General features: G+C 43.6%; 1 protein-coding gene across 1 annotated transcript; it reads left to right on the top strand.

The window, feature by feature from the left end:
* Positions 1-55,666: 55,666 nt before the first annotated feature.
* FOXO1 (forkhead box O1) lies at positions 55,667-112,568 on the top strand. The gene is made up of 3 exons (XM_066582311.1): positions 55,667-56,433; positions 105,200-106,513; positions 108,121-112,568. The coding sequence occupies exons 1-2, from the start codon at positions 55,882-55,884 to the stop codon at positions 106,499-106,501; spliced, it is 1,854 nt and encodes a 617-aa protein (XP_066438408.1). The 5' UTR covers positions 55,667-55,881; the 3' UTR covers positions 106,502-106,513; positions 108,121-112,568.
* Positions 112,569-144,179: the final 31,611 nt, after the last annotated feature.

Here is a 144,179-nt window from a genome sequence, read left to right as displayed (position 1 = left end):
TGGTTTAAAGTTTGACTGAAGCAGGAAATTAGACACACAGTACAACAACTTTTAAAAATATTAGTTCAGGATGTGCAGAGTTCATACACAACTCTCATGCATTGTGTCTAAATGATCAAATCTTCATAATATCACCAGAACTAAGGCCTCGTTCAGACGAACGTGTTTACGCACGCACATACGCACGCACAAAACCGTGCATCTATTGCAAACATTTGTTTCCCATGATGTGTTCACATGTCCGTGTTTTACAGGCGTGCAAACGCGCATCTGCAAAAGATAAGACGTGTGCACCATAGGTCCGTGCTGTGCATCAATATTTCCCTCGGGGAGTCCCCTTGTCACTGTACACTGACAGCACTGTCACAGTGTTCAGTAATGATGGCACTCCCTGCGGGGAGTAAAGAATCCCCTGCCACAGTTGTCACAGCTGTGGCAGAGGATTGCGATGGTCTCCTGTTGCTTTCAATCGGGCCACCATTGAATTCAATGAATGGCCAAGCGCTGCCTGTGATTGGCTGAGCGCTGTGACCAATCACAGACAGCACCCAGCTGTCATTCAATGAATGGCTGAGCGCTGCCTGTAATTGGCTGAGTGCTCAGCAAAACAGATACAGGCTGTTCAGCAGACGGGGATGTTAAATTCTCGCCTGCTGAAAGAACTTCACAACAGTGCCAGGGACCCAAGTGGCTAGACGTCCCTGAGCCCCAACAGTGGTAGAGAGGTAAGTATATATATTTTTTTAATTTTTTTACACAAGCCAGGGCTGATTTTCAGGGAAGGGCTTATATTTAAAGCCCTTCCCCGAAAATCACTGCGGGGGTTGCCAGCAGACCATTTCTTTCAATGGTGCCACCGGCAGCAGCAGGGGCACAATAGAAAGCAATTGGCATGGAGCTTCATTCACACATTTTTCTACATGGACGTGTGCAAAACAACGCTTTTGTGAACGAGGCCTAAGGAGACCAAAAACCTGTTTTTCAGACTAGAAATGTATAAGAAAAAAATAAGAACTTGCACTGATCAGCTATAACATTAAGGACTTAAACACTTGGATGTTTGAAAATCACATCTGCCTAATGGGACAAAACCATAGGGCAAAAATAGGGCAGGACCTATCTTCCCACTTTTTTTTGCAAACTGACGCGCAAAAGAGCGTCTGATTGAATACTCAAAAAAAAATCTGGTTCATGCGCCAATATGGTCCGAGAAACTCTGACTGATATCGCACTTGCAAAGCTGTAATATGTGAGTCTGATGTATTCTGCAAGAAAAATGCATTGCATTGGATCACAGCACGTGCGATCAGGTTTCCCTTCTCATATTGGATTGCATACAGTGCCTGGCATAAAGATTTTAATGGGCCTTTCATCTGTGTGGAAAATGTTAAAATTTAATTAAGTGTTATGGCTGTATGTACTTACTGCAGAATAAATTCAAAGTTTTAGGCCTGAATGGAAGCTTCACATACTTAAGGGTTACCATATCTAGAGATAGTAAAAAATTATTTGCTCCTGCAGGCACAGTTATTAATTGATTTACGCCAGACTTCTGGCACAGAAAAGTTGCAAATTGTTGCAAAAGCCCTGCTTGTGCAAAAGGTTTGTGACTCTTCATTCTGTACTGGCCTCGCCAGTTTTATGAAAAGCGGTTGGGGCATTTTAAGAGAGGGTGTAGATTTATGTATAATTAACATCAGAAGCTCAGAAGCTGCCATACACTGTAAGGTGAGGGGACCCGGCCCTTGAGCTGAGGGGGCCCAGCGCTGTCGGCCGCATGATGGCTTAGAAAGTAGAGGGGAGGAGGGAGAGGAGAGAGACGGGAGGCAGCGCCGCAGGTCGGCAAGAGCAGAGGGGAGGGCTGTTACACGTGGAGTCGGCAGCCAATTACAGGCTGCAGACTCGGACGGCGCGCGGCCCTCCCACTGATAGGCTATCAGTCTCTGACGACCAGCGATTACCAGGGGGAGGGGCTAGTGTGGCTCTACTCACCTCCGGAGCGCTGGATGCACAGGACCTGCAGGAGGACCTGTGGCTGCAGATCACATGACCAGGGTCTGGTCGTGTGATCAAAGGACGGGGGACTTTCCATTACAGGCTGCCCAGAGACTGCTACAGAGGTGAGTAGAGGAAGGAGTGTAATTATATATGTATAGCTGGTATAAGTTATACCAGCTGTATATATATAATTATATACAGGAGATACACAGGTTACACCATCATGGGACATACCACTGTATACAGGGGTGTATACATCCTGTATATAGTGATATGTACCATGCTGGTGTAACCTGTGTATCTCCTGTATATAATTATATATGTGCAGCTGGTATAAGTTATACCTCTCCTGTATATAATTATACATGTACAGCTGGTATAAGTTATACCTCTCCTGTATATAATTATATATGTACAGCTGGTATAACCTGGGTATATACTGTATATAATTATATATGTACAGCTAGTATAAGTTATACCTCTCCTGTATATAATTATATATGTACAGCTGGTATAACCTGTGTATATACTGTATATAATTATATATGTACAGCTGGTATAAGTTATACCTCTCCTGTATATAATTATATATGTATAGCTGGTATAACCTGGGTATATACTGTATATAATTATACATGTACAGCTTGTATAAGTTATACCTCTCCTGTATATAGTTATATATGTACAGCTGGTATAGCCTGGGTATATACTGTATATAATTATAAATGTACAGCTAGTATAAGTAATACCTCTCCTGTATATAATTCTATATGTATAGCTGGTATAACCTGGGTAAATACTGTATATTTGAACAATTTACACACAACTGAAAAACGCATCAGAAACCTGCATGCAGTTTAAAACCCGCATGTACTGGTTGAATCCACGTGCGGTTTATAATACTGCATGCGGTTTTTGGATGTGATTTTAATTGTAGTTCAAAAATGCAACAAAATGCATGAACACAGCGTTAGGCCGGCTGCACACAACTGGGGCAGATTCTGCATGTGTGAGCCCGCGGCGGAATCCAACCCTGTGCCCGCTGGCATCCGCGCGGACCTGTAATTTCTTTCTTTTTTCTGTACTGCGAATGGTCCACAAGGCGAGCTGTCGCACCGGCGCAGTACAGTTTTTTTTCTTTTAATCCCTGACTTTCCAGCGCCGTTGCTAGGAGATGAAGCGGGTGCCTGCAACTTTTCTGCAATGTAAGGCAGCGGGTCACACGGCTTACATTGAGTTCAACGGAGACCGTCCGTGCAGAATCTGCACTAAAATACAGCATGCCGTGATTTTTCCTCCGTGAGCGCAAAACCGCAATTGTGTAGAGGAAAAACGCTTTTCCATAGCATGTTATGGATGGTACATGCTGCGGAATCCGTAGGTGGACGCCCGCTCCATATTCCACAATGCAAATCCAGCCGTGTGCAGCCAGCCTTAGGCTAATTTCACACGAGTGAGTCTGATATTGGGCCGTGAAACTATGCCCCATATCACACTCACCAACGTGTGCTGTGCACATGGATGTGAGGGGTTGTTGTGTTAAAACCAGCTAGCATCACATCATCATATTCTCGTGCGATGCAGAGAAAAAAACAAAAAAAAAATTGCTCCTGTGTATGATCGTATTCAAAACAATGGGGTCATATTCATGTGCGATTTGGACGTCTTGCAACGCACAAATCTCGCACAATTTTTGCGGCCGTGTGAAAGCAGCCTAAGACATTACCAACAGGTTTTTACGTAGCTTACGCTAAGGGGCTACATCATGTTTGTAAATTAGCACGGTTTAGGTATAGGTACGGGTACAGATGGCGGTGGGGCCCAGCTGAACTGTTGCACCCAGGGCCCTTAGCCTTTAGGTACGCCCCTGCTGCCATAAATCATATTACAAATGTACACCAGCTCGGACCTGGTGTACATTTTTGTGTAGGTGCATGAAGAAATTATGTATGTGGTTGTATCGTGTGCCAGAGGAAATATATGAAGACTGGTGTTGGAAGTGCCGATTCCGTGTCCAGACAAGATGAGCTGCATCTATAACCTGAAATACAAACGCAAATGCACACCCAACAGTGGTAAACAATAAAGACAACCGCAACAAGGGAAACTCGGTCCCTAAAGAACCTACCCAAGGAAGGTATCTACCTATACGCCCTGAGAAGGCGAACCTGACCACGTAGCTAGGCCACTAGCTGAGCCTACGTGGAATAGGAGAATACCAGACCAAACAAGATGTAACACATAATAACCGCTGTACTCAGCTTTGCGAAGACGCAGATAAACAGGGGAACCAGCCCCAAGCTCTACATCCTCCACATCCAAAGGAAGACTGAAAATAAACCGCACTGAAGCCACGCACCAGGCCAGGGTAAATAGTCCTGACAAATTATCCACAGGTGAGGCTAAGCACGTCTCACCTAATACCACTCCCACCAGAGCCAGAAGATAGAGAAACACATACAAAACCTATACCAGATTTTTTTTTTAAAGGCAGCGATCCCAGAACCAATGCAATAGCCAGTCTTAGTAAATTTTCTCCCTAATGTCAATCCCTTGATAAACACTTTGAAAGACAATAAATGAGGACGAAGTTCCAGCACCTCAGGAATGTAAAAATAATTTTATTCTACGTGCATAATCAAAGCGTAAAAACTGTGCATAGAATATATAACAGGCCTATGTGTTTTGTCCAAAGCTTTTAATCATGGCATATACAAAAATAAAACAACCCTTTTCCTACCCCATACAGTTAATTACAATAGTTAATTATCATCTGTCATAATAAAGGGAGAGGGGAGCAAAAAAGAGCAGACTAAAAAGCAGTCTCTGGTCCAATCATCTACTTTCCCAGGATGATTCAGGCATTCAGAGAAATTTTGGCCAAATGGTAAGTAAACCAACTATAATTTATGTCTAATGTGTGTACACACACACCCACATGCTTTAGCTGCAGGAGAGGCAGAGATCATTTTCACAATGTCTACAGGTCTGTCAGCCTGCAGCCTGTGAGTGCATGGGAGCTGCCTGTGAAAATAGCCCCTTCCTATGCTGCTATGTCTGTGTTACTAAGGAAGCTCAGTACCTACCGTAATGTCAGAGGGTGGATTGCAGAGAAGCTGCAAGGGAGACCCCTAGTAGCAGCCACTTCAAACATTATTTACAGAATTTTTAATGCAAGTATATTACAGAAATGATGAGACTAAAACCAGCTAGTAGATAAGTATAAGTTGTTTGAAAAGTTAGAGTCCCTTTAAGTTTCTTGAATTTTAATTTTTGTATATGCCATAATTAGGAGCTTTGCTTGAAACATGTAGGACTGTTACATATCTTATGCACAGTTTCTACTCTACGATTATGTACATAGAATAAAGTTATTTTCACACTCCTGAGGTGCTGGAAAGTCTACCTGGTTTATAGTGTTCAAATAACAGTTCTCTGTGTCCGTGCATTCACTGGATGAAAGTGAGTGAGGCTGGTTACAAGTTACTTTGAAAGACAAGCTGAACTAACGGAAAAAGTCCCCTGTCAGTATGGTAGAAAGTGTGGCTTTGATTAAGATGGCTTTATTGTCAAAACTTCTATTCGTCTTCATTAAATGGCAATTTATTTACAGAAAACGACTTTTAAAACTATACGCAATACTCAGTTTAAGCCAATTTGGGAGCTAAAACTCCACATATAGAACTTCAAGGGGTTTTCCCATGACTTAAAATTGCTTCACAACCACTCTGTCCTTCCTTGTTGCTGCTGACCAGGACCTGTGACTCCTGCAGCCTCCCTCTAAGTAAATACATCATCATATGGAAGCCGGTGATCATTCAGTTCTGAACATAGAGTTTATTTTGGGGGAGTAGAAAGATTATACAATAAGGTAAAGGGTTCATTCCATTCTTGGATCGTAGACAATAAGTTTAGAGTATTCAAGATGGGAGATGGGTATCTGAGTTAACTCTGTCACATATTTCTGAACCATGTCCCTCACAACCTGGAAAATTATTCAAGTTCGTCATTTTTTTATGTTTATTGCCTCGGGCTCAGAATTTTGCTCAAAGACTTAGTTTCAATGTATGTGCTTCATGTTAGGTATTATTCGACATGCTCTCTCTGAAATATATAGTATACTAGTCTCACCCACAAATATGGCAGGTCCAGCTTTTGTTTCTAAATAGGAAAGGGATTTAGGACTGGTATTTTCTGAAAATCGAAAGGTTGGGTTATATACAGGGACTTGTAAATCATCTATTGCTAGTAATATCCAGCAGGTGGGTTGTAAGGTCTTGTCTCATTGGTATAGAGTATCTTCCAAAATACATATTTTTTTCCCCTTCCATCCCATTCATATATTGGAGATGTGGGCGAGAGGGGGTACGCTGCTACACATATTCTGGGACTGTCCTTTGTTGGCAAACTTTTCGTTATAAGTATGGCGTATATCTGATAAATTCACAGATTTTTCCTTACTGAAGTCTCCTGCCTTTTTCCTACTCCACCTCTGCGTTATACCTCTATCTCCATACAAATGCTCTGTGATTCCTCATTTAGTTCATGCTGCCAGTGATTGTATACCGGGCCTTTGGAGACAAACCAATCAACCTACAGTACGCCATTGACTTAAAAGTGTTCAGAAGATGATGATAATGGAGGATCTCACTTCTGCCATTAAAGATAACCACAAGAAATTTATGAAGCTATGTCATCACTGGATATGTTTCCAAGAGTCTTCTGAATATAAATAGCTTTTAGCCTTAATAATATCCGTGCTGAGTCCAACTATAGCTTCAGTTATCAAATAAAAAAATTAAAAAATAAATAAAAGATGATCTAAAAAATAGGACCCTGTTTGGTTTATATAGGAAATACGGGATTAACTCTCTATTTGATATATGCAGCTAGAACATATCTAGAATTGTGCCAGGTAAAAATAAATCCTCTGGTCTCGTCTAACTACAATTACAGGATTACACAATCTATGTTTGTTCGCAGACTTTATTACTTGGCTACTTTTCTTTATACAATAGATAGGAGAGACTCCAACGATTGTCCTAAGTGTCTGGGCGCCAACAAGGGTTGGTTTCACCTTACCTGGCAGTGCCCCAAACTGTTTAGGTTTTGGTATGACGTTACTTACTATTTAAAAGGAATTGTTAGTTTTGAGATCCCTTTCGATCCTAAATGATGTCTTCTGGAGGATCCTTTTTTTTATTGATCTCCTCTAATAGACATATTTACTTAGACTGTCTTTCACCCCTTGGTCTAAGTGAACTCTATGCCCAACTACCAGTGACTAATGTATGAAGAAGCACGAGCGTCCTAACACATTTGTTTTTCCTGACAGCACCTCCTTGCGCCAGATGAAAGGCCCCTGTCAGCTAGAAGCTGGAGTAGGGTTTTTGGTCTACTCCAGTTCTAGCTTACATTATAGTAAATCTGATAAGCCAATTAGATGGATTTAATATATACAACCCCCTCTGGATGAGCCTTAAATTGCTAGAGTTTTTTAAGTTGGAGGAATTTTCACCATGGGAGAAGAGAGGGCCAATTTTTTGGAACAGATACATTCAGGGGATCTTTTTTTTTTTATAGTTTTTAACAATGTAGACAGCTTTACGATGTTCCTCACAGTTATTTTTTCCAGTTCCTTTAGTTACAATATGCATTTGCCTCTCAGGCTCGGTCAGTATCTGTTCTTACAGTTAAACACATTTTGGGAAATTTTCTTGGGTGCTCTGGAGCTACGAAGGGTGTAATATTTTTTATATAGACAGATGCTTTCTCACTATTTACAGCAATTCCCAATAAAGGTGAAAGAAAAATGGAAAAAAATGAAGGCCATATTAGATAAATGGGCAGTAGTGTTATGTATGATTCCACTGATATCTCTATCTGAAAGTCAAGGATTATCACAATTGTATTTGGGAACAACTCTTTTGGGAATTCAGAGAGCATTGTATCAGGCGCGGACACTAATTATACTGCCTTCTGGATGCAGCCTGCTCCCTCCCCCCCTCTTACCGTAGGAGATTTTGTCGCAAAAATAAAAGGGGCTATATCCTTGGAGAGAGGATATATTAAAAAAGAGCCTGTCTGACTACGATTTGAGGAGATTTGGGGAAGATAGTCTGATAAATATAATGCATAATTAATACACTTATGCATGCATAGAGGACATAAAATTAAGGGGTGATTGTTTAAATAAAAATGACCTGATTAAAGGAAAAAAAGTGTTGGGCCCTGTATGGCCACGCCCCCTAAAGCCAGGCCTTTACTTTTTCAAAAAGAGTCAGGGTGTGGCATAAATGTCCTTAAAGTTGCAGTTCTGTCATCCATAAATAAGTAGGCTCCATTGTATTATGGCTAATCACATCTCTTTAATAATTGCTAGAATTTCACTACTGGCTTATTAGGATGGCTCTGTGAGTTGAACAACGGAAAAGGAAATTGTCGCATTTTGTTAGATCCAAAGCAATTGTCTTCAAATCAAGGGGAAAATATCAGCATTTTGCTGAACTTTGGAACCCTTTGTTTAGATATATAGGCTGCAGGGTTAGTAGATTTAGGCTGCTTCACGTGGGCATATTGTCATTGCGTGTCACACGATGTCAATAGGCCATTGATTTGTATTGGGCCACTCACACCAGCGTTTTTTCATGCATGTATGAGGGCGAGCACCCACTGGCGTTTGCGTTTTCCGCGGGAAAAAAACACAGTGTTTTCGCCGTGTTTCCCGCGATTTTTCCGCGCGTTTTTCGCGGCGTTTTTCGCGGCGTTTCCATTAATTTCCATTGACTTTCATGGGTGCATTAGGAGAAAAATAAGGACACATATGCAACTGACAGTTCCTATGTTAAAAACGCAAACGCAACGCAAAAAAAACGCCAGTGGACAGGAACACATGTTATCTCTATGCCTGTGCAGGAAAAACGCAAAACGCAAAACGCAGGTAAAAAAACGCCAGTGGGTGCTCGCCCTTACTCGGGCAAGAAAAATCACAGCATGCTCTATCTTAGCGCGTATTGCGCATGCATACACGCCGGGATAGTGCATGGGGATTAGTGATACACAGAAAGTATGCATGTCATTGCATACTTGCTGCGTGCTGGTGTACGAGAGATTTGGAAGCAGCACGTCCACTCACATGGCTGTGTGAAAAGAACATGGTTTGTTTTCTCATTTTGTTCTTCAGCAAGTTAGACAATTGATTGACAGGGGTTTTAAACAGGGTGGAATATGAAAATCATTACCTGTACGCTTTCCTAAATGTGCTACATCAATTAATGAAAATGATTAAAAAAACAATGGTAGCATATTGCTGTCACTGGGATTCCCTTCAATTTCAGAAACATATGTGCTTCAAGTGATGGCATGTTTTGTAGCTCCTGCACAAGTGGCCAGGAGCATTACTTTCCAAGGATCTGTGCCAACTTTCCATGCCTGAATTTGCTGCGGATCAGTGGAGTTCTAGCTTTTGCACCTCCACAGATGAAGACGTGATACCATTATTTACTAAGCTGAAAAAAAAACTTTAAATGATTGATTATTTGTTTGCTTGCTTGATCGATTTTCAGACAATATTGGACGATACCTAGAAAGAAGGCCACTTTATATTGTGGCATTTTGGGTTCCATCATAAGTTTGCCAGGTTCGGTGATCCACCCAAAAACCTGGACAAAACCATTGATTTTTAATGCTTAAACTGAGACCAATAAGTTCTCGTTTTAAAGGACTCTTCCAGGATGTTATTATTGATGACCTGTCCTCAGGATAGGTTATCAATAGGTTATCGGTGGGGGACTGCCGCTCACAATCCCCAGTTGATCATCCAGCCTACTTTTAGTACAGCTGAGCGGGATGTCTGCATTGGCGTTGGACCCAAAAGTGTAATAGAAAGCATTGCTCCCACTGAAATCAGTAGGAGCAAGTCTTTCTATTGCACTTCTGGCTCCTAGTGCCTAGGATCTAGTGCCTCTCCCGATTATAGAGGTTCCCTTTGAAAGAATTGGAATGGATTTAGTGGGTCCCATAGTCAAGTCGCGTAGAGGACATCAATACATTTTGGTTGTGTTAGATTATGCCACTCGATACCCTGAGGCAATCCCTTTAAAAAGCCCTACTGCCAAAAAAATTGCACAAGAGTTGTCCCTTATGTTCTGCATAATAGGTCTTCCCAAGGAAATCCTCACGGACCAAGGAACCCCGTTCATGTCCAAAGTAACGAAAGAATTGTGCCAACTCCTTAAAATTGATCACATACGAACCTCGGTATCCCACCCTCAGACGGATGGGTTGGTGGAGAGGTTCAATAAGACCCTGTAGCAAATGCTAAAGTGGGTAGTAGAGAAAGATGATTGGGACTGGGACCGTCTGTTACCTTATCTCATGTTCTCCATAGGGAAGTACCATAGTCTTCCACAGGCTTCTCGCCATTTGAGTTGCTATAAGGTCGGCTCCCGAGAGGGTTGCTGGATATAGCCAGAGCGACCTGGGAGACCGAGTCTACTCCCTATAGGAGCGTCATAGAGCATGTGGCTCAGATGCAGGACTGCATTAATACTGTAATGCCCATTGTCAGGGAACACTTGCCGAGGGCACAGTAGGCCCAAAGCAGAGTGTACAATTGTTCTTCCAGGGTAAGAACTTTTAGTCCCGGTGACCGAGCTCTCATCTTTGCCTACTATAGAGAGTAAATTCCTTGCTAGATGGCAGGGTCCCTACGAAATCGTTGAGAAGGTAGGCGACGTAAACTATAGAGTGCACCAGCTGGGAAAAAAGGAAGCCGTATAAGATGTACCATGTTAATTTAATAAAACTCTGGAAGGATAGAGAAGTTTTGGCTACCTCAAGTATCAGGAGGGGTGGGCCACAGCCCTCACTGCCCGATGTTAGAGTAGGTGAGGCCCTCTCGGTGTGCCAAGGCAGGAGGCAAAAGAGTACCTGCCAAGAAACAGAGACAAATTCTCTGACTTGACCAGTCGTACACACGTTATAACACATGATATCATAACTGAACCTGGGATGAAGGTAAACTTAAAACCGTATAGGATTCCAGAAGCACGTAGGGAAGCAGTTTCTGCTGAGGTTAAGCGCATGCTGGAATTAGGGGTGATAGAGGAATCAGAAAGCGAGTGGTCAAGTCCAACTGTGTTAGTCCCCAAACCAGATGGTACTTGGAGGTTTTGCAATGATTTCAGGAATCATCAGAAATCTCCAAATTTGATGCATATCCCATGCCCAGGGTTGATGAATTAATTGAGAGACTGGGTAATGCCAGATGTATCACCACACTTGACCTTACCAAAGGGTACTGGCAAATACCTCTGACTGACAAGGCCAAAGAGAAAACGGCCTTCTCAACCCCAGAGGGCTTGTTTCAGTAAAAAGACATGCCGTTTGAACTACATGGCACGTGTTACGGCACTCTGCCCCCCGAGTGAGACAACAGGTTTCGACAACGACTTATGGAACCCCCATGCGACCCCTCCTTTTGCGATTTCCAGAGGACCGGTACCCCTTCTGTCCCACCCTGTACGGCTCAAATACCGACAGACTCTCCTCACAACGCAACTGCCTACGAGACCCCACCCCTTTCTTCCGTCCCCTATGCAGGGCATCGGTGGCGACATCAGCAGCAGGGGGGGCGGACGGGGTTTGAAGGTAAGTGAGACCTCGGGGACTGAGTGCGGTATCGACTGGGCAGGGAGGAAGGGAAGCGTGATGGCTATGGCAGGATGGCCCCCACTGGGTTAGCTCCCCAGTGGCCCAATCGAATTGGGGGTTGTGCAACGCCAGCCACGGCATCCCTAGTATCATGTCTACCGACATTTTCTCCATTACCAGGAACGATAGACCTTCCGAATGGCGACCCCCCACCGTGAGTTGTAACACTGGGGTCCTCCATCGTACCAAGCCCGAAGCAAGAGGAGTAGCATCAATGCTAGCAAAACGAATTGGCGTCTTTAGCGCCACAAATTCAGCCCTCAGGGGCTCAACGAGACGCATGCTTATCAGGTTAGCAGCTGCTCCGGAATCAATAAACGCCTGCCCTAGGCGGGAGAAGTTCCGGAATCTAACCTGACAGGGTATCAGAAGTCTAGGACGTACCTGAGGTCCTAGGCGACCCTCCCTGCAATCGCCTAGGACTGGAAGTCTTTCTGCCGATTCAGACTGTGGACGCTGAGGCCTCCGGGGGCAGGTTATCACCCGATGTCCAGCCTTCCCGCAGTAGAGACAGAGATGATGTAATAACCGAATCCGGCGTCGCTCCTCGGGGTCCAGCAGGTCCAGTTCCATAGGTTCGGGAACAGAGACTGGTACGGGCGGGGAAGGGACAGGACAAATGACCTCCCTGACTCTATGGGTCGGTCTATCTTGCTTCCCAGCCCTGAGCCTCCTATCTGCCTTCACTGCTAACTCCATAGCCTCCTTTAAGGACCCGGGAACGGGATGGGAGATCAACAGTTCTTTGACCGCGTCCGAGAGACCTTGCATAAAAACGTCTTTCAGGGCGCTATCGTTCCATGCAGTATCACCCGCATAGCGTCTGAAACTGGAGCAATAATTCTCCACACAAAGCGACCCCTGATGCAGCGCCAGCAACCGTGAAACCGCCAACCCCACTCTGTCCGGTTCATCGAAGATGCCCCCGAGTTCCTGAAAAAAGGAGTCCACCGAATGCAGGGAGGGGGAACCCTCGGGAATGGAAAAGGCCCAAGTCTGGGCAGAGCCCCGCAGCAGGGACATTATGAGCCCAACCCTCTGGACCTCCGAGCCGGAAGAGCGGGGACGCATCCGGAAAAACAGGCGACACGCCTGTTGAAAAACGAAAAACTTGTTCCTCTCCCCAGAGAACACCTCGGGAAGAGGGCACTTGGGTTCGGGACTGGTAACGGCATTCTGCTCCTGCGACAACGCCCACTGCTCCTGGGCCACCATGCGAGCTGACAAATCCCGGATCACCGGCACCAGGTCTTGCAGCTGGTTTGCAAGGGCGCTGATCGCCGCCATGAAAAGAAAAACAGTATTTTAAGGGCCAGTTATTATGTTACGGCACTCTGCCCCCCGAGCGCCAGTTGGGGTGCCCTGATCTCCCGCACCCCCACTGTCCCTGCCTACTTGCCTCGGCCCTGGCTAACCCCAGGCGGACAACTGGACGGCGGTCCCTGCCCTGGCTAGGGACCTGGCGACTGACAAGCAGGAAACTACCTAATGGGGGGAACAGAGTGCCGACAGAGGAGGCAGCTGAATCAGACCAACAAAACTTACAAGGCTGGAGATGGGACTCACAGGCAAACTGGCAGGGTGCTGGATAGCAACTAGTACTGACTGGGCCAGACTAGATTAGAGGCAAACAGAACCAACACAAACAGACAGAGTAATAGGGGACCAGAGGGAGCTGACCGACAACTAGGGACTGGCTGAGGCGAACCGCAGACAGACTGGCTAGGTGCATGCAGAACCAATAACTGGCAATGAGCTCACTTCACTGCCAGTCTTTTAACCACAAGGTTCCGCCCAGGGGCGGAGAGTGGGAGGAGGCAACTCCGCCCACTGCTGTATAAGGAGAACGGAGGAGGGCGGGCGGCACCCTACGGGCGGACACGCCCATGCCGCCGCCCACAGCTGCTGGAATAACCTCGACACAGGGCTCCAGGCCGCCGACGCCGGAGCGACGCGCCGCGCTGTATGGTAACAGCACGCCTGCTACCTTTCAAAGGTTAATGGATTGGATTTTGAGGTTTCACCGTAACTATTCTGCCGCGTACCTAGACGATGTCGTAGTCTATAGTACCGATTGGGAGTGTCACCTTGGGAAGCTACAGGCGGTCATGGATGCCATAAAAGGGGCGGGTTTAAGCTTAAACCCTGGAAAACGTGCATTAGTCCTGGAGGAAGCCAAGTACCTCGGCTATGTTATTGGCCAGGGCGTCATTAAGCTCTAGGTCAACAAGGTAGAGGCCATACAGGCGTGGCTTAGACCTTCAACAAAAAAACAGGTCAGAGCTTTTTTAAGAATGACTGGGTACTACCGTGGGTTTGTGCCTAACTTTGCCTCCATTGCAGCACCACTTACGGACTTGATGAAAGGGGGCAAGTCTGTAATGGTGACATGGACAGCCGAGGCCGAGCAGGCCTTTCAAAATTTAAAGTCTGCTCTTTGCCAACAGCCAGTATTGATAACGGCCTACATCTCGAAAAAGTTTATTGTGCAGACGGATGCTTCTAATGTAGGGCTGGGTGCAGTGTTGTCCCAGTCCATAAATGGGGAAGAACATCCAGTACTGTATTTAAGCCGGAAACTATCTCCTGGGGAGAAGAATTATGCTATTGTTGAACGTGAATGTTTAGCAGTAAAATCTCTTGGGGAGAGAGTTCAAATTGGTGTCAGACCATGCCCCCTTGACCTGGATGAAGCAAAATAAGGAAAAGATTGCGAGGGTGACGAGGTGGTTTCTTTCGCTTCAGAACTTCAAGTTCACCCTCAAATATAGACCAGGCAAGTCACAAGGTAATGCTGATGCCCTGTCTAGGGTGCATTGTCTGATCACCAAAGAGGCCTAGCCCTCCGGTCTGGAGAAGAGGGGGGGGCATATGTAGGCAGTTAAAGGGTAAAGTGGTGGATGGAATATATCAGCCCTCCCAGGCTCTTTATCTGGACAGGGTGGCGATCCAGCCCAGACTTTCAGCCTGGTTCCCAGAGAACTCAACTGTAGGCACTGACCCCGTTACTGGGGCATAAAAGACTGCAGCCCTAGGGAGTCAGTATCTGACAGCCTGAGGAGGGAAGACCACTTCACAGCAAGACCCAGAGAAACCTCTTAGCACCCTGCGTGGTGCAGCATATGTTGTATTACATGGACTTTTCTGTTGCTTTCTGCCTGGAGTGTGCTTTAAAATAAAAACTGAAGTAAGTTTTACGCACCTTCGAGTCCAGTGTGTCATTGCCATCCCCACCCCCTGGAGGACTTCTTACAGAGGGTTAATTTCTAGCATTTGTGGCAGAGAGAATAGTTTATTTGACAATGCTATTTTCTTCAGCACAAATGCCAGAAATGAACAGAACCTTGCTCAGAGACCCTATTGATGTCCTTTTCAGCCGTGGGAGCTCATGGTTCTATCCAGGTTTCTGTCTGGATGCTGTTTTCGGCAATCCAAATGGCAACCTGGTATGAAAGCTGGTGACTTAGTAAAAAACTGGGTGTGAACATTCCCTAATATCAACAGTCTCCTGAATTTCTCATTCCATATTCTATTTACAATAATCTAATCCATTCTAACCCTGATATGCAGAGATCTTTATGACAGATTCTCTTTAATGGCAATTAGCATCAACTTATTACTTAGGCTAAGTTCACACTGCTGTCATTGATTTAAGTTTTTCAGTCCTATCCTCAGAGCCGAACAAACCCCAATGACTATAATGGGGTTCATTTGCCTTCCGGCACATGGGGAAAATTTTTTCTGAACGAAACAGGGCAGCATGCTGTGCTATTTTGTTTAAGTATTTCATGTCGGATCTATGCCAGAGGCTACAAGCGGAGCCTTTGATGCAGATGTGAACCTAGACATAGACCCTTACTTTTAAAACTCCACCAAAGGGGCAGTTTAACATTAACACTTTTTTCGTGCTTTCTAAATGTATCACTCCCCACCATACACCCTCTCTCCTTGCTAAGGTATCTTATACACATAGGTCTGCAAGGGAGTTGTATGCACAAAACGGTAGTATAGTTTTTAGATACACTGAAGCAATAAAAATGGTTGCAAAAGTCTACATATCTTTTAACCCCTTAATGATGTGGCCCGCTATTTTTTTTTCTAATTTTTCCATTATTTTTCCTCCCCACTTTTAAAATGATAGCTCTTTATCTATCGACGTAGATGGCTTATTTTTTGTGGGCCGAGCTGAATTTTTTAATTGTACTGTTTAATGTGCCATATAATGTATTGAAAAACTTTGAATAAATTCTTAGTGGAGTGCAATGCAAAAAAAAACAAAAATTCCGCCATAGCATTACATCATACCCTGATCTGACAGCCAATCTATCAAGCAACACAACAGGCATGCCTTGATGGGTAATCTACAATGGCAGCCCTGAGGGCTTTCAGAAGGCTTCCATCTGCCTTGACAAACAAATGCCACCCCATAATCTCATTGCAGGGTGCTGTTTAGGACCCCAGTACTCCAATTGGGTATTTAAATGCCGCTGTCAGAATTGATGACAGCGTTTAAAGAATTAACAACCACAATCAGCGGAAGTGCTGATTGCAGCTGTTCTGAGCAGGTGTCAGCTTATAGGAAACAACCAGCACCCGCATTGTATGGAGCGGGATCAGCTCCTGATCCTCCCCCCCTCCCCATACAAACTCCAAACCTCCATGATGGAAAGTTAAGGGGTTAAACTTTAGTAGAAACTCAATTTAATCATCTTGCATTGTCAGCTCGATGTGATTCAGAGTGCATTATGTAAGCTCAAGTTCCTTATTGATGGGCAAATTGTTATTTTTATCACTAGTATTATTACTATCATTAGTTGCAGATGAAAAAGGTTAAGTAATCTTTATACATAAATCTGAGTAAATCGATGTAGATGGTGTACACCAAACAATTTTCTTCAGCATGAAGATAAAATCAATTAAATCAGCATTAGTGTTTGTGACTCTGACAGCAGATGAAGTAGTGTAAGTGCTGAACATCGATGCAGGTAGATTGACTCAGTTTTTTTTTTGCCTCTAGTAACTGCTGTACCTTAAGCTCAAACTCTTCGAGGCAACATCAGTCAAGATTGGGTTTTAAGTGAGGTTCTTGTCTATTGGAAGTCATGACCTTTATAGAAGCCACAATTCGATATCCTACAGCCATTCTGCCCAAGATTTGTATTACAACACGGGAAAATTTAAAAGGCTATATCCACATTTGCCTCTAATTTTTCTCCGACACAGTTTAACCCTTTCCAATCCAATTTGTATCCTGGTTTTCCTAGGGGGATTACTCTTTTTTTGCTGTTATACAATGGCGCTATATGCTGGCTAAAGCCAGTACTGCATGAGGTGACACGTTGGATAGGCTCCGACAGCAGAGAGGCTGGCAATATACAGTAAGAGAACCCCGACGGACGTCTTCCAACATCGGAGCTGTACAGCCTTAAATCATAATGTCTTTAGACGTCAGACAGTGGATTGGAGAGGAGGGTTAAATGTAAAATTAAACAACTTAGTTAGTTGTTATTAAAATAGTCATTATTAAAAATATTCTAGCGATTTGTGACTGCAGCTGCTACGGAGACCTATGTGTCTTCATGGCAAAGCCCTGTGTGGTCTGATCTTGCACTCACACTGCCTTCTGTCTATTACCCAGGGGCGTAACTATAGAGGATGCAGGGGTTGCACCGGAGCCTTAGAGGGCCCATAAGGCTTCTCTTCTCCATATAGGAAGCCCAGTACTATGAATAAAGCATTATAGTTGGGGGCCCCGTTCCAGGTTTTGCATTGGGGCCCAGGAGCTTCAAGTTACGCCTCTGTCTATTACCTACTTCTTTTTAACATGGTAGATTACCAAGTAGAGGACAGATGGAAGGAAATATGACTGAAGGATCAGACTACACAGTTTGTTTGTTGTCTGTTTCCACGGATACAAATACAATTACAAAGAAACTATAGACACAATATATATTAAAAAAAATTATTTAACCCCATCTTGCTGCATCCATTTTTTATTCTTTTCTTTTCATTTTTCCATTCATTTTCAAAAAGTCAAAACTATTTTATTTTATCAACCAAATAGCTGCACAGGGGATTGTTTTTTGTGGGTTGAGTTGTATTTTTCAATTTAATGCACCATATAATGTATTGGAAAACATTTAGGATTTATATATAATTTGTTAATGTTTCATTTTTATCAACTTTATTTTGGCGGAACAAGCAAAAAAATACCATTATAATCTGCTTTTTCCTGTTTTATTTTACAATGTTCAACACTGACCTACAATAAGCATATAATTATAGCACTTGGCTTAACAGTCAATAGGGACTCTAACATATCAACTACGGATGACCTATCCTGGGAATAGGTCATCAATACTGCACAAGGTTAAATGCCAAGAATATCCCTTTAACTGCCAGGATCAGGGTCAACAGCCCAGCTATGAAATACAGCTGTCCTCTCACCGGTAGGCATACTGGTAATAGTACATTAAGTTGGATCAATCACCTTGATATAGCATTACCCCATGGCTAAAATCACATGTATTTGATTTCTACATGATTGTTTTACAGCATTTCTCCCCACTTGTTTGTAATGAGTAGTTTAGATTACATATTAGTTCACATATTTGTATTTTGACTTCATAAAGTCTATATTTTGTCGTTCTTACGTCTTGGAGAGCTTTCATTATCTGGACACACCTGTTTTCTCTATTTCAGCTGCCTCACCCCTACATATGACACAATGTAAGTTGTCCTTTGAACTATGACCGCAATGCTAACGTGTGTGTACAATACAACCCAACACAATAGTATAATGATTCACAGGCTACAACACTTCTACGTGCCCTCTGCCACTTACTCAGGGTCTCAAGAGAAGATTGCCAACATTCAATATTGGAGCTAAGTGTCGTTTCATGTACACATAGACGGTTACTTATAAAAAATGTCATGCTTGGTAAGATTGATTTACTGGCTGCGAAATCTATCATCTCCGGCATCTAGGGTGTAGGCAGTTTAGCTGGGTGCCAACATTTAAGGACGCCAAAAAAGCATAACAGAAAGATCAGTAGGATATCGTATTCCTAATGACATCATAAATAAAGTTCTAGGTGCTGGGCCAACTTTGTGTCGTAAGAGTACTTAGTACATTTTGTATTAGGCAGAAGTTTCACACTTACACATGTGATGAGACGAACACAAGATCATTCTAAGTGGACATTTTTCCTTAAGGGAAAAGGGAAAGATGATTTAGACTTTCTGGGCAATAGGATGAAGTTTCTGTTGGCACATTCAGGAGTCCTCCTCTTTAATGCTCTATTCTGAGAACCTTTACTCAGCAATCCAAGTTTTTGTCAGGACCACAAAACATTGAATTTAGACAACATTTGGCAAAGTCGCTTCACTTTGGTTTAATAAATTCAAGGGGCATGAAAAGATAAAAATAAAAAGGAGTTAAATAATACAGGATTGTTTAAAGCGCATAACCAGCAAGATCTGTTATACCACACTCTCCCAAGAAACAGCGCCACAGCTGTCTGTGGGCTGTGTCTGGTAATGCAGCTCATCGACATTTAAGTGATCTGGGACTCAAGTGGGATATTCATGGGCAGATGTGGCACTCTTTCTGGATAAAAAAACCTAGTTCTATTTTCAAACCTTGGAAATCCCTTCAAAAGGGATCTCGTTAACTCTAAACTACTGTCCAAACTGCAGGCATCATGTTATAAAGCAGGAGGAGCTGAGTGGATTGATATATATTGTTGTGTTGAAAAGATTCAGTATAGCTTGTAGTTTATTTATTTGCATCTCTGCTTATTCGATGCTTAGGAGTCAAGTGGGCAGTCCTATCAGTGACTCATAGCTGTTTCTATATGACAGATACCTGTCAATCACTGATAGCTCCGCCCACTGGACTCCCAAGCATAGAATGAGCAGAGATGTAAATGAATAAAATGCAGGTTATACTGAATCTTTCCCCATAAAACTATATATCAATCTGCTCAGCTCCTCCTGCTCTATAACATTATGCTGGCATTTTGGGGAGCAGGTTTGAGCTGACAGGTTCCCTTTAGCTCTTTCGTGACCAGGTTGATTTAGGTCTTGATGACCAGAGCAAAATTTCACATTCTTAATTTTGTTTCTTCATGTTACCAAATAGTTTTTTTTCCCTTTTTTGTGTGACACACAGATGTTTCTTACAAATTAGAGTAGATGTCTTCTTATTTGGTAGGTCTTATGCGATAATAAATGGGCAGAATCATTGAAAAATACACTTTTTCTCATTATTTTCATGTTCTTTTCTGATGTAGCAGGTTCAGTCTGTTATATTTAGCCCCAAAATTTATTCCCCTAATTTTCTTGTGCAAAGTGATGGCAAATATCTGTACATTGTTTAACGTATGATGCCAATATAGTGCTACAACCACAAGCCTACGTTTTTATTTCTTATGAGTCATCTCTCCAGGAGTTTTGCAGACAATGAAATTATATTTCCCCTCGCTATCACAGTATAGTGTTCATTTATCATGACTTCCCAAACCAACCATATCAAGCAGTGACATCCAACAGAGCACATGAGGAATAGCTCACTAATTTATGTGAGGCACAAAGAAAGGGGTTAAAAACTAACTAATTTCACTCAAATGTATGTGTAAGCTGTGTAATAGATTCTCTGCCTCCTCCAATCTCAGTTTGACAGGACACATGATCAAAGAAAGGCTTTTTACACCACAAACCCAGATATTATAATTGGTGTAGTGCTTCTCAGCAATATTTATAAATATAGTGACAGTGGTGCTGGGAATCAGCTGAACGACGGGGATCTTGAGCAGCAGATCCCTGCCAATCTGCCATTGATGACCTATCCTGAGGATAAGTCATCAATACCTCAACTTGACAAAACTTCTTTAACATAACCTGATTAACGTAATTTACATAACTTGATTTGTTTAATATAACTTGATTTACAGCATCCTAGTACATTGTAGTTGAGTTTTCATAGTGCATTAAATATCAAGATAGTGTTTGCTACATCTGTACAAATAAATTGGGAAAGAACTTTAGATGTGGCAACTGAACTGTAGCAACTGTTGCCTCTGCCAGGTAGCTGCTGCCAATGCAAATAGGATCACTGGATGTATCAAGATACACATCTTTATATAAAATATTAATCAAACCACATGTGAAGTATTGTTTATAGCTGTTGCCTATATGTAAGTAAAGGCCCATTTACACCAGTAGATGATCGCTCAAAGAGTGCTCAAACGGCAGTTTGAGTGACAGCTTTTAGCGATCATTTTGCATAAACTATTAAGTAGCTACTCAGCTACTTAAGTACCAATTAGGTGTGCAAATGAAGCCTTCCCTGAACACAGTTAATAGCCCAAGGCTATTATGTGTGGTCAGATCCTTTGTTCTCCACAATCCTATTAGCACTCCCCGTGGAGAACTACTGATAAGATTGATGGACGATTTTTAGGTTGGACTGAATTTAATGATCAGCTAGCAGTGCCCAAAAAGCACACGATGGGTGCATATTTAGACACACCGATTATTGCTAAAACGATCGCCGATTAGCGATTTTTTTAGCGATCATTGACTGGTGTATATGGGCCTTTAGACACAGCAGAACTGGTTGGCAAACAACCAGCGAAATTAAGACACTGGATAGAATGGACCACGAATTTGAAAAAAGATGAGTTACAATTGATTTAGCTAAAGTACACTAATAAAGTGCCAACTTTGTAACTTCCTCGAAAAAGTAACGGTTTAAGTTAGTAAAACAAATTAACATATGTTATTAAATAGTAATGAACAAACTTTTGAAAAGTTTAGTTTGGTCAGTTTGCCGAATTCTACAAAAAGTTTAAGTAGATTCAAATCAGTTCGAACTTAACCAAAAATTCACCAATACCCTTAAAACTGGTGTATTACATTAAGAACCATAAAAATCGAATGAAAGACTCTTGGATCACTTTGGAGTCTATCTAAGTTTTTTTATTTGCTACTCTTAAGGCAAAGTTAATGAAGAAAAAAAAGGAAAAGGAAAGGGAAGAAGGAAGAAAACGTTTTTCTTTTCTTTTTTCTTAGTTTTCTTTCTTGTCCTTTTTCCTTCTTTATTAGCAGGTTTAGCTGAGACAACTCCCCTTTTAGCAACGTTCGACCCGAAAGAAGGGTCTACTGTTTCGGTTTGCTTAACACTATTATTAAATGAAAAGTATTAAATATTATTTAAAATATTACACAATATTATTAAACATAAGACTTCTATTTGTGAGTATTCTACTAATATCTGTAGTCGGAAGAAACTCACGAAAGCCTTGTTTCTCAAGGTTTCTCATGTGCGTGCTCTAGTGAGATAACACTGAACTAAGTGGTGTAGTGTGCACCTCGGCTGCTAGATGTAGATGACCATCACTACTGTACATGACATGTACATAAGTCGCACTGAATTGTTTTTTACAAACTGACAGTTGACAGAAGATGAGCTTTTAAGAGACAAACTATAGTGTCTATGGTTTATGTGCTTTAAGTTGTTAATGGGTAGTTGTTAGCCATTTAGTTGTTCACGACCCTCCGCGACCCTACAGGCTCCCTCCCTCCATGTTTTTCGGCTTTGCCCAGCTTCTTTCGGTTATGTGATATCCATGCCAGTATCAGCTGTGACAGTATTGCCCATCGTGTCCTTTGGCGGACGGGTCTTCTTTTGCCCACGATCTGTCCAAGCATTATAGATTTTTCTAGTGACTCTGCTTGCATGGCAAAAGTACAGTATTTTCTCTATAGGATCTTTCATCTAACTTTTACGTTTTTTTGAGTTGATTCATTTTTCTCTATTTTTTGGAAACACTTTAAGAAATCTTGATTGTAATTTTCTTTCAAGATCAAATGAATATTATTTTGTTGTCACCAGACCCATTGACCAGTGCCTATTTGGCCTATTTGGTAATCTGGCACTGAAAAAATGTGATCCGTCAAGTTATTTGTACTGAGTCGCTCAATATTGTTAATCTATCAAGGGATTTATTACAATTACTATATTTGGAGTAATCCTTTACAGAGCTGCCAAGTAAGGCCGGATTCACACGAGCATATGCATATTTGCGTGCGCATTTGAGCCGCGTTTTTTTTTCTAAATGAGCGCTGTGTATGCAAAAAAGCATGCTATGATACTCTCGCCCATTAAAATGGCCAATTAGTTTATTCAGTTCCATATATTCTATTTCCCTCTGCAAATGTGCTGGAAAATAGAACATGCTGCGTATTTTTTTGCATGACCAAAATATGCATACAAAAGGCACGTACGTCCATGTGAATCCGACCTAAAGGCTCATTTTTGCCTTGTTCTGGATCAACATTGCATTATCTTGAACTGGGTGGATTGCTGTCTTTTTTTCAGCCTCAGTTTGCATTACAGTAATAACATATAAAGACAGTGGAATAATAATGTACATAGAAAATCAAGTAATGAAATAATATAGCATGACATAGGGTTGATATAATGATTGTCATTGTAGACAAAGCCAGAAGGCAGACAGCTTAGGTTTTGTCATTTAAGAAGCTGGGAATTTCAGCCAGACCATCATGCACTAATCCCTGAAGCTTTGTACTATTCTTCCCTGAGCACATATCTGCCGTCTTGATCGCTGTTGCCATGTAAGACACTACTGGAAGGTAGGAAGAGCACATCTGATTTGCTGGGACGAAATAGGATACTAGAGATTGTTTCTGTCGCTATGGGAATACGAACTGGACCTGTTGGTGATACATATGCAAATACATGCCAAGATAACGTCATATTTGATGTCTTATACTCTACTATACTATGGATGTAATACTATTTATATTATAACTATATGACAAATATACACATAATTTTATTATCACCTGTCCAATATTGTGTAGGTGTTTGTGCTTCCAAAATAGCGCTGACCTGTCGAGGCATGGACTCCAGACCACAAGGCCTCTGAAGGTGTCTTGTAGTATCTGTTAATAAGTTGTTACCAGCAGATCCTGTAACTTGTCAGATGCAGCTTCCGTGAGTCAAACCTGTTTTTCGAAGACATCCCACAAATGCTAGATTGTAGGAATGTGGAGACCAAGTCAACACCTTGAGACACCTTGAGCTCAATCATGTTCCTCTAACGATTCCAGTGTGGCAGGGTGCATTATCCTGCTGAAAGAAAGCACTGCTAGTAAGAAATACCGCCGCCATGAAGGGGGTTTGTTCAATGGTATGTGTCACATGAATGCCATGACACAAGTTTTACCAGTAGAACAATGCCCAGACCACACTGCTTCTGCTGGCTTGTCTTCTTCCCTTAGTGTATCTTGGTTTCTTCTCTTCCCTTAGTGACACGTACTAAGCCATCCACACTGTGTATAAAAAAAGGGATTCATCAGACCAGGCCAACTTCTGCCATTGTTTCATAGTCTAGTTCTTTGCCCATTGTAGGTGCTTTTGGTGGTGGACAGGGGTTAGCATGGGCACTTTGAGTGGTCTGTGGCTATGCATTCCCATAGACAGCAAGCTATGATGTACTATATGTTCTGACATCCCAATGCCGTAGCCAGCAGTAACTTTTAGAGCAATTTTTGGACCAGTCCAGGATAACCTTCACTCTCCACAAGCATTAGAGAGCCTATAGTGCCTATGATTCTGTTGTTGTGTTACCTGTTGTCCTTCCTTGGACCCCTTTTAGTAGGCACTAACTATTTCATACTGGGAATACCCCACATGACCAGCCAGCATTTTGGAGGTGCTCTAACCCAGTTGTCTAGTCATTACAATTTTGGTCCCTCCAAAGTTACTCAGACCTTAGGGCCCTTCTACATGGGCCAATATAGTCATAGAATCATAGAATGGTAGAGTTGGAAGGGACCTTAAGTGTCATCGCGTCCAACCTCCTCCTCAGTGCAGGATTCACTTAATCATCCAAGACAGATGTCCATCCAGCCTTTGTTTGAACCCTTCCATTGTGGAGAACTCACCACCTCCTGTGGTAACCTGTTTCATTCATTGATCACCCTCACTGTCAGAAAGTTTTTTCTAATATCTAATTTGTGTCTGCTCCCTTTCAGTTTCATCCCATTGCTTCTAGTGTTCAGATTCCCACGATCAACAAGAATCTGAAAGATTGTCATTCTGCGTAAAAGCATGCACCAACTGAACAACTGACAATAATTCATTCGTTGTTCAGTTGATGCATGCGTAAAAATCAAAGGATGAATTGGCCCATGTAAACAGGCAGTCAGTCGTTAGTCTATTAATGATTGCCTGTTTACTGTAAATGAAGATGGGTGGCCAAAATGATCCCCGGCCCACTCCTTCTCCATTCTCTGAGCTATGATCGTTCCTGTGTAAAAACACAGAAACAATCGCCACTGGGATGACTCGTTGGGCATCTGTGCCCAGCAGGTTGTCCCATGTAAAAAGGCCCTTACACTTGCCCCTTTTTCCTGCTTCTAGCACATCAAATAATGACTGTCCCCTTGCTGCCTAATATTTCCCACCCCTGATAGGTGTCATTGTCACAAGATAATCAGTGTTATTCACTTCACCTATCAGTGGTATACATCATATACATTGTCTGATTGTTATATAGATATACAGCCAATTGAATGTCTATGATATTGCTGCTTGATATTGCACTATTTAATTCAATTGTGTTTTTTCTAGTCTGTATGGGGCTTTCTAGGTCTCTGCATCACTTAGTAAAGTCCAAGATGGATTCCACTAAGGACTTTGCTATATGTAACAGTTCTGGATTGGAGTCTTCTTCAGATCTCAGGAAGGCTCCCATCTAGGGTTGTAATGTGTAGCTATATTTTAAGAAAGTCCTTATTAATAAAGCCCATCCTGGATTTTAATGGACATCTGTGAGCTTTTGCTAGGTTCATCCATCCATCCATCCAAATAGTTTGCTCAAAGAAAACCCCACGGACAGGTCGTTCTCCTGGTAACCAGCAGAGGTTTGTAGTTCTGGGTTCCTATTGGTTCCCATGAGACCATAATTATTCTGGGATAATGTAGATACCAACCGTTCCAGGTGACAGCATATCACTTACTAGGCTCTTATCGATATCTTTGCCTTTTGGAATACTACACTAGATTGCACCCTTGCTTTTTGCCCATTTCTATCCCTAGATCTTGGGTGGTTTCCTATGGGGCTTAAACAGATGGTGAAAATCACCACCACATAACCGGACGAAACAAAACCATGGATTTCAATGGTTTTGTTTCCACTATTGGGATTGCCCTATCTCTTTCGTACGCAGGTAATATCTTCCAACTTTTTTTTAAAACTTGCATACACTAGCACAGAGTTGGAATAGTCTGAAAAAAGGAATGTGCTAATATGCTCCATAGTGGTGAGCGTATTAGTGCATGCACCCGGGTGTTTTAGCCCTTAGACTCGGCTTCGCTTAGTTCTTGTCTATGCTTTGCTCACATAAAGTAGGCAGAATGTATGATAAATAGAGGTGTGGACAAATTTGGGTTGGGTCTATGGTGGGACTTAATCTGAAAAATAGGGCATGGTTTGCTGCAAAGACCACAAACTGCCTCCATTTATGGCACCCAGGTGTAGTGAGATTCTAGAACTGAAGCTACATTTACATTTTACCTTTTACTGCTTTCATGTACACAGATTTTTGTTTGTCTTATGTGAGTATTTTCCGGGTTTGCAGAGCATGGCTAATAAAGATGTTTACAGTGCGCACATCTCCACTGAGGACAGGCTTATAGCAAATGTTACTCAGTTGACCTTTGCTTTTACCTCATGCAAACATTTTTCCCGTGAGTAGTTTGGCTGTAGTGTCCTTGGACACTATGTCCTGTAAAGCAATATCAATGGAGGCGTTTTCCAGCTCAGTCAAAGAACTCACAGGCTTCTTCGAGTGTGTCTACCATCGACTTTCACAAACATAGAAGATCATTGACATGTCAGATATCCACAGTCAGGGAATGTCATTCATTTTATTTACTAGTTGCCATTTTTATGTATTCTTTTTGATTTTGATACTTTGTTGCTACTGTATATAGTGGGCCTACAATATGTGATATGTATTTGCAGTACTAGAAATGTACACTTAGTACTTTCAAGCTCCAATGACATGCTAAATGTGGATGCTTTGTAATTAGAGATGAGCGAACGTGTTCGGCTCCGCCCCTTTTCGCCCGGACACCGAACTTCGCGAGGAATTCCGTGTTCGGGCGAAAAAAGTTCGGGGGTCGCCGTGGCAGCGCGGGGGGTTGCGGCGGGGAGTGGGGGGGAGAGGGAGAGAGAGAGGGCTCCCCCCTGTTCCCCGCTGCTGCCGCCCGCGCCGCCGCGCCTCTCCCCGCCCCCCGGCACCCCCCGAATACTTACGCGCGAACACGGAAGTCCTCGGAAAAGCCGGTGTTCGGGTGCGTAAGTGTTCGTTAAGAACACGTTCGCTCATCTCTATTTGTAATACAAATACTGCTTTCATGCTATTTAAAGGGGATGTTCATGTAATAAAAAATAAGAGACAGTACTTTAGTAGTGATTATACAAGGAATTGACCAAAAAGATCCTTTAATTTGAGTGCAGTCTGGGATCCCCATTGTAGCTGTAGCCCAGGATTACATGAATTGAAGACTGCGATGTTTAATGGTTGCGGCAGGACATCCGTCTGCCAATCAAGTGATCCTCTACCCTGCTAGCCCCTCGTCAGTGTGCAGTAGGTTTCTGGCTTGGCTACTGAGAGGCCTTTAGACGTGGGTCACGAAGGGTATCATCACTCCTTAAGGAGCTGATTGAGGAGAGCTAGAGATGAGCGAATATACTCGTTTCGAGTAGTTACTCGATCGAGCACCGCGATTTTCGAGTACTTTCGTACTCGGGTGAAAAGATTCGGGGGGCGCCGGGGGGAGGCGTGGTGGAGTGGGGGGTAGCAGCGGGGAACAGGGGGGAGCTCTCTCTCTCTCCCTCTCCCCCCCACTCCCCGCTGCAACCCCCCACTCACCCACGGCGCCCCCCAAATCTTTTCGCCCGAGTACGGAAGTACTCGAAAATCGCAGCGCTCGGGGAAAAAAGGGGTGTGTCCGAGTAGGTTCGCTCATCTCTAGAGGAGACTTATAAGGCCATGCAGGCTCCTCTGGGAAATATGCAATTAAGCAGTTTGTACGTTGTGCTGTCTCATTCTGGAACATCACTGCTGCAGCCAAGTGCCCCAAGACCAGCGGTGAGGATGGCAGTGGTGGCACTGAACTGGTGGGGGACTGGAGTGGTGAGTGTGGCTTAGTTTTTTCTTTTCAATCACTTACTGTTTTCTCCCCAATTTTACTATGACTTGGAAAATCCCTTTAACTTTCTGTCCCTATACACCGCTACTTGTTACGGTTTTGTATAAGTATTAGAGATGAGCGAGCGTACTCGTCCTAGCTTGATGTTCGTTCGAGTATTAGGGTGTTCGAGATGCTCGTTACTTGAGACGAGTACCACGACTCCATTACATTTCCTTCCCTGAGAAATTTGCGCGCTTTTCTGGCCAACAGAAACACAGGGAAGGCATTACACTGTTCTGTATCATAGAGGAATACTTATTAAGTATTCCTCTAGGATACAGAAGAGTTTTCATCTGCATGTGCATTCAAATATATAGTCAGTACAGAGAATAAAAATATCAAGTAGTAACTTTCCTGAGCACTTAGATAACATCAGGCACCAAGATGCGAGCAGCTGTTCAGTTGGTTGGACAAGTCACCTAGGGGTGTTTATACAGCTGCTTGCTTTTCCTCATATAATAGTACAAAGCTTTTTTGCCCGTAATTAGGAACATATGTTTTAGTTTATGCACAATTACATCTAGTAAGGTAGGTCCTTGGGTTCTTAGACTTATTGCTTATTCACATGAGCGATATTCTCGCGGGTTTTGTGCAATGCAATGTGCACAAAACTCGTGCGAATATAAAATCCATTTCTTTGAATGGATTCATTCACACTAGCGATTTTTTTTCTCACAGTATTGCTGTGGAGAAAAAAAGAGCGCAGCATGTTCTATCATTGGGCGTTCCCCCAGAACGCCTCGTATATTGTTTTCAATGGGACTTTAAAAGCCATCGCATTGTAGTCGTGTGATGTTTCCCATTGAAGTCAATCTTGGAAATATAATTTCACAGAAGTGATGCTTTATGTTTTTGAATCAAAAACGCTTGTATCGCCAAGCAAAATGCATGTTCGGCCAGGTTTTTCGGCCCAGTATCACACTCACCCGTGTGAATGTAGCTTTACAGTATAGATATGATAACTGCCTTCTAAGGCCTCATGCCCACGGGGAAAATCAGGCCCGCTGCGGATTCTTCATGCAGAATCCCGCAGCGGGTCCCTGCTTTCCCGGGTACATGAGGCCTAAAAAGAAGATTAACTTACCTGTCCGGACTCTGCGGATCTTCCCTCCGTCGTGGCCAGATCTTCTTTCTTCGGCCCGGCGGATGTGCTCGGCATGCCGGCAGCGTGCCGCATGCATGCTCTGTGCACTCTATTTTTTTTTAACTGCTGCGCTCCTGCGTCGGAGAGCAGAAATTCAGGTGCAGGTGTGCCGCAGATCCGGGTGGCTTCCATAGGCTTCAATAGAAGCCTGCGGGAGCCGTCCACGCAGAGACCCGCACTAAAAATGGAGCATGCCGCGGGTGTTTTCCTGCGCACGTAATCTGCGCCTCTGGGGAAAATGACATCCGCAGGTATTTAACTACCTGCGGGTGTCCAATGCATCCCTATGAGGCGCGGATCACGCTGCGGGAGAAACGCTGTGGATTTTTAATTTTATTTTTGCAGTGGACATGAGGCCTAAGGAGAAAATGTGAACATCACATGACCAGGATAGATTTTTTTATCAACTGGGAGTACTTTTACACGATACAAGTATTGGCGAAATCGCTCGAAAGAGCAAATTGAAATGATAGTCATTCAGTTTAAACATGGACAGCACCAGGGTGACAAGTGGTAACTCACTAGTCATTTCAGCTTACCGAAAAAATAGTTGCTAGTTGATAAAAAAAAAAGTCTACTGTAAAGTCACGAATAACTTGCATATGAATTTGCAAACTCTTCTTACGATATGTTGGTAGATTTGCTGCGGATTTCTTTGCAGCAGAACAATTCACAGTACATCTGCTTCACAGGGGTGTCTAAATGCACACTTGGTGTGGATTTTCGTATGGATCTGCAGCAAGTTAAGCTCATTTATTTCAAGGAGTGAAATCTGCTGTGGATTTTTTCTCCATGTCTGAACATACCCTTAAAGCAAATATATCATCTATATTTTTTGCACTAATCAAGACCAGATATTGATAAATATTTTTTTCTCTGATCTGTTCTTAATTTCTGATTCTTGATTTTTTTTATTCTCTCTGTACTTTACTATGAGAACAGCCATCTTGCCTGAGCTGCTGTTAACAGTATTCAGAGATATGCTTTACAGCAGCCACAAGAACCTGTAGTCTTCAGATGACTCATTGACTTCTATTGGAGAGTGTTGTGGGCATGCTCTGTGACATGTGCAAAGGTCATTGTGCAGGGAGGGGAGGAGGTAAACTGTGATCATCACCTATTTTGAATGGTGAATCCTGTATGATCTATATATTAGTATAACCTTCCATTGTAACCCTGCCTGTAATGATAACGAGACGTGATCTCTACAGAACAGTGTCACACAATTATTAGGCTTAGTCATCAGTGTGAGAACTGCAAGATTTTAGGATTAAAAATAATAGACTGCTGTATTGAAATTTTAAAAAATCATCAAAAATTCTAAAAAATATGTTTAACATAACAGGATTTCTGCAATAGGTCATTTACTGATGACATTCAGTTTGAAGGAATAGTAGTTGAATGCAATGTATTGCTCTGTGCTATCTGGCGACCTTAGTGTTCTTCTTTGGTATCATGGATTGAAGTTCATAGATGTATTTGCCCTATGATCACTAGACTGTCTCCTATATCTCCAGTAAAGTACTTATCTAGGAATTGCATTAGTATAATATTTAACATTTCAATACATACTGTGACTTTCCATGAAAATGCATAAAAAGGTGACATAAGAAACCAAATTACCAACCAAAGGAAACCGAATGCCTGACAGTTATGAGTAAAGTGGGAGAGGAGGAATCGAGCACACATTTGGTGAAACAATAGGAATATGTCAGAATAGTCCAACCTGTTCCTACTATGTTCTCCCTGACAACAATGTCTATCTAACAGGCCCCATAGACAGCGGACTTTGTCTAATATCTATGGCCAGCTTAAGTTGTATTATCCACATTTAATCAGAAGGTTTTAGTAAGTATTAAGTGGGCTATAGTCAGATATATTTGTAGCAGGGCTGCGTTTTTCATTTGGCGCATCTCATTGTAATATTATGATGTGTTATCAGGCAGATCTACAAACCTATCTTGAGTCAGTCCCTACATACTCAAAAGGGTTAATTTAATAAGAAACCAATTAAAAATGTAAATGTTGGAGGAAATGAATTTGCCAGGAGGAGATGCAGATGGAAAAAGGTGAAACTCCCTGCAGAAGTTACACTCAGGGTTGTGTCAATTTTATGGCAAAAGCAGAACTTTATCTTAAAGGGAATGTGCCATCAGAAAGACCTATTGTTTACATCAAGTCCTTCATGTGAAGCACACTTTTGAATTTAGGGTGATTTTTTTTTTTAATTTGCAATGTCACTTGGTATGTTTAAAAACTCTTAAAGTCTTGCAGTTTTCATAGTGATCACTAATAATAGCCCGACACTTCCTGTTCTGTAGAAAAAACTTCATGGTTATTATCATTACAGGCAGGATCACAATGAAAGGTGACGCCTATCTATAGATAACACAGGATCCACCATTCCATCATTCATTATTGGCAAGGGTCACAGGTTACTTCCTCTTCCTCCCTAGACAATGACCTCTATAAAGGTCAGAGAACTTGCCCACAACACTCTCCTATAGAAGTCGATGAGCATCTCATGTCCATTGTTTTTGTGGTCCATGTCACTACTGTACAGACCCGGAAGTGTCAAAGTATTATTACACTTAGTGGCCAGAGTGAAAAATGCTAAATGTTAGGATTTTTTTGTGCCATTGAAATTGTAAAAAAAAATCATCAAAATAAAAAAATTTATGTTTAAATGTTTAACAAGCAAACCTGCTTTAAACAACAGTTTATATTCTGCCGACACATTCCCTTTAAAGGGGAATAGATTAAGTATAGATTAAAGTTTTAAGCTTCCCCTTCTTGCATGCAATCTTCACAAATCCAAAAGGACAATAAACACAGCCTAAACCTCCAATGCTGCCAAGCTGCAGTGCTAACCAATCACCACTGTGCCTCTTCTATCAGACTCAGGGCTTATACACACATTTGTACGTTGGATCAATTTTAGGATTGACATATAGATCTTTGGAGCCAATAGAAGCATGCTCCATTGGACTTCATATGTAGTGAGTAGTGATGAGCGAGCATACTCGCTAAGGGCAATTGCTCGAGCGAGCACTGCCCTAAGCGAGTACCTGCCCGCTCGAGAGAAAAGGTTCGGGTGCCAGCAGTGGGCAGGGAGCTGCAGGGGAGAGCGGGGAGGAACGGAGGGGAGATCTCTCTCTCCCTCTCTCCCTACCTGCTCCCCCCTGCTGACTGCCGCAACTCACCGCTCCCCTGCGCCGGCACCCGAATCTTTTTTCTCGAGCGGGCAGGTACTCGCTAAGGGCAATGCTCGCTCGAGCAATTGCCCTTAGCAAGTATGCTCGCTCATCTCTAGTAGTGAGATATTCTGTCCTAGAAGCATTGCTTCCATTGTACACACAGAGTCTATAGAGCAGTGCACGAAGGCTGTACATTTCCAAACTTTTGAAAAGTTCACTTTGGATAGTTCGCAGAACTTTTGCAAAAAGTTAAGTCAATTCCGAATTTGTTTGAACTGAACTGAAAGTTCAGCAAAACCCCTAAAACTGGTGTATAACACTAAGAGCCATAAAAGCCCTGTATAATACTCTGAGAGTGTTATACCAGACAGTGTTATACATCAGTGTTCAGGACCAGCGTTGAGTGAACTGAACCAGGAGAACCCTGTTTTAGGTCAAACTTTGCTAAAAGTTAAGTTCAGGTTGCCGGACCCAACTTTTAGCAAAGTTTAAACCTGAAACAGGGTTCTACTAGTTCGGTAATAACACTACTAAGTAGCTGTGCGGCTCTTTACTAATAACCCACGCAGGTCTAACATCAGCAAACCCATTATTTCGTGAAATAAAAAATTATGGATTTTCCTTTACAGTTTGTCTGGGAACATAAAGTACGTTTCTGCCCGTGCAACAATTGTTCTACATTACGTGAGGTGAATCTTCTCCTGCACATCTGACAGCCAGAAGCATCAATCCTTGTAATCCATTATCTGGCAATATTTGCCTGCTGCCTTTTCTGGGTGACAACATAAAGTGGTAAAAGAATGACCTGATCATGTCAAGCTGTCAGCCGTAACTGATGCTGAATGACGGATGATGATGGTAGTGGATTGTTGTGATAAAGCTAAGTACTTGAAAGTGATGAATTCATGCCAGTAGCAATCCTTTATAAGCAATCCTCGTAGGTCAGCAGACACTACTATATCATCGCTGCCAATGACTCGTGACTTTTTTAAGAGAGCTCTTCTGAGTAATTTGAGCCCACTGCCAATGTCTTGGGTATGACAGGTAGCACAATATCTCTTTGACAGGCTATAGGCCATATACATACTCGAAGCAGAGCAGTAGTATCAAGAAGTAAGGGAAGGTTGCTCCTGGTTCTGTTATAGGGATTAAAACTTTTTGGATTTTGCAAAACAGTTGTTACAGTAATTATGTATTATATGTAGAGATGAGCGAACCTATTCGGCCACGCCCCTTTTTCGCCCGAGCGCCGCGATTTTCGAGTACTTCCGTACTCGGGCAAAAAGATTCGGGGGGCGCTGTGGGTGAGTGGGGGGTTGCAGCGGGGAGTGGGGGGGGGGGGAGAGGGAGAGAGAGAGGGCTCCCCCCTGATCCCCGCTGCTATCCCTGGATCCGCCACGCCTCCCCCCGCCCCCCGGCGCCCCCCGAATCTTTTCACCCGAGTACGGAAGTACTCGAAAATCGCGGTGCTCGATTGAGTAATTACTCGAAACGAGTAGGTTCGCTCATCTCTAATTATATGCATTCATTATGTGTTTTTATGGCCTCATCTTGGTGTCCTCCTCAATGTTTGCAGCTTCAAGTATATTATCACCTTTTATAGTAGAGAATTGCAATTTCCTAATCTACTCCTATTATCATGATTGCTCTCTTTGAGCCGTAGCAATCCAATAACAGAGCTGGGAAATCAAATTCCCTGTGGCTACTCTTCAGTAGACCTGTTTTTTTTGGCAGCTCATAAGGCACCAAAGGGGAATCAGATCTCTCTGACTGATAAAAAGAGCTATTTCAATAAGACCCTCCGGTCCCAGGACAAAGAGAGAAGGGGTTAAATTACTTTGTGCTCTCTTTACTTTTGTACAGCCATTGATTGAGGGTTCCTGGGGCCCTGCTTTGGTGATCCAACATAGCCACTAAGCTCATTGGACTGCTTGATGCACAAGGTGCATCGGTATTAGTCATTGATTGCATGGCCGCCTTAGCTACGTGCACTCTCGCAGGTCACCAGCTTATAGGAGGGAAGAGGCTAATGTAGACTGCGGGTGATCTACCCCTAAAGTCTATCCATCCGGATGATCTTGTAGAGCTACATAAATCATCCTCCTCCTGGCTCTGTTTCCTCCCATCTAATGTTCAAGGCACTGCTGTCTGTCAATTGGTGTCCCCACAACACAATTGCTTAGTTCTGCCGCTGTATTACTGTTATGCACTTTGTTCTGGTGCTATATTTATGTTACAAGTGGTTTTAGGTGCTGTATTTATGTACTGAGTTTGGTTCTGGTGCTGTATTTATATACTGAGCTTGGTTCTGGTACAGTATTTATTCACTGAATTGTTCTGGTATGGTTTGCTCCTATCTGCACAAGTAGAATAGAGAAAGACTGCCTATCAGTGCAATATATATGTAGTTTTTTTTTCTTATGACGAGGGTACCAACACAATTCATGCAACCTAAGGCTGCATTCACACGAATGTATATCGGCTCGGTTTTCACGCCGAGCCGATATACGTCGTCCTCATCTGCAGGGGGGGGGGGGATGGAAGAGCCAGGAGCAGGAACTGAGCTCCCGCCCCCTCTCTGCCTCCTCTTCGCCCCTCTGCATTATTTGCAATGAAAGGAAGCGGGATGGGGGTGGGGCTAAGTTTCGTGAATTAGCCCCACCCCCATCCCGCCTCTCCCCATTGCAAATAGTGCAGAGGGGCGGAGAGGGGGCAGAGAGGGGGCGGGAGCTCAGTTCCTGCTCCTGGCTCTTCCATCCTCCCCCCTGCATATGAGGACGACGTATATCGGCTCGGCGTGAAAACCGAGCCGATATACGTTCGTGTGAATGCACCCTAAGATTGCACTGACTGTATGCTGTCTTTTGATTGTCCAGGACTACTCTCGTGAACAGCACTGGACACTGCATCTTAGACTACCAGTGGAAACTGGTGGAAGAGCGGATGTATGAAAATAAAGGAGGGCACTAGGCAATATAACCCCTGTCCCTCCAGTACTAGGACAAAGTCCTGAGACCAAAGGGTCGCTTTAAGGAATATTTATATGTCATTTGTTTCCAATTATATCATTTTAGGGTCATCTTTAGTCCGGCAAAGATGAACATACACTCTAGATCTGTGAGTGTTCTCAGGTCAGCAATGTGCCACTCAACAAGGCCAGGGATGGACCCCATAAGACTCCTGTGCAAGAAATGTCAGTGGATCCCTTGATGTCTAACAGCTCATTACTGTGCATATAATTCACTTTTAACTAATCTAAATAGGTCCAAAATTCATTGCAGATTTCATAATGTCTTTAAAGAACTCGGTTTTTATTATGGATGAGATGCATTTTTGACACTTCCTTTTAGTTAGAAGGGGTCCCTAAAAACGCTATCATAGAGAGTTCTGCTGCTGGGACCCTTAGTGATCAGTTATCTGTGGGGAAACACAGCAGCAAGGGTTTAAAGAGCACTTTCACGCTAGAGTACTTATGTTCTGAGCAATTTTCGGCTCCTCATGTCAGCTAAAGATGGCCCCATATAGTGCCGAAAATATCAGACGGAGCATTTGTGCTCTATCTTGAAAGTGCAGGTGCTCTTTAAAGGGGTTATTCCAGAATGACTTTTTATTACCTATCCCTAGAATAGTCCATAAAAGTCTGATTGGTGGGGGTCTCACCATTAAGTCTCCCACTGATCCCAAGAATGGGGGTCTTGTGCTTTCCTTTTTCTGTCACTGTGGGGCCGCTTCACCTTCTCCCACTCACCCCTAGTGATGTCATCAGAATAAATGGAGCATTGCCTAGCATGGGGCTGATGGAAATAGGCACTTGTATTTGGCTGCTCCAGGCAGTCCCATTGAACATGACTGAAGGAGCACCATGCATCCATGACTGTCAGTCTATTCATTTTTCTCCTCATTGCAGAGGTTGCTGTAAGTTAGGAGGAAGAGGCACATGAGACCGCCATCTTCGAAATTGGTGGGGGTCTCAACAGTGCTCATCATTGAGTTACTGATCAGAATTTTATCACCTATCCTAGAGATAGGTGATTCTGGTACAACCCCTTTAGTTTAGCTGCAGGATGAGACCACCCTCTACGACACATGCACATGGGGTATAGGAATGACGGTTGCCTTGTCGAAATAACCTCTTTTTAATTCATGTTAATAAAGGCAAAATTATTTTATGCAGATTCTTTTGTTACTTTTTGCAGTACTTTTTTAATTAGTATCCCAATGACAGCATCTGTATTATAAATTATACTGTATAATGTTACTTTATTGCAACCATTAAGCTGTCTTGTTTTCCATGATCATTTCTCATTAAGTGCCAAATTTTTTATATATAAACCATATATTAATGTTAATCAGAAACGGCTTTCTACCCAGAAAGGAAGGTAAAACCAAAGCTGCTGAACAAGTTTTGGTCTGAGACAATTGTGTGATCGCTGTCAGGGCGGGTATTTCCACCAGGGTTTCAGAATACGCCCACCAAAGATTCCATAGTGTGAAAAAGTAAGTTACTGTATGTAGTTACTGCAGCAATATGGAAACTTGCTTTTTGTGGTCTATACTAATGAGTTAGTAGAAAAAAGGAAAATAGGCAAATATGAGCGTATGACATAACTAAATATTACTAATCATAAAATGTACTCCCACTAAATGTGATTGTGAGATTCACCAAGATTGTACACAGATTATGCTATTGCTTTATTTACAACCAGTCCTATAACTACGGTAGCATGAGTGAATAGTAATATCGTCATAAAGGGGTCGTATGCTACAAATAATTGTGCCAGTGAGGTTGGAAATGAAACAAGGTCTAGAAGGTGCATCTCAAGAGAAAAAAAAAGTAGAGATATTCCAAGAGATTGTCTCTTCTGGACAACTCCATTTAATTTGCAGCTCCCCCTATAGTGATTGTGTGAACCCCTGTAATCAGCTGTTATGGGCAGAGGAAGCTGCTGACACCTTGTACTAGCAATAAACTTTCAAATGATTGAGCACATTTTTAACCCTTTGCAATCCAATTTTAGATTCAGGGTTTCCTAGGGGGTTTTCTCTTTCTGCCATTATACAATGGCGCCATCTGCTGGCTAGAGCCAGTACTGCAGTATGGGACATGCTGGAGAGGCCCCCAACGACAGAGCGGCCAGTAATCTACAGTAAGAATACCCTGCCGGACGTCTTCTGACATCGGAGCTGTACAGCCTTCAATCAGAATGCCTTTAGACGTCAGACAGTGGATTGGAAAGGGTTAATACATGGTTGTAGAAAGCTAAGATCCAGTTTGCAGTCTAGCTAAGAGAATGGGGGTCCAAGTGGGAAAGCCGTCCATGTGATATGGCCAACGGTCATGAATGGTGGTGACTCCTCATCTCCCGTTCCTACTGGTTGACGCAGTTGGCAGCCTCCTAGTATTCTTTGCAGCAGATGCCACACTTTGCTCGTGGTTGCTTGCTGTGCCGATAAGGCACACAAATGTTCTCGGCCCCCCTAAAGGTGAGGGAATGGGGAGTTGTGTTTCATACCACCCGCAAAGTTGGCATACTCAAGCAACTTGACTCTTGGGCATTTATCCCTTATACATGCTTGACTTGGATCCATGTGTTTTGTATGTAGTGAAGGCAGAAAGCTGCTGCCAGACACCTCTGTAGTTCAAAAACAATGCCAAGTTGTTCATTGTACATTGTACGCTGCTGGTAATAATTATATCTGGGCTGTTCCTTTACAGATGTACTAGTCATTTTTTTTTCTTAGCCCTTATTTATGCATTCATGATTTAGCAAACTTAAATCCAAAAGTATTTATTTATTAAACTGGGATGTGAATCGGGAAGTAGTTATGACATCTAATGTCCAAAGCCATACTACAGAAGACGCAGACCCTTGGAGGTGTCAGCCATAGTTTTTAATGGGAACTACATGCTATTGGATAAACGGGTTATCCTGCTACATGCCAGCCATACATCACGAAGTGCAATACATTGGCCCGTCTACAATGGTGTAAGGAGCGTCGTCATTGGACAGTTGAACAATGGAAGAACTTTCCATGAAGTCACACTACACCATCTTCAATTCAGATGGATGTACCTGGGTGTGGAGGAGCCTGGGGAACACCTTCTGCCAGAGTGCGTGTGCTAACAGTTAAGTATGGTGAAGGCTGTGTTATGTGTGGGAGTGTTTTACATGGCATGGTCTCAGTCCGTTGGTTGAACACTGAGGTGTACCTTGAAATTCTAGACAATAATGTGCTGCTAACAATGGGACAATACTCTGGGAATGGTCAGCCATACTTCCAACAAGACAACGTGCCTTGTCACAAATCCAATGCTGTTTTACGTTGGTTTGAGCATATGGATGTTTCAGGATTGGATGGGCATGTACAGAGTCCTGACCTGACAACTCACTAGACATTTGCAGGATGAATGGAGGGATTTACCAGCTGAAGTGTATCAAATATTAGTAGAAAGTATGCCACGGTGAATATCCAATGTCATTAGGGCTAAAGGAAGCCCCACTAAGTAATAACACATGGAAATAAATGCTACAGAACTTTTGATTCTTGCTCAGGTGTCCAATTACTTGGTAGGATGGTGTATATAATATAAAGTGACCATTTTGTCTTTTTCAATTAATGCTGTGATCTTTTTTTGTGGATTTCAGAATGTAGTAAATCACTGCACAGCTAACTTGAAGATGGCGATAAGCATAATAGGCGTGGGTATTGATAATTTTTTAGAAGCTATGCTACATTATTACCTTTATGGTGTCTGTTAAAGATGAGCAAGTATACTCACTAAAGGCAATTGCTCGAGCGAGCATTGCTTTTAGCGAGTACCTGCCCGCTCGAGATGAAAGGTTCGGGTGCCGGCGGCGGGCAGGGAGCTGCGGGGGAGAGCGGGGAGGAACGGAGGGGAGATCTCTCTTCCTCTCTCCCCCCCCCCCGCTCCCTCCTGCTGACAGTCGCTACTCACTGCTCCCCCGCGCCAGCACCCGAACCTTTCATCTCGAGCGGGCAGGTACTCGATAAAGGCAATGCTCGCTCGAGCAATTGCCTTTACCGAGTATACTCGCTCATCTCTAGTGTCTGTACATGAAGTGGATCATTACTGTAAATGCAGGCAGAATTTTGCAAATTGCTGACTGGCACCTGAGCATCCTTATCCTGAGGATAGGTCATTAATAGTTCTCCCCTGGAAAACGCCTTTAAGTGCAACAGTTTTCATTAAAGGGGTTGTCCCGCGGCAGCAAGTGGGTCTATACACTTCTGTATGGCCATAATAATGCACTTTGTAATGTACATTGTGCATTAATTATGAGCCATACAGAAGTTATCAAAAGTTTTATACTTACCTGCTCCGTTGCTAGCGTCCTCGTCTCCATGGTGCCGACTAATTTTCGGCCTCTAATGGCCAAATTAGCCGCGCTTGCGCAGTCCGGGTCTTCTGCTGTCTTCAATGGGGCCGCTCGTGCAGAATGCCGGCTCCGTGTAGCTCCGCCCCGTCACGTGCCGATTCCAGCCAATCAGGAGGCTGGAATCGGCAATGGACCGCACAGAAGCCCTGCGGTCCACAGAGAGAGAGGATCCCGGCGGCCATCTTCAGCAGGTGAGTATGAAGACGCCGGACCGCCGGGATTCGGGTAAGTACTACCCGGTTTGTTTTTTTAACCCCTGCATCGGGGTTGTCTCGCGCCAAACGGGGGGGGGGGGGGGTTAAAAAAAAAAAAAAAAACCTTTCGGCGCGGGACAACCCCTTTAAGGCCCATTTACACACAAAGATGATCACTCAAAATTTACTCAAAAGGCAGTTGGAGTGACAGTTTTGAGTGATCATTTTGCATAGCTACTAATGGGCACTAATGTCCATTAGCAGCTAATTAACGTCCTTTGCATGTTAATGAACCACCAGGAGATGTATTTACAGAACAGCAGGTGGTCTGTACTTTAAAGACATGTACTTTGTTCTGCTGTGGGCTTCCGGCTAATAACAATGTTATGAGTGCTGCCAATGGAGAACTCAGCCTGCGGTCCCTGCTATCAGGAACAATGGATTTCATGCTCACATTAAATCCATTTTTTAGCAGAAAAGCAAACAATGGTAGGATTTAGATGCAACAATTATCACTGAAAAGCCACCGTTTGCATGAATTTTGAGCGATAATCATTGTGTCTAAATGTGCCTTTACCCATTTAAGCTCTGTTGACATCAATGTAGTCTGCAACACTATTCTTGCTGTCATTAAAATCTTAAGGCCTCATGTCCACGGGCAAAATAAGAATTAAAATCCGCAGCGGATTTTAACTCTTCTCCTGCCCGCGGATCCGCACCCCATAGGGATGCATTGACCACCCGCGGGTAGATAAATACCCGCGGATGGTCAATAAAAGTGATTTTTAAAAAAATGGAGCATGAAAAAATCTGGACCATGCTCCATTTTCGTGCAGGTCTCCCGCGGGGACGGCTCCCGCAGGCTTCTATTGAAGCCGTCCAGATCCGCAGGAGCCAAAAATCGGAATTTACTCACCCGCTCCGGTTCTTCTCTTCGCCGCGGCGCCATCTTCTCTCCGTCGCGGTCGGATCTTTTTTCTTCGGGCCGGCGCATGCGCACGGCACGTCACCGACGTCATCCTGCGCATCCGCCGGGCCGAAGAAAGAAGATCCGGCCGCGATGCAGAGAAGATGACGCCGCGGCGAAAAGGAGATCCGGAGCGGACGGGAGGTAAGTTTATTCTGATTTATTCTTATTTTCAGCGCTCATGTCCGCGGGGCAGGAGGGACCCGCTACGGATTCTCCATGGAGAATCTGGAGCGGGCCTGATTTTCCCCGTGGATATGAGGCCTAAGGGTAGACTCACACATGCAGTTTTGTGGCTGTTCTTGGTGCACTTTTTGAGCCAAAACCAAAATGGATTTAAATGGATTAGCACTATTTTAATAATACAAATCAGATAATGAAACACTTTCCATTTTTCTAATCTGTTTTTATTTTTAAATTGTATTTTTTTTATTCTCTTGTACGTACATGACTAGGGGTTTGGCCAACAGTATTTACAGGTGTGCCTTACAGCAGCTTCTTGGGCCACAGACACAATGATAAGTAGGAGATCCATTTACTTCTATGGGAGAGTGTTGTGGGCATGCTCTATGACCTGTGGATCCTGTGTTCTTAATAGATGATGATCACAGCTCACCGCCTCCATGCACAGGTCATAGAGCATGCCCACAACACTCTCCCATAAAAGTATATATGTATACTGTATGTGTGCATAACCTGTTGTTGTAGATGTTCTACAAAACTGGAGGTGTCAACTTAAGTCTGCATTCCCACAAACGTATATCGGCTCGGTTTTCACGCCGAGCTGATATACGTCGTCCTCATGTGCAGGGGGGGGGATGGAAGAGCCAGGAGCAGGAACTGAGCTCCTACCCCCTCTCTGCCTCCTCTCCACCCCTCTGCACCATTTGCAATGGCGAGAGGCGGAACGGGGCGGGGCTAATTCTCGGAACTTAGCCCCACCCCGTCCCACCTCCTTTCATTGCAAATAGTGCAGAGGGGTGGAGAGGAGGCAGAGAGGGGGTGGGAGCTCAGTTCCTGCTCCTGGCTCTTCCATCCCCCCCCCCCCATGCAGATGAGGATGACGTATATCGGCTCGAGGTGAAAATCAAGCCGATATACATTCGTGGGAATGCAGCCTAATAGTGTTAGCTGTCTGCTCAACTATGTCTGTTGACACAAATTCCTCTAATATTTTACAGAATTATTACTCTTACTGTAAGAACAACTTTGTTATTCTGCATGAAGATTAAAAAAACATGCAAAATATTTTACCATGTGCTTCATTCAATAAAAAAAAAAAGTCTGATTGCATAATATTATTTGCCAAACATAGTTCACTGCCTAACAGGTAGTCAGCAGGAAAAGTTGTAGCTTAAGCTAATTTTCTTCCTTTTTTACTTTGGTTCCAGCAAACAGATCCACCAATAAGATGAGCATCGTGTTTCAGGGCCCAGTTCTGACTTAATAAATAATGTCAACCTATTAAGCTTTGGAGGTACCTGCAGAGATATGTGCATATGGCTTTGCAATCCCTTCATCACTGAGGAAAATTCACATGCCAAGCAGTTGGAAATATTTTATTTCAATTTTAGCTGCCCCATTTAGCTGAATGTATTGTGTGATAACTGCATGAAAAGTAGCTTTTCTGCCAAATCTCAGCCTGAGAGACAGGAAACTTTACTTTCTGTTGCTTCTGTCATCTGTGCAGTTAGGTTGGGGTGTCATGCCAGGAGCACTTCCCAAAATAGTAGTATAAGTAAAACCGTATAAATAGTAAATGTTGTTAAACATGGCAAACATGGACATGAATAAGGGGCAAAGCAAACAGGGACATTAACAAATATATCCTTATTTGTGTACATGTGCATTCTGTATCATCAAACTGGAACATGAACACTCAGCAGAGTCTTACCGGCACGTGAACTGCGGAACTGCGAATTGGAAAACTCGCCGGAAAATAACAGACAAAGTGGACATAACTAATGGACAGACAAAACACACTGACTGACAAACGCTCAAAACACTCACCTGCATACCTGCACACATCGCCAGATAGGATAACTATAGAATGTACGAGGTATTGGTTCATATTTTGGCCAAGATACTTAAGCCCGCAAGCCCACTTCAAGGGTCCTCATTGCCTCGTGGGTCTCTACACTGAGACAACTCACTCCAGACAACCTCCCTGCAATGCGGTTAAGTTGTCCTGATAGGGACGACCCCACGCTGGAACCTAGGGACCTAACTCGTTCTAGATAATAAAGGACCCACAAGAAGACACAGTTCACACCATACGTAACAAGAGCCGCAGGCATGCAGGAGCACGACACTGTTCATGCTGAATGCTGCACAGAAGCATGACACTGTTCACATTGAACACACTGAAGCCTGCACAGACAAGCAGGAACACAAGACTTCTTACACTGCAGGAGGGAAACCAGCAGACACTGACAAAGGAGCTGGTGCATATAAACAACAGACCTGTGAGATTGGCTGACTGGAGCAAACCACACCCAGCCAGCTCAATCAACACCACTCGTAAGGCTGTGCTGCTAGAAACACTGTGGTATAACAGATCCCATCCTGCACAACCCTAACAAATGTCCTGTCTGAGTCTTCAGAAGAAGAGTCAGATGTTGTCCACATATTTAGATTTTTTTAAGGGAATGTGCCATCAGAAAATGACCTACTGTATAAATCAGGCTATTATGTTAAACATACAAGGTTTTTCAGTGATTTTGTTTTATTTCACGGTTAATATTTTTAAAAATTCTAAAATCCTGCAGTTTTCACAATAATCACTGAGCCTAATAATAGTTTCACACTTACTGTTCTGTGGAGAAAACTTTTCAGCCGTCATATCATTATAATCACAGGCATGATAGATAACAGAGGATTCAGCATTCACAATAGCTGATGGTCACAGCTTACCTTTTCCCTCTCCATGAACAAAGACCTATGTAAAGGTCATAGAGCATGCCCAAAACACTCTCCTATAGAAGTCAGTTGGTCCTCTCCTTGTCCATTGTGTCTATAGTCCATGAGTTCAGCTTTAACCCCTTATGGACCAGGCTGTTTAGGGATTTTACCCATGTGGTGGTTTAATTGCCCTATTTTTTTCTTTCAGCTGCCAAAATTATTTTTGCAGCATTTTTTTCCATGACAGATAGGGCTATTTTTTAAATATCTTTTCACTGACATTTTTCCCCCGTTTTTGAGTTTTATTGGGGGTAAAAAGCTTAAAAAACGGATTTTTTTTAAACACATAGTTTTTAAAAAAAATTTGTATAATTACGCTACAAAAAAGTATGGGAACGGGTTTTTCATTTTGTTTAGGATGATTTGATATATGTATGGTTTTGGATTACAGGGCGCATACGTGTTTTGGTTGTCGTCGGCTTTGGGTTATTTTTTTTCTTAGGCATACATTTTTTATTTTATTCTGTAATTTTGTTTTACTTATTTATGTAATTATTTTTTTTACAATCTATGTCATGGCGTCATATAAGACCTCTGGGGGACATTTGCATTTTTTTTTTTTTATTTGACATTTTTCCACTGTAGCTGCGGCATCCATAGGAGCCCCAGTTACATGGGAAAAACATCCCCTATAGTGACATTAGTCACTGGCAGAGCTGGTCAGGGTCTGCTACAACCCTGTAGCTCTGCAGTAGCAGGGAATCCCGGCGATCACGTGACTGCCAGCTTTTGTAGTGGAAGATATACTTCCACTTTCACTTTTCAGTACACAGCGCTCATTGAGCCAATCAAGTATTGACGACCTATCCTGAGGATTGATCATCAATAATAAAAGTCCCAGACAACCCCTTTAACTCTTACATTAAAACCATAACATTTACTACAGTATCCCAAGATAGAATTTCACATGAAATACTGCTTTATATAATACTGCCAGGCAGCGATGTGAGCTAAGATGGCTTAAAAACAGAGTAATTATAATTTAATGACATAATTAAAACATTTTAACAGGTTGCTAAAGAAACAAGAGCTTTGCTCAAACAAGTCTACAGCCCAAAGGGTTATGATTAGAATTACTGGTACAAATTCTTCAACTTTTTAAAATTTAATTCAGGTGCCGTCGGGGTAACCACAATATACAGATGTCAACCAGCTTGAATGGAAAGGTGCCCAAAAAATATGTAAATAGTTTTAGAAATAGTCTCATAGATGATGACGGATGATTCTGACTCCCATTACTGTTAAAGGAGTAAAAATCAAGTTCATTATTTTGCCCTCCAGAAGGTCCCTAATGCAGACAGAGCCCCCCAAATTGCATGGGAATACAGCCACACATTTGGGTAACACTGTGCTCCTTCCACAAATTGGTCAAAATAGTGTACAGTAGTGTAAGGGGTCATAGAATCTCCTAGATCAAAACTTGCGCCCAGGAAGACAGCAGGTGTGCTGCTTGTTTTAAAAGCACTATTATAGATTTTACAAGAACAAATTCTGCCAGGTGATGACAATACTCAAGCACGGGCCTTCTGCAGTGCTCCAAGGAACAGCTGTAGAGCTACCAAATATTTTGCTACACAAGACAGCAGGTGTGTTGGTTGTTTTAAAAGCAATGTCATAAATTTTACAAGGACAAATTCTGCCAGGTGAAAACAACACTCAAGCACTTTTTTTTTACTTAGTCCTTTTTTGTGTACTTTTTAGTAAAGTTTTATGTAACTTTTCCACTAACTTTGTAGCTTACAGAAAATCACTGCTATCTGCGTAAGGCCTGCAAAAATTCGTAGTAGCTGGACTCATGACTGAAGAACATTTGAGGCTGCTGACATGCACTGTGTGTATTTGCTGTTTCCCTGTTTTATTTATTTTTTATTATTAACCAAAAAAACACTGCCGACTAAATAAGCCGCACAGTATAGCTTAAAGTTTTGTGAGCTGTCCCTTTTTGGCACAGCATAATTGAATTCCTCAAACGCTACTGCTAGCTAGCTCTGTAAGACCTGCAAAGAATTCCTAGTGGCTGGACTTTAAGAATTTCTCTCTGTAAAACCTATGGCCCCTGAACCAGACTGGGCTGCCTTATGCTACCAGGAGTTGCAATGGCACTAGTAAAATGCAAAACTAGAGAAGAATTAGTCAGGAAAGATAAGGAGAGATTAATTGTCTGTGGCCACTACCTACAAAACCTTTCTCTTTTTGGTGGTTGCTTTACTGTTGACTCTCCAGTGCACCATTGTCACTTTCATTTGCCAAAAGCAGGAGAAATTGTAACACAATCATATAGTATTTTAGGCTAAAAAACTTGCGTCCATCCAGTTCAGCCTATCCCCTACCCTCCAGTTATGATCCAGTAGAAGGCAAAAACCCCAAATGAGGTAGAAACAAATTTTCCTCATTTTAGGGGAAAATAATTCCTTCCTGACTCCAATCAGGCAAACCGAATAATCCCTGGATCACCGACCCTTCTGAAGTAATCAGTGGCTATATCCTGTAATATTGTATCACTCAAGAAAGGTGTCCAGGCTGCTCTTGAACTCTTTTATCGAATTTGCCATCAGCACATCTACAAGCACAGTGATCCATACTCCCATTGCTCTTACAGTAAAGAACCTCCTTCTATGTTGGTGTAGAAACCTTTTTTCCTCTAGATGTAGAGGACAGCCGCTTTAAATTTCACACACAGGTTTTTGTGGTACTTTTCTATGCAGTTTTTTTTACTGAAGCCACAAGTGGATCCAGCAGGAAGAAGTATGTATCATTCCTTTACATTTCACATTTCTTTTGAATCCACTACTGACTTTTGCTGAATGCCCATGGACGGATTATCTCTGCGGAATTTGCGGTAAGACACCCGCCGCGAATTCCGCAGCAATATCCGGGTGCCGGCGGGGAGGAACGTGGGGGAGATCTCACTCTCTTCCCCCCGCTCCTCCCTGCTCACTCCCGTAACTCACCGCTCTCCCCCGCCGGCACCCGAATCTTTAGAGATGAGCGGGCATGTACTCGCATAAGGCACTACTCGCTCGAGTAGTTTGCCTTAGTGAGTACGCTCGCTCATCTCTAGTGGCAACCAAAAACACAATTATATCTATACAGTTAATTAAGACCCTTTTACACATAAAGATGATCACTCAAAAGATGGATTTTGAATGATCATTTTGCATAAACTACTAATTGGTACTAATGCCTATTAGTACCAATTAGTAGTTTAAACACTGCGTGTAAGCTGCCGGGAGCTATATTCAGAGAACATCGCGTGGGCTGTTCTCTGAATACATTCCCTTTGTTCTGCCACGAGACAATGCAATCAGCGCTCCCTGGGCAGAACACAGCGTGTGGTCAGCTCTTCTGCCGAACAATGGATTTTATGCCGAACTGAAAATCATCGTTTGGCAGAAAAGTGAAAGATGGGCACATTTACACCCAACAATGGCTTTAGAGCGAATTTTGAGTGAAAATCATTGTGTGTAAAAGGGCCTTTATTCTGTTTCAGACTGTGGTTTTTCTTTATGGATGAGAGACGGTAGAAAGAATTTACCATTGGAGTGATTCACATTTTAAATATTTGCAAATGTTTATGAATAAATTTAACTTCATCTGAGGGTCATCAAGGGTAATCCTGAATACTACAACCCTGATTCATCTAAACACAGCCATGAGCAATGCTTGGCTTCCTTATAACCTCTGTTATATCATCCGCCATACCAGTAACAATTAATAATGAAGTTATAATTCACCTGGCTCTCACTGACCACTGATTAATAATTGTCCTGGTTGTATAGAGAATGACTAAAAACATTGTTTTATTTTGCATAATCTCTATGTTGCCTGCTATGAGTGTCAGCATTCCATGACGGGTAATAGAAAACTTACAATAAAGCTCTGCACTTCTTCCCTATTGCTAAATCAATGTTCGCAGTTGCACAGAGATTAAATATATGCAGAGTCATGGATTTAGCTTCCAGCAGCGGCTGTTTTTTTTTTTTTTTTTAAAGCTCCCTTCTGCATAAGTTTCATATTGCCAGTCATGATGAGAGCGAGTTCAGAGGATCTGGCTTTGACGGTCAGCCACAGCAAGCTGCTTCAGCCAGGATGGAGCCAGAAGAGAGAGGACCTCCTATGAAAGCCCTCTCTGTACAAACCTAGTGCTGCGACTGTGCCAGCTGGCACTCGTGTCCTGTTCATGGATTGTCCCTGACTTTCTGGTAAAAAAATGTCACATACAGTTCTCTCTTTCGAAATAGGAATGTTGGTTTACAACATATCATGGCAATCGTTCCTCTGCTTTCTAAGGCCTTTATTTCATTTGAGACCTATGAGGCTTATGTAATAGTAAAACTTTTCACTAAAGAAGGGACGCAAATGTGAGTAAAAGAAGTGAGTAAAAGAAAAAAAAAGAATAGTAACTTTATAAGACTCCCATCCAGTAGCACGGTGCACCTTCTTTGGCCTTCAGAACCATAGCAATTCACTGCAGTGTAGATTCCACTAGGTGATGAAATCATTCTGCAGGAATATCGGCCCCTGTGGACAGGAAGCTTCTTGTCATTGCTGCAAATTAGATGGAGGTGCTGACATGTTCTGATCAGTTGTAGAAAAAAGGATACAATAGGTCAGCACTTCCCAATAGAAATCTATAAGTGAATGTTAAACCATGGCTTCAACATACAATAGAAGCAGAAACCAAAAAACGGCAAGAGCACTCATAATACATTTACTATCAGAGGTATTCATACCTATAATCTATACTCTAACCACATTAAATAATGCAAGGTTCTTGGTATATAATTTGATCAAATCATATTGGCCCATCTACTAACGTCCAGGTGACCAAGCTATCAGATGGGTCCTCACGCTAATACCAGGTGGTTTAATCTTAATCTGGAAAAGATGGGTACCTACCTATAAGAATGCTCCTCTCTTGGGACCACCTGGACGTTGGTAGATGGGCCAATGTAATTTGATCAAATTATATACCAAGAACCTTGCATTATTTAATGTGGTTAGGGTATTGATTATAGGTATGCATGCTTCTGATAGTAAATGTATTTTGCATGCTGTTGCTGTTTTCTGGTTTCTGCTTCTAATGTTCTGATCAGTTGTCAGGAAGGGTTCATCGATTCATGCTGCTTGCACCAAATTCAAACCCTGCCATCACCACGGTGTAACAGAAATGTGGAATCATCTGACAGGTGATGTTTTCCACTGCTCAGTGATCCCATGTGTTTATGCTCTTTTGCCCACTGGAGTCTTGCCTTTCAGTTTTTCTTGGCCAGCAATGGCGCTGAAACTGATCGTCTGCTGTTATATCCTATCCATGATAAGAAACAACATGTTGTGTGTTCAGACACTTTAACTGGTGCACCAGCATTGTATTAAGCTGCCGTTTGATTGACAGTGCACTGCCTGTTCATTAGAATGATTCTTGACATCCTCCTCTGACCCCTTTCATTGACGATTTGCTCGTGTCCACAGAATCCTCTTTTGCTGGATGTTTCTCCCCCATCACGCCATTCTCTGTATACTCTCCACATCGCTGCAGGAGAAAACCCAACAAGGCTGGCAGATTTTGAAATCCTTGCCCTGGCTAGTCTAGCACTGATGACCAGGCCTTGTTCAAATAAATTGTGCAGATGAAAGCAGTGCAAAATGTCCCAGAGCTTAGTAGATGCAATAGTCCATCTTTGAAGAATCAACACTCATCCGTTATTAAACCACATGGATATAAAACAAGAAGACTGTATGGATGTCAACACACCATAATCCGCAAGTTTAGAGCCGCGCCAAGCTTTAAACTTGAATAATAGAGATAGACAAAAAAACTGAGGGTGGAGCAAAACTGCCAGCGCTTATCTACCTACACAATGAGCAGGCGGCGTTTCGGAGGCGCACAACCTTTTCCAGGTAGGTTGAATAAACAGCAGTATCCCCATAACCACAATAACCCTCTAGGTTGTTGCAACGACAAGCATGTGGATTTCTTCAAGCTCCATTCAGAAACTACACATAGATATACCTTTAGGGCTCCTTCACACGGGTGTATTTGTGCGCGACACGCAGAGAATACGACCCACTAGTTGCAATGGGTTTCTTCATGAGTGTATTGTGTGTGTGCATTTCAGTCGTGTAAAAGAAAAAACGCAGCAATGCTCTACTTTTCTGTGCATCTGCACACCCAAATTCTCCATAGAAGTCAATGGGAGTGCACAAATGCATGCAACAATACGCAAGGAGTTGCATCATATGCTGCATCATTCCGCTGGAAAAATAATGCATGTAGAGCTAATTAGCTTTTTAAAGTGGTGCGTCCTGTTAGCCGTGCACCTAGTGAACGCACCCCGTGGGTGGAAAAAGTTCAGTAAAGTACGCCGATACACGCGCAAAAAGCGGATACCTGTGTGAAGGGGGCCTTAGAGTCAGGCAGCTGGATATTACAGTGCTGGAGGGGGTTCAAAGTAGAGCAACTAAACTAATACGTGGAATGACAGGACTGGAATACCCAGAGAGGCTATCAAAACTGGGATTATTCACCCTGTGAAAAAAGACGGCTAAGGGGCGACCAAATAACTATGTATAAATACATGAGGGGACAATACAAGGATCTCTCACATGATCTGTTTACACCCAGGACTGCGACGGTAACGATAGGGCATACGCTACGTCTAGAAGAAAGCAGGGTTCATCGCCAACACAGAAGGGGGTTCTTTACTGTAAGAGCAGTGAGACTGTGGAACTCTCTGCCTGAGGATGTGGTGATGGCAAAATCCATAGAGAAGTTTAAAAGGGGACTTGATGTCTTTCTGGAGCGGAAGGATATTACAGGATATAAATCTTAGGCTAATTGTTAATCCGGGTATACAGGCAGGTGGGAACTATTAGGGGTTGATCCAGGGAACAGTCTGATTGCCATTAGGGAGTCGGGAAGGAATTTTTTCCCCAAAAGGGCTAATTGGCTTCTGCTCTTGTTTTTTTTTTTGCCTTCCTCTGGATCAACAACACAGGAGGATAGACAGGCTGGACTAGATGGACATTGTCTTCATTCAGCCTTACATACTATGTTACTATGTAAAAATTAATTAGGGCTCGTTCACATCTATGTTAGGGATTTCCATTTGAATTCTGTCGCTCTTTAAAAGAATAAATAGCGCAATCTGCAGCACTATTTGTTCCGTTTAAAAAAATTAAAAAAAATAAAATGGAACCCTAATAGAATGGAAGCAAACTGAAAGCATTCCGTTTTTGAAAAACCTATTGAAATCGATGGAGGAAAGAATGGAAACGTTTTGTTCCGTTTTTCTGCTCCAAAAGCAGAACCAACAGACAGAATTCAAATGGATATCCCTAACATAGATGTGAACGAGCCCTTAGTGGCCTATCCAGCAATACAGCCATCACTCCTAGCAAGATGGCAGTGTCATGTGATCACTGGTCTTGGCGCTCCTATGGAAATATAACATATTATTGGCATTATGGGATTCCCTGGCTGCGTATTTGTTCTCTGTACTAGTGTATACTGTGTCCATACTAGTAAAGTGCTGATTGCTGCTTGTGTATCTGACTTGATTAGAGCAGATGGATCATCTAGATTGTTTGTATTTACTAACACCAGATACTGATACAGTCACTTTTTCTAATCTGTTTTTATTTTCAGACGTCTTTCATTCTGTTGTCTGTACATGACTCTGGGGGCGATCATTCTGTCTGATCATTCACAGAGATCTGCTTTACAGTAGTCACATGGGCCATAGCAGCCTGTTGTCTGGGGGATGTCTATGGGAGGGTGTTGTGGGCATACTCTGATGGGCGGGGGTCCTGGTGCTGAGACCCCCATGATCACTAGAACAAAACCACAGAAGCGCTCAGCACCCTGACCCCCTCTGATCAAAACTTTTCACATGTCCCTATGACTTGTCAAAAGTTTTTGGAGAGTACCGCTGCACTTTAATTTCTAGTGATATCAACGTCAGCAATTTTCATAGAAAAAATGTTGATGTATCTGCAGTAGAGATGAGCGAGCGTACTCGGAAAAGCACTACTCGCTCAAGTAATTTGCTTTATCCGAGTATCGCTGTGCTCGTCCCTGAAGATTCGGGTGCCGGCACGGAGCGGGGAGCTGCAGGGGAGAGCGGGGAGGAACGGAGGGGAGATCTTTCTCTCCCTCTCTCCCGCCCGCTCTCCCCTGCTCCCCGCTGCGACTCACCTGTCAGCCGCAGCGGCACCCGAATCTTCAGGGACGAGCACAGAGATACTCGGATAAAGCACATTACTCGAGCGAGTAGTGCTTTTCCGAGTACGCTCGCTCATCTCTAATCTGCAGTAATGCATTTGGCCCGCTGCACTACATGATGTTAGACTCCACTCCGAACTCCTCCTTTTATTTTGTAACGAAGACCATTAAAACCCCCACCAATCTCCAGAACAGATCTCCCGAAAGCATGGAGCGGCGGTTGAGCATGCTCAGCAGGACTGCTGGAGATAGCTGAGCTCCTGTACACTGCTATATACGCCAGTCCCATGGATATTAATGGAGCGGCGGTTGAGCATGCTCAGTAGGACTGCTGGAGATAGCCGAGCTCCTGTACACTGCTATATACGCCAGTCCCATGGATATTAATGGAGCGGCGGTTGAGCATGCTCAGTAGGACTGCTGGAGATAGCCGAGCTCCTGTACACTGCTATATACGCCAGTCCCATAGATATTAATGGAGTGGTGGTTGAGCATGCTCAGCAGGACTGCTGGAGATAGCCGATCTCCTGTACACTGCTATATATGCCAGTCCCATAGATATTAATGGAGCGGCAGTTGAGCATGCTCAGTAGGACTGCTGGAGATAGCCGAGCTCCTGTACACTGCTATATACGCCAGTCCCATAGATATTAATGGAGCGGCGGTTGAGCATGCTCAGCAGGACTGCTGGAGATAGCCGAGCTCCTGTACACTGCTATATACGCCAGTCCCATAGATATTAATGGAGCGGCGGTTGAGCATGCTCAGTAGGACTGCTGGAGATAGCCGAGCTCCTGTACACTGCTATATACGCCAGTCCCATAGATATTAATGGAGCGGCGGTTGAGCATGCTCAGTAGGACTGCTGGAGATAGCCGAGCTCCTGTACACTGCTATATACGCCAGTCCCATAGATATTAATAGAGCGGCGGTTGAGCATGCTCAGTAGGACTGCTGGAGATAGCCGAGCTCCTGTACACTGCTATATACGCCAGTCCCATAGATATTAATGGAGCAGCGGTTGAGCATGCTCAGTAGGACTGCTGGAGATAGCCGAGCTCCAGTACACTTCTATATACGCCAGTCCCATAGATATTAATGGAGCGGCAGTTGAGCATGCTCAGTAGGACTCCTGGAGATAGCCGAGCTCCAGTACACTTCTATATACGCCAGTCCCATAGATATTAATGGAGCGGCGGTTGAGCATGCTCAGTAGGACTGCTGGAGATAGCCGAGCTCCTGTACACTGCTATATACGCCAGTCCCATAGATATTAATGGAGCGGCGGTTGAGCGTGCTCAGTAGGACTGCTGGAGATAGCCGAGCTCCTGTACACTGCTATATACGCCAGTCCCATAGATATTAATGGAGTGGTGGTTGAGCATGCTCAGTAGGACTGCTGGAGATAGCCGAGCTCCTGTACACTGCTATATACGCCAGTCCCATAGATATTAATGGAGTGGTGGTTGAGCATGCTCAGTAGGACTGCTGGAGATAGCCGAGCTCCTGTACACTGGTATATACGCCAATCCCATAGATATTAATGGAGTGGTGGTTGAGCATGCTCAGCAGGACTGCTGGAGATAGCCGATCTCCTGTACACTGCTATATATGCCAGTCCCATAGATATTAATGGAGCGGCAGTTGAGCATGCTCAGTAGGACTGCTGGAGATAGCCGAGCTCCTGTACACTGCTATATACGCCAGTCCCATAGATATTAATGGAGTGGTGGTTGAGCATGCTCAGCAGGACTGCTGGAGATAGCTGAGCTCCTGTACACTGCTATATACGCCAGTCCCATAGATATTAATGGAGTGGTGGTTGAGCATGCTCAGCAGGACTGCTGGAGATAGCCGAGCTCCTGTACACTGCTATATACGCCAGTCCCATAGATATTAATGGAGCGGCGGTTGAGCATGCTCAGCAGGACTGCTGGAGATAGCCGAGCTCCTGTACACTGCTATATACGCCAGTCCCATAGATATTAATGGAGCGGCGGTTGAGCATGCTCAGTAGGACTGCTGGAGATAGCCGAGCTCCTGTACACTGCTATATACGCCAGTCCCATAGATATTAATGGAGCGGCGGTTGAGCATGCTCAGTAGGACTGCTGGAGATAGCCGAGCTCCTGTACACTGCTATATATGCCAGTCCCATAGATATTAATAGAGCGGCGGTTGAGCATGCTCAGTAGGACTGCTGGAGATAGCCGAGCTCCTGTACACTGCTATATACGCCAGTCCCATAGATATTAATGGAGTGGTGGTTGAGCATGCTCAGTAGGACTGCTGGAGATAGCCGATCTCCTGTACACTGCTATATACGCCAGTCCCATAGATATTAATGGAGCGGCGTTGAGCATGCTCACTTTAATGCTGATCCTGGCATATAAGTGGTTAACAGGAGGAGCTCCTTCTATAACATCATCAGCCCTCTGCCATTCAATAGCAGGGGGTTATGAGGTGCCATGGCTTGTAATGGGAAGGATAAGAGATGAATGGTAAAAGAGAAGAAGGTAAAAAAAAAAGTCAAAATTAAAAACAAAACTTTTGCACGCTTGCCTTTTAAAAAAATAAAAATAAAATAACAGTTGATTTTGCCCAAAAAGCCATCCAATAAGCTGAAGACACTTTTTATCCCACGTTGCAAACAGTATAGAAGAATAATTTTTAAAAAGCACCAAAAAGCTTTTTTTTGTACATCTCACCTCCTAGAGAAAAACACTATAAAAGTGATCAAAGAAGTCATATGTACCCCAAAATGGTAATGCAACAGAAAAATAAAAAGAGGGAAAAAATGGCCAAAATTGCTTCCTCAAAGCGACAAACTAGGCTGCGTATTTAAAGGGTTCGGACTTATTATATCATCAGCAACTTATCTTCCCAACATGGCGCCGTAAGAAGTTTTCTGCTTCCCTCAACTATTATTTGCCACTATAGGCCCCACATATTTGTGGCCACCATACTTTACACTGCAGGCTAAATTCAGAGAACTGGACTAGAGAAAGTCTCACTCTGACGTCACTTCTCATGTATCCTCTAACGTGTCAGTGATATCAGTAGATCTACGCCTAGCATTCTATTCCGCGCAGTTGCTCTTATCACGGGGAGCACGCGTGTGCAGCCTGCGACCTGCAGGGGTCATTCCCCTCTGCTCTTTGGCCGCTGCCGGCAGACACGTTGCACGCAAGGAACATAAACAAACCGCACAGCTCAGCGTCCCACACAACCATATTAACAACACCACGGGATCGGCCGCTGCTGACGCCTAACCCCTTCCACGCCGGCGTGAAGAGCGCGCAGCCAATCACAGACGCCCATCCTCCAATCCAGAAAGGCCACTATAGAGTTAATGGCGTGACGTTCCTCTTTGTCTCCGCCCACTCAGAAGGCAGGAGACGCGGAAAAGTTCGGAGTAGGGGTGGAGACAGCGGCCTCGCGCCGCGATTGGGCGCAGCTCTGTCAGCGAAACCCCGCCCAACTCCCCCTTCCTTCGTAGTCGAAGTGGGCGGCTTCGGCGCGTGACGGCGGCTTCCAGTAAACTGCAGCTTGTTGCCGGGGGGGCAGGTCAGACATTCAACAGGCGGCTGCCGAGGAGTGAGCAGCAGTAGGAGCTGCAATAGTCCGAGTGTGCGGCGCCGTCGTGACGCACAGCCTCTGCCGGAGTGACGCAAGAACTCCTGTCACTGAAGTGACGCAGCGCGCGCGTGTGACGCAGATTTTCCTCCGCAGCTGATGAAGTGACCGCAAACTTAACTTTTTTTTGCTGCAAAGTTTATTGCGCAGTCATGGCTGAAGCCCCGCAGCCTCCTCCGCCCCCGGTGGTGGAGATAGACCCGGATTTCGAGCCGTTATCCCGGCCCCGATCTTGCACTTGGCCGCTGCCCCGTCCTGAGTTTAACCCCAGCAACTCTGCCACCTCGTCCCCGGCGCCCTCCCTGCAGCCGGAGCCCTCCGCCGGTAATGTGGACTTCATGAGCCTGCTGGAGGAGAGCGAGGACTACGAGCCGTGCGGCGGCGGCGACTTCCAGTGCCAGGACGTGCTGCAGCTGCACCCGCACACCCCGCAGCACCCCCAGAGCGCGCTGCACGCACCCCCCAGTGTCCCGGCGCTGTCCCCGGCGTCCTCCCCGGCCCCCCTGGGAGCCCAGCAGCCCCGCAAGAGCAGCTCCTCCCGCCGCAACGCCTGGGGCAACCTGTCGTACGCCGACCTGATCAGCCAGGCCATCGAGAGCTCCCCGGAGAAGAGGCTCACCCTGTCCCAGATCTACGACTGGATGGTCAAGAGTATCCCCTACTTCAAGGACAAGGGGGACAGCAACAGCTCCGCCGGATGGAAGGTGAGGACTACTTCTTGGCTTCTTACTGTCCTAAACGGGTGCGGTAGGCAAATGATCGCCCGATCAGATGTGATCGGAGATCGCCTGTCCGATATCAAGCCTCTATTCAGGCACTAAAACCTGCTGCAACTGTATACTGGCTGGTGCCACCCTTTAAGTGATTTGACCCCCTACTTTATGCCATCCGCCGGATAGTTTTTTTTCCTAATACAGTAACTGTCTGCAGGTGATCGGCACGATCAGATGTGATCGGAGATCGTTTGTCCGACATCTGGTCACCAATCTAAGTTGTATGATTAGACTTGATGCACTAAGACCGGCTGTGGGATCGTAGGGATGTCATTGGCTTGTACTAAGGGAGTAACCCTTTAAGAAATGACTTGACCCCTGCTTTATGCCATCACAATGATCAAACTTTTCAATCCTTCAACTTTTTTGATTTCACTTTTTCTGATAGTACCCGAAAAGTGTCATTTCTTGGGTCCATCACCGGAGTTGTCAGGCTTGGGATATGGTAGTTGTTGGCAGATGATCTGTGATCGCTTGTCCGGCATCTGATCTCTAAGTGAGGCATTTAAACCTGCTGCAAGTGTCTAGTCTGACTGGGGGTAGTAGGAATATCACTGGCTGGTGCTGACAGAGCGCCCCTTTTAAGAAGTGATTTGATCCTTCTGATCAAGCTCTAGAGCATTCCAAATCTTCAATCATTTGTCTTCTCGTGATGCGACCTTAGAAGCGTTCTTTCTTGGTCCATCGTTGGAGGTTCAGTATTGGAATATGGTTATTGTTGGCCAATGATCGGCACGTTCGGATGTGATCAGAGATCGGCTATCTGACATCTGAGCAGCAGTCTGCCTTGTGTGATGAGTTGATGCACTAAAACTTGCTGCAACTGTATACCCTGGGTAGTAGTAATGTTTCTGGCTTGGGCTAAGAGGGCGACCCTTTAAAAATGATTTGACCCTTGCTTTATGCCATCCTGATTATCAAAAACGTCTTCGATAATTTAGCTCCTTGTGATGGTACCCTAGAAGAGTCGTTTCCAGGGTCGTCACCGGAGCTGTTGTAAGGGGGCTCAGTGCTGGAATACAGTAACTGTTGGCAGGTGATCGGCACGATCAGATGTGATCAGAGATCAGTTGTCCGACGTCTGATCAGCAATCTCCATTGAGACACTAAATTCTGCTGCAACTGTATCCTCAGACTAGGAATGTCACTGACCTGTACTAAGAGCCATTTCTTTTAAAATGTCTTGACCCCTGCATCACTTGATTGCCATCACGATGATGAAACTCTTGAGCATTAAACATCTAAGATTTTGCTTCTCGTGATGCCCCCATAGAAGCTGGTTTCCTGGGTCCATCACTAGAGCTTGTTGGAAAAAGCATTGGAATACGGTAATTGTCGGCTAATGATCGTTGCGATCAGAGATCTGTTATCTGACATCTATCTAATCACCAATCTCCATTGAGGCGCTAAAACCTGCTGCAACTGTATATTTAGCGCCATTGACCTAGGATAGTAATGTGATTGACTGGTACTAATAGTGACCAGCCAATGACTGATTTGACCCTTACTTTATACCATCACCATGGCAGTGATCAAAATGTGCGATGAATGATCGATCGTTCCACATCTCTGATGGTTGCTGCTTCTAGGGGGACCATCACAAGAAGCAACATTTCTGGGGTCCATAACTGGAGCAGCAGGTGGAAAATAACATGCGCACACTTGCAGTTTTTGTTCAGGTTTTTTTTTTTTTATGCAGTTTTTGAAGCTAAATCCAGGAGTGGATCCAGAAAAAAAAGTGAAGTTGTGTTCGACTTTTTTTTTTTTTTCTTTTTTTTTTCTTATCCTCACCAGGTTTTGGTTTCAAAAACTGCTTCCAAAAACTTGCACGTGTGATTGCATCCTAAGGTGACATTAAACCTGCGCTCCTGATTGTAGCGGATGGAGGAGATGGTTGCCTCCAGCGCTGACACAAGACCTGATGTGTAACCGGCACTTGGGTGTCACATTACTGGGCGATGTTCCCTGGTGATAACCTACTGCCAGGTGTGGTGCCCACAACTCCTTGTAGCACTCCGGTGGCAGGGACAGCGCTTCCTGACAATAGGATGATGTGGACTATAAGGGGATTGTCTGGATGGGATGAGACGCCGGGGAGCACGTCTGTGTCTGAGCAACTCTTAGTCAGGCTCAGGGCTGATTAGAGGAGATATCCCCATGATAATCCCGAAGGTAATAGAATAGGGCTCGGAGGAGCTGCTGTGCTGGCGCTGCTGGGCTGCTTGTGTTGGGGTGTATGTCGAGTAGTTGTGTTGTCTGTGTGATGGGCTCTGTTATAGGGGGTTGTGTGCCATGTGTTCTTACAGCTGTAGATGGTACTTAACGTGTTTCCTATATGTGCACCGTGCTGGTATGCATAGTACTTCTAGGGAGTTGTATGGATGCCATGCTCTCTGCTGTGGGTAGTGCTTGTGGCTGGCATATGCTCTCTGATGTGATTAGTTACTTGGGGAAGTTTTCTTTGTATGGCTCACTCTATGGATAGTATTTATATAGGAATGCCCTATGTATGGCACTTATAGGGGCTGTATGGTTGGCATGCCCTCTCTGCTATACATAGTAGTTATGTGGGGTTTGACTGTTGTCATGCATGCGCTCAGCTATGGATAGTATGTATACAACCCCCTGTACTTACCTTCTGTAGTACAGAGGGTGCTGTACAAAGAATGCCTTATGTATGGCACATTCTGTCTGCTATGCATAGTACATGTGGGGGTGTATGTATGGCATGCTGTCTGTACATTTAGGGCATTAGCCTTATGGCTGCCTTTACAGCGCCAATTGTAATCGTATAGTAAGAGCTCGTTCACATGAGCGTGTTTTGCGCATGTAATACGCACTGAATGGAACCCATTAACTTCAATGGGTTTGTTCACATTGGCAAATATGCAAAGTGACCTATTTAGGTGTGTATTGTGCCCAGCAATAAGCCTTTGAAGTATATGGGTGGGTGCAAATACCCGGGAAACCGGCATATGTGCGTACCATTTCAACGAGCCTGTCTGCGGTCTTTATTTTGAGTGCGCAAATATGCAGTGTATTCGCACACATAAAAACATGAAATACGCAGGTGTAAGTGATCTTCGGTTGCGCAAATGTACAGCATATTTGCACGACTGAAATGTGCTTACGCCCGTGTGAACGAGCCCCAATAGTGACCCCAGTAGTAATAGCGACCCCCATAGTAGTCCCAGTAGTAATAGCAACCCCCTATTTGCTTCTGGCCAGGCAGCATCCCTACAGGTTTTCCACTCATCCAGCCTGCGGACTCGGTGCCCGCTGACCTCTCACCTTGGCGTCTGCGTACAGGACGGCACATGCAGATATTGGGGGTGGGGGCAGCATTTAGACTCTGCATTGCCGCATCCAGACCGGAGCTGCAGGTGGGGTGAGTAGAATTGCGGTTGGGTTTGATGCATGGCCAGCGAGCCACATAAAATGAAGTGGCTGGCCAAATTTGGCCTGTGGGCGTTATTGATGTGTGATGTAGGGGGTTGTATGGCTGGCATGCTCTATCTGCTATGGATCCTACTTCGGATCTGTTGTGTTTATATGCTACACCTATGCCAAGTCTTCTTGTCACCCCACAATAGTCGGCGATGTAGTGACACATTCTCTCCACTACTCATTCATTTCCTCCGGATGATCCTGAGGAAGAGCTTATTGTCAACTTGCTCTTCTCTGAGAAAAACAGTGATTGTACAAGGACTCTAATAATCATGGGGAGGCACAATAGTGTTCTTCGGTGTTGTATTAGGTGGTTTGTGTTACATTCTGCTCACTCGACCAGTTTCGATGTTTCGGAGGAGTCCCGTTAGTGATTGTCTGTAATGTATCGTGTACAGCTGTGGACTTTGTCCGGAGACTCTCCTGCTGTCAGGACGGGCTCGGACTTGGCATTTTGTAACAGCTGAAGAGCTACAGGTTGGAGACCGAAGAGAAGTGAAGCATTGCTGCTCTATGGTCCAGGCTTTAATCGTGACTGGTACAACGTACGAGTAATGTCCAGTAGTACTGTCCCGAACACCAGTGATACCTCATCTCTTACTACTTGGGTCATATATGTAGACTGGGATCATGTGTGGGGCTTCTCCTTACATATCTATTAGTTACATAGATTCCTCCTTTAAGGATTTACCATGTAGGTTTATGTAACAATGTATACCCACCCAAATAAGTGCCTCCAGATGATCTCTGAAGTGCCGGCAACCTTTTTGAAACCACTTGGATTTTCTGTGCATTGGGAAATCTTTCACTACATCTGTATGAGCCCCCCAGTGACGGCTTACGTGGGACTCGCAGAAGAACATCTTATAGCAGTGGTTTCCATAGGAGTTCTCAGTTATAGCTATATACACTGTCTTCAATAAACTTTCCACACCGACAATATTGCAAACCCATCCGGGTCATTTTGGATAGTATGATATGAACATGTCAAAGTTCTGCAGTCATGACTACTTCTTCTCCTTATTGACTGTGATGAGGCTCCGACTATCGCTGAACACTGAATGTGGCTGGCAACATACAAAAAGTTGGGGACCTGTGTCTTAAAGTTCCAGTTAGGAAAACGGTGACAAAGGGGCTCTCATCAGTCTGATTAAATATTCTACTGTACCTGGATTTCCCCTGTAAACCTTCCTGTCATACTAATAGGGTGTAAGAGAAATTGGGTTATGACTGATTTGATTAGATGGGTGTGGGTGTATTCTTGTTGTCCTCCTACTCGGCTATCCATGATGTGTGACCACACATCTTCATCGTTACTTGCAATACCTTCTCTGTGAAAAGCCTAGACTCGTTCTAGAAGGTGTCTATGATGGTCTTGATGCACTCATGAACCCCCTTTTTATATATAGGATCTTGTGTATTCTGTGGTCGATGCTACTCGAGGTTGATGTCAATGGTGACCTGTGATCTTCAGGAAGTATCTCAGAGGCTTAGGTGATAAGTCAATGATTTACAGGCTATTCCTTGTATCTTTAGGGTGACTTCCTTACCAATGACGATACTGGAGGCTTTATTAGTAACGTTTTAGTGCCAAACCGCCCTGTTCCGTAGAAAGTGACTCATTACTTTGGATGCAGTGAGAATCTACAGTACTTTGTACCTTCACGCTCAAAGTTCACCCAGCGTTCTCCAAATCCTTCAAGGGAACTAGTCAGGTCCTTGGTACAGAAGGTTTCCCTACATTCCGACAGGGGTTAGACTTCACACGCCATCCAACAAACAAAGGCAGTTTGTTTCTTCAACTTTTTAGTATTTAGAAGAGCAATTCATTTTTTTTCCCTGAAATGGCAAAATCGTGAATAATTAGCGCACCTCGTCGGCCTCGCTACTAGAGATGACATGAAGATTTGCTTGAGTCACGTAAAGCCTTGTCTGTGTAAATGGAGGCTTATGCCGAAGTTTTTGGAACATTAACAACAAAGTCTCCTGACAAATGTTGTAAAAGTAATTGGGTAGTAATGCAGAATGAAGGTGCCGCAGGTTTGGGATATCAGGATTGAGGGACAGACGTCTTGAGTGCGGAGTGTCATTTGCTATCATTATAGTGGAGATATACTGTATATAAGAACATAGAGGTGTAGTAGCAGCTGGACATGACAAGAAATAGTTGTCCTATTAATGATGGTGGATACAACGTAGCCCTGTGTATGGATTCTGTATGTTTCCACTGAGATCCTTGTGGATGGTAGATGTCAGGTGATGGCCATTATTTGCATTCATAGGGACCATTGTCAGACTTTACATGGACTGTTATATCCCTCCCTCCGTCATTTTATTTATTTTTTCGATGCTTTGCCTTTGTGTCAGTCTTCACTGAAGCCTGACATTGTTTTCATGAACCTGAAGCATCAGGAGAAAGGTCTTGCAATCAGAGTGTGAAGAGCTGTGCAGTGGTGTACGGGAGTACGGATAGAAGGAATGGAATTAAAATGGTCAAGTGAAAACCTTTTTTTTTAAAGCAAAGTTGTAATTATCTTCAGTTGGAAATATTGCAAATTTTGGCTTCTTTCCAGAATATAAATGTGAACGGTGCCATTTCTGTTTTATCCAAACAGAATTTTAAAGGGGGTTATCTACTTCTGACAACTGCGTTTCATATTTTGGAGTGCCTGCTCACCTTCTCCAATTGCATTTTAAATGATTTTATGGGTAGAGAAGAGGGTCCCCAAACTAGCCATCCTGGTTGAGGGGGTTATTGCTTAAAAGATATTGACCACCTCCTTACATGAGAGGTGCTAGCTGTATGATAGCTGGGTGCCCCACTACGGTAGTCCGCTATCTGACAGCCCCTTTGATGGAGAGGCAGTATGCCTTGTCTTCCCACTCCACCTATACTGGGTGGGCTCATGGTGGTGGTTGGAGCCCCCAGCGATCATACATTAATCACCTGTCCTGTGGGATCTTGATTGTTTAGCAGATTTCCAAGAACGGTGTAGTTTAACCCTTTGCAATCCAATTTTGTATTCAGGGTTTCCTAGGGGGCTTTCTCTTTCTGCCATTATACATTGGCGCCGTCTGCTGGCTAGAGCCAGTACTGCGGTATGTGACATGCCCGAGAGGCCCCCAACAACAGAGCAGCCAGTAATATAAAGTAAGAATACCCTGACGGACGTCTTCCGACATCGGAAGCTGTACAGCCTTCAATCAGAATGTCTTCGCATGTCAGACAGTGGATTGGAAAGGGTTAATAGAGCGGTGTCTCTCCTCTGACAAGAGTGTGTTCACACGTTGCGGAAAATCTGCAGTGTTTTTTTACATTTACCAGCAATATTGATGAGATTTCATGAAATCCAATCCACACCTTGCAGAAAAGAATCCCACGGTGTAAAGTGGCCTGTGCGGTTTAAATTCACCCCTTTTAAATAGAAGGGGGAAGATTCGCAGTGAATACGTACCAGAATCTGTCACTACGCACACGTTGCAATGTGTGAACGTGTACCCCTGGGGGGTGCATTTACACGGGGCTGATTTGCTACTTATTTTCTCACAAAGTTTGGTGCGGATCTGCAGCAGATTTCATCCCTTCAGTTTGAATACAATTGAAAGGGTGCAATCTGCTGCACATTCACACCGCAATCCGCAACATTTGCACTAAACTGGCTCAATGTGCTGAACACGGAACATTTGCATGCTATTCTATTTTTTAAAAATTGGACAAGAAGAGGATATGCAATTATTATTATTTTTTTTTAACTCTCAGTCTGGCCTGAGTTAGAAAAAAAACCATGAATGGGTGCTATTTCCATCTGATTTTTCAGTCCAAACATCGAACTGAAAAAAGCCTGTGTGCGTGTACTCTTAGGCCTCATGTCCACGGGGAAAATCGGGCCCGCTACGGATTCTACATGTAGAATCTGCAGCGGGTCCCTCCTGCCCCGCGGACATGAGCGCTGAAAATACAAATAAATAAGAATTTACCTTTCCGTAGCGGGCGGCGAAGCTCTGCTCTTCCTCACAGCCGGATCTTTTTTTTCGGCCGGCGGATGAATTCCTGACGCCGGCGGCACGTCGTCGACGTGCCGCGCGCATGCGCCGGGCACATCCGCCGAGCCGAAGCAAGGGAGATGCGGCCGTGAGGAAGAGAAGAGCTTCCCGGCCCGCTGCGGGTGAGTAAATGCTTTAAATTCCTATTTTAGGTCTCCCGCGGATCCGGACGGCTTCCATAGGCTTCAATAGAAGCCCGCGGGAGCCGTCCCCGCGGGAGACCCGCACGAAAATGGAGCATGGTCCAGATTTTTTCATGCTCTATTTTTTTTAAAATCCATTTTATTGACGATCCGCGGGTATTTATCTACCCGCGGGTGGTCAATGCATCCCTATGGGGTGCGGATCCGCGTGCAGGTAATCCGCTGCGGATCCTAAATCCTATTTTGCCCGTGGACATGAGCCCTTAAGGTGTGCGCATATGTGGCGGATTGTTGTAGACTTTCCATCACAGAAAATCAACAGCAGCAAAATCATACCAGATGGTCAAATAGTGAGAGATTTTTTACAAGAATTCTGGAGCAGATTTGACTCCCCCTAGTGGAAGGGGGGGGGGGGGGGGATTGCACCTTTTTTGCATTCACTGCTGTGGAAAATCCACCACCTGTGAACATACCCTACTGACCTGTCCACTTGGGCGTATTTTTCTGTTGGTTGTGCCGTCAGTGTTTTTACTGACAGAGTCCAGATAGCACACAGACCCGTTAAAATAAATTGGTGTATTCGGATATATATATATTTTTTAAGCGGACCAATGCTGCATGTAAAAATCTAAATCCCAGCATATCCTATCTTGGTCTGTATACAGACCAAAGTCTTGAAAAGCTGATTTATTGTACTGCAGCTTGAGGTCTGTTCACACACAATGCGATACTGCAGAAATGTCTGACCGTCTCATTCATCTGAGGCTGCAGAAAGCCATGTGCAAGAAAAATGACCCCATTTAGATGAATTGGAACAGACTTTCGGTTGCAAAAATCTGTTGCAGAAATCTTCTGCGTGTGACTATCCCCCAGTATTACACTCTTAGCGCGTGTTACATGTGGCTGTAATCTACAGCAGATAGCGGCGTTCTACCTTAATACATCGAATGACTGTAAGATCGCAGCAGGTAGAATAAAATGTTCAGATGCAAAAACTAGAGCGGGGTCATGCTTGTCTCAGCAGAGGAAATAGCAGGGGTGGAGCAGACTGACAGAAAGCCACAAGTGTGGCAGATGTGAATAATCCGAGCTTCACTTGTACTATGACTAATTCCCCCAAACTCAGAGCAGTGTCCCCATAGAGGTGCGCTTTGCATAGGTTACTCACAGCCGCCGTTTATTGCTGGTGTGTGGGGTGGCCTGTAGGTGCGCCGGGACTGCTGTGTAAGCTATATGCCATTTGCTGAAGCCGCTGCGCCTGGGAATGTATTAGACCTCAGGTTTTTCTTCCCTCTGACGGGTTTATTTATTAGACAGGGAGGTTACAGGTGCGCTGGAAAGGGCAACTTACAAACTGCTCTGACGCTCCTTCTATCGTCTCTACCGTGTTTTACACGTAGTAATAGGAAATACATGAAATGTCTTCTGCGTTCAGATGGAACGATTATCGTTAGGAAAAACCTTGAAACGAGTGAAAGTGAACAATATTGTTCAGTCTGAAAGCGGCCAGCGACTAATGAGAATCGCTCGCTTCTCGTTCGTCGTTCGGTTTCAGCCGGCATAAGAATCGGCATTGGCTCGTTCACTTGTCCTTCCGTTTACCACCAATCGGTCAGGGTTTCATGTAAAGTGAACGATTCTCAATGATGATCTGCCTGTCTAAGCGGGCTGCGGGAGCGAGCTTTGATGGGTTTTAATGGCCGCAGCATTTATTTTAACGGGGTTTACCAATAAACACAACTCTAAAAACCATAAATATATACACCAAAGTAGATTCGGTCCTACATACTCGTCTACTACCATAGTAGTTGTCAAACCCTGATCCCTTAGAGACTCCCATGTAGTAGTACATTGGACCGCCTGTAGTACCGCAGTGATTTCTCGTGGCGTCCATCCACAGGTATTGGAGGACCCAGGGTGTTCAGAGAATACTTGGGATACTATGCATCATGACACGAGTAATAAAATACCAATAATCAGTAAGAAACACAAAAAACACAATTTGGGTTATAGAAGACCACGCTGTTTATTTAAAGGGTTACACAAGTTTAATTCGTATCGATCAATCGAAACCTGTCTGGAGACTCAGTCACACAGACTCAACTGAATTAAACTATTAAAACAATGTCCACCCGCAGGAGGCGGACAACAACCCACTTAAACCAATGCCATCACTGTAGCCTACTTTGGGAAAGGAGGGCGGGGAGACGTTCAGTCTTCAACATCTGGATGGCGAAGTCCCGCTTCTGCTCTTATGGGCTCCGAATGCAGCGCTGCCACCAAGACCACCTGATTCTCCAGGCAGATGTTCTGGAAAGGGCTCAAGGGTTCCTCTCCGGACCCTCCGCAGAGGCGAGTTACAGAAGAGGAAAACCCAGCTATATTAACCATTTAACGCCTTTTCGCCTACGTGGCCTCTGCTCCTAAATGTCCCAGTGGCCTTACAATCCCTACACTGGCTTGAGAACGGTATTGTTTCTCCTTGAGGAGAGACCCTAGGAGGTGAGTGAGGAGACTTTTATAAGGTCACTCATGCTCCCCTCGGAAATACGCCAATAAGGAAGATTAAACAATACCTCTGCAGCGCCGCCTATTAGAAGGCAGCATTCCTGCAAGCCAATGTTGGACTCCTTATACAAGACTTATAGAAATTATTCCCAGTCATTGTTACAAAACTTGTATAAAATCTCACATTGGCTTGCAGGAATGCTGCCTTCCAATAGGTGGCGCTGCAGATCTATTATTCCATCTTCCTTATTTACATAATCCCCACACTGTTACTCCTCCATCACCAGCCTGAACTGTTGTCATCTGACAGGAAGGGCTCATCGATTCATGCAGCCTGTGCCATATTCTGTCCTTCCCATCAGCATGGTAGAACAGAAATCTGGGTTCATCGGACAGGGTGGTGTTTTTCCACTGCTCAGTCATTCCGGTTTTTTTTTTATGCCCCCCCCTCCCCCCCCCCCCCGGAATCCTATCTTTCTGTTTCTCTTGGTACAAATGGGCTACTACAATAGACGAGCTGTTCAGCACCTTTTGTAGTCTAAGGAACCATGAGTTGTGCGTTCAGACACATTGGTCGGAGCTCCAGCTTCTGTACTTGTGACCCTATGGCAGCACTTCTTGGCCCTGGGTGGTAATGCAATTCACTTTCCCTATATTGACACCCAGTTCCGGTTCCCTATGTTTTAAACACTGTATCTACTCTACATTTTTAAGATGAAGAAGATGGAAATTTGAAGAGCTTCACATATTACTCATAGCAAACGATTCCGAAAGTTGTTGCCCAGGTAACGGCAAGAAAGGGCCGTGCAACCTCTTGTCGGTGATTAGTGTCTTGTGTTTGGGTGTAATGGACCCGCTTTTTGTCCTGATGTTGGAATATGATTGGTTTTGTGCAATCTTGGAGGGTTGAAGGCTAGTTCTCCGGGCTCCGGCCGCTGACGAGGAAAGTCCCTGTTGTATGGCAATCTTAAGTGGGCCTTGCGGGTTTTATTTTTTTTTTTTGCTCATGTGAAAAACTATAACACAAGTATAAAAAGCAAAAACAAAAAACCCAACAAAGCACACATGCGCAGCAAAATACATGCCACACGCAGATGGTGAAATCAGTCTGTCTTTCATGGATGGAGGTTGCGTAAGTTCTTGTGAATGAGCCCTTAGGCCGTGTTCACACAGCACAATCCGCCACAGAATTATCCGCCCAAGTTTCACCTGTAGCACGAAAACAGCAATCCGCAGCTCCTGTGCAGTGTGTTTTTGGATCTGCACCCAGATCCTTGTGTGGAATTCTGCTGTTTCCGTATCGAAAAAGCGACCTGTCACTACTTAATGGCGATCTGCACGGAAATGTGGGTGAAGTTTGCCTACAGGTTTTGCCCATTGGCAGCTAAATCCACATGTGGCTCATTGGCAATAATCACAGCATAGTAGCGGCAGACTTTTTACAGGTGGAATCCGTCCGGATTGCGCTGTGTAAACACGGGCTTGTGTTACTTGAAAATGCATTGCTTTAGGAATTAGCTTCCCAAAGTCTACTGCTCCATGTGGATGAGCTTTCGCAAAACTCTCAGCGTGGATTATCTTACAGTCGCGGATGAAAATCCTCAGCATTTCAGTTCATCCTTCGTGTTTGCAGCGTGGATTTCACTTCCTGAACGAGGGGTGGAATCTGCAGAAGAGTCCATGTTACATGATGTGCTATGTCTGATATGGCGTTTATTATCCTATGCTTCATACAGGTATATTACATGGCGCTTTATTCCGTTGACCGCTCCTGTACAATCTTTTCCGTGTAACTCTTCCCATGCTTGGCTTCTACTACACGGATTTAATTTTCTGTGTATCCGCTCTCGTTTTAAGACCTTCTGCATTGGTGACTTCTTACGGATCACATTTCAGGTGGTTTGCAGCCACCATCCAATATTTGTTGTTTAAGCCTGACAATGGAGAATACAAGATGCTATTCGTGATATACGGCGCATTTGTGGTGGTGGCAGAACGCGCCAGTCTACAGGAATGCGAATGCAGAAGTATATCCTCGGGCCGCGTCCTCACAGAGCCATGTAATAAGGCTGAAAATTATGCAACATTAGCCATGCTCAGAATCGTTTATCTACAAGGCCTCCGATTAGAGATCACACAGTATAACAAAGCAGTTTATTCTATCCCACAAGCATGCCTAAGAGACTTCTACTTAAAGGGGACTGATAGAATCTCTGTAAATCTTTAGATTCTATGGGTTTCGCACCATAGCATTTTTAAACTCTGTATGAGAAAAAAAGAAAAGCCCCTAAAAGAAGTGGTTTTGCTGCAAAATTCAGCATGCAGTTCCATCTCAGGCAGATATACAAATGATTAGAGATGTGGCTTGATTAGATGAACGGTCTTGCCACTTGAGGCCCTCAAAGTGGTTTGCACAGGAGTGAGTATCGCTGGCTCACTCACAGAGCGGCCAGCTGGAGATTTCTCTCCTCGTGCTCCCCCGCCCCTCTCCATTCACTTAACACAGCTGCCGTTCACTACTGAACGGCTGCTACTTACACTGAACAATCAGCGTTCAGGATTTTATGCAGCTTAAAGGGGTTGTCCCGCGCCGAAACGGGTTTTTTTTTTTTTCAACCCCCCCCCCGTTCGGCGCGAGACAACCCCGATGCAGGGAGGTAAAGAAAGCTCACCGGAGCGCTTACCTTAATCCCCGCGCTCCGGTGACTTCTCTACTCACCGCTGAAGATGGCCTCTTCCTCCGTGGACCGCAGCTCTTCTGTGCGGTCCACTGCCGATTCCAGCCTCCTGATTGGCTGGAATCGGCACGTGACGGGGCGGAGCTACACGGAGCTACACGGAGCCCCATAGAAGACTGCAGAAGACCCGGACTGCGCAAGCGCGGCTAATTTGGCCATCGGAGGCCAAAAATTAGTCGGCTCCATGGAGACGAGGACGCTAGCAACGGAGCAGGTAAGTATAAAACTTTTTATAACTTCTGTATGGCTCATAATTAATGCACAATGTACATTACAAAGTGCATTATTATGGCCATACAGAAGTGTATAGACCCACTTGCTGCCTCGGGACATCTCCTTTAAACAATGAACGCTGATTGTTCAGTGTAAACAGCAGCTGTTCAGTACTGAACGGCTGCTGTGTTAAGTGAACGGAGAGGGGCGGGGGAGCGAGAGAAGAGAAATCTCCAGCCGCCCGCTGCGAGCCAATGATACTCCCCCTTGTGCAGCAGCACAGGAGTGCATATGTGGGAGGACGAGTGTTGGACATCCTTTGCCCAACAGTCGTCCTGTGTAAATGGGGCTTTAGCGGCGCTGTTGGCTGAGGCACAACAGCACCGCTAGACTTAACATAGGCACTTTGACCATGCCTGACCAGTCACTCAATGTATCAAACTCAAATTTTATGATTTTTACGACAATGGCGAGGATGTAACCTAATGACCCCAAAATCATCCACCAAAGGTCACAAAAATGGGTCAAAGTGTAGGGGGGCAAGAGGTTTTTATATAAATGTGCTTTACAGCAGCCTCTTGGGTCATGGTGGACAGGAGGTAATCATTGACTTCTATGGGATTGTTTTGAGCATTCTTTTAACCTGTGCAGAGGTCGTTATGTAGGAAGGAGGTGAGCTGTGATCATCAACCATTGTGAGCGATATATCCTGGTATCTATAGTATATAGGTGTCGCCTTTCATTGTATTCCTGTCTGCAATGATGAGATAACAGCTGAAAAGTTTTCTATACAGAACAGTGCCAGATTATTATTTAGCATAGTGATCAGTGTGTAAACTGCAGGATTGTAGGAGATTGTATATAAAGGCATTTTTGCACGTGAGGAGTGTCAGGGAAACGATGCCCAACACTCATCACCATGTATATTCGCTCCCGTGCTGTTAACACAGGAGCAAGTATTGCTGGATCACTCGCAGAGTGGTGGGGTGGCTGGAGGGGATTTCTCTCCTCGCTCTCCCCACCTCCCCATTCACTGTAAGAAGCGGTCGCTCAGTACTGAACTGCTTCTGTTTACACCGAACAATGTAGTGTTCAGTTTTAAGCATGCTTATAAACCGAACGACTGGATGATTCTCGTTCAGTTTCTGCATGCTTTTACCGGGGGTCGATTATCGTTCAAAACCCCACGGGAGCCTGAATAACAAAAATGATGATTGTCCCATGTAAAAGGGCCTTAATATCATTTTTTTTTATTATTGAGTTATTTTAATGTAGATTGTCACATCAAAAATGTGTTTAAAAGAAGAAAAATACCAAAAATTCTTAAATCCTTTTCTGATGACACTTTCCCTTTAACAATGTACAAATCATTTTTTACGCTTCCCTCCCATAGGGATGCATTGACCACCCGCGGGTAGATAAATACCCGCGGATCGTCAATAAAAGGCATTTAAAAAAAAATGGAGCATGGAAAAATCCGGACCATGCTCCATTTTCGTGCGGGTCTCCCGCGGGGACGGCTCCCGCGGGCTTCTATTGAAGCCTATGGAAGCCGTCCGGATCCGCGGGAGACCTAAAATAGGAATTTAAAGTATTTACCATCCGGCGCGGGCGGGGAAGGTCAGCTGTTCCTCACGGCCGCATCTTCCTTGCTTCGGCTCGGCGGATGTGCCCGGCGCATGCGCGCGGCACGTCGGCGACGTGCCGGCGACGTGCCGCCGGCGTCAGGAATTCATCCGCCGGCCGAAAATGAAGATCCGGCCGTGAGGAACAGCTGATCTTCGTCGCCCGCGCCGGATGGTAAATACTTTTAAATTCTTATTTTCGGCGCTCATGTCCGCGGGGCAGGAGGGACCCGCTGCAGATTCTACATGTAGAATCTGCAGCGGATCTGATTTTCCCCGTGGACATGAGGCCTTAGGCCTCAAGTTTCCAGCACTGCTAAAGCCTCTTCATATTAGACGATTCAGCAGCTTATCGCTGCCGTAGCACATGATCAGTGAAGCAAATATGCTAACCTTTAACCTAAAAACAGCACAACTATCTGACAGAAGCGCTGGCACTCTTTAACTTTTCCTGAGAAGTTGACTGCTGGTGAAAAGTTTCAGTAATGAGAATTGGAAGTGCATAGGATACGGGAGATGGTGCTTATAAATGGGGGCCCTCCATACAATACAAAAGCATTGGGGGGGGGCAAAAAAAATATAAAGGCCTAGGCTACATGAGTCGCCAATCAAGCTGTGCAATTGGCACATAGTAACATTTCATCCTAACTTGGGGGGGGGAAACGGAGTCAGCGAAAATGGTACAAATATTACACGAGTTCCCAAAATGGGTCACACATGGTGTAAAAAAAAAATTACAACTCTTAAGTGGGAAAAAAAAGTGTAATTTCACCTGAATGGTGCAATTACTGCTGGGCTGCAGGCGGTGGAACATCTGTGTGCTGGAAGTCACTAATGATATTTGCAGTGTAGACAAGAACACGCAGCTGACCAGAGTTGAAGGTAAATTCTTTCCTGGAGTATGCCGCCGCTAAGCATAGATTCACATAGCGTTCTTTTATAACTTTTTTTATTTTTTTTTTAATCCAGTGCCAGTGTAGTCTTGGGTTTTCCATATCTTGTGCCGAGAATGGTACGGAGACAAAAATATGGTCGGAACCATAGGGTTCACTGTGTGAAGCTGAGACTACTTTGGCCTCGTTTCACAAGGCTTTTATTCCTGCTGCTCTTTAGCTGGATAGAAAAGTGCTGAAGAAGACCCTTTGTTCTACCCAGTTGGCAAAATGCTAAAATCGTGCACCACTAAGCAGAATAGGCTGACACTTTATGTTCTGGAGGGAAAACTTTTCAGCAGTCATCTCATTGTCATCACAGGCAGGATTACAGTGAAAGGGGTAGCCTATATATAATTAACACAATCCAACATTCCTAGTGGGTGATTGTCACAGCTCTCCCTTCCTGCACAATGACAGGTCACAGAGCATACCCAAATTGGATGGTAAGTGAAGAACGAGAAGTGATGTATGTATAAGTTTTTGTAGTTTCCTTCTATCAAGTTGTCCATGTTGGAAGCCTTGTCACAGGTATAGCATGTGGATCCAAATCTCCGTCAGTGTCCACGTCGTGAGCAGGTCTTTAAAGGAGTTTTCCACGAATATAAAAGAATCTAATGGGCTGGGTTGATGTGAACAGAGCTCTGAGTCACTGAGGCGGACCGCGCTGCTTTCTCCCTACCCACAGCATGTGAATTGACAGCTCTCTCCCTATGCACAAAAGGGGGGAGAGAGCTGTCATTCTACATGCCGTGGGCTGGGGAGACCAGTGCAGTCCGCCTCCCTGACTTTTAGCTCAGTTCAAAGTCAAACTTTCAAGTATTTTCTAAAATGGCGCAGCGTTTCAGAATAAAACCTACATAGGGGCAATGTGCAGTTCTGTCCCTTGGTCATGCTGCCCATGGCCATTAGGTTTTCTTCTTTTAATTGTGGAAAACTTATTAAATAAGCTGATCCGGGCTATTTGTGTGACATCTGCAGACAATCTAATCCATATGGCTCCTATCCCCCTGAGCATAGTTGCTGAACAAGCGCTTCTCCAACGACTATTTTATGTGCACGGTCCACTAAAGTTGTAAACTGAAAAGGTATGTAAATCACATGCTAAAAAAGCGTCTTAGCAGCCTACTGATGAATATACAGAACGCCCGGTGGATAATTGTCCATCTTTGATGCAGAAGTGTATATGGTTAACCCCTAATATGCCTTGTCCAGGCAACTTCTCAAATACGGTTGGAAGATAGCCAACCAATCTAGGCCAAGTTATAGCATTGGTGTAAGCCTTGTAGAAGACCTTCCGCTTCACCCACGTTCTTTAACATGTGGCTGTCGTTCCATCCTTTAAGACGCATCAACAAGCTATATATTGTTGGATAGCATACTGGGAAGGTTTACTAAGCTAAATGCACCAGAATTTGGCATACTTGCCTCGTACCGCACTTTCTATGTGTTGCAGACTTTCTGTGCCTACTTGACAAATAGACACTAACTTAAAAGCAACAACTTGCAGAAATGTGTAAAGTTACACACAAGAGTCTAAGGAAGCGCAAAATGCACCATCCGGCATGAGCCATTACGATAACTTTGGGGCATTTTTAGACTAGTCTAAATTTGACATTGTCCAAATATTAAGACCGGATTAGCAAATCTGCCCCACTGTCACTTTGTAAAAACTGAAGGCAGATTTAGGCTAAATTCCCACTAGCGTGTCTGGTTTCTGTCTAGCTATTCTGTTGTGGGAACAGATAAATGGGAAGAAAACGCTTCCGTTTTTGCGCTCATAGACATGCGTCGGAACTGAAGACGTTCATTTTTAATCCGTTTGTCCCCATTTTGTTCTAAAAACTGGAGTAAAAGTGCAGACGCCTTCACTTCTGTTTCCATTTCACTGAATAGAACTAAAACGAATTGTAACGTTTCCTTTTTTTTTTTTTCTTCAACATTGCTGTCAATGGAAAACAGAAGAAATGGAAAGCTATTCTTTTGCTTTAACTTTTATTTCTGTTTTCTTCCCATTTTAGCTGCTCACACAACGAACTGCTACTCAGTTAAAAAAAAAACACTAGTGCGAATTGGCCCATAAAAGGGTTTTTTTAGGGAGGGGAATGCACAATTCAGTCTGGATCCTGATGAGCTACCGTCTCTTTTGGCCCAATTCTGACACCAGACCACCTGATATGGAGTTTCCTTAACCCTTTCATTGTCTGAAGTTGCAGCTGGATATTTGGCTCATTTCAATACCTAAGCCAGCCACCTTCTCTGCACTGGCACAACAGAGCAGAGGATTGGTTTAGTTATTGAAACTGGCCGAACAGCAGCCCCTTGCAATTGATGTCGGCACCAACCAGAGGGGGGGATGACTGCCTACCACATGTCTCGCCTGTGGGTTGCAATGTGATCTTCACTTTCATGACTTGTAATGCCGACTGTGTGACCCTACAATCACGTGTCATGCCTAAAGTCGCCATTTCAGTCATAGCCTAAAGTGGACCTTTTATATTAGACTAATGCGCTCACCATATCTTCTATGCTTTTCAGCACCAAAAAGTTGTTGGGAGATGATTGCAATCAACTTTTTGCATAAGTGGTATGCAGTTTATACTACATCATATTCTCAACGTATCTGCTGGCAGGACGTAGAAGGGTTTATAGTTGCAGGGTGTGTTATTACACAATGATAGCGTTAGAATGGTCATCAGGTCCAACCCCCTGCTCAGTGCAGGATCACTAAATCATCCCAGACAGATATTTGCCCAGCCTTTGTTTGAACACTTCATTGAAGGAGAACTCACCACCTCCTGTGGTAACCTGTTCCACTCATTGATCACCCACACTGTCTGGAAGTTTTTTCTAACATCTAATCTGTGTCTCCTCCCTTTCAGCTTCATCCCATTGCTTCTAGTCTTTCCTCATACAAATGAGAATAGATCCTTTAATCGTTCCTCATAGTTATGAACTATATAAGAACATGCGTGTTTTCTTATCTTTACTTATATCAGTATTTTTCATGTGAAACTTCCAATGACTATGCAGGAGATGCCTGAGCAGGTCTACGACTGTGCCGTGACTTGGGCCGCTGCATGTTCAGCCAACTGTATCTCCATACGATGATAAAAAGAAAGACTTTCCATATCTTTCTTTTGCCAACACAGCAAGATCAAATGCACCAATTATAATTGGATAATAACTATACTGATGAGTAATTACTGTCTGCTAAGTGAGAATGTAAAGCTGCTCATAATTGCAAAGTTATTCCATATACAGCAAGCTAAACAAAATTGAACTGAGACTAGCAATTAATTTCACACACATTAGTATTTCATGATCTTATTATACTGTCTGTCATTCTCTGAACCTAAAGCTTGTATTTCGCCAGCCATTATACACGGCCGTGACCAGGGGGGTGCAGGCTTTTGTCCATTGTAGTCTAGACACAGTATGGCTACAACTGGGGAAGTGCTACAAGCCTTCCTTCAGCACTACATGGTTAGGTGTTCTAGTCTGAAATAACATGAAACTTGAAATAAGTTCAACTTGCATGCAGTGCTATTTAGTCCTGTCAAAACTGGCGACATGCCGACTGGAATCTGACAGAACCCCATTAGTCACTGGGGTCTGTTCATTTCTGTCATACGACGGCGGTTCCTTTCGGCCAGAGGTTGATGGGGGTTGTTTTTTTGTTTTTTTTCCCTACTCCGAATGGAGCAAGATAACTGAAACCCCCTAGCTCTGATGTGAACAAGGCTTTTAGCTGTTGGCCTACTGAGCGTGCATTCACCTGGCACAGCTCCGTACATCTTGTAGCTGCTGAGCCTGGTACTGCAGCTCTGTACCGCTGAGTCATACCAGATTCCACAGGTAGGATGGAGTACACTCTGGCGCAGGTCCCAATAGAATTTTCCTAAAATGGTTTTTTCGGTTAAATAGCCTTTATTAATTACAGAGCTTTCACTACGCGTTTCAAATCCATACTTGAGTCTTCCTCAGGTATACATTGCACCCATTGATTTCAGTGAGAGCTGCAGTTGCAGTTACAAGCATCGGCCACTTCAGAGGTCGGTACAGAGACTTCCACTCCAACCCCTGTGTATTTGCGGCGCTGTCAGTGGAGCACAATAAGCTGATTGGTCGGGGTCCCGAGTGACTGACCCCAGCTGATCAACTATTGATGACCTATCCTGAGGTTAGCTCAATAGTATTATCCCTGGAAAACCCTTCAGTGGCTTATCCTAGGAATAAGAAAGCTTCCATACGGTCTATTTCCTGTATGAATGAGCGCCATTCGATTTTATATATTATATAATTCATGTTTTTAAAGCTCTTCTTGTATGGGTTAATGGAAATTGTTTGGGCCCCACATATTTTGCATAATGTTGACAATATATCCCATGTTTACATGGGAAGATGTTTTGCCGACAAATGGCTTTTTTTTTGGCCTGCATAAAAGATGCACTTAGCCGACAAGCGTTTGCTCGATTGTTGATTGATCGTTGCGTTATTTTCATAGGTCAATAATATGGAACAAACTCGTCAAAAATGTTTGTGCAATTTGGTTGGCAAGTGTAAAAGGCCCTTAGAGGACCTGTCATGTCGTAATGCCATTACTTTGCAGCTCCAGCTCTGCTTACTCGAATGAGGTCTCCTTGCCCTCTGCCTCCCTCGTGTTCCCCTGGATGAGCTCTTCTTAGTTTTGGTGTGAATGTGTTGGTTGGGCTGTTCCTCTGCTACGGTCTGCCAACTCTGGCATCACACATTGACAATGAGCAGTGGGAATGCCCACCTGACACACTCGCATCTCTTAGGATGACAGTCTTCAGTTAAGGCTGGTTTACACGGGCCGATGATCGCTCAAATGACAGTTTGAGTTACAGATTTGAGCGATCATTTTGCATAAAGTATTAAGTAGCTACTCAGCCTTCCCTGAATGCAGTTACTAGCCCGAGGCTATTATCTGCGCTCAGATTCTTTGTTCTTCAACAATGCTATCAGCACTCCCTGTGGAGAACTTCTGATAAGAGTGAAGGACAATTTTTAGGTTAGCTTGAATTTAACGATCAGCTAACAGTGCCCAAAAAGCGGATGATGGGCGCACATTTACACGCACCAATTATCGCTATGATCGACTGGTGTAAATGGGCCTTAACTGTCTCAAAAAAACCATTTAGCAATAGGAAGTCATGAAAATTTGTTAAAAACTCCTTTAAACTCCAATTAGAAGTCATTGATGGTGAGCAATACATGCTGGAATGTGTCAAAGAATTTCATCATTTTTTTTTTCATTAAATGCTGGCTAAGATTGTGCTTGTGCCTTCTCCTCTCGTTTCACCTAAAGATCCTGCTGTTTTGTTTGGTTTCCTATTTCTTTCCTAGAAAGATAATGTCCTAAGAATTTTGATGTGCTATGAAAAAAGAGGGGTTGGGGGTAAAGGCCTAAAATGTAATGCATGCCTAAAAAAAAGACACCATTTCCTTTTTAAAGGGCTTGTGTATTTTCAAGAGAATTCAAGAGGGCTGTCATGAGTTAAAATAGAGAATTAAAGCATACTTGCCTGTTTTTGCAACCTAGAGCACAATGAACAGGCTCCCGCTGCCCCGTCTCCTCCTCCTCTACTGGCCTCATGTCCACAGGGAAAATAAAACGTGTGATCCGCATTTCCCATTGGAATGCATTGACCACCCGCGGGTAGATAAAAAGCCGCGAATGGTATTTTAAAGTGATTTAAAAATTTTAGGAGCGTGAAAAAAAAAAAACGCGACATGCTCCTTAAGTGCGGATCACGCGTGCGGGAGCTCATAGCTCAATTGATCTCCCGCGTGGAAAAAAAAATTTAAGCTCATCCGCACTGCATCCGCAGCAGAAATCCGCGTTACATATCCATAGTGGACCTGATTTTACCCATGGACATGAGGCCCAAGTCTGAGGACTGCTGCAGCATCGGATGGGAGCGCTGATGCCAGGAGACTGGAAGGTAACGCTGCAAGCAATTTAAAGGAGTCTAATTAGCAGCAACACACCGCTGAATTTTGGAGATTGGACAGTGGGAGCTGGTTAGTTGTGCTGTGACAGAGAAGACAGGTGAATATGCTTTTCATTTTAGGTCATGGCCAGCCCTTAATTTTTATGTTGAAACTACACAATCCCTTCAGGGTTGTAAACTAGAGATGAGAGAGCGTACTCGGAAAAGCACTACTCGCTTGAGTAATGTGCTTTATCCGAGTATCGCTGTGCTCGGGTCTAAAGATTCGGGTGCCGCTGCGGCTGACAGGTGAGTCGCAGCGGGGAGCAGGGGAGAGCGGGCGGGAGAAGGGGAGAGAAAGATCTTACCTCCGTTCCTCCCCGCTCTCCCCTGCAGCTCCCCGCTCCGTGCCGGCACCAGAATCTTCAGGGACGAGCACAGCGATACTCGGATAAAGCAAATTACTCGAGCGAGTAGTGCTTATCCGAGTACGCTCGCTCATCTCTATTGTAAACCCATCTTCCCCATTCTTCATTGGGGTATCAGAAAGATGTTTGAGACTTGGGGCAGATTTATGAAACTGCCCAAAAGAATAGTATTTGTTGCCCCTAGCAACTAATTGCAATGCAGCTTTCATTTCATGTTCTGCTGTTGAATAATGAAAGCTGGTCCATGATTGGTTGCTATTGGCAAACTCCCCCCCCCCCCCCCCCCCCCTTTTTTTAGGCAGTTGCATAAATCTTCCCCTTGGTTTTTGCAGCTGACGTTTTTTTGCTAAAGGGAAGCTACAAAAATGTATGAACTTTCCTGATTGGCTGATGAGTGTGAATGGTTTTGGATCCTTGTGTGGCAGGAAATGTCTAGAAAACCACTTGTGCGAGTTCTAGCTCCTGCAGTGTGATAGAACATTGAAAACCTCCAAATATAGGGTAAATCTAAATTTTTAGTGGGTGCTGCAATAACTCAGTTCTTACTGCAGTTCTTGCATCTGTGTTCCTGAGAGTGGAGAGAAAATGGTGCACATTTCAGCTGCAGACAGCCCTCATCAAATGTGACACTCCTATTGTCCCACACATCTTTTAAAGTTCTCAGTCCCTGGCTCAGTTTGAACTGCCCATTAGTTCATCAAACAAATCCCTGGTTTAGGGTTAGACGGTGAGGCAATAAGGAAGAATGCATAAATATTATGTATTATAACTAGAGATGAGCGAGCGTACTCGGCCACGCCCCTTTTTCGCCCGAGCGCCGCGATTTTCGAGTACTTCCGTACTCGGGCGAAAAGATTCAGGGGGCGCCATGGGTGAGTGGGGGGTTGCAGCGGGGAGTGGGGGGGGGGGGGGGAAGGGGGGAGAGAGAGAGAGGGCTCCCCCCTGTTCCCCACTGCAACCCCCCGCTCCGCCATGCCTCCCTCCGCCCCCGAATCTTTTCACCCGAGTACGGAAGTACTCGAAAATCGCGGTGCTCGATCGAGTAATTACTCGAAACGAGTAGGTTCGCTCATCTCTAATTATAACATATATTGGCCTGTGTTCTCCCCCCTACTAGAATAGGGATCTTCCCCTTTCAACAAAGGCTCATCTGCCTGTTTTCTTCTTCGAAGTCTAAGCAATCTTCACCTGGCTGCTTTTGAAGCTGTCTGACCAGGTCACAGATATGGCCCCCTCTTCCAGGATAATAGCAGCCCCCCTCCCCGAGCAAGAAGATGTTGGCCAGCACGATGAGCTTACAAGATGAGGCCAAGCTTACCTTGTTGGCATCAAATGTATTATCATATATTGGTATTACATGGTGGGTTTTTTTGGAAATCCTTAGATCAGTCTCATGAATGTTTTTAAAACTGATCTGCAAAAAGTTAGTTACATACTATGTTGTAAGGCAAACATGGAAACTAAAAAGTTGTATAAAAGAACTTGCTAGGCTACCCAGATTGAAATAATATCCTGATACGATTGGGTTATTTTGGTTTTCCTTCATAACAAAGGGTCAGCTACAAAAATAGGCAGCAGTTGTTTACGTTTCTGTGCAGATCAATTAAATTCTTTTTGGCACCCTTGTATGCTTGTTCTCTCGCTCCGTTTTTTTCCCTCCAAGCTGTTTATGCCTTTTTGGTGTATTTTATGTGCTGCACATTGCAGAGAAAACATTTCTATATGAAGATTGGTTTTACTGGGGTCTCTGTTACCGAAAAAATCTAAAAAGAAGTCCTTCTGTTGTAGTTTTTATTTTCCTGTTAAAACCGCCAATCCACAATAAGTCATGATGGGTTTCCTCCGAAAGAGCAGAAAACGGCCCGTGTGTTATTACAGCCCTGACTCAACTTGAACTTGCTGACACCGGGATGTTTTAGAACCTAATCACCAGGAACAGGTTGGGGCAGAATCTGCGGGCGCCGGGTCTGGGGATTACCTGCTTATTCTAGTGCTCATCAGACTGTCCCTGTAGGAGATGTTCTTGGTTACACTTGTAGCAGTGTGCCGGTTACACTTCTATGTAAATGTTAGCGGGAATGTCTTTAGTGATTAGAACTGCTCATCATTGGAATCTATGACTTGTAATCACTGATCTTACATAGTGGGGACTTTCTAGGACCCCACCAAATGCTCTTTAATTTCAATGCGGGGACCTGTTAGAATATAACAGTCGGGGCACGGAGTAAGAGAAGATGATGTGTAGAATGAGAGTCTATGGTGCTCCACACCGTTTATCTGAAGGTGACGTTATTTTTTGTACTCCGCCTATGAAGCTGTCAAGTGGAACGTGATTGGGAAGGGAAAGTCCGAATGAAGTTAATGATAGAAATAGATTGTAGCATCCTGGGGCTCATACACACAGGCGAGTGCAGTATCAGTCTGGGAAGCTCAGTCCGATCTTGCATTTCTGCGATTTCCGCTGCAAGTGCGATGCGTTTTGCAAGAAAAAAATAATTACTTCATATGTCTACAATATGTGATTTGTGAAAATTGCATTTTTCAATTGCAAACATGAAAAAAATCGCATTGCAGTTGCAGGAAAATTGCATCATTGTTGCTTGTATAATGCAATCATGATTTTTTTTTTTCCCCCCCCGGAGCGTTGGCTCGAAGGGAAAAATAAATGTAAAAATCACTCACATGAATGAAGAAACGTATCCATTACGCACACAATATCTAACCATATTTTTTATGGGCCAGATATTGCGCATGAAAATCGTGAATGCACACTTAGTGTAGGATTAAAGGGCTTAGCATTTTTTATAATGATGTGAGAATTCACCCAAAAAAGGAGGAAAAATTTGTGCGTTCTTTTGCAGTTTTTTTTATGGCTTTTTTTTGCTCAGAGGAAAAAAAACCTTTATTTTTTGGGTGGCTTTTTTTTCTAAACCCCCACATTTTACATGCATTTCTATTTGGAGCAAGGCCGGTCTCACACAGGGGCAGGGCAGCGACCCCATGTACCTTCACTTTCTGTTCTGCGGACGCTTGCACATGAAGCAATTAATGTAATTGGGGCTATCCAGACAAGTTGTTTTTTTGTTTTTTTTTTGCATACATGGAAGGATTTCTTGGAGGACAGATTTCCATTTGAGTAAATGGGTGTGTATAAAAAGTTAAAGGGGTGTGCATAGATCATTCATATTTTTAAATGCATCATTGCTGAGTGACTAAAACAAGCAAAAAAAACCCACTCCATTTTCAGAAAAATGTTTGACATGTGGAAGTTAAAGAAAACTGCCTGTCCACGGCCGTAGCGATATCCCACAGGGGAGAGCTGACGGTTTGCCGCACTGAGCCTATCTGACAGGCTCACCGCGGAGAATTGAAGCATGCTGCAATTTGCCGTCCGCAAGCGGAGAATCATAGCGACTCTCTACTCGTGGACAGGGGGCTGCGCTCTCTATAGCAACACTATGGAAAGCGGTCACTGCGTTCCCCGTGGCCGGATTATCGCCATGGGGAACGCAATGAAAATTCGTGGACAGGCAGCCAAAGAAATAGATATGTGCAACACAAGGTGTTAGGACGCTGCATAATGTTGAATTATGTTCTGGCTGGTTACCTTGGGAGCCCCACTGAATGATCGGGTCGCTTCTCTCCCAAGGTTCTGCACATGCCCAGCGTAAGTTCATTACCCCTGTCCGTTTTTTATGACAGTACTTTTCTAGAAAGTTTGTATTGTCTTATTTTTGCTAGGTAAACTACTAAATATGTCCTAATATTCAGGTTAAATCTTCTCTGTTTGATCACGAGAGTGAAGATGTTACCAGTTATGTTCTGTTTTTTGTTATTTTGTTGCTTCTATGGCCTTGGGTAGCAGCGCAGTGTCCAGAGCTGCTATGCCAAGGGTCATTGGCAGGTAGGTTTTTGTGACATAGTTGGATGAGATCTCTGCACCGACCTACGTAACACAAGCTACGGGAATTGTTTGTCGGATCCTTCTCGTTAAGAATCCCTGACCTCTGACCATGTGTAAAACAGCTCTGTTTTCCCCACCAGGTCTTCGGGATTAATACATTTAGCCGAGCTAATCTGAAACTGAAAAGGTTGGCAACCGTTAACATCCTGGCTTTTGTAAGCCGCACATGAACCCGGGTCGGTCATTAGGAGTCGCTCCTTTTTGCGTGTTCGCAAATGCATTTGCTTAGCGGTGAACAATGGACTTTTTATGGCTTTTCTGAACCTCTGCAGCGGTGACACATTCACTAGTTATGCTTGATGGCATTAGAATAAGGTGTGGTGGAGATTGCCTCGCTTTTTGTCAGGTTGTCGTCTGGAAACGGCAATGACAATTATTTTAAAAAAAATGTAACTAGGTGTTAATCTTCTTTAAGCATGATCAAAGTACAGTACATTAGGGCAGTTCAGGACAGGCCTCTTTCTATGGAAAATGCCTCCCTTCTGTGTAGTAATGAGAAGTGGACGCAGAGATGAAATACAAAAAACCCTTTCCTTTAAGCCTGATTTTAGAGTGTAAATAGTTTAAAATAGCAAGCCTCCCTTTCTTTAACTTTTTAATTTTTTTTTTTAATTGCTAATACAGAATTCTACCCTTACCGTTTTTTTGTATTTTCTTTTTTTATAATTTTTACAACTTTTTAGTAACGTGCTGTTAAAGCGACATCTCCGGAATTTTTTTTTAACCCTCTCTGGTTTTCTTTCAACAGAAAAAGGACATTGCAATTTTAGATGGACAAAGTCCGTTCAAATGTAAAATTCTTGGCTTTAAAATGACACCATAAACTCGTCCGCAGCCCCGAAAGAACCAGAGCAACAACTGTTTGAAGTGGGGTTGGGAATACAGAGTTGACAACTGTCATTGCAGTGTCTACAGAGCACGGGATGAACAGGGAGGGGGGGGGGGGCAGCAGAGAAGAGCTGTTATCCTTCTGCCTTCTCTGTCCCTGGGGAGGATAACGTAGACCTTTGTTCATGTAATCGCCCCCACTCCTTATCGCGCAGGAAAATATTTGCTCTTTGATTGTCACGTATGGGGGGATTATTTTTTGTTCCCGAAAAGGAATGATCAGATTAGTACATCTAATATCTCCTCTGTGCTGTTTAACCCCACAGATACCATAGTCATGCTGACTGTGGCATCTAAACACTTTTAGGCTGGGTTCACACGGGGCGCAACTGCTGCGGAATGTCCGCACAGACTTTCTGCACAGACATTCCGCCTGCGGCCTTTTATCTCAGGATAGCCAGCAAAGTGGACGCGATTTGCAAATATCTCGTCCACACGCTGCAGTCAAGCCGCTTTGAAATTGACATGCCACGCGGAATTCAAAGACCCCGTTTCCCCGGCGGCCGCTCTCCTCTCTATGCGGAATGCAGGTGGTGAAGCCGCTCCAAAATCCACAGTGAAAGGCCACGGATTTTGAAGTTGCATTTCTCCTGTGGAAATCTTACGGTATTTCTGTGCAGTCATCCCGCAAGATTTTTTTGTTTTTCTTCCCCTTTCTTGCCTCAGGGCCACTCTCACACATAGATGCTGCAAAGCGTTGCGTTTTTGCTTTCTCTTTTTCTCGCAGCTTCTTGCAGCCGCCTGTGTGTGTTTTTTTTTTTTTATTTTTTAAGCGCACCCCATCATTGTGATGGGTGATGAGACGTGCTAAACAGACAAATCTAGAACAGACTCCACTCGAAAATTGCGGTGCTGGAAAACGCGTCCAATGACGCTATCGAGCGCATATCTGCGAGGCCCTTTTGTTTTCAAAATGGGGTTCAAAACGCTGCATTAATCGCAGTAAAAAGTGCTTGTGTGAAAGAGGCCTTACATAATGCTTTAAATATCAAAAAACAATACAAAATTGGTATTGCCGCATCCGTAACATCCTGTGCTATATAATATTATGTTATCAAGAACCGTGACTGCCATTAAAAAAAAAAAAGGCAAAATAGCAGTTCTTTTCATCTTGCTTCTCCAGAACAGGTATGAAAAGTAATCAAAAACTCTAATAAACCTCAAAATGGTACCAATAAAAACTCAGTCCTACAAAAAAACAAGCCCTCGTACAACCCTGACAACGGAGAATAAAGATGTTCTAGTCCTGGAATGTGGTGACACAGTAATCTAATCTAAATTTGGTGTTGTCAGTATTGCAATGACCCGTAAAATAAAGTTAACGTAATATTTGTACCACATAAAAAAAATAACGCAGCATGTTGTATTTTGCGACATATATACACGTATGAGCCATTGTTCTGTATTAGTCGGTGTATATAAGGCGCCCATACCCAACGGCACAGGAAATATAAACACCAAAAAACAAACACCGCAGGTGGACTGTGCATGAGATACGTGACCTGCACGGCGACCGGCCATAACCTCAACGGCGGTAAAATGCTGGGTGACCCCCCCCCCCCCCCCCCACGGCGGTTTACACTTGCGACCGTGTAAGTCCTGCCTTGATAGCCATATAAATTGACAGTTTTGATTGTCTGATACAGGGTCGTATTACAATTGGGGGCACATTTTGAGACCCTCTGAAAGAATAGAGCGGTCAGTGATAAATTAACTGTTAAACATTATTCACATGGAGTGTTTGTGGTTGCGTTTCCATATGTAGTCGTTTTTTCCAGCGTTTCTCCTGCTTTCTGTTGTGGTTTTTGATAGATTTTTGACAGGGCGCTTAATGTTTGGAAAGGAGTCTGCTGGGATGTATAGGAGAAGCTTTAATTATTTGAAGCCACAAAATTAATTGGAAGAATTGAATTATCCCTATCTGAAAAAATGAGTTTGTACATCAGGCCTAGCCGGATCTGAAGAAGAAAAACTCCCATTTGTGTTGTAGGTATTGGATTCAGACTTCTCGCTGGGTGTTTTGCGCTGCGGGCGCCGAGTCTACACAGCATTAGTCTGACGGTCACGTGTCACTTGTTCAAACTGTGATTTTTGTTGCTAGAAGTAATATGATCCTGCAGTTTAGAAAGGTTATCTTGTAAAGATTTGTGCAATGCCGTGTAATCTTTATGAGTTTGATAGAATTGTCCTGAAGATTGAGTTTCCTGATGGATCAGATGGTAAAGTTTATCCTGTTCAGATGACTCTTCTTGTATCGGCTATGTGCTGTGATTAAGGGTACGTTTATTTTGCAGAAACGCGTAGGACTTGAGTGTTTTTACCTTTCTATGGATATATTCTCATTCCCTTTTTGTGACCAGTGCTGGAGCTGTATACATCATTATTCCTCATAAAGCCGCACTGATTAAAAACAAGTTCTGATTGCTTGAAGACAAGTGAGAACTATTTACTGGTCTTTAAGGCTAAACTTGGTTATGGGACTAGGGGGCTAAAATGGACTTTGGGTGAATGAGTTGTACGCCAAATACATGTATGAGACATGAATTCAAAATCTGCTATAAAAAGGGACCTTTTTTAGAGGGTTTTTCCAATGTAAAAGGGGTTTTCCAAGTTATTGATTTTATATAGTTTTGTGCTTCCCCAATACTCGGCGTAGTGGTGGACTGCTGCTTCAGCACAACAGTTCCTTATAGGCCACGTGACCACTGTGGCCAAATGTAAACTGCAATTGGAGTGTTGAGTTTTTGGGTTGTGTGTGTGTTTGTTTTTTTTGTTTTTTTTAAACTACACAGGGAATTTGAATTGCGGAATCCGTGCTTTATTTCAGTATGTATACTGCACAGACTGCTTCCATTGAAGTCAATGGAAGTTGTCCGATCCACAGCCTATCCACGATCAGCATTGCAAACGAGCCGCGGATTACATGGGAAGGCACGAGTTTGAAAAAAAAAACCCTGTACTCTGCATGTCCACCGACCGGCGCTTCAGCACACATCTGCAGTAGGAAACAAAGAAGACCCAGACGGGTAAGCGGGGTCCTTTGCTGCGGGCTCCTGCGTGCGGAGCCTGACCCGCCCGTGGACCTGAGCTCTAAGGGCTCATGTCCACGGGAAAAATAGGATTTAGGATCCGCAGCGGATTTCCTGCATGCGGATCCGCATCCCATAGGGATGCATTGACCACCCGCGGGTACATAAATACCCGCGGATCGTCAATAAAAGTGATTTTAAAAAAAATGGAGCATGAAAAAATCTGGACCATGCTCCATTTTCATGCGGGTCTCCCGCGGGGACGGCTCCCGCGGGCTTCTATTGAAGCCTATGGAAGCCGTCCGGATCCGCGGGAGACCTAAAATAGGAATTTAAAGCATTTACTCACCCGCAGCGGACCGCGAAGCTCTTCTCTTCCTCACGGCCGCATCTCCCTTGGTTCGGCTCGGCGGATGTGCCCGGCGCATGCGCGCGGCACGTCGACGACGTGCCACCGGCGTCAGGAATTCATCCGCCGGCCGAAAATGAAGATCCGGCCGTGAGGAAGAGCAGAGCTTCGTCGCCCGCGCCGGAAAGGTAAATGCTTTAAATTGCTATTTTCGGCGCTCATGTCCGCGGGGCAGGAGGGACCCGCTGCAGATTCTCCATGGAGAATCTGCAGCGGATCTGATTTTCCCCGTGGACATGAGGCCTTCGGCAGTGTGAATATGGCGGTTTAGGCTTGGCCGTTTGGTTTATAGTGGATGTATCTTCAGCTTAGGGAAAGGTTTGCCGGGTTGGATTTTGGGAGTAGGTTGGATTCTTAGTTTCAGGGTCTTACTTTTCCGTCTAACTGTTCTGTTTTTCCATTACCGTTTAGCTGCTCCCACAACAGAAGCAAACAAATGGCTTTCCATTTGCTTCCTATGTCTTTCATTGATGGAGCAATGTTTACAAAAAAAAAGTCTTTGCTTTTGCTTCAGTCTCAAAAACTGAATGACGAAGGAAAATTTGACAAACTGATTGAAAATGAAAGTTCTTGATTTCAATGCTGCTTTTACCAGAGCCAGCTAGATGGAGGCAAAAAATACTAGTGTGAACATAGCCTTACTATATATTTTTTATTTTCTCCGAAAATGGCATCAATGTATCAAAAATTGGTGTACAAGAGAAGAGTCATTTCTCATTGCACCTGATGAGTTTGGGGCTTTAATTTTCCAAAGACCTCTAAAAATGTGGTGAAATCTGATCTCCACGGAAAACTACACCTTGTATTTGTACCTTTTTGACTTGCTCAAATTGCCCCCCACCCTCCTCCTCCCCAGTTGGGAACCTGAAAAGCTAAAATGAATGAATCCCCCTTGGTGAAGGGATTGTCCAGTTAACCGAACCTAACAGCACATTTTGCTGCTATGAATGCCATGTCGCTCATCAGATGCCATCAAGCTAAATGCGTAGTTCAGAGGGGCTGGAATTTCCACGGTACGGATGTGGAAGTAGAAGTGTGCAGTCAGCACAATACATTACTTCCATATCTATACATTAACTGATTAATAGACTGTGTGAGGCTGTAAGGGCTTCAAAGTTGTTTTTGGTACAGCTGTTTTATTGCCTATCCACAGTAAATAATATATAATATAGATGTCATCATTGGGATACGAATTAAACAAAAGTACAGCTGAACAAGTAGCCAAAAACTTGTCAAACTCTGTACAAATGAGATTTAAAAGGGTTGTACCAGAAGTGTTAGCATCCATAGGATAGGTGATAAATGTCTGATCAGTGAGGGCCCCACCGATTCCTAGAACGGGAGTCCGGTGTTTCCACCCCTCACTGCAGAATGGATTAAATAGAGCTGTGGTCACACATGTATGACTCTGCTTTATTTTCAATGGACTGCCATAGGTAGCTGAGTTTGTACTTGGCTATTTCCATCAGGCCCTGCGCCACATATTCATGGCTGCCACTCCATTCAATCTGATGTCACTGGGGTGAGTGCGGCAACCCTGCAGTTATGAGAAAATCTCACCCTAGAGATCGGTGGGGTCTCAGTGCTATAACTTCCACTGTTCAGGCTTTATCACATATCTTTTGGATCATTTAACGGGATTCTTCAGTAATTGTGTAAAATGGTTGCTGTCAGTGAAAGCCCATCCTAAGACCGGAGCCCGTGGAGCGGACGGGCGTAACACTACACTGTTCTGAGCAGTTTAGCTCCGTTCTGCACAGGAAGTCATCCATATTGGATTTGGTTTTCACAGGCCTAATGGACAGCACTGATTTCATGCCATCCCTGGACAACCCCTTTAAGAGACTTTTATACATGACGCCAGTTGGGCACAAACATTTATAAGGGCTCTTGTTTGTATGATTGCCTGTGTGAAGCTGCAATGGATGAGCCAATGAATGAGCAGACCCATTTGTTGGATGAATGAGTCATTTACGTAGTAAATCGTCATTCTTGACAACACCTCTTCATGTGGACGGGAGCTGTGCTGTCAGAAACTTTTAACAAGACTGGTTGAGCCATGTAGTTATCAGCACTCTTTACTTCACACAACGGGCCAAGATCGATGGGCCCTCTCCCCCAAGAAAAAAAATAACCAAAATGAATGGGAGACAAATTATCGTGTATGCGATTTCTCATCCCCTTTTTTTGACTTGTCTGAAAGGCCATTTAAACGAGCACCGATCGCAATGATTGATTGGTCGATGTTTTAAAGATGGCTCCTGTAGAAAGTCAAAAAGACTATGGCAATAGGACCCATTCAGGGCAGTAGTTATTTTGAATGGTAAGGTCCAATGTCCGTTATCCTCCATAGCCCAACGTTTGTTACCATCTAAATAAGAATATAAAAGCAAAAATGATCTTGAAGGGCACATAAATGGCCGCTGGAGATGATCACCGTATAGAGAGTAAAACATCTTTTAGATGACTGCCCAAAATGACATTGAAAAGCGGTGGTCTGGGGGTAAACTTCTCAATATAGGTAATACGGTGGACATAAAAAATCTGTCGCAGGGAATTACGCATATATGATGATGCTGCAGGAATAAAGCCATATCCCTGCCATCAAAAAGAGGTTGCCCTGCCAAGCCTACCACCTGAGGCCCAATATGGAACAATACCTGCTTATTAAACACATTCTGCTTTGTTTTGCAGTCATAAGCTATTATCTGGCCACATTCTTTGTACCACTAGGGCAAAGGTTGGAAGGAATGAAACTTCAAAGTGTGCTTGTAATGTGTAAGCGAGCAGGAAGCTAATGAGGACCGGGCATTCCTTACCTCGCTCTTCTCCCGGTAAAGCTAGGTCCCCATCCCCCACGGGGAATTATTCACTCTTCCGTGTTGGGGAGCTTTAATAAAGAGAACACGATTAGGGTTAGTTTTATAAATCATTGGGGGGGATTTGTCTCCCATAACAACCAATCACAGAGCAGCTTTTATTTTGTATTTTGTTCTTGAAAAATCTAAGCTGCGCCGTGAATGGTTGCCGTGGGCAACAGACCGTTTTTCTTTGTTACATGAAGCAGAAATGCTGCAGAATTTCCGCATCTATGACGGAGTCAATATTTGCACAATTAGTAACTATTTTGACTCTAAATCTGCTTTCGAAGCAGATTTCAAAGAATACCGCACTCCCTCTCGCCACTTCCTACACCGCACACCCAGCGGTTTCCAGGGAGCGCAGAGGAGATGAGAGGGAGCGCTGGATCTCCTGAAATCACCTGTGGAAGCAGCACTGATCTTGAGTCAAAGTCCGCATTGATGACTGCCCCCATAGTCATGGACAGAAAATAGAATGAAAAAATCAGAAACTAAAAGGAACATGTTTCCCATCTGATTTCAATTGGTGAAAAGAATATAGGTGATACATTCTGTTTTTTAACTTAATTTTTTTTTTTTTTTGCCCATTAGTTGCCATCACTACCATTGTAATTGGGGATCCGAGTGAATTTCATTATGGGGAATAAGAACTTGAAATGAATAAAATGTTGATCTCTGAGAGAACCTCAACCTTTTCCGTCCCCGGTGTATTGTGGAACGTCTTCATGTGTGATATGTCAAAATGTTTGCTTTTAGTTGTCTGGTACAAACCTGCAGGGTGTGAGGCCATCAGTACGTTGTGCGTTTAATAAATTCTGTAGATATAGTTTATTAGCACATATACTATATATACATGCAAACCGTTTATAAGATGTTTATACATCACCCCCCTCCCTTTTTTTGGACCTCCCCTCGGAGTCTTTGGGTGCAGTCAGTATATATTGGTCAAATGATTAAGTAAGACCTAGCTTTTCCAGTGGCGTATAAATTCGGTTGCCGTTTTCAGTTGCGTATTTTTTTTCTAGTGAAACGTTTTTATGCAGCTAAAAATTGATCATCTGAACAAATATATTGAAAACTAATGCTTCAGATGATTGCAAAATAGCCACGAAAAACGCTTGTGTGAATAAGGCCTTAGAAAGATATTGTCTCACTAGATTGCCCCCTTAAAATGTGTTGTCCAGGTGAAATATCTATCTATCTATCTTTTTCTTTTCCCAAGCATAGAACAAAATCTGTTAAAGGGGTTGTCCCGCGCCGAAACGTTTTTTTTTTTTTTTTAACCCCCCCCCCGTTCGGCGCGAGACAACCCCCGATGCAGGGGTTAAAAAAACAACCCGCACAGCACTTACCTGAATCCCGGCGGTCCGGCGTCTTCATACTTACCTGCTGAAGATGGCCGCCGGGATCCTCTGTCTCCGTGGACCGCAGGGCTTCTGTGCGGTCCATTGCCGATTCCAGCCTCCTGATTGGCTGGAATCGGCACGTGACGGGGCGGAGCTACACGGAGCCGGCATTCTGCACGAGCGGCCCCATAGAAGACTGCAGAAGACCCGGACTGCGCAAGCGCGGCTAATTTGGCCATCGGAGGGCGAAAATTAGTCGGCTCCATGGGAACGAGGACGCCAGCAACGGAGCAGGTAAGTATAAAACTTTTTATAACTTCTGTATGGCTCATAATTAATGCACAATGTACATTACAAAGTGCATTATTATGGCCATACAGAAGTGTATAGACCCACTTGCTGCCGCGGGACAACCCCTTTAAATTAAAAGCAGCGATGCTTACTCGTACTCTTCACCAGTGAGCTACCACTGTTCCTCCTGGTCTTTGTTTTCAAATGACTACCACCTGACTTATGCAGCCAATCAGAAGCTATATCAGTGCCAAAAAAAACAGGAGGACCGTGGGCCAGCAGTGCTGGATTACTGAGGGAGTGAACAGCTGAAAATGCAGCCAAAGATGCTGAGGATAAAACAAAACTCAATACTTGCCTAGCTGGCGCTGTCCGGGTGCCTGCCACTGCTCTCTAGAGGTCCCGGCACTTGTCATGGCTGACACAGGATTCTTTGCTAGTGACGGGGATTGAAATCCCCAACTCCAGGAAGAGATTGCTCTGATTGGCTGAGCCTGCTATGTCAGCTGGCTCAGCCAATCGCAGCCATTCATTGAATTCCTGTGATTGGTGCATTGAGGACTGGCTCTGATTGGCGGAGTCCGCTGACACTCAGCGGGCACAGCCAATTGGAGCAAACTCGTACTGAGAGTCGGGGATTTCAATCGCCGTCACTAGCAATAGATGCTTTGTTGCTTGACAAGTGGCAGCAGCCTGCACGGAGCTCCAGAGAATGGCAGTGGGGACCCCCGAAGGCGCTAGCTAGGGGAGTATTCCTTTTTTTCTTTTAGTAGTGCAGCTAGCGCTGCCAAAAACGCGGCACCAAGTTGTGCTATGTTATCAGCAGTGCTGGAACTTCTGCCCATTCATTTTAATGGGCGACACAGGGCTTAAATAGGCCAAAGATAGAACACGCATCGCTGTCAGAGTGCAGCATTGAAGACGCAGCGTTTTGACGCTTGTGTGAGCAGCCCCATTGAAATCAATGGGAGCCTTGTACAGCGTTTAGCACAGCGCTGAAAAGGCAGCGCAAAACGCTGTACAAAAACGTCTGCGTAAGGCCGCCTGCACACGGGCGGAAATCCCGCGGGATTTCCGCCACTGAAAGCCTACATAGGAGTGCATTACAATACGCACTCCTATGCAGATGGCCGCGCGAAATCTCGAGCGGCAAACAAACTGCGGCATGTCCTATTTTTGTGCGGAGCTCGCAGAGCCTCGCACAGAAACGTCACTCACCCGGCAGCCGGCACATGAAAGAGCCGGGCGCGGGTGAGTACGCGCTCGTCTCTGCAGGCGCTCTGGTCGGGTCCTGCGGCGAGCATTCTCGCCGCCGGATCCGACCCGCTCGTCTGCAGGCGGCCAAAGGGAGGCCTTGGGATCTGTTTAGAAAAATGATTTAACAGTCGGGCAGCATGTTTTAATGTTTTCTGTTTTGCTTGTTTTGTGCTTTTGACACACGTCACGAGTTTCTGGTTGACGCCTTTCCAATGTTTTTGCCTGTAAGTGACTTTTGGCCTTGTCCCTCCAAACATTCACTCTCTCCCATTTAAGTGGGGGAAATGACCTGTTCAGCTTATTGATTTTCTGAGCCTTGTACAGGCACAATTTTGTAATATGTTTTTGTGTTGTAGACATTTTATAACCAGCATAAAGTGAAAGCTAGCTCTTCTTTTACACAATATTGATCTAGATGCAGTTTTTATTAATGAGCTGCGAGGGCCGTCGCTTCCTCGTCAGGCAGAAGTTTTTGTTCCTGTTTACAACGGTTGTCTACACCTGCAGATGTATTTTTGTCCTCCGTCTGGTCATACATGGGTGACCCATGGTAGCCGCACCGTTTATCTTGTTGTGGAGAACAGCTGTCCAAGGATGAATGAACTTCTGGAAAATAACTCAACTGAACTTCTTAAAGTAGCAGCTGTGTACAGAGGATGCTGTGATGAAAGGAACATGGCAGCAAAAGTGCATTTTTGAGTGTATTTATTTATCAGAAGTCTACTTGTGTTCTGAATGACTTCTGTAACATTGCCTATACTAAAATGTACATATCTACCAACCTCAGCAATATGTGGTTTCAATAGACGTGATCTACAGCCAACGCATCGCTCACAAAAAAATGGCAGGAATGAGGTTACTATTTATAAACGAGGTAATACAAAAAGTCTGGGATGTCGTAGAGGAAGAAAATGTTTTCGTCTGTTCTTGATAAAGAGTGCAGACCACATCTTGGTTGGGCACATCTGAAACAACCTTTTAGTCATGAGTGGAGATGAGCGAGCACCAAAATGCTCGGGTGTTCGTTATTCGAGCTGAGCTTTTTGTAATATTCCAGAGCTCTGTTTGAGTAACGAACCCCATTGAAGTCAATGGGAGACTCGAGCATTTTTTCAATGGACCCGCCGTGTGCCGAGTGTGTTGTTTTTTGTTTTTTTTTTGTTGTGGTTTTTCCCCCCCCCCTCTCTCTCCCCCAACAAAAAGCACCATAGATGACAGGGAAATGGCAGAAAAGCCCTTGCGGATTTTGAGTGGCTCCATGTCAAACATCTGCATGTTACACCTGACATGGATTTTGGTGCAGATTTTGGCTCGCTTGAATTGGTGAAATCTGCAGTATAAATTGGTCAATTTACAAAGTGTTTTTTTTTGTTGTTGTTTTTTTTTTTTTACATGGCATGTTGTCATTTCTTGTAATATCATCCACTTGCCTTGCCTGATAATACACTATGGACATTCTGCGCACGTTTGCATTGTATAAGTAAACCTACCCTTAGGGTACATCCGTAAAGGGCTGACACACCGCAATCTTCCATGCAGAAGATTCACAGCATTTACAGTATAAGCTATGTGGACTAGATGGGGGGGAAAAAGAAGAAAAAAAATCTTGTTCACGTGATGTGAAAAAGTTCCACGCAAAATCCAGTGTGTCAATTTATCCTGCTAATTTTTAATTGCAGAAGCTCATCAAATAAGGGAGTGAACTCTGCTGTAGGTTGTCTCAGCAAATTCAGTGTAAACGCACCCTTATAGTATCTGCTTTAGGCTGCATTCACACGAACGTATATCGGCTCGGTTTTCACGCCGAGCCGATATACGATGTCCTCATCTGCAGGGGGGAGGATGGAAGAGCCAGGAGCAGGAACTGAGCTCCCACCTCCTCTCTGCCTCCTCTCCGCCCCTCTGCACTATTTGCACTGGGGAGAGGCGGTATGGGGGCGGGGCTAATTATCAGAACTTGACCCCGTCCCGCCTCCTTTCATTCTTCCTCCCCCCCCCCCCCCTGCAGATGAGGACGACGTATATCGGCTCGGCGTGAAAACCGAGCCGATATACATTCGTGTGAATGCACCCTTAGGCCACATGGGCAGGTTGAATTCTGCATGCGAGAGCCCACAGCAGAATCCGACCCTGTGCCCAGCCGACACCCACGCGTACCTATATTTTCTTATCTGTACCATGGATGGTCCATACAGCTCGTCTTCGGACATGCGCAAAGCAGGTTTTTTGTTTTTTGTTTTTTTTTAAGCACCTGTTTTTTTTTTTTTGGTTTTTTTTTTTTCCCATGGAATTTGCGGACAGGCCATGGCTGAAACTGCTTTCATTGAGTTTATTGCAAGCAGTCTGTGCGGAGTCTGCAGGAAAATGGAGCATGTTGCGTTTTTTTTTTTCCTTTCTTCCATCTGCAAGTGGTAACCGCAGTTGGTTTTTGCTTGTGTGCATGAAGAATAATTTTTGCATAGCATTCTATGGCCAGTATTTGCTGTGGAATCCGGAGGCGGATGCCTGCTCTGGATTCCGCAATTCAAATCCGCCCATGTGCATTCACCCCAAAGTGGAGCATCTCTACAGTTTGCGACCCCACCAAGCGTCTCCTTGTATCTCTACTTCTTTAATTCCAGTGTATGTGACTTAGTGCTGGGGACCAAGGATGGTGACCTTTTGGTTTGTGTGGTTACATGCAGTTGTACTTATTACTTGGTGTAGTTTGGTATTCATACATTTTTCCAAAGATGTGGTTGTATTTGTTGTGGTTTGTTCAGCCAGCAGTTCAGAGCTCAGGTTTCATTATGTAGAAATGTTGGACTGAGTAATCATGACTTTAGGATGTAAAAAAAGCCTATCCAAAGACCACACATCTAGTTTGATTTATAAAGGATCACTATTTGGACTGAGATCTTGGGTTGGGGACTGAATTTCAACCACATATACAGATGTAGCAATGGTTAACACGACTGCTGTATTGTGGGAACAGTATTTACAGTATTGTAATATGTTGTAGGCAAGCAACAATGCATTGAATGTAGCAAGTGGTAATTTGAATTTTTTTTTTCTTGAGTGATACAATATTATGTGTTATCATTAATAACTTCAGAAGGGCTGGCGATCCAGGGATTATTCCGATTGCCAGATTGGGGAAAATTAACTTCTCTCCTAATGTGTGTGTTTTTATTTTTTTGCCTTCCTCTGGATCAACACTGGGGGAAATAGGCTGAACAGGATGGACATATGTTTGTTTGTTTTTTGGCTTACATACTATGTTTCATGTGTAGAAATCAAAATTTGAGCATTTGCATCGTGTTTTATGTACATAATTTTTAGTGAAATGCAACGTTCTAATATAAAAGTAACAAGCGCCCGCTTCGTTATGCTCTCAACTAGTATGCTGGCCACATGGGCATAATTGGTCATGAAACAATGACTGTGCACAGAGTTGCAGATAGTAGAATATAGATACAGCTATAGTATATATCTAGGCTTATTTGTTAAATAGTGATGCATATTACATTTGTAGTGCTTGAAACTGTTTTTTCAAGAAGTTTACAAACCAAAGTATTTCCTGCTTTGGAAAATCCCATTTCTAAATAGAAAGTGGTCTTCTGTGTTAACAATTCCCTCATGTAAAAGAATGGGGGTATGAACTTCAATAAAATACATACGAACGATGAGGTCCCCCCCCCCCCCCCCCCCCGTCATCTCAGCCCCCATTTACTATGCACACGGCCTCCATATATTCTCTTTCCACCCCGCCATGAGAAGCCTGCTACCCAATGTCCTGGTTCTGCATGGCCCACCAACAGGGAACAGGTCTAATTTCCATTCTAGGATTCTGTTGTCATTTTGCTGAGGCAGAATTCTAATTGATCAAATTAATTTGATGAATTGCCCAGCCTATCCTGACATGAGTGCCTTTTAAAGGGGTTCTGTCATTAGAAGAAAAAAAAAAATCAATACTCTTCTATTCCATCCTCCGGCAGTCTTCTTACCGTTTTCCTCACCAATCTTCTCCTGGCTCCAGTAGTCCCCCGGGTCACCTCAACGCAAGCCATCTGGATCCTCTTCTTCCTGTGATGCTGCGTACATTCGCGGCTTTCTCCTTCATGCAGGTCAGTGTACGCTACACCACTAGTAAATTAGCGTTCACAGCCTAGCAGGGAGCGCCGAATCCTATGCCGGGCTATTGCCATGACAGCACTTGCGGGGTGCCTTGCAGTAATAGTATATGTGCGAGAGAGTGCGCAGTTGCCACAATAGCCCAGTATAGGATTTGGCACTCCCTGCTAGGCAGTGAACATTACGTCACTAGTGACTCAGTACATTGACCTGCAGGAAGCAGAATGCCGAGAATGGATGCTACGTCACAGGAAGAAGATCCGGTCGGTTTGCGGTGAGGTGACCTGGGAGACTGGAGGAGCCAGGAGAAAATGGGGTAAGACGACGGCTGGGGAAAGAATAGGTAAGTATAGATTTTTTTTTTTTCCTCTGCAGAACCCCTTTAAGATAATTGCTGTTGGGAAAAGAATGATACTGTTGGGAGATATCTATCGTGTGGTTGTGAGCAGCCTGTGGAGGGTTTTGCTAGCACATTGTGATAATGTACAGAATTAGTTTGGGGACAAGTTGAAGTTCTTAACTAAATTTATGACAAGCTAGAGGTGGAGAACTCTGAAGGTCTGGTGCTGAATATCAAGGACTGAAGGCCTATAGTAGTAGCCTGGGGAAAGGGGGACGCAATCGTAACCGGTGTTGTATCTTTAGCTCATGGCCTAGATGGTCCTGCTTGTCTTAAGACTATTTGCTGCCTTAGGAGGTTTACAGCTTCCTGTGATGGAGGGTTTCCCTTCGTGACCCTCACTGCTGTGTTGGCACAATAGTCCGCAGTTGAGGCTGATGGCATGTTTCTCACTATTAACCAGTGGGAAGGATCCTAAAGTCTTATCTTAGGAGGTGTTGATCTTTGAGCTTGTGAGTTCCACTGTAACAAGTGTATGACGCTGATCCTCAAGGCTCTAACACGTTTGTATCCAATCTGCTCTTAATGCTTCTCTGTTCCTCCTAAATCCTCATGTTTACCTCTGATTTCATGGTCACTAGGGTAGAGGATGTCCATGCAGAAAGTCAGTGGGTGGCTGAAGTGTGATAAAAGTGACTCGGGCCCATGGAAGCAGGAGCTGCACTTTGAGCTCTGCTGAGGTCATTCATGTATGTGTGGACGTAAATGTACGTTGCTACATGTGCGCACCTTGGAATTTGTGAGGTGATTGCATACTGAGCCTGATCTTTTCCATAGATTGCGTGACCCTTTTCCTGACCTCCGGGTACTAGAGCCTCCGTGCCCGCCCGTATCACATCTTGTATCCAAGCTAGAGGCGGTACAACAGGGTACTAGATCCTCCATGCCTACCTGTATTATATCTTGTATGTAAGCTAGAGGCGGTACAACAGGATACTAGAGCCTCCATGCCTACCTGTATTACATCTTGTATCCAAGCTAGAGGCAGTACAATGGGGTAATAGAGCCTCCATGCCCGCCTGTATCACATCTTGTATCCAAGCTAGAGGCAGTACAACGGGGTACTAGAGCCTCCATGCCTACCTGTATTACATCTTGTATCCAAGCTAGAGGCAGTACAACAGGATACTAGAGCCTCCATGCCTACCTGTATTACATCTTGTATCCAAGCTAGAGGCAGTACAACAGGGTACTAGGGCCTCCATCCCTGCCTGTATCACATCTTGTATCCAAGCTAGAGGCAGTACAACAGGGTACTAGAGCCTCAATGCCTACCTGTATTACATCTTGTATCCAAGCTGGAGGCAGTACAATGGGGTACTATAGCCTCCACGCCTACCTGTATTACATCTTGTATCCAAGCTAGAGGCAGTACAACAGGTACTAGAGCCTCCATGCCCACCTGTATTACATCTTGTATCCAAGCTAGAGGCAGTACAACAGGGTACTAGAGCCTCCATGCCCACCTGTATCTCATCATGTATCCAAGCTAGAGGCAGTACAACAGGGTACTAGAGCCTCCATGCCCACCTGTATCTCATCATATATCCAAGCTAGAGGTGGTACAACAGGGTACTAGAGCCTCCATGCCCCCCATACCACATCTTGTATCCAAGCTAGGGGCGGTACAACAGGGTACTAGAGCCTCCCTTTAAGTGCTCAGTTTTCTGCAGTAAATTCTTTTTGCTCTGATATTGTAATCCCTTCTATCTACATTAGAGTCGCATACAGTTTCATTCGCTTTTGACAACTCCTTCTAGGGGGAGGGATTTATTTATTTATTTTTTTTACAAGGAGTGTATTCTGAGTCATTGTTACAAGGCTTAAAAGGTCAGACATTGACTTGCAGAAATAATGCCTTCTAATAGGTGGCGCTCTAGACGTATTGTTCCATCTTGCCTTTTGACAAGTTCATCAGACATTCAGTTGTCAGGATTGTAGCGTAGTAAAGGGTCCATGTAGAGCACTTGCCGTCATACAAACTGGGGGCCAATCGCAGTTTCCACATTTGGTTCCTTCTGGCCAACTTTTTTGTGTTTTGCACACGTAATGCTTCTGTAGAGTTTCACAGCTGATACACCAGAGTAAACTAGGGGGTCTCCCTTCATTGGTAACGCACTATGCCGGAGTAGTGTTCACATGTGAGTTGGCCTTTATCCAGCACAGCTTCTTCACGTCACAATGATTTACTTAGTGTTCTACAGAACCGCAGCTAAACTTGGTGCGTTATCTCTGAAGGGGGTGAACTAGAATTACAAACTATCCCGTGATTGGAGAGGGTCTCACCACCGAGACTCGCACAGATTCCGAGAATGGATCCCTGATGGAGTCTTGTGTCTTCCGTCCTCCTCAATGCAGGCTTACTGTATCGCCCCACAGTTTGGGGCAAACTGAATAAAGCGAAGGTTGCACAACCGCCCCGCCGCTATATTCATTTTCAATGCAACTGTGGAGATGGCATCATGGCAAACCCTTGGGTGTTTCCATCAGTCCCATTGAAATGCATGGAGCGCCAATCGAACATTTGCAGCCATCACTCCGCTTGGGTATTTTCAGCCATTCACTGCGGTGACGTGAGGAGGCGGACATGGGACCCCTGTTCTCAGGATCATGGAGGACTTTACGGTGGGACCCCTACAGACCAGAAAGTAGATATGGGGGGGGGGGGGGGGGGGACTTGTAATTCTGGTACAACCAGTGTTGGTACATGCACATGACAAATGTTAGCGGTTGTGCTGCACTCTCCACGGTGAAACTGCAGGTTTTTGTACAGATTTGCCCTTTATGTTGCAAAGGCTAAAATTTGGGCTGAAACTCTGCAGAATGGACTTGCTGCAGAGAGAAAATCCGCATTGCATGTCCTTTCACGCGCAGATATTTTTACAGTGCGTGAATGAGACTTGCTAAAATGTCGTCCAGTTTCAACTGACTCCACACGGGCGTTGCTTTTTTGGAGAATAAGCTCGCATCGCTGCCGCATGCGATAAAGTTGTGTGTGTTTTTATTTTAATCGCAAAAGTGTTAAAATCGCATCGCAATGCACATTTGTAGGAATACATAGAAACTAAAAAAATATAGCCCATCACAGAAAGACAGAGCAAGCCATGATATTTTATCCTCAACATCACATTGAAAACATTGCAGATGGGAATGACACTGTTGTAAATCATTGGTTTCATATTCTGCTCTTTTACTGACTATCGCAGCAGGCGAAAATTGCGCGATTTTCTTGCCCGTGTGGAGCCAGCCTTTCTGCTAACACAACATGCAGCAAATTTTCTGCCCACAAATATGGAGAAAAAAAAAAACTTGCAGCACTTCCGCTACATGTGAACATAAAGCTCATCTGTGGCGGTGCACAAAAAATGCAGTCGTGAAGAATGAAGTGATCACTTGGGCTCTGCTTCATCTGCGTGGTGCAGTCACAAGGGGTTAATGCCAAGCCTGCTGGATTTGGCTCACGAGCTGAAGGCTCTATTCATGCCCTGATTTTTTTTCTCTCTCGCTCTTTCACACATTCCTGAGCATAATTCTGCCCAGGACCAATGAAGCGCCAATTACAACTGCGCCCAAGTCGCCCTTTCTCTGTATTGTGACCCCTCAGACAAATACACTAGTAATTTAATGGAGTCTTTAATAATGTAACTTTTCAGTGTCCCTTCAGGCCTGGCCATATTTGCTAGTGAAATTCTCTGTGTGCTTTCTATGGAAATCGGCCGAAACCATATTTCTGTCAACAGACGTGTTTTTACAGAGGGCCGGGATCACATGACCCTGAAGCCACCCATGTACTTCTCCCTCTGCAGCAATGCTCTAGAAGGGCGGTCATGTAATGGGAATTATACACTGTTCTACTTCTAATATAACTGCAATTGCACAAAACGATCACATTTACAGAACTGCGCTTTTTTGGAAGCTCCAAACTTCGAGGATGAGTTGCAATATCTTGGACAGCCTATGGATAAGGGTGGCGCTGTTGCTTCAATGAATGAATGAAAAAAGTTGAGTTTACTGATCTTTATGATTTGTCCACTGGTATACTGACTGCAGTATGAACCACCTCTTGAGCGCATGTAATAAGCTGGTAACATAAGTTGACTTATCACCCATCTGCAGTATAGATAAGGGTTCTTGTAAATGAGCTGCTTCTTGTTAAACGAACGAGTGACGTCACCGCTAGCTTGTTCGCTCCTCTGTTTAGACAGGCAGATACATTGTCAGCTCGATTAAACGAGAATCGTTCAGTCATTCACCTTCACTGTAGAAGTGAATGAGAGGGAATGAATGCGTGCTGATTAAACCAACAATAAGGCTAACTTCACATGGGTGAGTGCGATATTGGGCCATGACTCGTGCCCCCATATCACGCTCTCTACTAGGTGAAATCCCCATGGATGCGGGGCATTTTCATGGCAAAACCGCTTTGCATCACTTTGGGGATGAAGGGAGTTCTCCACTGCAGCTCGCGACTTCTCCCATTGCTTTCAATGTCGCTGATCCCATTGAAAACAATGGGCACTATGATGTGAGATAGAACATGCTGTGATTTGTTTGCTGTATAGCGTTGCCATGCAGGGAATCATCGCTTATGTGTATCACCTTCAAAAGAATGGGGTTCATATTTGTGCGCCTTGCAATGCACAAATCTCACGTGATTTTGACGCCTAGCCTTCATGAACAAGCCAACAGTCTCTAATTGTTCGTCCATTTTATGCAGGCAAAAAAATTAACGAGTGTTCGTGGCGCAGTTGGCTCATGTTTAGACTGAATGATCACTCGTATGAATGATCGTCTAAATGCTTCTGAAGTCTGATCAGTGATCTTCCACCGCCAGGACCTTCACCGGTCCTAAGGCCTCATGTCCACGGGCAAAATAATAATTAAAATACGCAGCGAATCACCCGCACGCAGATCCGCACCCCATAGGGATGCATTGACCACCTGCGGGTAGATAAATACCCGCGGATGGTCAATAAAAGTGAATTAGAAAAAATATGGAGCATGAAAAAATCCGGACATGCTCCATTTAGGTGCGGGTCTCCCGCGGGGACTGCTCCTGCAGGCTTCTATTGAAGCCTATGGAAGCCATCAGGATCCGCGAGAGACCTAAAATCAGAATATACTCACCCGCTCCGGATCTTACCTTCTTCCCAGCTTGATCTTCTCTCCATCGCGGCCGGATCTTTTTTTCTTCTGGCCGGCGCTACGGAGAATCCGTAGCGGGCCTGATTTTCCCCATGCACATGAGGCCTAAGGGCTCATGTCCACGGGGAAAATATGATTTAGGATCCGCAGCGGATTACCTGCACGCGGATCCGCACCCCATAGGGATGCATTGACCACCCACGGGTACATAAATACCCGCGGATCGTCAATAAAAGTGATTTTTAAAAAAATGGAGCATGAAAAAATCTGGACCATGCTCCATTTTCATGCGGGTCTCCCGCGGGGGCGGCTCCCGCGGGCTTCTATTGAAGCCTATGGAAGCCGTCCGGATCCGCGGGAGACCTAAAATAGGAATTTAAAGCATTTACTCACCCGCAGCGGACCGGGAAGCTCTTCTCTTCCTCACGGCCGCATCTCCCTTGCTTCGGCTCGGCGGATGTGCCCGGCGCATGCGCGCGGCACGTCGATGACGTGCCGCCGGCGTCAGGAATTCATCCGCCGGCCGAAAATGAAGATCCGGCCGTGAGGAAGAGCAGAGCGTCCCCGCCCGCTACGGATAGGTAAATGCTTTTAAATTGCTATTTTCGGCGCTCATGTCCGCGGGGCAGGAGGGACCCGCTGCAGATTCTCCATTGAGAATCTGCAGCGGATCTGATTTTCCCCGTGGACATGAGGCCTAAGGGTAAATGCAGACGGCCGGGTCTTCTTTCTGCTCTGCGATGTGCCGGCTGGTGCACAGCAGCGATTTGTTTACTGCACAGGTTTTCATGCGGTCAAATCATGGCTGTCTGCATAGGATTGCGTGCATGGATGCAGTCCTATGGCAGCATGCATGGACGGAAATTCTGCAAGAAGCCTCACTGCGGAATTTACGCCCGTGTGCATTCACCCTAAGAAGAGGAGGGGTCTGGTGGCCCACTCGGCTGCTCGTTGCACCCCATCCACATTCAGGAAGGGTGTGGATTGGTGTCAGAATCTGCCCTAAATGCACTACATGTGAACTCTCCCTAATGCAACATGCTTATTTTTGGAGATAAAGTTGCCAGTTGTAGTATCTCTCATTTAAAAGCGCCCATACATTCTGACCATTAGCCGGATCTTGGCTCCCAGACCCCACCTACGTCCCCTTTGCATTTAGTGGATTTGCCCTTTTATGTGTAGCATATTTTGGTACCGGTTCTATAAGCACACTCCGATCCAATCCTTCAATATTTTCAATAACCTGCTGGCTTTGGGTAAAAACAGGAATCTGTACAATGAGCCAAGCAGACGCTTTCCTGTTAGGAAATTGCCCCCCCTTGAAAATATTTATATATTTTGGCTACAGTGTATATATGTGACCCCAGATGTCCTCGCTGTAGTAATTCTGTTTTAGGACACTTGACGAGTAATTGGAGAATGCTTTGAGTGATGTACAGTAGTAGGATTTGCCCACAAATGCTGAGAAGAGGGGGTTGCTAGATCCTGTTAGGATGCTCGGGGGAGTAAACCGTTAGGAGGGTACATCTTACGGGAAAATCTGCACCACTGGTGTGCGTCCTCAGCAGATCTGCACCAAAATCCAAATCAGGGGTGCAGATTTTGATACTGTTCTAGACACAGGTTTTTCGCAGCAATTCGACTACATGTGAACACAGCCTTAAAGGAGATGTCCCGAGGCAGCAAGTGGGGTTATACACTTCTGTATGGCCATAATAATGCACTTTGTAATATACATTGTGCATTAATTATGAGCCATACAGAAGTTATAAAAAGTTTTTTACTTACCTGCTCCGTTGCTAGCGTCCTGGTCTCCATGGTGCCGACTAATTTTTGGCCTCCGATGGCCAAATTAGCCGCGCTTGCGCAGTCCGGGTCTTCTGCTGTTCTCTATGGGGCTCCGTGTAGCTCCGTGTAGCTCCGCCCCGTCACGTGCCGATTCCAGCCAATCAGGAGGCTGGAATCGGCAGTGGACCGCACAGAAGAGCTGCGGTCCACGGAGGAAGAGGCCATCTTCAGCGGTGAGTAGAGAAGTCACCGGAGCGCCGGGATTCAGGTAAGCGCTGTGCGGGTGGTTTTTTTAACCCCTGCATCGGGGTTGTCTCGCGCCGAACGGGGGGGGGGTTTAAAAAAAAAAAAACCCGTTTCGGCGCGGGACATCTCCTTTAAGAACAAAAAAAAAGTTAACACTAATGACATTCCCACTTTAAGTTGATACTCTGCCAAAGGAAAGCCTAAATAAGGTAAATTTAAATGAAAGTAGTAATTTACCTGTGAATATTTAATTAGCCCATTTTTATGCTGATTGCCATGGATCTAGCTTTGGAACTCCCAGTATTCTAGGGAAGGTCGCTACAAAGGAAGTGTGATCCGTCCACGGGCTGGATCCACCAGTGGGGGAGCAATCCCAAGAGCTGTTGCCAAATGGGCATATGGACAAGGGGATCTTGGGACAACCCCTTAGAGGGAATGTATCACTTACATATTTTTCTTTTTTTTTTAACAAATTTTAAATCAGATAATGAAACACATTTTCCTAATATGTACGTTTGGTTTTCTTTTCCTGATTTTGTAGATTTTTTTTTTTCTATTGTCTGCACATGTCTGATCCGCAATTAACAGCATTTAACGTGTTTTGCATAGCGAAATGCAGACCATTTTCAGAGCATGTTGTGTATAGTGTGTGGTGTACCCCTTGAGAAAAACCGAACCCAAGCAGGGGCATAACGGCTATACACATTTTACTACTGTAGGGAGATGAGGTTATGTATGCATTGAGCATTTAATAGTACTAGATTTTTCACTACAGTTCCTTGACCCCATAAAAGCATAAAGGGTAGGGGCAAATTGTATGTGTACTCATAAACCAATACATGGTGGCCAATTTTTTAATCTTGCAACGAGTTTTGTGTGTGTTATACATAACAATGTATTGATTATTTATGTTTTTGTTTTTCAGAATTCAATTCGGCATAATCTGTCCCTTCACAGCAAATTTGTGCGGGTACAGAATGAAGGGACTGGTAAAAGTTCATGGTGGATCCTTAATCCAGAGGGTGGAAAAAATGGGAAATCCCCAAGAAGACGAGCCGCCTCTATGGATAACAACAGCAAGTTTGCGAAAAGCAGAGGAAGGGCTGCTAAGAAAAAAGCCTCTCTGCAGTCTGGTCAAGAAGGCAGCGGCGATAGTCCGGGGTCACAGTTTCCCAAGTGGCCAGGAAGCCCTAGTTCACACAGCAATGATGACTTTGAAGCTTGGAACACATTTCGTCCAAGAACCAGTTCCAACGCTAGCTCAATCATGCCGGAGGAAGATGACCTCGGAGATGCTGATGTACACAGTCTTGTGTATCCTCCTTCTACCAAATTGGCATCTACTTTGCCAAGTCTGTCAGAAATTGGAAACTCTGAGAATATGGAGAATCTTCTAGATAATCTGAATCTGTTATCTCCTAACACCTCGTTGACTGTTTCTACACAGTCCTCACCTGCCACGATGATGCAGCAATCTGGTTATTTATTTACATCACCAGACACCAATATGGCATCCCCTGATCCAGAATTCAGAAAATACACATATGCTCAAGCGGGCATGAACTCCATATCACAGATGTCTATGCAAAGTGTTCCCGATGGTAAATCGGTCTATAGGGCTGTTGGCCCATATAACGTTCCAGCTGGACTGCTAAAGGAACTGCTTACCACCGATTCCCCACCACATAATGATTTGTTGGCTTCGGAGTCTGCTGTTCCTCAAGGCAACAGTAGAGTTCTAAGTCAGAATGTGCTGATGGCACCTAATTCTGCAATGTCTGCGTACGGCACCCAACCACCCCACAGCAAAATGAACAGCATTCCCCATGCACATCAACACACGCAGCAGACCTCCATGAACGGTCGTGCCTTGCCCCACAATGGGAGTACCATGACTCACAATGCTGGCATTAGCCGCTTATCAACAGTGAAGACTTCATTACAAGTGCCTATGACTCAGCCTCTTCAAATGTCCGGCATGGGTTCTTATCCTGCAAATGGCTGTAATGGCTACGGCAGAGTTGGCATAGTCTCCATCCACCAGGAGATGCTGCCTAGTGACTTGGACGACATGTTCGTTGAACGCTTGGACTGTGACATGGAGTCCATTATTCGAAATGACCTCATGGAAGATGGAGAAGCAGATTTTAACTTTGATAGTCTATTATCAAACCAAAGCTTTCCACACAGTGTCACAACCACCACACACAGCTGGGTATCGGGATAGAGACAGAAAGTTGTAAGTATATGACATGTATAGAGCAGTAATAAAATTGTAGATTATAATGTGGTTCTGTCATCTGCATCTTCTGTCACACAATCGTAATGAAGTACATCACAGCTCGGCCTTCTGACTGTAGAATTATGGTCTGTAGTTTAAGTCCATATAGAATACGGAAGGTAACAGTAGTGACCTTTGCGGGCAGAGATGGTACAGGCTCTAGTTGGTCATGAGATTCTGTGCTGATGCATCATGGGAGTGTTTGGGCATAGAGAAAGTGAGCAGGGAGAAATCTTAGCATTAAGGTAGTGTCTGATAGGTATCAGAGAAAAGGCTGCAGTGCATGGAAGTGACTGCAGTATACTTTGCCTATACAATGTGGACATCCCCTATCAGGTGATGGGGCAGGGATAGGAAAATGTGTCTTTGTTGGAGTGGCCTGTTAAAGGGGCTGGCTCATAAAGACAATCCCCTTTTTAAAATAGAGCTGGCTCATGAATGAGCTGTTAATGTCTTGGGAAGTTGTGGCTGGCCGACATTGCATTGTATAGCGACCATTTGGGATGCAACTTCCTCTTTGTGAGAGAACGTCCACGACAGTGGGTTCTGGTCTCCATGGATATAGCTCTGGGCTCCATGGTTATAGCGCTTGGCATCCACACCCCACTTACTGTGAACTGGGAATGCCATAGAGCAGTTCTTGAAATTGCTTTAAGAGCAACTCCAAGAATTGCCTATATTAAGGAATATAGAATCTATGGCCATAAGTAAATGTATCATTTTGAGGCAGTTCATGCACCCAATTCCCAACATTTTCTTATATTGTGTTTGTCATAAACTTTTATTCTACTTATTATGGTCCCATTAAACTTAGATATAGGATCAGGGCTTGTTCCGCACCATGATGAACATCTGCTGAAAGTAATGCATTGGCTTTAAAAAAGAAATAAAGCTTGTATTACTAGGATACCCCAAACACTCTTGTCTTTTATGAGCCATGATGCAATAGCGATAACTCCCCTATGAATCACACTTGTTCGTTATACGAACCTGCCTCCTAGTAATGCATCGCTTTATAGAACGCCTTCTGATTTATCACCCATACTTGTAGCTTTGCCCATTACCTCAAAGTGTAATTACAGACTTAATCACATTATACAGGTTAAATCTGGTTCAAACATTGAGGAAGATTGAATATCGTATCCACCTTGCTCAACGTTTGATAGTTACCTTCTCTACCCAACATCTGCTCACTACTCAGTTCTCCATAGCAGTGGAAACAAAAAAGGGGTCGGTGAGATTGGGTGGGATTACTGCATGCCGAATATAATGTTTGGATGGCTCAAAGGGCATTGGCTTTCCATAATGGGAAAAGGCAACTGCTCCCCCCCCCCCCCTTCCTTTTTCAGAGACTGCCATTCTTGCCCAAGGGCTGTCTGGTATTGCTGCTCACTTGAATTGGGGATGAGTTTGCCATCATCCATCACCAATCCAGTACTTCCAGTCTTGGGGCAAAAACCTGGGCAATACCTTATTAACTCTTGTATCATTTTATTAGAATTTTGATGCTACAGTATGTGTCCTACAACTTGTTAGACTCCTAATAAAACACATCTTTCTTCTAGGCAGCATCGCCATTAAGGACACCGGAAGAAACCTCCATAGATGCTCTTCTCTGGCCTGTTTTGTTTTTTCTTTTTGTCAAGCCTGAAGAAATCTGGAATTGTCCCAGTGTATGCCAGTTCCGTGCTGCTCCTGGACCTCTATCACTATGAAGTGCCAAACTGACTGAAAAAAAATCTACCGGGGGAATAAAGTCTGCGTCGTCGTTGCCATTCGGGTGCTTGTATGAGCAGTAAAGAGATGTGACTTTATGGTGTCATGTGTTATCTGCTTCTTTTGCTCTTGGTGCTTGCTGTGGATGTGAGATCTGCTCAGCAATGGGGCTTCTTGCTAAAAGTGTCCCGTTTTCAAGACTGGAAGCTACAATAAACCCCTGATGCACTAAACGACCTAACGAGAAGCATAAACTGCTATTGCCAGCAATTTTTTGAAATGCTGTTTGTCTCTTTGGTAACTGCCAAATGTACTTTTAGCGGCTACAGTCTAATTTATTTACATTCCGAGCTAATAGGGGTTCTCCCTGTTATTGGACCAACATATACATAATCCAAGGTCGGTGCTAGTATTTTGTTTAAAAAAAAATGTAAAAAAAAAATAGTAACTTATCTGCCCTACAAAAAAACACAACTGGAATGTATTATCCGGTGCAGATCACTTTCTACAGTCTGCCTGTTTTATCTGATGGAGCTCGAATATTGCCATCTCACAATGCCAGAGTTTGTAGCCTTTGATAGATGATGGAGAATGCATTTGAAATGGTACAGGAAACTGTGACCCAAAGAAACACGTTTTGGTTCCAAGACACATTAGTTGAAGCCTATATATCATTTTGGCTCCAAATTCGTGCAGTGTCACTCTTACGCAATACTTACTGCATCATTAAATGTTTCTTAAAGGCTATATACACCCTTGCAGTGTTTTTTTCCAAATGACCCAATGTATCAAAAATGAGGAAACTTTGAAAATGAGCTTGATTCACATTTTGACAGCATTGTCTACAGCTCCTGTGTCTCCATGGTGACAGACAACAAACGTACCCTTTGTAGTCTGATCCTACATTTCATACTGCCTTCCAACTGTCTTTAACGTCTTGCTAATAAAGTGGTCCTTCTAACGTACAATATTGGTTGCGGGGTGACTATCGTATGTTGAAACCATAATTCTATGGAAAACTGCTAATTGGTTCTAAACTTCCCCCAAATGTCAACCAAAAGTAATACAAAATAGATTAAGGAAAATGAAGCAGATAACTAAAACACATGAAGCAAGTCCTTACATATAAAGGCCAGGAAGAGTTGCTGGAAGATGTAAATCACTTTCTATGGTGGGGACAGCAGCTTCTTCGGGGTCCTGTACAGAACACACATTGTACCAGAGAAATAACATGGAGTCGCCCTCGCCTGGTGTCCAAAGCAGCAGCTCATTCTGCATAGATAAAGAACAGTACAGAACATCTAGTACCGCTCTCTACTGTAGAGAGGCGCTACTAGACAGCCAATCAATGCAGGCACTTCAGTAATACAGGTGATTTACCAGTGAAATACCCATGCTGATTGGCTGTGGATTTTCCAGCAAAGTGTACATGCTGCAGATCTGGACAGTGAAACCATGGTATGTTGAACTGGTTTCAGGCTACAGTGTCCTGGGCAAGACCATTGTATGTTGAAAATGTATTCTTAGGCCATTGTAACTTGAGGGATTGCTTGTATAAATTTGGTGCGTTAGCAAGAAGTGGGTTGCACAAGAAATGGAGAATGACTGCAGGATCAGACAACAAAGGGCTTGTAGTCTGTTGCCACGGAAATGCATAACTCTGCATGAGAGCTGTGGACAAAAAGGGTTGTGTTTTTTTTTCTTGGTTTTTTTTGAGGGGGTGAGGGGTGTTTTCCCCATCCATACTATTTGCAAAATGGAAGAATTGCGTGGAAGCCTTAAAGAATTGCCGACGTGTACATAGCCTTTAATGATAACATTTCAGACTTAAATCCTTCAGACTTGTATCTTTGGTTCATCTCCATTTAGTGCCTGGGTTGTATATCACTCTGCCTAAATCCAAGCACATCTTGGAACAGCTTTATGTCGATCTAATTCAAAGGCTCAACCCACAAGCAGTCAACTATAGAGATGATGGGTTATGTCAGATCTTGTACAAAATTGTTTTTAATATCTATGTATAATTGTTTTATCTCATTTTTTTTTCTGTTAAGGTAAATCATTGTTGAGAAACATGTATGTTTGAACTGTGCCAGCATTCTAGACTCCCACACAGCACAGAAGCATTCAGTATTTCATTTGTGTGCTTTGTACCAGCTTTTGTACCTGCGAGATTTGGGTGCTTTTCTCTTCCCCTCCACCCCCATGCTTAATAGTTTCATAAAAGGAAAAATGAAGAAAATTGTGTAAATAAAAAGTAAATATTTCTTCATTTTGCCTAAAATAAATGTATAATTTGTATCGCTTACTTGGGAGAGAATCATGTTTTTATTATTATTATTTTTTTTTTTTAGCATTTACATATGTAAAACCCCTTTCTCCCACCAAGCTTGTGTTCTAATGAATTAACACCATAGAACTGCTAGATGGGCCACTCAAAGCCCTCTTGGAGTTGTTAACCTGCAACAGGTATGATCCTGGCCAAAGACATTGTAACTTTTAGGCACAATGTTGATGAAAGAGTTTTTGCCATCTCTCGCTGTAATATGTTTGGTATGTCGAATTAGCTCTTACTCGCCGGCACTGAAGAATGAAGCATTGCTTTATTTTCTGGAGGTCCTCTTGCTGTCTTATAAATAGAATGCACCGTTATTCTCATGCCATCATGGCTGGTAATTAAACTAGAGGAAAGTCATGTGCTACTTTATATACAACATCATTTAATCTGTAGGTATATTTCTTATATGCTTAGTAAATCCAGAACATTACCCATTTTTCAGCATTGTATCTGGGTTTTTCTTTTGCATTCTGATCGTCTTAACCCTTTCCAATCCACTGTCTGACCTCTAAAGACATTATGATTTAAGGCTGTACAGCTCAGATGTTGGAAGACATCCGTCGGGGTTCTCTTACTGTATATTGCCAGCCTCTCTGCTGTCGGAGCCTATCCAATGTGTCACCTCATGCAGTACTGGCTTTAGCCAGCATATAGCGCCATTGTATAACAGCAGAAAAATAGTAAGCCCCCCTAGGAAAACCAGGAAACAAATTGGATTGGAAAGGGTTAAAGGGAATTTGTCACCTTGAAAGTACAGTCCAATCTGCCGGCATCATATAATAGAGCCGGAGGAGCTGAGTTAATTGATATATAGCTTTGTGGGAAAAGATTTAGTATAAAAATATTTATTTTATCCATGGAACTTCTGCTCATTCTGGGCTTAAGAGTCCAGTGGGCGGTGTCACTAAGTGATTGACAGCCTTCCTATTGTGGAGGTATGTACATGGATAGCTGTCAATTACTGATAAAATACCACTCACCTATGCCAAGAATAAGCAGGAGTCCAGTGGGCAGTCCTACTTGGCTATTTGTGAATACATACATAGCTGTCAATCACAGATAGGACCGCCCACTGGTTAAAAAAATAATCTGTATATCTGCTCAGCTCCTTCTCACTGCTGTTTTGGACTGCATGGTCATTGAAAAGTTTTAAAGATGTTCTCCTACTGTTGGACAGCAAAGCACATTTGCACCCACTAAACAGCGAATGTAAGTGTTGATCAGAGGCATGGAAAATAGCTTTTCATACAGGTCCTATAAGCCATTCGGCAAAGCTGAAACTGATCCAATTATGCTGGTCTAGCTCTTTCGGGACGATTTATTGGGTGCATTTGCTCACAGTAGTTGAGCTAAAGGAAGACCTCAGATGGTTGTCTAAGATTAGAAAAAAAGGTTGGTTTGGCCTATAGGCTCTTATTGATATTCCATTTACTTGAATGGGGATGACTGGCCATACCAGATGAAGCCCCTGGACAAGCGTAGCGCTGTTACATGCGAATAAACTTTTTTTAGCGCTTGTGCTCATGGCAGGATTTGATGCTGATTCAGCAGTCCATTCATTTGAGTTGGAAACCATGCCTTAGTTCCTATAGCATGGATTTGAAATCCACAATGTGGAAAAAAAAAGTGACTCTTCTTTTTGTGGGTTCTTTACTCTGCTCATTGAATGGAGGCTAATGTAGACTCGGATCTGTGACCGCTGTAAATGCAAATCCAGGACAGACATTGAGCTCTACCTTTAGATTTTTGCTGTGGGTTATATTGCGGAAATCAAACGCAGAAAATGCAGTGTGGACCCACCCATAGTCTGACTTCATACACCGTATTTAGGTTGCATCTGGCCACAGAGAAGGCCATATTAGAACATTTAAAGTCTATAGTAAAATATAAAATGCACTGCATATGAGGGCTCCTTTGCTGCCCCACCCAAAAAACAGAAATAAAATGCTCTGGCTATGGTATTTTATCTGGCACGCCCCTCATATGTTTTTCTATAGGAAAATGGCAGAAAGACACATTACAAATGTAAGAAGAACGGGGAAAGCTTCACCAAAAATGCTTGTAAAAGGTAAAAATGCTTTTACAAGTGTTTTATAATGCTAAAGAAAATGGGTGTGAAAGATCACAAGTTCTTTTTAAATGGCCACAAACTAATATGTCACACTTTCTACTCATTCACGGATATATATATATATAGCTATATTATGGCATGAAGACGACGGTTGGCATTGCGTACATTTTTGTTCTCCAACTTCTGGCACCTTAGTTGTGGCCAAAGTTTTGAAATATAAGGTTTCTTTCACGCATACTGTAGTTTTGTGGGGTTTCATTTCTTGCTAGTTAAAATTTGAAAAAGACATTTTGGGAAAAGAGGCCACACCCAGAGCTTTCCAAAAAAATGGAAAGTAAGGGGGAAAATACTGTAGTTCCTTTCATTCCCTATTCTCCTGCAACTAAAGAGCTTTTCATGTCCGGTTTAAAGACCCATTTAGACGATTATCGCTCAAAAGCCATCTTTTGAGCGATGCAGTTTCTAAACGTGAGCCCATCCTGCAATTTTCGTGCACTATTTAGTCATCGCTCACTTCAAGCTAGCTTCGAGTCAGCGCTTGTGTCTTATTGGGACCGCACGTGGAGCTCTCAGCGGGATAGTGCTGATGGCATTCTTTTCAGCTGCAGTCCCGCTTAAGAACAAGGCAGCTGAGGAGCTACTTAAGAGTTTATGCCAAATGATTGCTCAAAACTGTCACTCAAACTGACGTTTACGGGAATCTTGAGCAATCATTGTTGTGCAGTACGTGTGCGAATACAAAATGGGATTGAAATGTATTGCTTGGCGTACCCATAGACCTTAGACGTTGGACCTCATTTGTATACTTTTTATCTCACAAAAAATATATAGTGTGCTACGGTTTTCTGTCGCACATAAACTATGCATGATGGGATTTTGGGATACACCTAATGGTGTATGTTTCCATACCTTTTTTTTTTTTTTTTAATATTTGCATTTTTGTATTCAAATAGTGTTCCGCTGAACTGTATTAAGGAGATTTTTACAGTGAAAAATGTATAGAAACCTGGCCTGACGTTTTAATACACATGCTAAAAAAAGGGATGTGCACAGCCTTTAACATCTGGTTTCCTTATTTTTAAAAAATTTTTTTTGCTAAAAACATTTTTTCCTTAATAAAATACTGTGTGTGAAACCATCGGAAGGCTCCTTTTTACACAGAGCAGTTGTTAGCACAAATGCTTTCAGGCGACATTCATGTACATGTGCACATAATCGCTTAACTTTTTTTCAATACGACTCGTTCAGTCCATCGTTTGTCTTTCGGAACAGTTTGTGCACGACTGAACGATCGCCTCTTACACGGAACAACCGGCCACAAACTATCAGATCCACAGCAGAATTCTAGGCTCGAGTCTGTGAGCTGACCTTTTTAATCTCTATGCAGGATGCTCATGGATTTAGCCCCAGTTAGTAGGGCAAATCCGTTGCGGTCACCCAACACTGTTTCTGAGTAGACTCCATGCAAAGAACTGACACATTAATTCTTTTTTTCTTCTCTGTGGCGGTAATTTCTATAGCTTCACATTCAGTGGAATTCTAAAACGTTGCAAATTTCCCCATGAAATCTGTGCAAAGATTGCAGCGAAATTCCAAGGCCCAGAGTTGTAATTTTGCAACAGCTATAGCATGGCAGTAAAGCAACATGGCCCCTAAACTTTGCAAGGAAGTTGAGCACTAAGTTACAAGGGTACCCAGCCCAAGACTGTTCAGTCACACCCCCTTCCACACCCCCTTCCACCTCCCCCGGATATAAATTAATAAAATAGTCTCTTTAAAAAACATGAAGAACCTTTTAAGAACTGGAATCCATTTCATTAAATACTTTTTATATTGATGTGTATATTTACCTGTTGAGATGTTTCCCTATACCATAAGATTCCTGCCGCCTATCATTTTAAATTTCAGTAGGTGCTCATTCTTTGTTTATGCAAAAAACACTAAATCTGAATACTTGAGCATATGACAAACTTTCTATTTGAAATCAATCTTTTACATAAAGGAACATGACCTCCAGCATAGAAAACTCAACTTGTGCCCAGACATGTGGATTGTATGGATTTACCTATGCAGCATCTCTCAGCTCCGCCCGTGCCGTTCCAATATTGTGTTCCATCGTCCGTGGAGTTGCATTGTTTTATTAGTACTTTGTATAATGTTTAGGCATATATCGGTGCAGTTCTTGATGTTTCAGTAAGCTAAAGGCCTTGCTTCAACGCAAGCTTTGTTACCTATGTTAGCTTATTATGTGGCCAACTAGCGATCATGCCTGAAGTTCCTCCTGCTTACAAAGACATTTGTTGTTGTCTTGCCAATAGTTTTTAACTGGACACATTGTATAACGTGCAATATATACCGTAAGCAAGCTGTTGATTTTTGCACCAGCTCATGGACTTTAGTGATGATGCATGGATGGTATGAGAACTGCCATCTGATCTTTTTATCTACAAAGAACTGCTTTAAGACCTTAAAGTCTAATGTAAAACCTGATGAGAATTCGGACATGATTGGAGTTGAGCACAACCCCACCACCACAATTTCTGGAAGGTCTATGAAACTAATTGCTATGATGCTGTCTACCCATTCTCTTAGAATTAGCGTGCATATCCTGGGTGCCACTGAACGACTAAGGAGAACCTCTTGATTCTCGTTCATCGGCTCGCATTTAAGTTAAATGATTGAACTATAATCGTTCCGTCTGAATGCAGCATTTCTAGAGCAAAATTTGTGAGGTATCATGCTGGTCTGAAAAATGTGTGGTGTATCAAAGACAAAAGTATTTTAGAAGTGCTACCTTTATTTGCTAACCAGAAAAAAATATATTTTGTAAGCTTTCGAGGCTAATTGGGCTTCTTAATCAGTCTAGTTGGTCATACTAGCTCTGATGAAGAGGCCTAAGAAGCCAATAACGGTATGACCTCTAATACTTGTGGGGGGGGGGGTTTTTGGGGGGGGGGGGTTGGTTTTTTTTATACAAGAGTATTTAACTTTACATCCCTGATTTTATCAAAATATCCTTACAAGGGGTTAAAAAATCTGTCTAATTTTGGCTCCTTAACCCTGCAGAGCCAAAATGTATGTTAGGGTCTTTGGTTACTTTTACAGATCTGGTCCCGATGATGAACACTGAAGAATAAGATCTGCGATGGTCTCTCCGGCCTTTACATAGTGCTCTCTATGGGGATGAATGGTTGTTTATAGGAGGTTGTTTATACGGGGAGATGTGCTGCCGACGGCAATGATTTTTGGAGCAGCATGAAAGCACTTGCTAATTTGGCACCTTCCCGTGGCCCAGTCATCAAGCAGTGTCCAATGCCCTTCAGACAGGGAAAGTTGTTCACGGTTGAAATATTTTATTCTTTACGTATCTTTTTGATTAAGGCACGGGCCTATAAAGCAATCCTTCATCACCTACAACAAACAGTACCATAGATCGCTACTTTCCAGACCTTGGTAAGTGTGATGGTGGAAAATTGTGTTCAGCTCTCATAAAACTTGATTTATTTTATTTTTAAATACATATTTAAGTTAGGCTTTTAAAGGTTAATGTGCCCTTTTTCATATATAGGGGGATTCTTGATCGGACCAATTTTTAAAAATCCTATATTTGCACTTGTTAAACCACTGGAAAAAAAAGTATGTTAAACTATTTTATTCATATTTTAAATGTAATATCCCTTTTAATTTATGACTGATTTTATATTAATTTTAAGTTGTATATTCCTTTTTAGAGGCTACACAGTGGTTCACACAAGCAAAACAACTCTGACATCTTGCTTTTCTGTTTTGTTTTTTTTATCATCCATTCAACATGAAGTCAATAAATCAGCAATATGCGTAGTGGTGGCATGTAAAAAAACTGCTTTCTTTTGTTGTATTGCAGCATTTATGTGTTTTTTTTTATTTTTCTTAGCAATTCATGATTCAATATCTGCAGACAAGTGCCTGATGTATTTACAGACACAAGAACAATCTGTTGTATGAAGCCATAAATGTATATAAATTAAGCTACAATTGACTGTCCTCTGCTTGTTTTGTCTTTATTTTTAATTGTTCAAAGTAATGCATCGCAACCAAGCAACGTCAAACCAACTTACAATCCCAGCCTCTTTACCGGGCTCACTAACCTGGACAAATAACATCCAAACTAAGTCTGCAGATGAGCTAAAGAACAAGCAATATCTTCAAGCAGGCTTCTCACATTCATAGTAGTTTAGCAAACAAGAGCAGATCCTTCCTTTTATTGGCAATCCATAGGGATATGCTACACAGTGATAGCGGTACCGCTAGCTTCCTACTCTCGGGGACCAGTGTCCTTGCAACATTTCAAGGAACAACCCCCTTTTCTGAAGTGTAAATAAAAATTAAGGACCGTTCCTTTTGTTGTATGAGCACAGTTGGACCTACAAGGGGAATGTTGTCTGGTAACTGGACAACCCCTCTGAGGTCCTAAGAAATGTCTTCTAACAATACTTATAGCACAGGCATAATGTTCTGACAAATAACTGAAAAAAGCCTAAAAGTCATAACTGCATTAATAATGTAAAGTTTATTTTATGGTAATTTAAAAAACAAAACAAAATACAATCGGCAAAATCATATTGAATAAATGTCCCTAAACTGGATAGGTCCTATACATATTTGGTAGCCATCACTTTAAGAGTAATACAACCCTAATTCCCCAAATCGTAGGACTCTGTGTTAATTGTAAAGAAAAACATGTCCTATAACTAGAGATGAGCAAGTAGTGCCTTAGCCGAGTATCTCCCCGCTCGTCTCTAATTATTCGGGGGCTGGCGCCGGTGACAGGTGAGTTGCGGCGGGGAGGAGAGAGGGATCTCCCCTCCATTCCTCCCCGCTCTCCCCCACCGCTCTCCGCCGGCCCCCGAATCTTTAAAGACGAGCGGGGAGATACTCGGCTAAGGCACTACTCGCTCGAGTAATGTGCCTTAGCGCATATACTCGCTCATCTCTACCTATAACCCTATGTTATTTACAATAGAACATTGAGTTGTGTTGCTGCCATCCATTTGTGCTCTAAGTTGTGACAGGGCCGTTTCTACCATTTTTGTGTAGCATTCTCTCTTTGTGCAACAGTCCTGCAAATGTTTGGGAAGCGAGGAGTTTTGGGAGAGGAATGTTGTCCCATTCTTGTCTGATGTAGGATTCTAGCTGTTTAGCACTTGGTCTCTTCTGCATAGTCCTACTGTTGTGATGGATGCAGTATGTGGTTTGGCATGGTCTTGCTGAAATACGCAGGTCTTCCCTGAAAGAGCCATTGTCTGGCTTTGAACTGTATGCTGATAATGAGCTGGATGGTGCCTCTTGAGTCCACAATTTCCAAAAAAAACTTTGAAATTTTGATTCCTCTGACCACAGTATAATTTTCTATTTTGCCTCAGCCCATTTTAAATTAGCTTTGGACTAAAGAAGACCTTGGCATTTCTAGATTTTTTTTTTGTCTTTAAGGCTGTGCCCCCTGCCGGCCGTAGAGCTCGATCATCCAATATTGCCCGTCTGACTTTGTTTATTGACCTTGTTCACTTGCATGTCTCAAGATTCTCTGAATATCCAATCATCTACAGTACATAATATCAAAAGATTCAAAAGTCTACATTGAGAAACATTTTTCTGAAATTATTCCACAATTTTTAAAAAGTGTTTCTCACAGATTAGGGAACTTCTGTCCATCTTTGCTTCTGAGAGACTCTGCCTCTCTAACATCCTATTTTTATACAGTTATGTCACTTAATGAAAAATAGCTGGAGCGTCAATTTTCTATTCTTTCTATTTCTATGCTTTCCCAGCCTTTTGTTACCCCAATTCAAGAATTTTAATTTCAAATGAAATGGAAAAATGTCTCACTTTGACCTTTGGCTATGTGTTCTCATTTAATAATTTTATGCACAGTAGACTATAGATTTCCAAATGATTGCATGCACCGCCCCCCCCCCCCCTTCATTAACATTTTACACAGTGTCCCAGCTTTTTAGGAATTGTATGATTTTGTGCTCCTTGTCAGTCCTGATAATTGCAGAGGTTCTATGGGACAATGTTGGACGGAAGAAGAAACCCCTGGCCGGTTCAAAGATGCTGCTTATTATGGTGAAAATTATATATTTATATACTTTTACCTAATCAATAAAATCCTGAAACGCAACAGCAAAAACATTTAAAAATATTGTTCCTGTAGTGTATTGAGGTACAATCTTGTACCACCTCTTTTAGGGTAAAATTAGCAAGTGTGCATTTCTTTGTGTGATGTTCTGTACCTACTCTGTGCTCTAATGCAAACTGATGTCTCCCCACTTCTGCTCCCTACGCCCTATCTACTCTTTTTCGTTGAAACCCTGGTTGAGAAACTGCAGCAGCATACCCCTCGTCCTAACTTTTTTTTTGTGATTTTGAAGATTTCTTAAAAAAAAAAAAAAAAAGTTTAAAGAGCCAGCAAGTTGGGAAAGAATAACCGCAGACTACTATTTGAGCAAGGTGCCACTTTTCAGTTATAAAGATGCTACATTCACTAGTGCACAAAAGACACTTTTACAATAGGTACGGTAAGACCGGTCTCTAGGCAACATTTGATTAAGCTCTATTCCCCCATGCACTACAGACTCTCAATAATACGGTTTAGGTTTACATCATATTACTAGTGTATGGATGGGAGGCATCTCCTGTATGAGTGCAGCAAGGATATGGACCATCTGCCAAGTACTTGTATGCTATTGCCCATCTCGGGACTAAGGGCAGCAAGCTCTACTTGTGTGGGAACATGCAATAACTGACTTCGAAGCCATGGCTTTCATTTTGTAATTATTAGCTGGAGGTGTCCAAAAACTACAGTACAGCTGTTGAAACAATTTAAAAAGTGCACAGGAACGTATTTTGGCAGCAAATGTGTAGCTTTTTGTTATACAATGGGAATTGCACTTTCTACACTGCTGTTGAGTGATGTACATATAGACTTAAAGGGGTTGTCCCGCGGCAGCAAGTGGGTCTATACACTTCTGTATGGCCATATTAATGCACTTTGTAATGTACATTGTGCATTAATTATGAGCCATACAGAAGTTATAAAAAGTTTTTCACTTACCTGCTCCGTTGCTGGCGTCCTCGTTTCCATGGAGCCGACTAATTTTCGCCGTCTAATGGCCAAATTAGCCGCGCTTGCGCAGTCCGGGTCTTCTTTTCTGAATGGGGCTCCGTGTAGCTCCGCCCCGTCACGTGCCGATTCCAGCCAATCAGGAGGCTGGAATCGGCAATGGACCGCACAGAAGCCCTGCGGTCCACCGAGTGAGAAGATCCCCGCGGCCATCTTCATCAGGTAAGTAAGAAGTCACCGGAGCGCGGGGATTCAGGCAAGCACTCTCCGGTGTTCTTTCTTAACCCCTGCATCGGGGTTGTCTCGCGCCGGAAAATCCCAACAGCAGCAAAATCATTAGTAGCACACATACCTAAGGCTGCATTCAGACGAACGTATATAGGCTCGGTTTTCATGCCGAGCCGATATATGTTGTCCTCGTGTGCAGGGGGGGGGGGGGGGGGGGGGGGGATGGAAGAGCCAGGAGCAGGAACTGAACTCCCACCCTCTCTCTGCCTCCTCTCCGCCCCTCTGCACTATTTGCAAAAAAACGAGCCGATATACGTTCATGGGAATGCACCCTAAGCTTGTGTAGGTACCCATTATGCTGCCCAAAGAGCTCTGTTCCATTGTGGCACGAACTTCAGAAGACTTCTGAAGGTGACCTGTGGTACCGCACACCAAAACGTTAGGTGCTTGTAGTCCTGCAAGAAGAAAGCTTTTCCAGCATATACCTTGGATACTCAGTCAGATCAGAGTTTTGGGAATCTGGGGGCAAAGTCATCACCTTGATCTCATTTTGTCATGTTCCTCAACCCATTCCAGAACCATTTTTGCTGTCTATGTGTTATCCTGATAAGACTCCACCATTATTGGCAAAAACTGTTTGACGTGAATGTGTACTCCTGTTTCCAAGAATGTTTAGGACAGTAGTACACATCAAAGTTCAGTAACATCCACATGAATGTCAGGACTAAAGATTTCCAACAGGACATTGCCCAGAGCATCACCCTGCATTCACTGACTTCCTATATTGCATTTTAGTGCCACTTCTTCCCCGTGCAACCAATCACTTTATTTTCCCCATCTAATGTGGAGTCACCTTGTAACTGATCCATGGAAAAGTTGCTCACTTGACTTTTTATTTTTTTTGCTGCTCTCTGGAGTGTCAGGTCTAATCTCCATTCCTGAAAGGGCAGATGTGTCTAATAAAGTGGCTGTTTACCCTACTCTATACAATTGTGCATATGTATTAACCTTCTGTATGCCCAATTTCTGGAGTTACAAATTAGGGTTTATGTATGTCAAAATTATAGAGTAACACAATGTAACTAAACTAATAACACACAAGCTTTTATACTATTCATGTCTTTTATTAGGCACCTTAAAGGGGTTGTCCCGCGGCGAAATCAAAAAATTTTTTTCTACCTACACCCACATTGTGCCCCGTTATAAACAATCCCTTTGTTATTTTTAAAACAAAATAATCGCTTATCTGCATCCATGTTCGGGCAGTTTCTTCTTTTTCTTTTAAAGATGGCCGCCAGTCCTTTCCCAGTGATGCAGCGCGGTTTTCTCCCATGGTGCACCGCGGGTCTTCTCCCATGGTGCACCGTGGATGTCTTGCGTTCCACTGCCAATTACAGCCACCTAATTGGCTGATCGGCACCACGTGATGGGGCGGAGCTACGATGACGACGCGCAGACCAGCTCTCCGGCGCGAGCACACAGCAGAAGACCGGACAGCGCAAGCGCGTCTAAAGAAGCCAGAAGATGCAGAAATTAGTCGAAGCCATGGAGACGGGGACGCTAGCAGCGGAGCAGGTAAGTGAATAACTTCTGTATGGCTCATATTTAATGCACGATGTACATTACAAAGCGCATTAATATGGCCATACAGAAGTGCTTAACCCCACTTGATTTCATGGGACAACCCCTTTAAGTACAGATCCACAATGTAGAGAGAGAAAGTGAACCTTTGTGTTAATGACTTTTCTAATAGCTAATTGGCAAAATGAGTTTCAGTTGAAGAGATTGGAAGTGTTGGTTTTACAGGTGCATTGCCCATAACACAAAAGCACGCAAAGGCTGATTTAGTCTTCTCAAGACCTCAATACAAACCACTTTTAGGAGATGGGTCAGGCCTCTTTCACACTGGCTACAAAATGGCAAGATTTTGTAGTGATGCTACATCACTACAAAGCTTGTGTATGTAAAGCCCATGGTTTTCAATGGCATCTTTCAGGCTACAAAACAACTCCTGTGAAAAAACCCATTGGAAACGATGGGCTTCACATACATGCGTTTTGTAGCACTGTCGCATCGCTACACAATTTTGCAATTTTGTAGCCTGAGTGAAAGAGGCCTTTTAGACATGTATGTAACTAGAAAATGCTACCAAAGCATTGCCAAAGTGTACGTTACTCTGTGGTTAGACAAATTCTCTACAAACGGAGAAAATTCAGAACTGTTGCTACTCCCCATAGGAGTGGGCATCCTGTTCAGATCACTGCAAAAGAACGGGCAAACCTGAAAGAGGTGAGAAAGAACCCAAGGGTAACAGCAAAAGACCTACAGAAGAGTCTACTAAAAAAACCAATAGGAATGGTATTCAGTAAAGAATACCACGAAGAAACCCACTTCGGTCTTAAAAAAAAAAGTGTAGCCCATCTTAAGTTTGCCTGAGATTACTTGGATGCTCCACAATGCTCTAGGGAATTTGTTCTGTGGACAGATGAGGCAAAAGTGCAACTTGTAAGAACAAATTTATAACACTGTTTGGAGGAATAGCAACACCAATACTAAAACCTCATCCAACTGTGAAGCATGGTGGAGCATCATAGTTTGGGTCTGGACACCTTATGATCATTGAGGAAGCGATACATTCTAAGGTGCATCAAAACCTTTTGCATAGCAATATAAGGGTAGCAGTCCATGATCTCAAGCCGAAGAGATGTTGGATAATGCATTTAGATAATGATCCAAAGTACACAAGTAAATAAACTAAAGAATGGTTCAAAAAGACGATGATTTGTGTCTTTGAATAGCCAAGTCAGAGTCTGGGGATGTTGGGGCATGACCTGAAGAGAGCTGTGCATACAAGACACAAGAACTGTAACACATTTACAGAGAGTAATGGTCCAAAATGTGGACAATGGTTGGCTAGAACGTTGCATCCTAGTTTGCTCTAAACGCTTGTGCCTAAAATATAGTCTAGACATGGTGAATTTTGAGCATTTTAAGAGAAGCTTTATAACATAAGAGAGGAGCTGGGGGTGGGGGGTACCTTCAGCAGGTGGAGATATTGAGGCCTATTTGGAAGAACACGCCTCCAATGGATATGGTAGACGCACAGGCTATGGAGTCTGCTTTATAGACCTTGAGCTGACAGAAATAAAGGGCTGAAATTGTGTAAGACTGGATGATCTCTCACCTAGGTTCTATAAACTATTTAGAGAGGACAAGTCACCTCTCATTGTGTAATCTTTTAATAAGATGTCACTAGGAGGCCCCTTTCCATCTCGAGCCCTACAGGCGAATATAGTGGACATCCCAAAGCCAGGAAGTATGACTCGGTCTGTGACAACTTTAAGTTTATAGCACTCATTAATATCAATATGAAATTATTTTCCAAGATGTTCGTGACGCAGATGCAGTCATTGGTGCCAGACCTGATACATAAAGAACAAGTGGGTTTTGTCCCTGGTTGATTTGGCCAGGGACAACACTATCAAATCACTGACTTTAATCACCTGAGCCCACTGTTCTGGAGCTCCTCTTTGTCTCCTAGCAGTAAACGTGGAACAGGCATCTGACAGAGTACATTAGGATTAACCCAACATTAGTAAGTTGGGTTAGGTCTGCGCATGAGAGAGTAGATATTGGCATTAAACAACAGACCCAATTATGTGTTAATAGCTCCTTGTCCTACTCGTTTCAGATTCAAAATGGCACACGACTGGGATGCTTTTTGTCTCGATTTCTATACATTTGGTCCCTGGCCAATGCAATTAGACAAAATGAATCTCTAAAAGGTGTTATGGTGGTCCCAGCTAAACATATGTCACTATTCGTGGACAACTTACTTCTATATCTATTTTGTCCAAGGGTGGGCCTACCAGTGATAATCCAAGAGTTTCAACATTTTGGAGAGGTCTGTAATTTTAAATATCACGTTGCCGCAGAGCGAAGTGGCAATTTTAGACATAGTTCCCTTTTAGATGGCGACATTGCTCAATTAAATCCTTGGGGATCCATCTGCCAGTGGACCTATCACAAGTTTCCTCTTTCAATTTAAACCATTTTGTCTAATCTTGAGAGAGATCTAGATAGAGGCAGCTCGCTTTTCTTTATCTCTATCGGACAATGCCTGTGCGGGTATCTAGAACATTTTTAATACGTATACCTGAAATAATCAATATACTTGTATGGAAGAGGTGCAGGCCATAACGGAAACTTAGTCTTCTCACATGTCAGAAGTCTTCTGAGAGATTAATTTCACCCTGTATTACAGGACCAGCATATGTAAATGTATTTTGGACCTTCTTAGTCACAGATTGTTAAAAATTTGGGTAGAAATAGAATACTATACAAAGTTTAAGTTAACTCAGTGGGTGTTTGGATTCCTAAACATTATCTCATAGATACCCCTACCTTGTCCCCACTGCTTAGACTATTGTTGAAGATCTGGGCTGTGTTTGCCACCTGATGTGATCTAATTACCTATCCAGGCCCCCTTATACCTATGATAGGTGATCCCCAATTCGAGGCCATGATACTACCCTCTCCTCGCTTCCTAATACACCTGGTCCACGTGTGCGAGATGTGTTAATCAGGTCAGAATTAAAACCACCGTCAGAATCTCTAGGGAGTCTAAAGTCCCTGCTGGAGCATGGATGCATTATGTTCAACTGGGTTTTGAGCTCCTTGACATCCTTGGTAAATTTTTTTTTAGACACTCACTCAACTTGAGGAATTGTGCATGTCTGCGAAGCTTCCTGAAAATGCTATATTTGTGCTCTTTACCCGGAAGCTGCTGGCACAGGAAACAGGGAATACATCCCCTGGCTTTATTAATGCCTTAGAGAGGGAGCTGGGCAAATGCTTTTCTCAATACCTTTGACATTAGGCTTTTATCTTAACACACAAAGTGGCAGTGCCATGTAAGATTCAGGAACTAAACTATAGAGTACTGACTCAGTGGTATAGAACACCTGAGAACCTTGTTAAAATATACAATCGGATCTCCTCCTTGTGTTGGAGATATGGGCAATATGTTGCATATTTGGTGGGCTTGCCCCTCCAGTGGCTGGTCTTTGGAGAGATGTTATTATATAATATATCTGTAGAGCATCTGTAGGTCTAAATCCGGAAGCTGTTCTATTATCCGTGTTCACTGGTACTATATCACATATAAAAAAAAGTGCTCCTTCGTTTCTTCGTTCTCGCAGTTAGATTAATTTCTAGATTATGGCCTTCCACTGATGCCCCTATCAGGGTGATGTGGATAGAGGCCATGAACACCATCATGTGAGACAAATGCGTGCAGACGACGATAATAATCCTACCATTTTTTACAATACCCGTCAGACTTGGACATCCATTCAGGCATCTTCAGCTTTTAGTAAGTGGATTTCTTTGTGAGTAATTTAATTCTACAATGTGCAATACCCTATGATACTTGCGTCATTTTCACGCTGCGACAGAGCCCCTCCTCTTTTCCTTTACCCCCTTGTCCTTCATATCTTTCCCACCTACCATCCGGGTCTAATACATTTTAGTTTTGGAATCTTTCTTATGTTACGTAAAAACTCTGACTACTCTGTTCATGTTTAAAGGATATGGAACGTTACAATTTGAGATCTTTGTCCTGATGACACACTTCATTCATATATTGCAACATTATGCCTTGTTTATTATTCAATTAGTTGTTAAAGTTAGGCTGATGGCCATAATGTTGCCACACCTCGGTATCTGTATCACAGTCACATTGCCTCTTGCAGTACAACTGAAACACACTTAGATTGTTATTACTATTTCACATTACTTCTGCGCTTTTTGTCATTTGAACCCTCCCTAGCACAAACCTCTTCCTGATGGTATATGGTGATTTGGTTTGGTGGTCTTGCCATATTCGTTTAGCTAGTGCATTTCTGTGTAGTTTATCATGTAGGAGCACATTGAGCAATAAATGATCAGTAATACGCGAGAAAACCTCAGTACAATGTTGGCATTAGTTCTTAAAAATAAAAGATTTTATGACACATGAAAAAGTTCAGTGAAGGGAAACTAAATTAAAGGGAAAATCTGACAGACAGGCGAGGAAAGTACGTCATTGGGAATTTTGTTTGTCTTCTCTAGGATGATCAGAAAGGACATCTGGAATCAGACGAACCTAATACCCTGTTTCCCTGAAAATAAGACGTAGCATGATTTTCCAGAATTTTTGAGGATGCAAAATGATTTTTCAGGCTTTTTGAGAATGCTTGAAATATAAGCCCTACTCCAAAATTAAGCCCTGCTAACAGTTAATTTAAAAAAGTCAATTTAAATAGTGTCCAGGCAGCTATACATGTAAAAAAGTTAAACCTTTTTGAACAAAAATTAATATAAGACACTGTCTTATTTTCGGGGAAACACGGTAGATGTGAAGGTTTTAGGATTTTTAAACTTATGCAAGTCCCAATTTTATTAATTTTTATGAATGACTGTACAAGTAAGCATTTTATTTCTTGTTTCCAGCAGATTTCACCCTTTTTCAATGAGTGGCTGAAATATGCAGAAATCCATGGCAAGGATTTTGCTACCTTTTAAAGAGAATGTGTCATCAGAAAATAACTTGAGCTCTTTGTCCACAGGCGATGATCCGCTGGCATTAAATCGTCCGTAGATCACACTCTGTAAAGCTTTCCATAGGGTTGCTATGGAAAGCGCAGCACTCCCATCCATGAGCGGAGAATCGTAGCAATTCTCTGCTCGCGGGATTTAAATCGCAGCATGCTGCGATTGCTGCGATTCTCCGCGGTGAGTCTATCTGTTAAATAGGCTCAACTTGGAGACCTGTCAGCTCTCCCCCCTCATCCGCCTCCTCCTCTCCAACCACTGCAGCATGTTAGCAGTGGTTAGAAAGAGGGCTGAGGAGATAATTGTGTCCAAAAAAAGAAATCTAGTGATCGTTGGTAATATAGGTAATATAGATGTAGTGTGATCAGTATATTAGTGTCGTTAGTAGTGTGATCAGTGTCTCGGTGTAGTATGTCTTTTGTCAGTGTATTTAGTGTAGTGTCTGATCTGTCAGCGTAAAAAAAACAAAAATAAAGTTCCTGTTGTGTTCCCATCACCATCTTTTTGTTCCATAGTCACCCATGTCGTGGTCAGTCAGTGTATTATAGTGTAGAGTGTGGTTAGTCAGTGTAGTGTCAGCGTATTTGTCAGGATATAAAAAAAAAACAAATACAGAAGCCAAAAGTTCCTGCTGTATTCCCGACCCTGTCCTGAGGTCACCCCATCTCAGTAATCACCCAATGTCCTGTAGTCACCCCATCTCAGTAATCACCCAGTGTCCTGAGGTCACCCCATCTCAGTAATCACCCAGTGTCCTGTGGTCACCCCATCTCAGTAATCGCCCAGTGTCCTGTGGTCACTCACCTAATAAATAAATAAATAAATATATTATATTCTTATTTTTTGGGGGGGTGGTGGTGTGCATTGTATATTTATGTATGTGGCTGGTAAAGAAACCAAGCATTAGGGCCTACTGAAGCACAGATATTTTATACCACAACCCAATGTTCTCCATGGCTATGGCAAGGATGCATTTTGAAACTATCATAAAATTCCTGCATTATAATGGCAATGTGCAGTGCCCACCCAGTGATGACCCTAATTATGGTCGCTTATATAAAATCAGGTTGGTAGGGGAGCTTTTAAATGCTAACTTTGCCCAGGCGTACACCCCTCAGAAAAACATTTCTGTAGATGGGTGCCTGGTACATTTCAAAGGGAGGCTTCGATTCTGACAGAACCTGCCCTGTAAGAGGGCACAGTATGGTGTGGAAAAGTATAAGCTGTGGAGAGTACATTAGGGTACACCCATAAGTTCAGGATTTATAGTGTAGTACGCCAATGCTGAGCCCCCAGAATGCCTCCCCTCCCTCTTTCTGGGAATTACAGGAAGACTTGTATGGGAATTGGTGCACCCTCTACTGGTCCAGGTTACCATGTCTCCCCTGGATAACTTTTACATCTGTGTCCCCCTATTCCAGAGCCTTGCTTCCAGAAAAACTGTGGCATGTGGCACGGTTAGAAAAAAACCAGAAAAGGCTCCCTAAACCGCTGCTTGGGCAAATTCTCAGAAAGGGTGAAAGCCGGGCACTATGTAGTGACAAAGTACTGTGTGTCAAGTGCAAAGACAAGAGGGATGTCATTGTATTGAGCACAATACACGGCCATAGCAGTACCCCCTGTCCAGTTTGAGGTACCAGTACAGAACCCCCCAAGCCAGACCATATCCTTGACTACAATAGGTACATAGCAGGGGTTGACCTGTCCTGTACAAAAAATGGCTTTGACATCATACAGGAGGCGTTAGAAAGTGTTAGGGTCGAGCTAGACCATTCATGTCAAGTTAGATCCAGCCTGGAAAAGGAAAATAACGCAGAAGATGAATATGTTGAAGTCCATTGTGTCTGCCATGGTGTAAAAGGTGAGCAGCAGTGTACTGTTCTGGAGGAGCTTTTCTGTTGATGAGGGTGATGAGGTAGTACAAGGAAGACAAGAACTCAAGACAGCTTGTAAAATGTGTGCTAAAAGAAAAGTTATGCTAAAGGCCAAGGAAGAATGGGAAGTATTTAAAAAGACCAGGATGGATGACAATATAACTTGCACACATGCTAAAAAATAGTTTGTCAAATGGATAGAGGGTGGAATACCTAAAGAAGAATATAATAGTCTGCAGAAGCTGTAGGACAAGTGTCAGAAAAGCTAATAATGAATTGAGGCTTGAAGAGAGGCCAAAAGCAATTAAAAAAAAAGATTTGAGGCATTTATCAAAAGAAAAGTCAAAGAGGCTATTGGACACTTACAAGATAAAAATGGTGACTTGGTTAAAAATGATGTATAAGAACAAACTGTTAAATTCCTATTTTGTATCTGTTTTCTCTCAGAAAGTAGATGTAACATCAACTGATCAGCGAATGCCAGCGAAGGAATAAAAGAATGCAGGCTATCTATAAACAGAGAAATTGTGAGGGAACACTTAGCTAACTTAAATTAATTAAAGTCTCAAGGTCCAGATTAATTACATCCTAGGATACTGAAGGAAGCAGCACAGATTAGATATTAGAAAAAAATCTTTCTGACAGAGTGATCAATGAGTGAAACAGCATGTCACAGGAGGTGCTGAGTTCTCCTTTAATAGAAGTCTTCAAACAGAGGCTGGACAGACATCTGTCTGGGATGATTTAGTGACTCCTTAATTGAGCAGAGTGTTGGACCTGATGACCCTGGAGGTCCCTTCCAACTCTATGATTCTAAAGGGAAAGCAGAAGATGAGTATAAGGAGAGGATGTTAGAAGAAACTAACGGTTAGGTGGATTTGGGGAGGAAGTTGCAGGCTGCATGCTCATGAAGAAGTGTCTGTGAGACAACAATCAGTGGCAGAAGAAAAAGCTACCAGGGGTTTGTGCTCTCACAAAAGAAGCCATGAGGAAAAGGCCAGTGGAAGAGGAAGAAGCCACAAGATAGGCGAGTGAAGCAGGAAGGTTCTTAAATGAGAAATTGGCTGCCATTAGTGATGTCATATGTTTCAAAATGCAGATGAAAATCATCCTTGAAGTAATGGCTGAATTATAAGGGTTCATCAAGCAGTTGCATACTGAGATGAAAGATTTGGTGCGTGCCTAATGTGCTGCTGAAAAGAATGTTCAGAGTATAGAAAAAGTCTAAGAGAATGCTGAAAAAGCAGAAATGGAGATGTTCCAGATGAATGGGACTGAGCTTTTTGTGAAGAGGAAAGTGGAACATTGCCATGGTCCAGACAAGCTGACTACTAAGAAATCCAATGGTAAAGGCAAGCAGTCAAGACAGTTTTTTGTTGTTCCAGTGACGGCTGAAGGTGCAGCGATGTCTGCAAACACCATGAGGCAAATGGTGAAAGAAAATGTTGGTTGGAGTGATAGTAGTGACTGCAAACATGAATTGGCGCTGACGGTGCAACATGATCCTGCTGTACTGGAGATGAAGACTCTGGAAGGCAAACGTCCTCAAGAAGGTGTTTAAACAGTAAGAGATCTTCAGTTGACATGTGAGAAGATGACCAGAGAGAGTTTGGTGTGAGAGCCTGTGGTGGCTGAAAAGGTACCTCCGCTAAAAGACATACAAGCGCTGGAGGTGAAAGCACTGAACAAATGTTGGAATTATGGATTCTTCCATCTCAAAGAAAGGAAAAGTATCGGAAAGGCCACTTATAGTAAAGGAAAAAGAGTGGTTGGTACTTTGCAAAAATAAAGTTTGTAGGTCTTCCACATAATGCCTTTGAAGAGGGAGAGACAGCAGAAGAGCATAGCTGGGTCAATGAAGTCTATAGTAGGGAGAGTACCCCAAGGTGGGAGGTTGGATCAAAATGAAAAGTTCTGCAGCCTGTATCGGGGCGCAGGTGGGAGGGATATGGAGGAGTTCAGTTATATGAGCCACTACGGGTTTGGTGGTAGACTGTAGGAAAGAGTGTTTGCCTGGAAAAGGGTGAATCTGCTCATTAATTAAGAGGCCCTGAACAGGTATGCCTCTGAGAGAAAAGCTGCTGAGCTTCTGAGTTCTGGGTCCATTGTGGTCCACCAATTAGAGAGTTGGACACTGCCTACCTAGAAACCTAACGGGGGAAGAAGCCCCCTGTGCTGACACTTTGATAGTGTGGTCTACTAAACTGTAAAGTTGTGCCATTAGGCCTGATAGTGAGGGTAACGCTGTGTTTTGTTAGGGGCCAGGCATTTGTTTAATGTTGTGCACTGTGAAGAGTCTATAGTACAGTGTGAATATTGCTCTGATCTGTTGAAGAAAAGCGGTAGAAGGCTGGTGAATCCAGTTTGAAAGGAAAAGCCATCTTATATCCAAGTGTGTCTAATCTCAAGTTATCACACTTTTATACCCACACACACATAGGATTCTCATCCTTCCCAATAGGAGACACAGCTCACCTCCTCCCCCCCTGCCTGCACAATTACCTCTGCATAGGTCATAGATCATGCTGACAACACTCACCAATATAGAGTAATGGGTCAGCTTTTGTCCATTGTGTCGATGACTCAGGAGTCTGGTGTAAAGCATATCTCTAAATACTTGTTAAGGGGCTAACCACATTGACTTTAGTACTGTCTATTTCATGCACGGAGTGTGTCCCAGCCTGACCAGAGGTCTCCAAGTTCGTGTCTGAAGACCCTCAGTTAGGCCGCAACACACTTCAGAACTCCATAGGTGCAACAGATGAAACTGAAGAAGAGGATGAGGCCGTTGAAATCCAACTTCTCGATCCTTGTTTCCCCCAATATCTGCTATCGGGGTTGAGTCAACAGGCCCCATATACATTACATGATCAACCAGACCCTAAGAGAAAATCAGTCACACAGAGCAGATTACATGATTGCAGAATGATTGCTTTAAAACAACAAAAACAGCATTTTGGTGTCTGATCTCCTTCAATATCCATTAGCGTCTTACTGCAGTTTTGAACATACTTAGCAACTTTTGAAAAAGTATAGTAAGTCAAGAAAACCCTAAGAAGGGTGTATGAAGTAGCATCATGCAAAATTTTTGGCCCCATTTGCATGAGATGTTCTCCAACCTGCTGCATGTGAACCATATTCATGACCCCCCTTTATCATACCGCAGATGTATCCTGTTTCCCCGAAAATAAAACAGTGTCTTATATTAATTTTTGCTCCAAAAGATTTTCCTTTTTTACATGTATAGATGCCTGGACACTATTTATATTGTCTTTTTTTATTAACTGTAACTAGGGCTCAATTTTGGAGTAGGGATTATATTTAAGGCATCCTCAAAATCCTCAAAAATCATTCTGCAGCCTTAAAAATCATGCTAGGGCTTATTTTTAGGGAAACAGGGTACATAGACTCCCAGACCAGACTCCGGAAAAAAATATTTACCCTCCAAAGCCCCTGCCCTATTATAGACCCCACACTAACTCTAGGTACAGACAATAGATGTGTAAATATAGATGTGTCATCTCCTTTAATGCAATTTTTTTCAAAACTGTTCATCTAATACCATTTTCAGATATTGAAACAGGTGAAAAAGTAAGCAAGACACATCTATTCTTTTCTCCATTCCTGCACCTGTCGTTACTCTCACTTGCTTCTGCAGACAGCATTCTTAAAGGGGTTTCCTACTTCTAGGTGTTTTGCTATAGGAAGCAGACAGCTCTGTACATTGCGCAGTGGATGGGGTTGGTACTACAGGCTGAACTCTTTTGAAGTGAATGGGACTCAGCCTGAAGTACCAACTAGGTCTCTGTACAATTTACATAGCTGTCTGCCTCCTGCAGCAAAACAGCTAGAAGTGGGGCAACCCCTTTAAGGTCCTTTTGGACTGGTTAAGCTCTTGGTTGATTGAAATGCATGTCCATTGGTGCTTGTTTAATTTTCCTTCATACAGGCTGAGAAACTGTTTATGTTGGCAAATGTTCATAATTATGATCGTTTTTCACCACAGTGTCCCTGTACATCTCCTAATTCACAAGTAGAACTTATCAGCTAGCACTGAAAATGACCGAGCCACCTACAAACAAGTATTTACTCATTCGTCAGTTGATTGTTGGTCCTTTTACACAACCAAATGTCAGCTGAATGAGTGTCCGGGAATATTCGGGTCCGAATTGGCCCTTGTAAAAAAACCATAACACTTGGGCTGGCATTAGGACGTTGTCTTTGGGGGCACCCAGAAGTGAAATAGAGCGCAGAAACATGAAGAGGTGGTTATTCGGTGTCCAGAAGGTTTGCATGGCTTCCTGGGAGTATGGGAGGTCTTTGACATCTAGTAGATGTCAGTTCTTCAGTATTATATTAGGAAGGGTAATTTAAGTCAAACATGTCACGTTAAATGTGACATAGTGACACTGTGCCTATTGAAGTTTCCTCGGTAGTATTTGCAAACATAATTTCATCCACTAAGACTATGTACTTGTGGGCAGGGAGATAATGAGCAAATATTTTAGGGGTAAATAAAATAACAAAAAAGTTCTTTACTATACTTTCATCATTGTTTTGTCAATAAGTAACTAGGAGCTGTGTATACTAGCAGCCACTGCTGCCGTTCTGCCATCTGACTCAGTGTCTTGTAAAATTATATAATTGAAACTTCATCTCCTCAAGTCATAAACACATAAAAATAGATTGCATGTGTGTTGGAAAGGGATAGCAAAAAGTTATGCCATTATGTAATTTAATGACTGCATTACACTACTAAACATTTGTTCCCTTTTTAACCTTACAAAAATGCCATTACATACAGCATACAAACACTGAGCCATTGCTTTCACGCTGGAGATGATTTACCCCATTAAGGACCATGTGCTGTAAATTTACACCGCTTGGTGCTGGGCTTTAATCTCGACCGATAGCAAAAGTATGGCGCAGGATTAAAGCTCCAGTTCTTGCAATTAACCAGGAGCAGCTCAGGTCCTCGCCTGTCAGATATAGCCAAGGACCCAGAGGAGAAGAGAGTAGCATTTTTTAATCACTTCTGCCTTCTCCTTTTTAGGCTATAATGCTATAATTTGTGGTACTAATCTTCTTATATGGAGAAGAAAGACCATATGGGCCCCCTAAAGCTACAAGACTTGGCTGCAACTGCACCTATTATAGTTCCGTCAGGATTCTCCTCTGCTTAATAGTTTAGGGGGCTGAATGTGGCCACCTCTGATCCTTTATACAATATCCTACCAAAAATAATTTGACACATGAGCAAGAAGTATTTATTTACATCTGTTAATACTTAGTGGGGCTCCTTTGGCCCTAATGACATTGGATATTCTCCATGGTATACTTTCTACTAACATCTGATACACTTCAGCTGGTATTTCCCTTCATTCACCCTGCAAATGTCTGGCCAGTTCTCTCAAAGAACATAGATGCTGTTCATATTTACTGACTTGACATTCCAGTTAAGCCCAGAGATGTTCAGAAGGGTTCAAGTCAGGACTTTGTGCTGGTCAGGAATATCCATATCCTCAAACCAGCATAAACAGTGTTGGATTTATGACACGGCGTGTTGTCTTCTTGGAAGTATTGCTGACCATTCCCGCACTATTGTCACATTGTCGGCAGCACATTATTGTCTAGAATGTCAAGGTATACCTCCATGTTCATGGTTCTTGCCATTACAACCAATGGATGGAGGCTGTGTCACGGAAAACATTTAGAGACCCTGGGTTGGGTTGGCCCGGGAGGCAGGGGCAATGAGCCTGCCAGGCCATCAGTGCGTGTTTAGGGCCATGCATCCCCACTCTTAAAACTCCAGCTGGTAAAAGGGGTTAAATTTAACAACCAAAACACTCACTCTCTCCTTTTCAAAACTGCTCTGGATTTAATGCACAGTGTGACGTCTTCACTTCTCCCCTGCGTTAGGGGTTAAGAGGAGTTGGGTGGCCCAAGATATACTTTTGCACCCGGCCCCATGAGCCTTTAGCTATGCCCCTGGTCACAAAGAAAGTCATGGTTACTAAGTGGGATCAAAGCAGAAACATTATTACTATGGACCAGAACAAGACATGCAATGGCCCACTGCCTGCAGGGCTCCAACAGTCTGCATGTTGTCTGAGGCGAGTTGCTCCTGAGAACCTCTGGAGCAACTTGCCTATGCCCATGTGAATGGTCTTTAAGACTGGGCAGCTACTCATGGGCCAGTGTTTGTTGCTTGCCCGAAGCTAAAATTTTCCAGCCAGCTCCTGTACAGACCATAACGGAACCTCTGCTATACTTAATGGGGTTTTCCGGGCACAAAATGGAAGTTCTGAAAAAACTGAAATCTAGGAAGTACAGCTAAGTAGAGGCAACCTGTATCTTTCATCTACGCTCTTCACCCTCTTCTTCGTCCCATGCAGACGCCGATCTGCCACTGAGTTTACATGCATCACTTCTGCAGTAAACACAAGTTGTTACCTACAACTTCCAGCATGCACAGAACTTCTTTACTGGCCAGCACTGTAGCTCCATCCACAGCTCACTGGTCCTGCAGCTTCCGCTCCTGACCTCCCATGCACTGCTCACAGGATATTGGAGGCTATGGACAGGGGAGGAAGTGGCAAATGTGGACAAGATGTCAGAGGAGCTGAAGATACTTTTCAGGCAGAGGGTAAGCATGTGACATAGATAGAAAAGAAAGAAAGTATGTAGACCAGCTACAGTGGACCTATTACAAAATGACTTATTGTGATTATGTACATTAGATTTTAAAATGTAAATCTGTACCCAGAATACCCCTTTCAACTGTTGGCACAACAGACTCAGGCAACCTCAATACCAAAGTATGTCCATCTGATTTGAAGATCGTTTAGTGCAATTCATCACTCCATAGAACATCTATCCATTTCTCAACTGTCCAATGACAATGCTTCTTGCACCCTTGTGGATGGGCTGATGCATCTCCTTTGAACTCACCAGACATTTGCAGGATGAATGGAGGGAAATATCAGCTGGAGTGTAAAAGACAGTAGTAAAAAATATGCTACTGAAAGTATCGGATGTCATTAGGGCCACTAAGTAATAACGTACACTACGGTTCAAAAGTTTGGGGTCACATTGAAATGTCCTTATTTTTTGAAGGAAAAGCACTGTACTTTTCAATGAAGATAACTTTAAACTAGTCCTAACTTTAAACAAATGCACTCTATACATTGCTAATGTGGTAAATGACTATTCTAGCTGCAAATGTCTGTTTTTTTGTGCAATATCTACAAAGGTGTATAGAGGCCCATTTCCAGCAACTATCACTCCAGTGTTCTAATGGTACAATGTGTTTGCTCATTGGCTCAGAAGGCTAATTGATGATTAGAAAACCCTTGTGCAATCATGTTCACACATCTGAAAACAGTCTAGCTCGTTACAGAAGCTACAAAACTGACCTTCCTGTGAGCAGATTGAGTTTCTGGAGCATCACATTTGTGGGGTCAATTAAACGCTCAAAATGGCCAGAAAAAGAGAACTTTCATCTGAAACTCGACAGTCTATTCTTGTTCTTAGAAATGAAGGCTATTCCATACGAGAAATTGCTAAGAAATTGAAGATTTCCTACAACGGTGTGTACTACTCCCTTCAGAGGACAGCACAAACAGGCTCTAACCAGAGTATAAAAAGAAGTGGGAGGCCGCGTTGCACAACTAAGCAAGAAGATAAGCACATTAGAGTCTCTAGTTTGAGAAACAGACGCCTCACAGGTACCCAACTGGCATCTTCATTAAATAGTACCCGCAAAACACCAGTGTCAACATCTACAGTGAAGAGGTGGCTGCGGGATTTTGGGCTTCAGGGCAGAGTGGCAAAGAAAAAGCCATATCTGAGACTGGCCAATAAAAGAAAAAGATTAAGATGGGCAAAAGAACACAGACATTGGACAGAGGAAGACTGGAAAAAAGTGTTGTGGACGGATGAATCCAAGTTTGAGGTGTTTGGATCACAAAGAAGAACGTTTGTGAGACGCAGAACAAATGAAAAGATGCTGGAAGAATGCCTGACGCCATCTGTTAAGCATGGTGGAGGTAATGTGATGGTCTGGGGTTGCTTTGGTGCTGGTAATGTGGGAGATTTGTACAGGGTAAAAGGGATTCTGAATAAGGAAGGCTATCACTCCATTTTGCAACGCCATGCCATACCCAGTGGACAGCGCTTGATTGGAACCAATTTCATCCTACAGCAGGACAATGACCCTAAACACACCTCCAAATTGTGCAAGAACTATTTACAGCAGAAGCAGGCAGCTGGTATTCTATCGGTAATGGAGTGGCCAGCGCAGTCACCAGATCTGAACCCCATTGAGCTGCTGTGGGAGCAGCTTGACCGTATGGTACGCCAGAAGTGCCCATCCAACCAATCCAACTTGTGGGAGATGCTTCTAGAAGCGTGGGGTGCAATTTCACAAGCTTACCTCAACAAATTAACAGCTAGAATGTCAAAGGTGTGCAATGCTGTAATTGCTGCAAAAGGAGGATTCTTTGACGAAAGCAAAGTTTGATGTAAAAACAATGTTATTTCAAATACAAATCATTATTTCTAACCTTGTCAATGTCTTGACTCTATTTTCTATTCATTTCACAACGCATGGTGGTGAATAAGTGTGACTTTTCATGGAAAACACAAAATTGTTTGGGTGACCCCAAACTTTTGAACGGTAGTGTATGTAAAGAAATACTACTTTTGATTCTAGCTCAGGTGCCCAATTACTTTCGGTAGGAGAGTGTATTTCAATTTCATTCAAATAGCAATAAGCAAATGTGAGATTTATAGGGCTGTAGATGAAATCCCGCTTCCACTAGATCACAGTAGTGAACACCCTCATGCCACGTTCTTCAGGCTGAAGCTCAATTGTCTTGAGCGTACTGATATAATGAAGTTAACCATAGCAGTGAAGTTGTGGCATTTGTCCAAGAAGAGGCCATGCAGATGCAGAAGACAGGAGTTGATGAAAGATGCTCTCTGTCAAATCAATTATGGTGGCTATTTTCTTAAAATTTTCACATTTGTCACAAAATTGACAGATTTATAGCAAACTGGGAGATTAACAAACAGGAAAAGATGTCAGCTCCTCATAATCATTCCTCCAAGATCAGTTATGCAATAAATAAAGAGAAGCATTTATATTATGGAGAATGTATTTGATTGTGAAGTCTTGGATATCTGAATGTACAGCATTAGCCGGTGGTCCTAACTTTCCCTGGCCAATTTCAATATCCCTAATAGGGGAGGCTTCTGAGAAAGTGTGCATTGACATGGTGGTGTAACTATATGGGGTGCAGATAAAGCAGTCACAGCTGGAAACCCTGAAGAAAGAAGGACCTATAAACATTGTTGCTACATAAAAACAAAGATCTGGTACCGTGTTAGCCAGTAGAGCAAAATGTGATTGTTCTCAGCAAGAGAAACGACGTAATCTTGTAAAAGGTATCATATCTACAAGATTACGTCGTTTCTCTTGCTGAGAACAATCACATTTTGCTACATAAAAGAAACAGCATCGTGCTGTGGAGGCAGAACTATATATACACTCATTGTAAAAAAACAATCCCTCCCCTAGAAGTTGTCAGAATCAAACTAAACTTTCTCTCTGTGATTGTAACGTTGTTAGAAGTGATTACAATATCGGAGAAAAAGGATCATTTATTGCAGAAAACTGACCCCTTGAAGAAAGGCTCTAGTACCTTGTTGTACCGCCTCTAGCTTGGATACAAGATGTGATACAGTCGGGCATGGAGGCTCTAGTACCCTGTTGTACCACCTCTAGCTTGGATACAAGATGTGATACGTGCGGGCATGGAGGCTCTAGTACCCTGTTGTACCACCTCTAGCTTGGATACAAGATGTGATACGTGCGGGCATGGAGGCTCTAGTAACCTGTTGTACTATCTCTGCCTTGGATACAAGATGTAATATGGATGGACATGGAGGCTCTGGTACCCGGTTGTAGTACCTCTGGCTTGGATACAAGATGTGATACGGGTGGGCATGGAGGCTTTAGTACCCTGTTGTACCACCTCTAGCTTGTATACAAGATGTGACACAGACAGGCATGAAGGCTCTAGTACCCTGTTGTACCGCCTCTAGCTTGGATACAAGATGTGATACAAGCGGGCATGGAGGCTCTAGTACCCTGTTGTACCGTCTCTAGCTTGGATACAAGATATGATACTGGTGGGCATGGAGACTCTAGTACCCTGTTGTACCACCTATAGCTTGGATACAAGATGTGATACAGGCGGCCATGGAGGCTCTAGTAATCTGTTGGGCCACATCTAGCTTGGATACAAGATGTGATACAGTCGGGCATGGAGGCTCTAGTACCCTATTGTACTGCCTCTAGCTTGGATGCAAGATGTGATATGGGCGGGCATGGAGGCCCTAGTACCCTGTCGTACCACCTCTAGCTTGTCAAAGTTGGCATCCCAAATGGTCCCATACATGGCCTTTTATTGCTTCAATTGTGTCATAGAGGCATTAAGTAGTCAATTACCTCTAGAAAAACAGAAAGAGGCCCACTACACACAAGTAGCCTCTGAGAGCCTTTTTATATGCCACGGGTTGAATCACTTTTAAGCACTCAGGTGGCAAGACCGTTGATCCAATCATGCCACATCTCTAATCATTTGCATATCTGCCTGAGATGTAACTGCAGGCCGAATTTGCAGCAAAATGACAGCTCCTTCTAGGGGCTGGATTTTTTACTTGACACAGAGTGTATTTTAATTTCAGCGATTTAGTGCCTTTTTATATGGAGATATCCGATTATACAAATGACTATATGATAATTTTTCATATACACTGAAAATCGCCACTTAGAGACACCCATCTAGCAGCACACTGGACATCTTTTGGCCTTTAGAAACACAGCCATTCATCATGGCATCCATCCACAGGTATCAGAATTCCCAGTTTGTACCAAGAAAAAATTCCCCATACAAGTACTTCACCTCCACTAGCCTTAACTCTTGACACCTGACAAGAAGGGCTCAGCAATTCATGCTGTTTGCACCAAATTCTGACTGCCCCCTTTGCAACTGACATCTGGATTAATCTGATCAGGTGATGTTTTTCCACTCTTCAGTGATCCATTTTTTGTGCTCTTTTGCCCGCTGGAGTCTTGTCTTCCTGTTTCGTATAGACAAGTATGGCACTGGAACTGATCATCTACTTTTATAACTTATCCATGCTGAATAATGGCAAGTTCTGCATTTTGACACATTGGTCGCCATCCAACCTGACAGAGCTTGAGAGGATATGCAGAGAAGAATGGCAAAAATCCCCAAATCCAGGTGTGCAAACCCAAGAAGACTGGAGACTGTAATCATTGCAAAAGGTGCTTCAACTAAGTAATGAGTAGGGGGTGTGAATACAAAATGTTAGCTTTTAATTTTTTTTTAATTACAAAGATTTCCAACATTATGTTTTCACTTTGTCATTATAGGGTATTGAGCACAGAATGATGGGGAAAAACTTAATTTTTTAAAAAATTTGCACAAGGTCACAGCGTAACAAAATGTGAAAAAAGTGAAAGGGTCTGAAGACTTTCCAAATGCATTGTATGCTGTGTTAGGTTGATCACCTTTGTTCTATTAAGTACTATGAAGTTACACAACACCCTAATATACACTGGCTTCTTTATAAGCTTCATTCAAGATATCAAATATCCAATTAGAAGTCAGGGTAACAGTCTTAAATGTGGCCCTCATGATGATGTTGCTGGGCCTGTGACTCAAATTCAACATGCAGGAGAGGAAAAACTCAAAACAGGGGAAACTTCTTGGGAACCATGGTTGATGGATTACCCTCCCTTAAGGCTGTAGACCTCCCTTAGGCTGTGGGTCTCCACTGTGTCCATATAAAGTTTTTATTTTGAGTCCAGGACTATTCTAGTTGCTGAATATCATTTTCATCTTCAAGCTGGAGCAGTTCTACTCAGTGCTGTCTTAACAGCATTATGGGCTCCCAGGCAAAGCAATGTACTGGGGCCCCAATTACAACTACTCACAAGAATAAAAATGTAAATTGTCGATAAAATTAAGCATATATTTATTTTATTTGCACTTCCAACAAAATCAGTGTTGAAACAGTAAAAACATGCTGTGCAGCAACAACTAACCAACATGATTAAAAGATTATTCACCTGGAAATATATATATGATATGGGGATGCGGCAGGCATGGGATGACTTTGAGAAAACTCGGGAGGATGAGCAAGTTAGTAACCACCGACCTATACTGGGGAACCAGAAGTCTATGTCACTAGGGTCCGTTTTCCTCTTGCACTGTAGACAACTTGATACTATTGTATCTTGTTACCACCAGAAGGAGGGGTGGAAACAAGGGTTGGGCGACTTGACAGCAAGGGGATGGCCACAGGTGCTGAGTGGGCTGGCAGCCGCGCTGCTTATTCTGTATGGATTATTTGCCGTACGCTGTCTCCTGAATGCCAACCCGCTGTAGTGTGTCTGCTGCCACTGCAACCGAGCCAGTGTGCTGTTATCTCCCCGCTAGCACAGCCGTGTGTGGCGTGTTCTTCTTTGGCAGCTGCTCCTACCTGCCACAAGCCCTCCCTGTGCTGTGTCCACAGCCGCTTACAGTGTCCCCCATAGGGGCAGCCTAACAGCCGCTGTCACTTTCACCGCTGCTGTTCCTTCTGTCCCCCTCTGTCACTGTGGCCGGCAGCCTCCCTTCAGGCAAGACCCACTGCCCATCACCCTGTCAGCTCGACCACCGCTCTGGCTTTTCTGCTCCCTGCTGCAGCTCTCGTTGCCCGCTCTCAATGTCCCATCCGCCAGAGCTGTCATCACCACTTCTATGTCATCCCCAGCGGGGCCGCCAATGCACATACAGTCGGTGTCTGTGCAGAACACAAGCACCTTGCCTAGAAGACCCCAGCTGGAGCAGACAGTCGGCACAGGCAAAGAGCAGGAGACCTCTGAGGACCGAATGTACAAGCGGCTTCGGACAGCAGCAGGGCAGCACAGCAAGGCACATGGCTGCTCAGTGGGGGCCGCATAAGTGCTCCGAGGTGTGAGGCAGCTGCAGCAGTAGCCAGTGGCGGGGATGCGGAGATGGGAGGGCCGAAATGTACAGAAAAACTAAGCACGCCATGAGCCAATTGGAAGCTAAGGGCATGACAAGGGCGTCTACTGCAGCTAAGGCTGTCAGCCCCTAGCTTCCGGTGGTGACAAGGTACAATAGTACCAGACATCTCTTTGTTCATAGTGCCAGGCTACTTTACACTAAAAAGGAACAAGATGCTGTACTAGGCTTCACAATATGATCCACACATCCATTCTGCACGAAATCTCTCTTTTTATTATAGAAATTATAGTTAATTTACAATAGGAATTATGGGTAATTTATAAAAAGAATTATGAGTAATTTGAAAGTGAAACAGAAAGTGACAAAATTAAAGTCTTCACACATGACATGGACAGATTGGAGCCAAGTTCATATCCCGCCACACAACATTATCATACATCATACAAGGTGCCTTGAAATGTTAACATACATAGATTACTATGGGGCCTCTATGCTTGTGGGGCCCCTAGGCAAGTGCCCATCAGGCCCATGTGTTAAGATGGCACTGGTTCTACTCATGATTTAGTCATGCACAGCACTTAGCCTTAGTACATTTTCTAAAGACATCGGGTGAGCTGATTTGCTTCCGATTCTGTCCTGATGAAGGCCTGTACTGACTCTACTAAAAGACTCTATGTACTTTAAGAAGAGACTAATCTGGTTAGCTAAGAGACAACCCGCTGGATCACGAAGTACAGATCCTGTTCTGATAAACCATATTATTATTGCATCTTTATCTAGAACCAAACTTCCATGTTTCTTTGTCCTTATTGATAATTGACTAAAGTAAAAGGTGCCAGGTCACTGAACTATTAACTATTAAACCAAGGTCGATAACCTGCTTTCATAATATTTATGCATCTGCTTTGTACTGAAAGTCTATCTCTGACGGAGGGATTACGGCATTAGGAAGACAAGAACGATCTTAAAGTTCAGGAGTAAGTAAAGAATTGTTAGAGCTCGCTCAATATTTACAGAAGTGGCCCATCTCCAATTTGTTATATCCTAAATATTTGTGTGGACCTAATAGATATCACTCTAAGACCTGCTAACATAGGATAGGTTAAACGAGTTTTATCATTCCCATAAGAACGTTTCCAGCACCTGGGCCCACTTTAAAATACAAAAAGTATATAATACTTGCTTCTAAATGGCTGCAGCAGTCACGTGCTTCTGCCTGTCCGTCCAAAGAGGTATAGGGGCGAGGGACTAGAACATTATCCTCCCACTATATAAGGCACTTGTCAGGCCTCACATGGAATACTGGGTACAGTTCTGGTCACTGGAGCTCAGGAAAGATGTTACAGTGCTAGAGGGCGTTCAAAGAAGGGCAACTAAACTAATACATGGAATGAAGGGACTGGAATACCTAGAGACGCATCAAAATTGGGATTATTTACCCTGGAAAAAAGACGGCTAAGGGGCGACCAAATAACTGTATAAATACATGAGGGGACAATACAAGGATCTCTCCCATGATCTGTTTATACCCAGGACTGCGACGGTAACGAGAGGGCATCTGCTATGTCTAGAAGAAAGCAGGGTTCATCGCCAACACAGAAAAGGGTTCTTTACTGTAAGAGCAGTTAGACTGTGGAACTCTCTGCCTAAGGGTGGGGTGATGGCAAAACCCATAGTGGAGTTTAAGAAGGGACTTGATGTCTTTCTGGAGCGGAAGGATATTACAGGATATAAATCTTAGGTTAATTGTTAATCCGGGTATACAGACAGGTAGGCACTATTAGGGGTTGATCCAGGGATTAGTCTGACTGCCATTAGGGAGTCGGGAAGGAATTTTTCCCCCAAAAGGGCTAATTGGCTCCTGCTCTTGGGGTTTTTTGCCTTCCTCTGGATCAACAACATAGGAGGATAAACAGGCCGGACTAGATGGACATTGTCTTCATTCGGCCTTACATACTATGTTACTGGGAAGCTGGCACAGGGGTAGTGTGACCACCCAGTTCTGCTTCAGGGGTCCAAGGAGAGGTGAGTATTATCTATTATTTTTATTTTATAACGAGCCCAGCTGCTGGAAAAGTTCTTAAAGGAATGCTAAATGCCCTTTAATTATGTTTGTCCTAGGAATAAGTAAACGCTGAAGAGTTATTGATTGTGTTTAAGTCAATGCTCTTTACCTTGTACCTTATGTACAAGAGATATGATTGAATCGGCGGTTAAGTAAATAATTCTAAGAAGAATGTGACATCTGACTGTTCAGTACAAGTATTATTGAATATGTCTTTGTGTAAACAACTTGAGAAGGTAATTGAATCCTTTAAACATATATTAACAATGTATAAAGATATAATACACCAGTTTATTGTTTCCTTGGAGATGCAAGAAAAGCTTTGATTCTTTTCACTTTGACTTCACATTTAGAGATACTCATTCTGTGATGGATAATGTAAACAAAAACTGACGGAAAAGTCAGAAAACAAACTTTTCATGGAAAGCTCTATCTATAACAATGCAGTATAAGGGCTCATTCACATGGGTGTGAAAATCACTAACTCGCGAGAAATGTGAATGGACAATTTCCTGCTATCAAGTCCCCAGCTTAATTAGCAATAAAATTGCCCATGCACACTATGGGAG

Source organism: Eleutherodactylus coqui, chromosome 1 (assembly GCF_035609145.1).
Source record: "Eleutherodactylus coqui strain aEleCoq1 chromosome 1, aEleCoq1.hap1, whole genome shotgun sequence".
NCBI lineage: Eukaryota > Metazoa > Chordata > Amphibia > Anura > Eleutherodactylidae > Eleutherodactylus > Eleutherodactylus coqui.
Note: the sequence above shows the minus strand (reverse complement) of the source record. Positions and strands in the feature narration are given on the sequence as shown.

What these genes read in the sequence shown, in the direction of transcription:
- FOXO1 (XM_066582311.1), top strand. Translation starts at nt 55,882, where the DNA reads ATGGCTGAAGCCCCGCAGCCTCCTCCGCCCCCGGTGGTGGAGATAGAC. An exon ending in ACAGCTCCGCCGGATGGAAG is followed by an intron (nt 56,434 to 105,199) that starts GTGAGGACTACT and finishes TTTGTTTTTCAG; the next exon opens with AATTCAATTCGGCATAATCT.